The sequence below is a fragment of the Phyllobates terribilis genome, unplaced genomic scaffold, assembly GCF_046119375.1.
Source record: "Phyllobates terribilis strain yellow unplaced genomic scaffold, ASM4611937v1 Scaffold_3__8_contigs__length_932513732, whole genome shotgun sequence".
Classification (NCBI taxonomy): domain Eukaryota; kingdom Metazoa; phylum Chordata; class Amphibia; order Anura; family Dendrobatidae; genus Phyllobates; species Phyllobates terribilis.
Genome location: NW_027362763.1, coordinates 541,486,695 through 541,630,873, shown reverse-complemented (window position 1 = coordinate 541,630,873; position 144,179 = coordinate 541,486,695).

The window sequence follows — 144,179 nt, the reverse complement described above, 5'->3', positions numbered from 1 at the left end:
CTACATAATGAGTTAATTTCCATTAAGTCCAAGTGCATGTTATCAGATAGTTTTCATTGAGTCGTGCACTTCTTTCCTCTGTATTACATTGTTCAATCATAGGTAGGCAGTAATACTCAAAGTAAAGAAGAACACGCCCCCACCATAGCTTAGAATAGGTTTCTCATTATGTGGGATGAAACTATACAGCTCTGATCTCCCGGTCTAGCTTCCTGAATGAGTCAGTATTGGAGAAGGATAAATACAGCTGAATGTAGCTGTGTCACATTACAAACCCTTCTATCAGCTCTCCTTATGTCATAGAATTGTCACCCTTGCTGTATTTTCCCTCCCCCTACATTGTCTGGAACTGAGAGTGGAAAGTAATCACAATTATGTTTCTTGTGCTCAACTTGTAATAGTTCTGCAGTAAAATCAGAGCAGGGTGTCATTATATCTTAGATAGTAGTAGTCTGGAACAGTAAATTGTATCCTGTATGAGACACAATGACAGCCCTTATGTCACTGCAGAGCGATTAAGCAATTACAATTTGAGCACAACAAATATAAATATGATTACTGACACATCTCTAAACAGGCACTGTGGGAGAAGGGCAGTACAGTAGAAGTGACAGTGCTATAAAAGTAGGACAGCTGATAAAAGTTTTGTAATGTGACACAGCTAAACTCAGCTGTGCTCTGCCTCACCCCACACTAACTCATGTACAAGGTAAGATCACAATCTGACATTATACATTTCACACACTAAGAAACCTGCTTTAAGCTATTGTTGGGATGTTCTTCTCTCCTTTGAGTGTTGCAGCCTGTTAATGATTGGTGTCATACACACATACATATACCTCACTCATTTAGAAACACAACACCGACCATTAAGAATGGGGATGGATCAGTCATGCGTTGTTGCAGCCAATGGCATGGGGAACATTTCACAGGTAGAGGGAAGAATGGATTCAATTAAATTTCAACAAATTCTTGATGTAAACATAACATCATCAGTAAAAAAGCTGAAGTTGAAAAGAGGATGGTTTCTACAAATGGATAATGATCCTAAACACACATCAAAATCCACAATAGACTACCTCAAAAGGTGCATGCTGAAGGTTTTACAGTGGCCCTCAAAGTCCCCCGAACTGGACATCATTGAAAATCTGTGGCTAGACCTGAAAATAGCAGTGCATGCAAGATGACCCAAAAGTCTTACAGAACTGGAAGAATTTTCCAAGGAAGAATGGATGAAAATTCCCCAAGCAAGAATTGAAAGACTCTTGTCGGGCTGCAAAGAGCATATACAAGATACTTTCAAAAAGAGTGATACTAGGTATTAACCATGCTGTGTGCCCAAACTTTTGCATCAACCCATTTTCCTTTTTGTAATTTTTAAAAAGCAAAAGATGAAAATACTTATAGATTTTTTTGCCTTTTAGAGATCATTGCATCTTCAACTTGCTTAACTGTTCACAATAACAGTAATTTTGACCAGGGATGCCCAAACTTTTACATGCCACTGTAGATAGATAAATAGATAGATAGAATAATGTCAGTGAGATATATACATAATCAGTGCTTTGCATGTGTACTTTTCTGTACTTGTATTTATCAAATAAATAAATAAATACATTAAAAGAATGACGTGGGGTCCCCCCTAATTTAATAACCAGAAAAGGCTACACAGACAGCTGTGGGGTGATCATAATAGGCCGGTAAGGGGCCATTACTAACCCCATAGTAAAAAGTAGTATACACACACAGAGCAAAGTCCTTTATTTGCAAAAATCACACCCCGAAAATTACCCTCATTTGCCCATTTATTACCATAAAAATAAAAGTAATTCACAGGGGTCCGAGTAGTGTGAGAACTTAGCTGCAGTGAAGAGCGGTGATGTCATTAAGGTTATCGCAGATCATAGCCGGCGGTCTTCACGATATTTTGTGATCTGCTAGCTGTGAACTGCTTTAACCTTGCTGACTTCACCGCTCGCAGCGTTACTTTCACCACTAACCACTCCCTCCGGATGTAGCAGAGTCAGGATCATCGTGGGACCTTCTTATTATGAATTTACGGTGGACCCCTGTGGATCACTTTTATTTTTATGGTAATAAATGGGTAAATGCGGGTAATTGTCAGGGAGTTATTTTTGCAATTAGAGGACTTTTCTGTGTGTGTGTGCGTTTAGTATTTTTAACTAGGGGGTTAGTAATGAGGGTGTCTGACTAACACCTCTCCATTACTAACCTCTGGACCTGATGGCAACTGTGATTTTTGACTAATCACAGCTGTCATCAAACCTATATATTACCCCGATTGCCAACGCACCAGGGCATCCGGATGAGCCGGGTAAAAAGCCAGAATTGGCGCATCTAATGTGATGTGCCAATTCTGGGGTGGCTGCGAGCTTCTATTTTTCGTCTCCGGACTGGCCAATAACCATGGGCCATCCCAGCCTGATATTAGAAGCCCCCAGCTGTCTGCTTTATTTGCGCTAATTTTAAAATACAGAGGGACCCCACGCCATTTTTTATCTAATTATTTATTTAATGCGTTGACTACAACTATGATCCGTGTCAACACACTGACATGTGTGCAGACCCATAGATTTGAATGGGTCTACGTGTGAAAGTGTCTAGTGATGGGCGAATACGAACAGTAAAGTTCAGCGTCTGTACCAAACACCTACTGTTCAGTCATGGACCCCGAACACGGACTTCCTCATGAAGTCCATGTTACTGTTTGGGCTCGGGTTCGATCAGCGGTAATTGCATTACAGGTATCAGCATGATGACACAGCTGTGACAGTGACCCGCAGTAAAAAGCTTACCGCGGGTCATAAGCGCTGGCTGATGGTGCAACTACCACCATCAGCCGTTACCTGCTGCCATAGGAAATAGCGAGCGCAGGCACCACTGGATGGGAGCACTAGTCTCCCATCAGTTAGCGCCGGTGCTCTGCTGGATGTCAAAAAAAAAGTTAAAGTTAATAAAAAAATATTAAAATAAAAATAAAACACATTATACTCACCTACACCTTGTACCCAATGTTCGCCGCCCCTGCCAAAAATAAAAAATAAAAAAACACCACATACTCACCTTACACCTAGTCCACGAAGCCCATGATCACCTGTAATAAAAGTAAAATAATAAAGCAACCTCATCCTTACGTGTCCGGAAAGTAAGGATGAGGTTGCTTTATTGTTTTATTTTTATTACAGGAGATTATTGGCTTCAGCTGGAATGGGTGTGACGGTAAGTATGGTTTAATTTAGAACAATAAAGGGTGCTTGTTTTATTTCAAATAAAATATTTTATTCTGGATGTGAGTGCTTATATTTTACATTTCACCTTCACTCTGGTGTTAGTAATGAGGGTGTCTTATAGACGCCTCTCCATTACTAACCCTGGCTTGATGTCAGCTGGCATTATAAGCTGACATCAACCCCAACCCTATAACCCCACTGCCACCGCTACAGGGCAGTGTGGTAGAGCGAGGCTAAGTGCCAGAATTGGCGCATCCTATGGATGCGCCATTTCTGGGGAGGCTGAGGGCTCCTGTTTCTAGCCATGGAGGGGGACAATATTCATTGCCCCTTCCTAGGCTATTAATATCAGCTCCCAGCTGTCTGCATAGCCTTTTCTAGCTGTTAAAATAGGGGGACCCCACGTCATTTTTTTGGGAGTCACCCGTTTTAATAGCCAGTAAAGGCTATGTATACAGCTAGGGGTTGATATTAGTAGACTGGAAAGCTCCATGGGTATTACCCCCTTTCCAGGCTAAAAACATCCGCCCAAGCTGTCTGCTTTCTCTCTGCTAGTTAATAAAATTATGGGGGACCCCACTTCATTTTTTCCCCAGAAAGTTACTCATTTATTAATAAATGACCTGAACAGTACGGTACACGTGCAAAGCACAGATTATATATATCACATATTTCTGTCTGTATATCTATCTATTATCTATATATTGCAGGCGGCAATACACTGACTCAGTGTATAGCCAGCAAATGAGGTCAGACCATGGGCAGTGAGTATTTTTTCACGCTTGCCAATGAGTTGAACTTTTTTCAATGTGCCCGCTCTGTTCATGGGATCTTCGTAAGACCCTCGCTATTTGGACTGCGGCGGACAGGTGAGGATGAGGTTGCTTTATTATTTTACTTTTATTACAGGTGATCATGGGCTTCGGGGCCTAGATGTAAGGTGTTTTTTTATTTTCTATTTTTTGCAGGGGCGGCGAACATTGGGAACAAGGTGTAGGTGAGTATAATGTGTTTTATTATTAATATTTTTAATTGAACATTTTTTTATTAATTTTAACATTTTTTTTTTACATCACTCAGCATGATGCCACAGTGCTCTGACCGCGTTAATGCTATTTCCACCGATCAAAGTCTGTGTTTCCTGAACTGTCACACAAGTGGCAGAGCGGGAAACCAGGGATATTCGGTTCCCCCATTCACATGAATGGGGTCCGTGTTCAGGTTCAGGTACTGTTCTGGTATCAGAACCCGAACTTTTAAAAAACTATTTGGCGTTCGGCTCAGTTAGCCGAAACCGAACAGTCACAGGTTCACCCATCACTATAAGTGTCTCCAGTATGTTTGAAAACTGTCACCACACATACTGGAGACACTGATGTGTTAGGGGGCTTTACTGTGTAGAGTTTTTCCACACCTGCTTAAAACATGTACACTCCTCAACATGAAGAAAAAGTGGTAGAATTGTGGAAATCATATAATCAATAGATATTTTAATAACATGCAAATGAGAAAAAATGGAAACAAAATGTTAACACCTTGCATGCTGTTAATGAGATTATTAATGATGTGAGGACTTTTATGCCACACTGAATGCATTTGTGCATGCAATTCAAAAAGATCCGCTGCTGACAGGTCCCTTTACAATAACCGGCCAATGACGTGCCAAATGTGCTCATTAGGAGACGAGTCCCATTATGCTGCAGGGCATGGTAGCACATTTTGGTCATGCAGGCTTCTCAGAGTAGCATGATATACATGTAGCCTAGAGTTGTGTTGAAAAACAGCTACTTGGACACTTTTCAGAAATTTCCATACCACTGGACTTAAAAACAGCAATTCTGGCTGTTTTTTTTAGGCAGGTTAAATAGCATGCTCATTTTAGAGTTTGGGTTGTTACAAATATGGTAATGCCAAATATGTTTTGTTTCATTATATTTTATTACTTTGCCTACAATAAAATCTAATAAAAAAACTGTTTGCCATATATTAAAAACATTATATATATTTTTTTTTATCAATGAAGCTGTGTGAGGGGTCAGTTTTTGCTTGACAAATTGTATTATTTTTTTATTTTATTTTGGTGATCATGTGACTTTTTTAGCACTTTTAATTAGATTATTTTTAATTAAATATTTATTTTTTTAATTGTGTTGACAAGGTAGAATTGAATTCGATTTGAATTTTATAAAAATCTGCACTCACTAAAATGCATATTTTTTTGTAATTTGCTTCAATGCAGATTCAGCAAAATGGCAGCCACTGGTTGCTATTTTTCTGAATTGGGGCCAGCAATGGGTTAAAAAATAAAACATCCTTATACTCACCTCACTGCTCACTTCTCTATTCCCTCTGCTCCTCATCATCAAATGTACAGTCCTTGTCACATCTTCTGAACCCAACTGCTCACACTTAAATCCCCACGCCTCTTACATTGAGCCAGAACTTCCAGCTTTGATGAGGCATGGATGTTTTTGCACATGCATGTGCAAGGTCATGACGCACGTGACATCATGACATTGTGACCTTTATCACGCTGAGGATTAGAAGATGCAACAAGGACTGGATGGGTAACAATGAGGAGCAGCAGGGCTATAGAGGTGAACTGTGTGGTGAGTATAAGGATTTTTTTATACATTATGTTTATCATGCTCTGGGGACTATAGAGGCCCCAGAGCATAATAAGGGACATTACATTCATGGACTTCTCTGTGAATCAAATTTCCCTGGACAATCTACCTAAACAGGAAAATACTAATTTTAGCAACTCCAGGTCCTGCTTGGAAGCCCCCCCCCCATAGACCCTGAGTTGGAGATGCAAGGTGACCGAGAATCAGAGGATAGGACAGAGGGCAGAGAGTAGTGGGGGCTTCCGGAGAGGTGAGGGGTGAGCTATATATATTTTTTCTTTTTAACCTTTTGCCAGCCAGCCACCATTTTGGCAAATTTAAAAAAAATTATATTCTTCAGAATTTTTGAAAAATTCAAATAGAACTCAATTCCCCTCTAATAAATGACAGTAGAATTGGTCTAAATAAATATAATGTCCTCGCTTTAATATGCAGTAAGTCTAATCACTCAGACACTAAAGCAACCACATTGTATAACCCAGGCCATCATCGACTCGATTATTACAGTGTGATTTACAATATGATTTTTTAGCTGGTGGCCACTCAATAATGTGTAATTCAGTTCTACAGAGATATTTTTCATGGGTGCATTATAATGCATTTTGTCATAGTCTTAATTTGTTGTCAGTTTCAAAACGCAATATGTAATTTGTAACCATTTATAACTGTGAAACTTGAAATTAAACCCCTTCATCCGCCCCAGTCAGTTTTCATCTTCCTGACCACGCCAAATTTTACAATTCTGATCAGTGTCACTTTATGGAACACTTCAAAGGATCCCAGTGATTTTTTTGTGATAAATTGTACTTCATGTTAGTGGTAAATTTAGTTCGATATTTTTTGCATTTATTTGTAAAATAAAATCGGAATTTTGGCAAAAAAATGTAAAAATTTTAATTTTCAAACTTCTCATTTTTATGCCCCTCATCAGCATAATTTTTGAAAATTTTTTTTTTGTTACGAAGCTAGAAGGGTTACTTAGCAGAATGGAAAGATTCTATAAAATATAACTTTTAATAGATCATACCTATCACTATAGGAACCCACTAAATATGCAGTTTTTGTGCAAAATATATTGCCAGACCTGAACCCAATCGAGATGGTTTGGGGTGAGCTGGACCGCAGAGTGAAGGTAAAAGGGCCAACAAGTGCTAAGCATCTCTGGGAACTCCTTCAAGATTGTTGGAAGACCATTTCCGGTGACTACCTCTTGAAGCTCATCAAGAGAATGCCAAGAGTGTGCAAAGCAGTCATCAAAGCAAAAGGTGGCTACTTTGAAGAACCTAGAATATAAGACATATTTTCAGTTGTTTCACACTTTTTTGTTAAGCATATAATTCCACATGTGTTAATTTATAGTTTTGATGCCTTCAGTGTGAATGCACAATTTGCATAGTCATGAAAATACAGAAAAATCTTTAAATGAGAAGGTGTGTCCAAACTTTTGGTCTGTACTGTATATATTTTTGCCGAGAGGCATTAGATCAATGTATTATTTTTGGAGGTGCTGTCCATTTTCTTTTTTCAGCACATGCACTATTTGTACCTTATGTGTTTTTAGGTAATTGGATTTATTCTGGCACTTCTGTGCTATATTTTATATGTCCCCCACATGTACACTCCCCATATGATGCTTTAAGACTAAGGCAGAAATGAATGGGAAGGGAACAATTTTTTTTGGAGTTTACATTATCAGTATAACACTTGAGTGCTGCCCTTGTAAGTGAAAAGTGTTTTATACCCACACTAAGGTCTCTTTTTCTATTTATCTACAACCCCTGGCAAAAATTATGGAATCACCGGGCTCGGAGGATGTTCATTCAGTTGTATAGTGTTGTTGAAAAAAAGCAGATCATAGACATGGCACAAAACTAACGTCATTTCAAATGGCAAATTTAGGGCTTTAAGAAACACTAAAGAAATCAAGATAAAAAATGTGGTACTCAGTAAGCGTCATTTTTTTCAGACCAAGCAGAGGGAAAAAATTATGGAATCACTCAATTCTGAGGAAAATATTATGGACTCATGAAAAACAAACACACAAAAAGAACACTCCAATACATCACTAGTATTTTGTTGCACCACCTCTGGCTTTAATAACAGCTTGCAGTCTCTGAGGCATGGACTTAATGAGTGACAAACAGTACTCTTCATCAATCTGGCTCCAACTTTCTCTGATTGCTGTTGCCAGATCAGCTTTGAAGGTTGGAGCCTTGTCATGGACCATTTTCTTCAGCTTCGACCAAAGATTTTCAATTAGATTGAGATGGCTATTTGCAGTCCATGATATTGACCTTATGTGTCTTCTTTCAAGGAATGCTTTCACAGTTTTTGCTCTATGGCACGATGCATTATCATCTTGAAAAATGATGTCATCATCCCCAAACCAAACATCCTTTCAATTGATGGGATAAGAAAACTGTCCAAAATATCAATGTAAACTTGGGCATTTATTGAAGATGTAATGACAGCCATCTCCCCAGTGCCTTTACCTGACATGTAGCCCCATATCAGCAATGACTGTGGAAATTTGCATGTTCTCTTCATGCAGTCATCTTTATAAATCTCATTGGAACGGCACCAAACAAAAGTTCCAGCATCATCACCTTGCCCAATGCAGATTCGCGATTCATCACTGAATATGACTTTCATCCAGTCATCCACAGTCCACAATTGCTTTTCCTTAGCCCATTGTAACCTTGTTTTTTTCTGTTTAGATGTTAATGGTGGCTTATGTTTAGCTTTTCTGTATGTAAATCCCATTTCCTTTAGACGGTTTCTTACAGTTCGGTCACAGACATTGACTCAAGTTTCCCCCCATTCGTTCCTCATTTGTTTTGTTGTGCATTTTCTGTTTTGGAGACATATTGCTTTAAGTTTCTGGTCTTGATGCTTTGATGTCTTCCTTGTTCTACCAGTATGTTTGCCTTTAACAACCTTCCCATATTGTTCGTATTTGGTCCAGATTTTAGACACAGCTGACTGTGAGCAACCAACATCTTTTGCAACATTGCGTGATGATTTACCTTCTTTTAAGAGTTTGATAATCCTCTCTTTTGTTTCAATTGACATCTTTTGTGTTGGAGCCATGATTCATGTCAGTCCACTTGGTGCAACAACTCTCCAAGGTGTGATCACTCCTTTTTAGATGCAGACTAACGAGCAGATCTAATTTAATGCAGGTGTTAGTTTTGGAAATGAAAATTTACAGGGTGATTCCATAATTTTTTCCTCTGAATTGAGTGATTCCATATTTTTTTCCATCTTAAAAAAATTACCCTTACTGAGTACCACATTTTTTATCTTGAATTCTTTAAGTGTTTCATAAAGCCCTAAAGTTGCCATTTGAAATGACTATAGTTTTGTGCCATGTCTGTGATCTGCTTTTTTTCAACAACATTAAACAACTGAATGAACATCCTCCGAGCCCGGTGATTCCATAATTTTTGCCAGGGGTTGTATGTATGGAATCTATTTGTGTGTTAACATTGGGATTTTCCCTGTGATTTTAAATGATCTACTAAAAGTTATATCTTATAGATTTTTTCCATGCTGCTAAGTTGCTATATTCTGAGAGATCTGATTCTGACAGCACCAATAAATATTTATTTGCTGTACAGAAGTTAGAAGAGTTAAAAGTTTATCAGCAATTTCTAATTTTTCCAGTAAAATTTATAAAATTTGAAAAATGACTTTGAGGGGCCTATATGACTGAAAATACCCAAAAGTGACACCATTTTAAAAACTACACCATTAAAGTGCTCAAAACCACATTCAAGAAGTTTTTAACCCTTCAAGTGCTTTACAGGAATTAAAGCAATGTGGAAGGAAAAAAAAAAACTTTTACGTTTTCTACCAAAAAGGCATACTCTTTGACTTTTGGAACACAAAAATTGTTTGGAATTGATAATGCACGCCATGTCATGTTTGCAGAGTCCCTGGTGTGCCTAAACATTGGAAACTCTGACAAGTAAACTCATTTTGGAAACTACACCTCTCAAGGAATTTATCTAGATGAGTGGTGAGGACTTTGAATCTCCAGGTGTTTCACAGAATTTTATAACGTTGAGCCGGGAAAATAAAAAATCACATTTTTCCCCCAAAAATTTAGCCCCAATTTTTTTATTTTTAAAAGAATAAGAAGAGAAAATAGATCATAAATCTTGTTGTACAATTTCTCCTGAGTACACTGAAAACCCATATGTTGGGGAAAACTACTGTTACTGCTGTTACTGCATTAATTAAATTCTGGAGTGCCATTTTGGCTTCAATAGATTGTAGAAGACTTGTCACATCTGTAGAGCCCCAGACATGCCAAAACAGCAAAAAATCCCCCAAAGTGACCCCATTTTGAAAACCACACTTCTTGAGGAATTCATCTAGGGGTGTAATGAGCATTGTTAACCATTAGGCGATTCAAGAATTGTATAACATTGGGCTGAGTCATTACCATTTTTTCAGTAAAATGTTGATTTGGCCACCAGTTTTCAATTTTCAAAAGGAAAAATAGGAGAAAATGGACCATACAATTTGTTGTGTAATATTTCTTGAGTACGCCAATGTCCCAAATGTAATCTAAAACCACTTTTGAGGTAAAAGACAAAGCTCAGAAGGGAAAGAGCACTATATTGGTGTTCAGATTTTGCTGGAAAGTTTTGAGGGTGCCATGTCACATTGGCAGAGCCCGTGAAGTAACAAAACAGTAGAACTGCTCTATAACTGACCCCATTTTACAAGCTATACTTCTCAATGAATTAATCTAGGGGTGTAGTGAGCATATTACCCCACATGTTCTTTACAGAATTGTATACTATTGGGCGGTGAATAAAGAATATTTACATTTTTACCACTAAAATGTTGTTTTAGGCCCACGTTTTTAAATTTTATAAAGACTAAAAGAAAAAATGGACCCCATAGTTGGTTGTGCAATTTCTCCTGAGTGTGCCAATACCATATATGTAGTCAAAAACTACTTTTCAGGCACAGTGGAGAGCTCCAAAGGGAAGGAATGCCATATTGTGATGCAGATTTTACTGTTATGGTTTACGAGTGCCATAACCCACTGGAAGAGCCCTTGAGGTGCCAGAATAGCAGAACTCCCTATAAGTGACCCCATTTTAGAAACGACACCTCTAAATGAATTCACCTAAGGATGCAGTGATCATATTGACACCCCGGATGTGTCACAGAATTTTATTCCATTGTGTATTGAAGAAAAAATAATTAAATTCTTGCCACAAAAAATTGGCTTTAACCCCAGATTTTTCATTTTCACACAGGAAAATGGGTAAAATGTTAACAAAGTTGGTCACATAATTTCTGCTGAATATGGCAATACCCCATATGTGGCTGTGCAGTACTGTTAGCCACATGGCAAGACTAGGTAGGGAAGAAGCAATATTTAACCGTTGTAGAACAAATAATTATAGAATAGTTTGTGGATTCCATATACAAAACCCCTAAATGCCAGAAGAGCAGAATACCCCCTCAAGTAACCTTATTTTGGAAATTATACCACTCTGGGAATTTATTTACAGGTGTAGTGACGATTTTAACTCTATGCGTGTTTTCTAGAAAGAAACAGCAGTGGATGTTGCCAAGTGAATATTGGAAATCCAGTGTCATGTCCATATGTTGCAGTGCCCATACATTGTAGTGCCAATACAATGTGCCCAATTCGTGCTTCTGGAGACATGGACCCCGTAAATTAAGTGGGCTTTCATCGCTACAGAAATGCTAAACATGTAGATGCTAAATGTGGTTTAGGCACACTGTGGGGCTCAAAAGGGGGTCAGGCATTTAGAAGAGTAAAATGTGCTTGATTACTTTTTTGGGGTGAGAAGCCATAGTGCTTTTCCACAGCCTTTGTGCTACCAGTAATGTGAAAGCCCCCTATATTTCCATTAACAGATGACGGACTTGAGTGGGGACTTGCTTTATTTGGGGATTTGGTTGAAGCTTTTGTTGGGTACATTTTGGATCACATTTATCCTGCGCTCTATGCTGAGCACTTACATAGTGGTTTCCATCTAAATCTTTGAATGACATGATTTATATGATACCCATGAGGGATCCATTCACTATAATGAGGCAGCAGATGTGAGGCGGCATGGTGTCCTTCTTTTCAGAGGAGCACAAAACTTTGGCTGACCGAGCTTTTATGCATGCTTAAAAATACTGACACCGCCAGATCATCGGCCAGAGTGTCCCCATCTGCTTCATTGCAAGGAATCTTCTGCCAGGGGTACCGTCTGAAACATGTATTTCAGAGATTTATGTGGAAGCGTAGGGCGTAGAGCACAGGATAAAAGTGAGCCGTGCCTTATTATGATTTTTGGAAGGCAGAATGAACAAATCAAGCATTAGTTCCATTTATTTTTTATGCCTTTTCTCGTGTGGTATAATTGATTAGGTGGCTTTATTCTTCGAGATGATGCCATTACAGCGATACCAAATTTTATATGTTTTGCTACTATCAGACACTAAAATCACTTTTTTGCAAAAAAAAAAAACGTTTTTGCATCTCCTTATTATAAGAGCTATAATTTTTCTAGATTTCTGTCAACAAAGTTATGTGATGACTAGTGATGAGCGAGCACTAAAATGCTCGGGTGCTCGAAGCTCGGATCGAGCACATTGGAATACTCGGGTACTCGACCCGAGCCACGAGCCCAATGTAAGTCTATGGGAAAATCGAGCATTTTTCTGGCGGTCCCCCCCGGCGGTCTGAAGAAGGTCAAAAATTGCCCAAATTGAAGGGAACAGTGCTCAATTAAACGTCAGGCAGGCAGAATATATAGGCAGACAGGCAGCGGGGTTTATAGGAGGGTGCATGAAAAACATAGCAGGGCACTTGGAACACACTAGTGCCCTCCGATTTTCATGCACCCATCTCTTTAAAAAAGCCGGCCGGCAATTCATCAGCGGCATACACCGGTACCCGACAATTTAGAACAGAAAAAATAGAGCATCACACGTAGATTAGAAAGATAGAAACATGTCAGTCACATATATAATAAGTACAGTGACAGTGTTGGTTACTGTACTTGTCATTTAGTGTTAAAATAAAGGATTTATTAAAAAAAAAATTGGCGTGGGGTTCCCCGTAATTTTAGTCTCTAGCGGAGGTAAAGCAGACCGCTGGGGCAGATGTTTGAAGCCTGGGAAGGGGGTAATACCCACGGAGCTTCCCAGGCTACTAATATCAGCCCCCAGCTGAATACCTAGCCTTTACTAGCTATTAAAATGGGGGACCCCCCAAAAAAAATGACGTGGGGTCCCCCCTATTTTAATAGCTAGCAAAGGCTAGGCAGACAGCTGGGGGCTGATATTAATAGCCCAGGAAGGGTGCCATGAATATTGGCCCCCTCCCAAGCTAGAAACACCAGCCGTCAGCTACCCCAGAAATGGCGCATCCATAGGATGCGCCCATTCTGGCACTTGGCCTCGCTCTTCCCACTGCCCTGTAGCGGTGGCAGTGGGGTAATAGGGTATGGGGTTGATGTCAGCTTATAATGCCAGCTGACATCAAGCCCAGGTTAGTAATGGAGAGGCATCTATAAGACACCCCCATTACTAACCCCATAGTGAAAGTTAAAAAAAACACAAACACCCAGGATAAAGTCCTTTAATTGAAATAAAGACACAATTCTTTAATGTTCTAAATTAAACTCTACTTACCGTCACGCCCATTCCAGCTGAAGCCAACGATCTCCTGCAATAAAAGTAAAATAATAAACTAACCTCATCCTTACCTTTCCATGGTTCCCAGGACGGCTTCAGCTCTGCTACATTGACATGACAGGCTGGATCGCAGCAGAACGCTGCCATCCAGCTTGCCATGCCGCAGACACTGAGAAGCTCCTCAGTGAAGCTCCTCAGTGTCTGGCTGTGACGGCATCCAGATGTGACGAGTTCATGTCCAATGAACTCAGCTCACCTCATGCAAGTCACTGACAGCGTGGGAGAATTCTCCTGCGCATGTGGTGCCGGCAAATGATGTCACCGCATGAGCAGGAGAATTCTCCCACGATGGGACGGCATTGAGATGTCAGGCTGGATGGTAGCAGAACACTGCCATCCAGCTTGTCATCCTTCAGAGACACTGCGGAGCACAGGCAAAAGGGACAGGACAACTGCACCGTATTGAAGGGAGAATGGATGGGGTCATGTATTGCAAGATTTTGGCCAACAACCTACTTCACTCAGTAAGAGCATTGAAGATGGGTCGTGGCTGGGTCTTCCAGCTTGACAATGATCCGAAACACACAGCCAGGGCAATTAAGGAGTGGCTCCAAAGTAAGCATTTCAAGATCATGGAGTAGCCTAGCCAGTCTCCAGACCTCAACCCAATACAGAATCTTTAGAGGTAGCTGAAACTCAATGCTGCCCATCGACAGCCCCGAAACCTGAAAGATCTGTATGGTGGAGTGGGCCAAAATCCCTACTGCAATATGTGCAATCTTAGTCAAGAACTACAGGAAACATCTGACCTCTGTAATTGCAAACAAAGGTTTCTGTACCAAATATAAAGTTCTGTTTTTCTATTGTATCAAATACTTATTTCATGCAATAAAATGCAAATTAATTATGCAAAAATCATGCAATGTGATTTTCTGGATTTTTTTTAAGATTCTGTCTTTTACAGTTGAAGTGTTCCTAGTACCTACGAAAAAAATTATAGACCTCGTCATTTTTTGTAGGTGGGAAAACTTGCAAAATCGGCAGTGTATCAAATACTTATTTTCCTCATTGTATTTATTGGTATAATATTTTTTTTCCATTTTTTTTATTTCCTTTGTGACTTTTTTTAATAACTTTTCAACTTTTTTACATTTTTTCTTTTTTTTTAGTTTTTACTTAGTCCCTCCATGGGACTTTAATATTTTTTATTTTGATTGCTTATGTAATGCTTTGCAAAGCACCAGAATTGTAAAGCTGTATACCTGTCAGTGCTGCACTGACAGAAGCCTCTTAGACCATATTTCTGGCTTGGTCTAAACAGGCCTCCATAGGTGGCAGACCCCGAGGTTATCATGACAATCTCAGGTTGCCATGGCAACTATTAGGTCATTGTGATGACTAGAGATGAGTGAACCTTTAAAGTTTCGATTCGTTTCTGATCAGCGAATTTCCCGATGTTAGTAAACAATTCGTAAAATAGTTCGTCGAACATATCTGAATCACATTGGATTCAATGGGAGGCAAAACAAAACGCATACACAATATCTTCAGAGGGGTCCAAAAGCTGCCAAAAAAGCTCAAATTAGAGGCAAACACCAGGAAATTTTATAATAGCACAGCAGCAGTCAGCCATGGGCCATGCATGAGGTAGCAGGGTCTGGGCCAGCATTTACAGCTTTTAATTTAACTTCAAATTAAGATGAGGTAGGTTAGGAATCAGTGTAGGCCTGCTTAGCTGGGAGCCCTAATACTACATGGAACAGTTCAAGCTGCGTTTCTGCTCAGCCACACTCAGGTGGCTTAAATATCAGGTTCATAGAGTACTATTGGTACAAAAATATAAGGATAGTAACACAGGTAGTTGACCGAAAGTAAGTGGAGGCCTGCCGGTCTGTGAGGCCTGCTGCTACAGGCAACACACATGAAGGAGACCCAACCACGAGTCTGCACATTTCAAAAAATTAGTGAAAGACACCACCAAAGTGGTATCAATTTCACCAGAGTAGAAATAGTATAATGGGGCACTGACACCCCTTCCACTACAGGAAACACACCAGATGGAGACTCAATCATGAGTCTCCACATTTACAAAAATTAGGGACAGACACCATCAAAGTGGGATCAATTTCACCAGAGTAGAACTAGTATAATGGGGCACTGACACCTCTTCCACTACAGCCAATCCTGCATATGGAGACCTAATCAGAAGTCTCCACATTTCAAAAAAATATTGTTAACATCAGCAGCAGTAGCAGACACAGAAGCCACGACAATGATATCACAGACTGCAATTACACGAGATCAATGCAGCACACTAAATAATACACCATCACCTAGTCTGCACAGTCTGCGATTGGGATGCAAAAGACCTTGGAGATAGTTAGGCAGTCTACACTTTCAGGGGACAGCCAAATGCACTTATCCATCAAACACCACCAGCAGCACTGACGACACATACCGAGAGAATGCTGGCTGCCGGGAATGATAAAACCTACAAGGCTTGACAGGCGAGCTCAGGTCACTCTTCCATTTTTGAAGACCAAAATGTAAAAGGGTCCAAACCCTCACTGGTGGCATTGATATTGAGCTCTAGATACTCCTGCACCATTCTCTCTAGGCGTTCACCACGTGTCAGACTTGTACTCTGTTGTGCTGGTGGAGGTGGTCTAAAAAATGTGTGAAAGGACTCACAGAAATTGCTTGTGCCACTTACACTGCTGCTGCTGCTAATGTTTTTGCACTGATGAATTGACGCTCCTGAGGTTGGAAGACTAGAGCTGCGATGCACAGTGTGTGCCTCACTGCCGTCTTGGGAAAAACCTCTCCTAAGGTTGTCTAAAAGCGTGTTTCGATACTCCAGCATGTGTGGGTCCCTTTCCAGGGCGGGAAGCATCTGGCAAAATTTACTTTTGTAACTTGGATCTAACAGAGTGGCAACCCAGTAGTCAGCTTTATTTTGAATCCTAACTATACGGAGATCATGTTGCAGATAGTGCAGCAAGAAGATGCTCATGTGTTGGGCTCTTCCATGCATTCCAAGCCTATGGTGTGTTGGTGGCTGGGTAGCACTGATGCTTGTTTCCTCCATCCTCTCCCACCAACCACAGATATCAGAGAGGGGATCATTATCCTCTTCATCTCCTGACTGTTGCTCACCCATCACCTCTTACTCCTCCTCCTCCTCCATTTGTTCCTCAGCTCCTACACCTACACAAACAGCTTGTTCGGTAACATGTGCCTTCCTCGATTGCTGTAATACACCCTGCTTTGGCACCCACCTGTGTGATGACAGTTTGGAACTGAGAGACATTGTTATTCCTTCCGCATCCTCCTCTGCTTTCTCCTCTTTCACTGGGACCACTACCTCCTCCCGCAGGCTATTCAAAGTGTACTTCAGCATGTAGATGACCGTAATATTGATGCTGATGATGGAATCGTAAGCGCTAACCATCTTATTAGCCATTTCAAAACTGTTCAGAAGGGTGCAGGGGTCCTCAATCTGTACCCACTCCACAAACGTGATTTGCACCACTTCCATGCTGCGTTGGCCCATGCTATATGACATGAGATCTTGAGTCAAGGCTTGTCGCTACTGCCACAGTCACTGAAACATGATTAGAGTGGAATTCCACCATGTCGGCATATTGCATATCAATGGGTTAACTGGCATGGACAAAGACCTCTGTATCGATGCAAGTCGATGACCTGTGGAGGGCGAGCGGCGGAAGTGAGCACACAGAGACTGTGCTTTCTTCAGCAGCCCATCCAGGCCGGGATAGTGGGGGAAAAATTGCTGCACCACCAGGTTTAAGACGTGAGCCATGCAAGGCACGTGTGTGAGGTTTCCCGGCGTAGAGCCACCACCAGCTTAGCACCATTATTGCATACAGCCTTCCCTGGCTCCAGGTTCAATGGAGACAGCCACTGCTCAAACTCAGCCTGGAAAGCTGTCCACAACTCTTGACCTGTGTGACTGCGAATTCCAAAACATATTAATTTTAAGACTGACTGACTGCGGGGAGCCCTGGCAGCGCAGTACGGAGGAGGTGGATATTATCTCTGCACTGATGGAATGTGTGTCTCATTAAGGCAGAGGTTGAGGGCACAAGTGGAGGCTCCAGAGGAGATGGAGGAGGCAGAAGCAGTGGAGTAAGCATTAAATACAGAGGTTTGTCCCGCAAGCCTTGGGGATTCCAAGACATGTTGAGCAGCCCGTTCCCCCCCTTACAGCCACCAGAGTCACCCAGTGCCCAGTCAGCGAGATGTAACACCCTTGGCCATGCTTACTCATCCAGGTGTCAGCTGATGGGCTCTCACTCAACCTGACTGGAGAACACTTGGCATGGTGACAGAGGAGGAAGAAGCAGCAGATGCAGTTAATGGAGTGGCTGATGGTTGGTGAGGCCCGCTGGTCTGCATTTTATCACAGTGAGATTGCCAGACTAATGCATATTGATCGCACATGTGACGGTTCATGCATGTAGTAGTGAAATTATTGCAATTTTTACCTCTACTGAGTATTATTATGCAAAGTTGGCAGATAATGTGAGTCTCAAAAAAATGTGAGACCACATCCTTTGCGGTCTCGAAAGAGGCCCAGACTAGGCAACCCTTGCCACCCCTGTGAGCTGCAGACCTGCAAATGCTGCTAGCCACAGCCAGAGTTGTGGCTAACTATGCAGTGCTTGTCTTGGTTGCATCACTCCATGTCTGTGCGGTAGGCTGCAACATAACCTCCTCGTCTTCCTCTTCCTACACCTCCTCTGCTGAGCTACTCAGCTGCGTGCGTTTGGGTTCACATCAAGTGGGATCCACAACCTCATCATCTTCCTCTCTGTTCTCCCATTCCTCGCCCTGAGAGTCACCCTCCTCCTCATCCTGCCCTGACAGCACATTTTAGTCTGCGTGCACCTCAGGTATCTGACTCTCATCACGATCAACACCCACAGGGGTTAATGTGTGGTGATGAGGGTCAGGATTCTGCTCAAACGCTACTTCGTCCTACCCCGGATCCAAAATAAAATAAAATTTGGGCATCGGTGCACATGCTTTATAGAGAGTGTGAACAGCTCTGCAGACTCACCCATCTGTGGTTCCCTACAGTCAGTTGGGCGGTTGGAAAGTTGTGACAAGGGGGGAAACAACGGTAATTGGGGTGCCACCTCTGAGGACTGTACTGTGTGTTTGTTGAGGTGGAGGAAGAGGAGGAGAGGCCACTTAATGCAGCATGCAGCGCTTGCCATTCACTGGAGCACATGCTCTTTCTGGCCCTCATCTATAAGGCGTACCACTGTGCGGCTGCCAAAGAAAGTAGAGTAGCCCGTTCAGTAACAGAGCTTTCACTAACATTACCACCTACCCCCTATACACCTTGAACACCAAGCCTATTCCACCTTCCATCGTGACCTCACTTTTTCCCACTCATGTTGCTCAGATAGAGTGGTTAGAGCACACTATTAGCAACAAAAAATTAGATTTTTTTACTGTGGAGCCCTGGATACAGCAGAATCTCAGCGCCAAAAAAAGACACGCTGAGATGTGGCCAGCGGTATGTTTCCCATTAGTAACAGAAGAAACTATTTTTTTTACTGTGGACGAGCTATGAATACTGCTGAATTTCACCACAAAAAAATTACAAGCTGAGCTGTGGCCTGCTGTATGTATCACGGTAGTAACAGAAGAAATTATATTTTTTACTGTGGATGAGGCCTGTATACAGCAGAATATATGTACCAAAAAACTACAAGCTGAGATTTGGTCTGCTGTTTGTATCGTATTAGTAACAGAAGAAATTATATTTTTTACTGTGGATGAGGCTTGTATACAGCAGAATATATGCACCAAAATATTACAAGCTGAGATTTGGCCTGTTGTATGTATCACGTTAGTAACAGAAGAAATTAGATTTTTTACTGTGGACGAGGCCTGCATACAGCAGAATATATGCGCCAAATAATTCCAAGCTGAGATGTGGCCTGCTGTATGTATCACGTTAGTAACAGAATAAATTATACTTTTTACTGTGGACAAGCTCTGGATATAGCTGAATTTCACCGCAAAATAAATTATAAGCTGAGATGTGGCCGGCTGTATGTATCACGTTAGTAACAGAAGAAATTAGATTTTTTAGTGTAGACGAGGCCTGTATACAGCAGAACATATGTGCCAGAAAATAACAAGATAAGATGTCCCCTGCTATATGTATTATGTTAGTAACAGAAGAAATTATATTTTTTACTGTGGACAAGCCCTGTTTACAGCAAAATATATGTGTCAAATAACTACAAGCTGAGATGTGGCCTGCTGCATGTATCACGTTTGCAACAGAAGAAATTATATTTTTTACTGTGGATGAGCTATGGGTACAGCTGAATTTAACCGCAAAGAAATTACTCGCTGAGATGTGGCCTGCTGTATTTATGATGTTAGTAACAGAAAATTTTTTTTTTTTTACTGTGGACAAGCTATGAATACAGCTGAATTTCACCACCAAAAAATTACTCGCCAAGATGTGGCCTGCTCTATGTATCATGGTAGTAACAGAAGAAATTTGATTTTTTACTGTGGACGAGGCCTGTATACAGGAGAATATATGCACCAAAAATTTTCAACCTGATATTTGGCCTGCTGTATGTGTCATGTTAATAACAGGAGAAATTATATTTTTTACTGTGGATGAGGCCTGTATATAGCAGAATATATGGGCCAAAAAATTAAAAGTGGAGATGTGGCCTGCTGTATTTGTCACGTTAGTAACAGAAGAAATTCGATTCTTTTGCTGTGGACGATCTGTAGATACAGCTGAATTTCACAGCAAAAAAATTACAAGCTGAGATGTGAACTGCTGTATGTATCACGTTAGTAACTGTTGGTCATCAATATTTAGTGCATGCAGATATCCAATATGATAAAATAGTAATGTTTGAAGCTAATGGCCACTCATTGATTAAAGCCATAACAATTAGTGTTGAGCCACCCCCATAGTGTTCGAGTTCGGTTCGGTTAGTCGAACACCCGTGTGTTCGCCGAACTGTTCGTCGAACTGTTCGTCGAACACCTTCGAACACCGTTAAAACCAATGGCAGGCAAACAAAAACACATAGAAACACATAGAAAACACCTTCAAAGGTGTACAAAAGCTGACAAACTGCTCAGAAGACACAACTAGTGTTGAGCCACCCCCGTAGTGTTCGGGTTCGGTTCGGTTCGTCGAACACCGGGATGTTCGAGGAACTGTTCGTCGAACTGTTCGTCGAACACCTTAGAACACCGTCGAACACCGTTAAAACCAATGGCAGGCAAACAAAAACACATAGAAACACATAGAAAACACCTTCAAAGGTGTCCAAAAGCTGACAAACTGCTCAGAAGACGCTTTCTTTAAAAAAGACGGCCGGCAATTCAGCAGCGGCATACACCGGTACCCGACAATTTAGACAAAAAGGAATAGAGCCTCACACATAGATTAGATAGATAGAAACATGTCAGTCACATATATATGAAGTACAGTGACAGTGTTGCTTACTGTACTTGTCATTTAGTGTAAAGGATTTATTAAAAAATATAATAGTGTTTTCATGCACTGTCTCTTTAAAAAAGCCGGCCGGCAATTCAGCAGCGGTATCCGACAATTTATAACAGACAGAATAGAGCTTCACACATAGATTAGATAGATAGAAACATGTCAGTCACATATATATGAAGTACAGTGACAATGTTGCTTACTGTACTTGTCATTTAGTGTAAAGGATTTATTAAAAAAAGTAATAGTGTTTTCATGCACCGTCTCTTTAAAAAAGCCGGCCGGCAATTCAGCATCTGTACCCGACAATTTATAACAGACAGAATAGAGCTTCACACATAGATTAGATAGATAGAAACATGTCAGTCACATATATATGAAGTACAGTGATAGTGTTGGTTACTGTACTTGTCATTTAGTATTAAAATAAAGGATTTATTATTAAAAAAAATTGGCGTGGGGTTCCCCTTAATTTTAGTCTCTAGCGGAGGTTAAGCAGACAGCTGGGGCAGATGTTTGAAGCCTGGGAAGGGGGTAATACCCACGGAGCTTCCCAGGCTACTAATATGAGCCCCCAGCTGAATACATAGCCTTTACTAGCTATTAAAATGGGGGACCCCCCCAAAAAAATGACGTGGGGTCCCCCCTAATTTAATAGCTAGCAAAGGCTAGGCAGACAGCTGGGGGCTGATATTAATAGCCCAGGAAGGGTGCCATGAATATTGGCCCCCTCCCAGGCTAGAAACACCAGCCGTCAGCCGCCCCAGAAATGGCGCATTCATAGGATGCGCCAATTCTGGCACTTAGCCTCGCTCTTCCACGCTGCCCTGGTGCGGTGGCAGGGGGTAATAGGGCTGGGGTTGATGTCAGCTTATAATGCCAGCTGACATCAAGCCCAGGTTAGTAATGGAGAGGCGTCTATAAGACACCCCCATTACTAACCCCATAGTCAAAGTTAAAAGAAAACACAAACACCCAGAATAAAGTCCTTTAATTGAAATAAAGACACAATCCTTTATTGTTCTAAATTAAACCATACTTACCATCACGCCCATTCCAGCTGAAGCCAACGATCTCCTGCAATAAAAGAAAAATAATAAAGCAACATCATCCTTACCTTTCCATGGTTCCCACGACAGCTTCAGCTCTGCTACATCGAGATGACAGGCTGGACCGCAGCAGAACGCCGCCATCCAGCCTGTCATCCCGCAGACACTGAGAAGCGCAGGCTTGCTTGCGCTCTGCAGTGTCTGGCTGTGACGGCATAAAGATGAGACGAGTTCATGTCCAATGAACTCGGCGCACCTCATGCACGTCACTGACAGCGTGGGAAAATTCTCACGCTGAAGCGCTGAGTGCAGGAGAATTCTCCCACGCTGTCAGTGACGTGCATAAGGTGAGCTCATGTCCAATGAACTCAGCTCATCTCCTGCACGTCACTGACAGCGTGGGAGAATTCTCCTGCACTCAGCGCTTCAGCGTGAGAATTCTCCCACGCTGAAGCGCTGAGTGCAGGAGAATTTTCCCACGCTGTCAGTGATGTGCATAAGGTGAGCTCATGTCCAATGAACTCAGCTCACCTCCTGCACGTCACTGACAGCGTGGGAGAATTCTCCTGCAATCAGCGCTTCAGCGTGAGAATTCTCCCACGCTGAAGCGCTGAGTGCAGGAGAATTTTCCCACGCTGTCAGTGACGTGCATGAGGTGAGCCGAGTTCATTGGACATTAACTCGGCTCATCTGGATGCCCTCACAGAGAGACACTGTGGAGCGCAAGCAAGCCTGCGCTTCTCAGTGTCTGCGGGATGACAGGCTGGATGGCAGCGTTCTGCTGCGGTCCAGCCTGTCATCTCGATGTAGCAGAGCTGAAGCTGTCATGGGAACCACGGAAAGGTAAGGATGATGTTGCTTTATTATTTTTCTTTTATTTCAGGAGATCGTTGGCTTCAGCTGGAATGGGTGTGATGGTAAGTATGGTTTAATTTAGAACAATAAAGAATTGTGTGTTTATTTCAATTAAAGGACTTTTTTCTGGGTGTTGTGTTTTTTTTAAATACTTTACTAGAAATTCATGGTGGTCATGTCTAATATTGGCGTGACCCCATGAATTTTGGGCTTAGGGCCAGCTGATAATGCCAAGCTGGCCCTAACCCCTTTATTACCCAGTGAGCCACCGCATCAGGGCCCTGGATGAGTTGGGTGCAGCGCCAGAAGATGGCGCTTCTATGAACGCGCCATTTTCCGGGGTGGCTGCGGACTGCAATTTGCAGCGGGGGTGGCCCAGAAAGCTTGGGCCTCCCTGCGCTGCGGATTCCAGCCCCCAGCTGCATAGTTGTACCTGGCTGGACACAAAAACAGGGCGAAGCCCCATGTCAATTTTCTTTAAATTATTTCATGAAATAATTAAGAAAAAAAGGGCTTCCCTATATTGTTGTGTCCGGCCAGGTACAAATAGGCAGCTGGTGGTTGGGGGCAGCCCGTTCCTGCCTGCTGCACCTGACTGGACACAAATATAGTGCGAAGCCCCACGTCAATTTTTTTTTAATTATTTCATGAATTTCCTGAAATAGTTTAAAAAAATTGAAGTGGGGCTTCGCACTATATTTGTGTCCAGCCAGGTACAGCAGGCAGGAATGGGCTGCCCCCAACCACCAGCTGCCTATTTGTACCTGGCCGGACACAACAATATAGGGAAGGCCTTTTTTTCTTAATTATTTCATGAATTTCATGAAATAATTAAAAAAAATTGAAGTGGGGCTTCGCACTATATTTGTGTCCAGCCAGGTACAGCAGGCAGGAACGGGCTGCCCCCAACCACCAGCTGACTATTTGTACCTGGCCGGACACAACAATATAGGGAAGGCCTTTTTTTCTTAATTATTTCATGAATTTCATGAAATAATTAAAAAAAAAATACGTGGGGCTTCGCCCTATTTTTGTGTCCAGCCAGGTACAACTAGGCAGCTGGGGGCTGGAATCTGCAGCGCAGGGAGGCCCAAGCTTTCTGGGCCCCCCCCGCTGCAAATTGCAGTCCGCAGCCACCCCGGAAAATGGCGCGTTCATAGAAGCGCCATCTTCTGGCGCTGTACCCAACTCATCCAGGGCCCTGGTGCGGTGGCTCACTGGGTAATAAAGGGGTTAGGGCCAGCTTGGTATTATCAGCTGGCCCCAAGCCCAAAATTCATGGGGTCACACCAGTATTAGACATGACCGCCATGAATTTCTAGTAAAGTATTTAAAAAAAACACAACACCCAGAATAAAGTCCTTTAATTGAAATAAACACACAATTCTTTATTGTACTAAATTAAACTATACTTACCATCACGCCCATTCCAGCTGAAGCCAACGATCACCTGCAATAAAAGAAAAATAATAAACCAACCTCATCCTTACCTTTCCATGGTTCCCACGACAGCTTCAGCTCTGCTACATCGAGATGACAGGCTGGACCGCAGCAGAACGCTGCCATCCAGCCTGTCATGCCGCAGACACTGAGAAGAGCAGGCATGCTTGCGCTCCTCAGTGTCTCGCTGTGACGGCATCCAGATGAGCCGAGTTCATGTCCAATGAACTCAGCTCACCTCATGCACGTCACTGACAGCGTGGGAAAATTCTCACGCTGAAGTGCTGAGTGCAGGAGAATTGTCCCACGCTGTCAGTGACGTGCATGAGGTGAGCTCATGTCCAATGAACTCAGCTCACCTCATGCACCTCACTGAGAGCGTGGGAAAATTCTCCTGCACTCAGCGCTTCAGCGTGAGAATTCTCCCACGCTGTAAGTGACGTGCATGAGGTGCGCCGAGTTCATTGGACATGAACTCGTCTCATCTTTATGCCGTCACAGCCAGACACTGCAGAGCGCAAGCAAGCCTGCGCTTCTCAGTGTCTGCGGGATGACAGGCTGGATGGCGGCGTTCTGCTGCGGTCCAGCCTGTCATCTCGATGTAGCAGAGCTGAAGCTGTCGTGGGAACCATGGAAAGGTAAGGATGAGGTTACTTTATTATTTTATTTTTATTACAGGAGATCGTTGGCTTCAGCTGGAATGGGCGTGATGGTAAGTATGGTTTAATTTAGAACAATAAAGAATTGTGTCTTTATTTCAATTAAAGGACTTTATTCTGGGTGTTTGTGTTTTTTTTTAGCTTTGACTATGGGGTTAGTAATGGGGGTGTCTTATAGACGCCTCTCCATTACTAACCTGGGCTTGATGTCAGCTGGCATTATAAGCTGACATCAACCCCAGCCCTATTACCCCCTGCCACCGCACCAGGGCAGCGTGGAAGAGCGAGGCTAAGTGCCAGAATTGGCGCATCCTATGAATGCGCCATTTCTGTGGCGGCTTACGGCTGGTGTTTCTAGCCTGGGAGGGGGCCAATATTCATGGCTCCCTTAATGGGCTATTAATATCAGCCCCCAGCTGTCTGCCTAGCCTTTGCTAGCTATTAAATTAGGGGGGACCCCACGTCATTTTTTTGGGGGGGTCCCCCATTTTAATAGCTAGTAAAGGCTATGTATTCAGCTGGGGGCTGATATTAGTAGCCTGGGAAGCTCCGTGGGTATTACCCCCTTCCCAGGCTTCAAACATCTGCCCCAGCTGTCTGCTTAACCTCCGCTAGAGCCTAAAATTAAGGGGAACCCCACGCCAATTTTTTTAATAATAAATCCTTTATTTTAATACTAAATGACAAGTACAGTAACCAACACTGTCACTGTACTTCATATATATGTGACTGACATGTTTCTATCTATCTAATCTATGTGTGAAGCTCTATTCTGTCTGTTATAAATTGTCGGGTACAGATGCTGAATTGCCGGCCGGCTTTCTTAAAGAGACGGTGCATGAAAACACTATTATTTTTTTTAATAAATCCTTTACACTAAATGACAAGTACAGTAAGCAACACTGTCACTGTACTTCATATATATGTGACTGACATGTTTCTATCTATCTAATCTATGTGTGTTTCTCTATTCCTTCTATTCTAAATTGTTGGGTACAGATGCTGAATTGCCGGCCGGCTTTTTTAAAAAGACGGTGCATGAAAACACTATTATTTTTTTTGATAAATCCTTTACACTAAATGACAAGTACAGTAATCAACACTGTCACTGTACTTCATATATATGTGACTGACATGTTTCTATCTATCTAATCTATGTGTGTTTCTCTATTCCTTCTATTCTAAATTGTTGGGTACAGATGCTGAATTGCCGGCCGGCTTTTTTAAAAAGACGGTGCATGAAAACACTATTATTTTTTTTGATAAATCCTTTACACTAAATGACAAGTACAGTAATCAACACTGTCACTGTACTTCATATATATGTGACTGACATGTTTCTATCTATCTAATCTATGTGTGATTCTCTATTCCTTCTATTCTAAATTGTCGGGTACCGCTGCTGAATTGCCGGCCGGCTTTTTTAAAGAGACGGTGCATGAAAACACTATTATTTTTTTTGATAAATCCTTTACGCTAAATGACAAGTACAGTAAGCAGCACTTTCACTGTACTTCGTATATATGTGGCTGACATGTTTATATCTATCTAATCTATGTGTGAAGCTCTATTCTTTCGGTTCTAAATTGTCGGGTACCGGTGTATGCCGCTGCTGAATTGCCGGCTTTTCATGTTTCACTGTTGGCACTGTTCCCATCGATTTGGGCAATCACTGTAATGCCACAACCACCATGGCTGTGGCATTACAGTGAGTGGCAGACAATCCCTGCATGATTGGTGCTCTAAATAGCACCAGACATGCAGGACACGCTTTTGGTGCACGAACAGTTATCGAACATAACCTCGAACAGCCGAATTTTTTGCAAATCGTTCGGGTTCGTCGAACAACTCGAACACCGCCCAAAACAGCTCGAATTTGAGATTGGCGAACAGTTCTAGTCGAACACCGCTCATCTCTAGACACAACTAACACATGGAAAAGTGACAAGTACATATAGTCATGCGAAAAGAAAAGAGGTGGAGGAGTAAAAGGAGGGGGAGACACAGATATAGGCATGTCATGCCCTTCTAAAACCAAAAAATTGTGAAGCCGACATGGCCAGTCCGTTCCTGCCCGTGCGACCTCCGTGTCGCCGGGTTTGTGCCAGAGCTGCGGTGGACCCTGATGGCCAGCCCCCCTCTCCCTATACTGGTGCCTGTCCGCTGGTGGGTCGAGCGAGCCCCCCTGTGGTGGAGGCAGGTCTAAGCTTTTTAATTTAAATTGTCTCTCTAATTTGAATGAGTACACTTTAAATCCTTTTACAAGGATCTATTGGAGGGCAAGTCTGATGCCAGCAGCTGCGGGAATTCCAGCTCCAGTACCGTCCACTAAAGCTGCTGCAGTTAAAAAGCTTTTATAAGGATCGAGCTTGGCGGTCCACCGCAAGGGGTCCTACCGCCAGTCCCAACCCCTGTGCCTTGGGGTGCCTCTCGATGCGCTTCACTGAGTGTCCCGGGGGCCCGAAGCATTTCCTTTGAAAAAATTAAGTGTCCAAACTACAGGTGGTGTAGCTTGCTTAACAGCTGGGATAATCCGCTGACTAGCAGTCACTGCTACTAGGCACAAAGTATTTCCTGGGCTAGATGCAGTTAAAAATTTGTAATTAGATACTCTCGTTGGATGCTGAGAAAGCATTCCATAGAGTCTCCTGGCACGCCATATATTATTCTCTTAAAAAGCTTGGGGTACGTTTCTAGGGGACCCTTTTATAGCCAAAATCATGGCCCTGTATCGCAATACGTCACCTAGGCAGAAGATAAATGGAACATTTTCATCACCTTTCATAATCACCAATGGGACAAGGCAGGGATGTCCTCTGTCCCCTCTCTTATACATCCTAGTGATGGAGCACCTGCTCTCATCAATTCGCCATAACCCCAATATTAGGTGGATTGATGTGGGAGGCACCGAGTACAAGTGCTCTGCATTTGCTGATGATGTCCTAGTATATATCACTCAATCACATATATCTATCCCTGCTGTTTTGGCTGAAATAGATCACTTTGTTACATGGTCAAATTTTAAAATCAATGCAGCGAAGTCTGAGGCCCTCGATGTCTCCCTCCCCAAATCCATACAGGATTCCATCCAGTCCAACTTTCCCTTTGCCTGGCCCTCACAGGGTATCAAATACTTAGGAATTCGTATTCATAGAGAGCTCTCCCGTCTATGTTATCTTAATTTTGGGCCCTTTATTGAACAAGTCCATACAGACCATGGTTGGCAAGTTAGAACTGTAAGATTCACTACGTGAACCACTGGTGTTTTGTGGAAAAGCACATGTACACTGTGTTCCAAATTATTATGCAAAAAGTGTTTAGGAGTGATAAGGTAAGATTTTTTTTGTTTGTCAGTTAAACTCATTGATGGTGATGTGTGTCAGGGGTCTTTATATCACGGTAAGCAATTGCTGACACCTGTGCTAATTAGTTTGGCAGATGTGTCCAATGAAAGGCAAGACTACTTCAGAAGACTGTCCCTCATTATTAAGCAGCCTACATTTTCTGCCAAAATGGGAAAGAAAAAGGATGTGTCGGCTGCTGAGAAGCAACAAATGGTGGAGTGTTTAGGTCAAGGCATGACTACAATCAACATTGCCAAGACACTTCATCCTGATCATCGCACAATCAAGAAGTATGTAGCTGATTCACAGTACACACGTGTGCGTGTTGATAAGGGAAAATTGAGGACTCTTTCCTACAGGCAATTACGTCAGGTTAAAAGAACAGCGGCAAAAAAGCCTTGTCATAGCGGCAGACAAGTTTTTGAAGCTGCTCATGCCTCCAACGTCCCCCAAACAACAAGATGCATAGTCCTTCAGAGGTTTGCAGCTGTGCGTAAGCCATCGACCTCCTCTATCCACTGTACACAAGCAGAAATGGCTCCAGTGGGCCAAACAACACATGAAGACTGACTTCAAAACTGTTTTGTTCACCGATGAGTGCCGTGCAATGCTCGATGGTCCAGATGGATGGAGTGGAGGATGGCTGGTTGATGGACACCCCATGCAAATATGGCTACGGCACCAACAAGGAGGAGGTGGAGTAATGTTTTGGGCTGGAATCATGGGGAGAGAGATTGTCGGCCCCTTTAGGATCCCTGAAGGGGTAAAGATGAACTCCATAATGTATGTGGAGTTTCTCAAACAGCACTTCCTGCCATGGTTCAAGAAGAAGAACCATGTATTCCGCAGCAAGATCATTTTAATGCATGATAATGCACCGTCTCATGCTGCACATAACACATCTGCATCTCTGGCTGACATGGGTATAAAAGGGGACAAACTTATGGTGTGACCCCCATGCTCCCCTGACCTCAACCCCATTGAGAACCTCTGGAGCATCATCAAAAGGAGTGTCTATGATGGCGGGAGGCAGTTCACATCTAAGCAACAGCTCTGGGAGGGTATTCTGTCCTCATGCAAAACAATTGAAGCAGAAACCATCCAAAACCTGACAAATTCAATGGACGCGAGAGTTCAGAAGCTCCTTTCGAACAAGGGGTCCTATGTGCAAATGTAACATCACCTAGAATAAAGTTTTGAGTTGAAAACTGTTTGATTTCAGTTTGTAATAACCTGCTAATGCTTATAATTTCAAAAATGACCATTTTTTTGTTCTTTATTAAAATGAAAAGGTTGATTGAAGAGTGTGGGGGATCTAAGAGGGTGGCAACCCAGTAGTCAGGATTATTTCGAATTCTGACAATCTGAGGGTCATGTTGCAGGTAGTGCAGCAAGAAGGCACTCATGTGTCTTGCGCATCTAGGAGCCCCAAAATTATTTTCCGGGCTAGATGCAACTAAAAACTATTATTAATTTGAAAGCTGGTGGAGCTTAATATAGATGGCCTAATACAATCAGTACTGCAAATTGCTACAAAGCCCAAATTATTTTCCAGCCAAGATACAGATAAACATGATTAGTAATTTTAAATCTGGTGGAGTTTAGTATAGATGGCCTAATAGAATCAGTGCTGCACACTGCTACAAGGCCCAAATTATTTTCCAGCCAAGATACAGATAAACATGATTAGTAATTTTAAATCTGGTGGAGTTTAGTATAGATGGCCTAATAGAAATAGTACTGCACACTGCTACAAGGCCCAAATTATTTTCCAGCCATGATTAGTAATTTGAAAGCTTAAAACGGTTGGTGAGGTGATTTTAACAAATCATCAAGCTTTTACTCTCCCCAGGATGACACAGGGGTAGAAAAGTCTTTTCGGATCCATGATTTGTTCATCTTTATGAACGTGAGTCTGTCTACATTATCAGTGGAGAGCCGCGTGCGCTTATCTGTCAGCACACCACCAGCAGCGCTGAACACACGTTCAGACAGAATGCTGGCTGCGGGGCATGACAAGATCTCCAAGGCATAAGTGGCGAGCTCTCGCCATTTATCCAGATTGGAAGCCCAAAAAGAGCAAGGGTCCAGTGACACAGTCATGGCTTCAATGTTTACTTGGAGATAATCCTGTACCATCGTCTCTAGGCGTTGACTATGTGTCAGACTTCTTGTCTCCTGTGGCCTTGCAAAGGATTGGCTAAAAAAGTGGTGAAATGATTCCGCAAAATTGATGTTACCAGCAGATACTGTGTTTCTGTTACGTTTTGAGTGCTGAACACTCGACGGTCCCACGGTTGGCAAGTTGGAACTGTGAGATTCACTACGTGCTCCACTAGTGTTTTAGGGAAAAGCACATGTAAGATTCTGCAACAATCTCTGCTGATACTCCTGCATGCGTGCATCTCTTTCTATGGGAGGAATAATTTCGGCAAATTTACTTTTGTACCAGGGATCTAACAGTGTGGCAATCCAGTAGTCAGGATTATTTCTAAGTCTCACAATTCGAGGGTCATGTTGCAGGTAGTGCAGCAAGAAGGCACTCATGTGTGTTGCGCATCCAGGAGCACCAAGTCCCTGTTGTGTTGGTGGCGAGGTAACAATCATGCTTCCTTCCTCTGCCCTCTCCCCCCCAACCTCGCACAACAGAAATGTGATCAAGGTCTCCCTCATCTGATGAGTCTTCCATCAGTTCGTCCTCCACTTCTTCCTGGGCTCCTGCACCTTCCTCACTAGTTTGGCTGCTACCAGGTGCCCTGGTAAAACCTTCTCCCTCACCCTCACATGCCTGCCGCCTTGGTGCTGCCGACCGTCTGGACCTTGCAGATGTTAGCCCTTCTGCATACAACTCCTCCTCCTCTACTTCCTCCACCTCCTCTTGTGCCACCACCTGACTCCGAATTCTGTTTAACATGTGCTACAGCATATAAATCACCGGAATAGTCATGCTGATAATGGCATCGTCAGCACTAAACATCTTCGTCGCCATTTCAAAACTGTGCAGAAGGGTGCATAGGTCCCTGATCTGAGACCACTCCTCCAGAATGATTTTCCCCACCTCTGTATCTCGCTGGCCCCGGCTACACGTCACAACGTATTGCACCAGGGCTTGTCGGTGCTGACACAGTCGCTGCAACATGTGCAGAGTTGAATTCCACCGGGTAGGCACATCGCATTTTAGCCGGTGAATTGGCAGGCCCAACGACTTCTGTAGAGATGTAAGGCGCTGAGCTGCAGGATGCGAACGGCGCAAGTGAGCACACAGCGACCGTGCCCTCTGCAGAAGGCCATCTAGTCCGGGATAGTGGACTAAAAATTGCTGGACAACCAGGTTCAACACGTGAGCTATACAAGGCACATGTGTGACATTGCCCCGGCGAAGGGCCGCACTGAGGTTTGCAGCATTGTGGCACACGGCCTTCCCTGGTTTCAGGTCCAGTGGAGACAACCATTCATGAAACTGGTTCTCCAGAGCTGACCACAACTCCTCAGCTGTGTGACTCACATTTCCCAGACATTTCAAAGTAAAAACCACCTGATGACGTTGAGCCCTGCTGCCAGCATAGTAAGGAGGTGTGCAGGATCCCTTCTGCGCAGTTAGAAAGCTTGTGGCATGACCAGACAGGCTTTGGGTGCAGGTGGAGGACCGAGAGGAGGTTGAGGAGGCAGAAGCAGTGGAGGAACTTTGAGATAAAGAGGATTAACCCACAACTCGTGGGGACAGCAAGACTTGGACAGCAGCCCCTTGTCCTGCTATCACCATAGTTACCCAGTGCCCAGTCAGCGACATGTAACGCCCCTGTCCATGCCTACTCGTCCAAGTGTCTGTGGTGAAATGCACCATGTCACACACAGAGTTTCTCAAAGAAGCGGTGATGTTGTGTGCGACATGCTGATGGAGCGCTGGCACTCCTTTCTTTGAGAAGTAGTGCCGACTGGGCATCTGGTACTGGGGCACTGCGATGGACATAAGGTCTCGAAAATCCTCTGTGTCCACCAGGCGGAATGGCAGCATTTCTGTAACCAAGAGCTTGCAGATGGTGAAATTCAACCTCTTAGCTTTTTCATGGCTACGAGGAAATGGTCTTTTAATTTTCCACATCTGAGGGACCGAGGGCTGGCTGTTGTGCTTAGACGGGGTTGAGAAGGGTGTCCCCGGAAAACTGCCGGTCTGTGAGGAAGATGCAGGCGGAAATGTTAGGTTGCCTTGATCCAAAGGTGGTGCTATCGATGTCGGACAGCGCTGGACACCAGCTGGTGTTTCCACCTCCAAAGAAAATGATGACCTGCCAATCACGCTGGCTGCTGCGGGTAAAGAGGTGGCAGGTCTGCATCCCAAAACATGTGTGACTGCTGTCCCCCCAGTCACAGAGGATGAAGAAGCCGCGGATGCACAAGATGTGGCAGACAGTGGTTGGCCCGGCCGGCTAGGCCGCATTGTAGCACAGTGAGCTTCCCACTGCAACTTATGCTTCATATCCATGTGCCTGTTCATACATGAAGTACTCAAAGTATGTATTTTTTGGCCTCTACTTAGCTTTTGCTGACAAATGTTATAGATAACACGAGTTGGGTCATCTTTATCGATCTGAAAAAATGCCCAGCCTATGCAAGGCTTAGCACTAGTGTTGAGCCACCCCCGTAGTGTTCGAGTTCGGTTCGGTTCGTCGAACACCCTTGTGTTCGCCGAACTGTTCGTCGAACTGTTCGTTGAACACCTTCGAACACCGTTAAAACCAATGGCAGGCAAACAAAAACACATAGAAACATATAGAAAACACCTTCAAAGGTGTCCAAAAGCTGACAAACTGCTCAGAAGACATAACTAACACATGGAAAAGTGACAAGTACATATAGTCATGCGAAAAGAAAAGAGGTGGAGGAGTAAAAGGAGGGGGAGACACAGATATAGGCATGTAATGCCCTTCTAAAATCCAAAAAGTGAGAAGCTGACACGGCCAGTCCGTTCCTGCCCGTGCCACCTCCGTGTCGCCGGGTTTGTGCCAGAGCCGCGGAGGACCCTGACGGCCAGCCCCCCTCTCCGAAGACTGGTGCCTGTCCGCTGGTGGGTCGAGCCCCCCCACGGTGGGGGGAGGAGTAACATCTGCAGAAGAAAGACCATCTTCCAGCCAAACTAACATGTCGACTTCTTTTCGTGGACAATGTGATACGATCACTTTGTTACGGACACGCCCATCGCTACAAATTCCAGATGAGGCACAAGAACAGCAGGTGCTTCAGCGGATATCAAGTGCTCCTTCAAGTGGGCTCTCCTCCACCTTAATTTCAGCATCACAAATACTCCAGTCCTCAGAGGTGTCACCCCAATCGCACTTGCTTCCTCACAGCTCCCAAGTCTCCAGCTGTCCGTCTGAGTATGGGGTAACACAGATGGTTGAGTCTGCAGAGCTGTTTACTCATACTATTGCCTGGGAAACGGAGGTCTGCTCCCGAGCTTCTGTTAATCCAGATGTGGAAATGATCTGTACTGATGCCCAGAATCTTTATAAATCGGATCCAGGACCAGATGAAGAAGGTTCTGAGCATAATGTAGACCCTCGTTCCCAAACTGTAACTCCTGTTGATGGAGACAATGATGAAGACGATGATGAGGCTCAAATACCTGATTGGAGCGACAACTAGACTTTTCGGTCAGGGCAGGAAGAGGTTGGCTTTGAGGACGACGGGTGTGGTAACACACAGGGTGATGATGACAAGGTTGGAGATCCCACTTACTGTCAACCCACAGTCAGCCATTCGATGAGGTCACCCGGGCCTTTGCCTGGCCTTGGGGATGTCGCGGTGGTCGGCTCCCTGGCCCGTACCCTGGGGTCACTCTTTAAAAGGGTGGATAATAGTTAATTTTATAAGAGTTCGTGACGCCACCTGTGGTATCTGGTGAGAAGCACCAGCGCTGCAGCAGTCCACTGAGGCCCGTGATAAGGCAGCTCGATGGTATAGCTCCCCACAGGTGGAGCTAGGTCTCAGGGCAGCGTATGCAGGGGGAATGCAGGACAGGCGAGACCCAGCTGGGTCAGAGCAAGAACGGGAACGGACATGGTAGTCACTTCAGTACCTTTTACTGGAGGAAATTCAGGCACATCCCGGAGCACTGTAGGGTGAAGGGTGCATATCAGGATGCTCCCCAATGAGCGGGTGTAGGGCCTCCTGTTTCTTGCCGCTGTGTAGTAAGTTTCTGACCTGCCTGGAGCTAGGCCTAACTTTGTCTCTGTCCTGCGCTGGCTGACCTTATGGTAGGGCCTTCTCTTGGAGTTCACGCTCCCAGTATGTGGGGCCTAAGCGTCTCCTGGCTCTGTTACGTATCAGCACCTTAGCGATCCTGGGACTTGTAGTTCTCCAGGGATTCTGGTTATGCCTTACTGGGTCATAGAGATCCCGGTAAGCTCGGATCCGGTGTCCGGTAAATGCTTCGGGGTGAGCTGGTTAAGCTCCTCTGCCCCTTATGTACTAACTCGCCACTCGCCTTCGGCCTACTCGGGCCCTCACTAGGCTAAACACACTAACGGCAGCTTGCCGCGCTTCACCGATCTTATGGCGCCGGCACACCTTAAGCTCTATCTGGGCTCCCTGAATGTAGCTAGCAGGAGCCTCGTGCTCCACTGCTGAACTATTAACTGAGTTCTCTAGACTAGACTGAGCTCCACTGCAGACTGACCTCTCTTAGGCTTCTCTACTGCAGGAACTCTTCAGAGGGACTGAACTGCTTAGCTCCACCTTCCCTATTTATATCCCTAACAGGTTCCCTCTGCTGGTCTGGTGGGAGGAGGAGATGTGTGAATGTTTATGGGGGCCTCTTGTGGATGATTCCATCAATACACTCTTCTAGGATCTGTGATACCAAGCGCAGCGGGGCGTCACAGATGCTATTGACGACGAGGTTAGGTTGCGCCTTCCTGGACAGAGACGGAGTACTGGAAGCACGTCAACAACTGCATCCTCAACCACAACTCTGCCTCTGACCACAAGTCGTAGTGGCTCTTCAGGTCGCATGGGCTCTAAGCCTTGCATAGCCTGGGCATTTATTCAGATCGATAAGGATGACCCAACTCGTGTTATCTGTAATATTTGTCACCAAAAGCTAAGTAGAGGCCAAAAAATGCATAGTTTGAGTACGTCATGCACGTACCGTCACATGGATATGAAGCTTAAGTTGCAGTGGGAACCTCACTGTGCTGCAATGCGGCCTAGCAGGCTGGGCCAACCACCGTCTGCCCCATCTTGTGCATCCGTGGTCTCTTCATCCTCTCTGACTGGGGGGCCAGCAGTCACATATGTTTTTGGACGCAGACCTGCCACCTCTTTACCTGCAACAGCCAGTGTGATTGGCAGGTCGTCAGTTCATTGGGAAGTGGAAACACCTGCTGGTGTTGAGTGCTCTCTGACATCGAGAGCACCACCTTTGGATCAAGGCAGCCTAACATGTCCGCCTGCATCTTCCTCACAGACCGGCAGTAAGTCGGGGACACCCTACTCAAACCCGTCAAAGCACAACAGCCAGCCCTCGGTCCCTCAGATGTGGAAAAGTAAAAGACCATTTCCTTCTAGCCATGAGAAAGCTAAGAGGTTGAATTTCACCATCTGCAAGCTGTGGGCTACAGAAATGCTGCTTTTCCGCCTGGAGGATACAGTGGATTTTCGAGACCTTATGTCCGTCGCAGTGCCCCAGTACCAGATGCCCAGTCGGCACTACTCAAAGAAAGGTGTGCCTGCGCTCCACCAGCATGTCGCACACAACATCACCACTTCTTTGAGAAACTCTGTGTGTGACAGGGTGCATTTCACCACAGACACTTGGACGAGTAGGCATGGACAGGGGCGTTACATGTCGCTGACTGGGCACTGGGTAACTATGGTGACAGCAGGACAAGGGGCTGCTGTCCAAGTCTTACCGTCCCCATGAGTTTTGCGTCAATCCTCTTTATCTCGAAGTTCCTCCACTGCTTCTGCCTCCTCAACCTCCTCTCGGTCCTCCACCTGCACACAAAGCCTGTCTGGTAATGCCACCTGCTTTCTAACTGCGCAGAAGGAATCCTGCGCACCTCCTTACTATGCTGGCAGCAGGGCTCAATGGCATCAGTGTTTACTTTGAAATGTCTGGGAAATGTGAGTCACACAGCTGAGGACTTGTGGTCAGCTCTGGAGACCCAGTTTCATGAATGGTTGTCTCCTCTGGACCTGCAACCAGGGAAGGCCGTGTGCGACAATGCTGCAAACCTGGGTGCGGCCCTTCGCCGGGGCAATGTCACACACGTGCCTTGTATGGTTCACGTGTTGAACCTGGTTGTCCATAAATTTTTAGCCCACTATCCCGGACTAGATGGCCTTCTGCAGAGGGCACGGTCGCTGTGTGCTCACTTCCGCCATTCGCATCCCGCAGCTCAACGACTTACATCTCTACAGAAGTCGTTGGGCCTGCCAGTTCACCGGCTGAAATGCGATGTGCCGACACGGTGGAATTCAACTCTGCACATGTTGCAGCGACTGTGGCAGCACCGACAAGCCCTGGTGCAATACGTTCTGACGTATAGCCTGGGCCAATGAGATCCAGAGGTGGGGCAAATCACGCTGCAGGAGTGGTCTCAGATCAGGGACCTATGAAGTTGACGCGCCCCCTGGGCCGTGGGGTACCCTGAGCCGGGCCGGTAGACGCTGGGTGTTGTAGTCACTGTGGCGGTGACCCGGTCCGTGACCCAGGGCGGTCAATCCAACGGTAATTTGTATATATGGATTTTATAATGTCCGACTACGCCACCTGTGGAGTGCGGACAAAGGGGCCGCCGCTGCGGAACAGTCCTCTGAAGCTGGTGGTTTTGTAGCAATGGTATTATTACTCACCACAGGAAGAGTGTAGCTTCAGGGCAGTGTGGGTGGATGATGGTGGTTGTAGCGCAGGGAGTCAGTAATGAACACAGAGTCCGTGTGATGAAGTCCTTAGATCTTTACCAGTGTTGAGCCACCCCCGTAGTGTTCGAGGTCGGTTCGGTTCGTCGAACACCCGTGTGTTCGCCGAACTGTTCGTCGAACTGTTCGTCGAACACCTTCGAACACCGTTAAAACCAATGGCAGGCAAACAAAAACACATAGAAACACATAGAAAACACCTTCAAAGGTGTCCAAAAGCTGACAAACTGCTCAGAAGACACAACTAACACATGGAAAAGTGACAAGTACATATAGTCATTAGAGATGAGCGTTGTTCTACTCGAACTGTTCGCCAATCTCAAATTCGAGCTGTTTTGGGCGGTGTTCGAGCCGTTCGGCGAACACGAACAATTTGAGAAAAATTCGGCTCTTCGAGGTTATGTTTGATAACTGTTCGTGCACCAAAATCATAACTGGATTTTTTCTCAGTAATGATGAAAATTAATGTTAATACGCAGTTTGAGTGTACAGCGGGGTGGGGGGAGGGGCAGGGGATGGATCTCTGCAGGAACAATGAAGATCTCCATTTTTTTTTCTCTTTCCCGCATTTGCAGTGGGGAGGTGCAATCTGTCAGCCTATCAGCAGCGCACACACGGAGCGAAGTGCTTTTTTTCACACAAGCAAGGGCATGTGTCATTGGCAGTGTATGTCACATGTCCTTGCCCTATAAGACCAAGCCATTTTCCCCGTCGCCACCATTTTCTCACTGCTGCAGCTGCGTGTTAGACGGCACCGCTGTTGCTGTGTGCGCTATACCTTGTTAATTTCAAGCCAATTTTCGCACAAATCTACAGATAGCTTGGGAGTAGGGAATAGTTGTATTGCAGTCCTTTTAAGGACTAGGTTACAGCATTTCCCACGACTTTTATCAGGGAGGTCTGTGCTCTTAAATAGATAGGTTGTGGGAGTAAAGACTAATTGTAATATGAGTCCTTTTCAGGACTAGGTTACATCAGTTCCTATCAGTTTTTGCCAGGCAGGTCTGTGCCAGTGCTGTGCAAGTTTTTTTCACAGCATTTGGCTGAATCTAGCAAAGCTAATCCTTTTTGGCCTATTGCAGAGTGTGTTAGTCAGTGGAGTAGCCTATCTGTGTTGCAAGATATACCACCTGTGTATAGAATACCAATTTTTTTACTGCACCTAGTGAAGTAAAATCTTTTGGGCATAGCATCATTCTATTAGTCCATCTATACTGACCTCCATCAGGTTGCAAATTAAAACTAATTTTTATCTGCATCTACAGTACCTCTGAAAAAATATTTGGGCTTCTACCTGTGTGTGGGACTTGTTGTATTAGTCCATCTATACTGACCTCCATCAGGTTGCAAACTGAATATATTTTTTTCCTGCATCTACCTCTGAAAAAATATTGGGCTTCTAGCTGTGTGTGGGTCTTGTTCTATTAATCCATCTATACTGACCTCCATCAGGTTGCAAACTGAATATAATTTTTTTCTGCATCTAGCTCTGAAAAAATATTTGGCCTTCTAGTAGTGTGTCGGACTTTCTCTATTAGTCCATCTATACTGACCTCCATCAGGTTGCAAACTGAATATAATTTTTTTCTGCATCTAGCTCTGAAAAAATATTTGGCCTTCTAGTAGTGTGTCGGACTTTCTCTATTAGTCCATCTATACTGACCTCCATCAGGTTGCAAATTAAAACTAATTTTTATCTGCATCTACAGTACCTCTGAAAAAATATTTGGGCTTCTAGCTGTGTGTGGGACTTGTTGTATTAGTCCATCTATACTGACCTCCATCAGGTTGCAAACTGAATATATTTTTTTCTGCATCTACCTCTGAAAAAATATTGGGCTTCCAGCTGTGTGTGGGACTTGTTGTATTAGTCCATCTATACTGACCTCCATCAGGTTGCAAACTGAATATATTTTTTTCTGCATCTACCTCTGAAAAAATATTGGGCTTCTAGCTGTGTGTGGGTCTTGTTCTATTAATCGATCTATACTGACCTCCATCAGGTTGCAAACTGAATATAATTTTTTTCTGCATCTAGCTCTGAAAAAATATTTGGCCTTCTAGTAGTGTGTCGGACTTTCTCTATTAGTCCATCAATACTGACCTCCATCAGGTTGAAAACTGAATATAATTTTTTTCTGCATCTAGCTCTGAAAAAATATTTGGCCTTCTAGTAGTGTGTCGGACTTTCTCTATTAGTCCATCTATACTGACCTCCATCAGGTTGCAAATTAAAACTAATTTTTATCTGCATCTACAGTACCTCTGAAAAAATATTTGGGCTTCTAGCTGTGTGTGGGACTTGTTGTATTAGTCCATCTATACTGACCTCCATCAGGTTGCAAACTGAATATATTTTTTTCTCCATCTACCTCTGAAAAAATATTGGGCTTCTAGCTGTGTGTGGGACTTGTTGTATTAGTCCATCTATACTGACCTCCATCAGGTTGCAAACTGAATATATTTTTTTCTGCATCTACCTCTGAAAAAATATTGGGCTTCTAGCTGTGTGTGGGTCTTGTTCTATTAATCCATCTATACTGACCTCCATCAGGTTGCAAACTGAATATAATTTTTTTCTGCATCTAGCTCTGAAAAAATATTTGGCCTTCTAGTAGTGTGTCGGACTTTCTCTGTTAGTCCATCAATACTGACCTCCATCAGGTTGAAAACTGAATATAATTTTTTTCTGCATCTAGCTCTGAAAAAATATTTGGCCTTCTAGTAGTGTGTCGGACTTTCTCTATTAGTCCATCTATACTGACCTCCATCAGGTTGCAAATTAAAACTAATTTTTATCTGCATCTACAGTACCTCTGAAAAAATATTTGGGCTTCTAGCTGTGTGTGGGACTTGTTGTATTAGTCCATCTATACTGACCTCCATCAGGTTGCAAACTGAATATATTTTTTTCTGCATCTACCTCTGAAAAAATATTGGGCTTCTAGCTGTGTGTGGGACTTGTTGTATTAGTCCATCTATACTGACCTCCATCAGGTTGCAAACTGAATATATTTTTTTCTGCATCTACCTCTGAAAAAATATTGGGCTTCTAGCTGTGTGTGGGTCTTGTTCTATTAATCCATCTATACTGACCTCCATCAGGTTGCAAACTGAATATAATTTTTTTCTGCATCTAGCTCTGAAAAAATATTTGGCCTTCTAGTAGTGTGTCGGACTTTCTCTATTAGTCCATCTATACTGACCTCCATCAGGTTGCAAACTGAATATAATTTTTTCTGCATCTAGCTCTGAAAAAATATTTGGCCTTCTAGTAGTGTGTCGGACTTTCTCTATTAGTCCATCTATACTGACCTCCATCAGGTTGCAAATTAAAACTAATTTTTATCTGCATCTACAGTACCTCTGAAAAAATATTTGGGCTTCTAGCTGTGTGTGGGACTTGTTGTATTAGTCCATCTATACTGACCTCCATCAGGTTGCAAACTGAATATATTTTTTTCTGCATCTACCTCTGAAAAAATATTGGGCTTCTAGCTGTGTGTGGGACTTGTTGTATTAGTCCATCTATACTGACCTCCATCAGGTTGCAAACTGAATATATTTTTTTCTGCATCTACCTCTGAAAAAATATTGGGCTTCTAGCTGTGTGTGGGTCTTGTTCTATTAATCCATCTATACTGACCTCCATCAGGTTGCAAACTGAATATAATATTTTTCTGCATCTAGCTCTGAAAAAATATTTGGCCTACTAGTAGTGTGTCGGACTTTCTCTATTAGTCCATCTATACTGACCTCCATCAGGTTGAAAATTAAAACTAATTTTTATCTGCATCTACAGTACCTCTGAAAAAATATTTGGGCTTCTAGCTGTGTGTGGGACTTGTTGTATTAGTCCATCTATACTGACCTCCATCAGGTTGCAAACTGAATATTTTTTTTTCCTGCATCTACCTCTGAAAAAATATTGGGCTTCTAGCTGTGTGTGGGTCTTGTTCTATTAATCCATCTATACTGACCTCCATCAGGTTGCAAATTCAAAATAATTTTTTTCTGCATCTAACCCAGCCAATAGTTTTGGCCTAATACCACAGTTTGGCCACTCAGCTCTGCTCGGTTACCATCCATTGTTTTTTTGTGCAAACAACTCCAGAGTTGTGAATTAGTTAACCACCAAAATGAGTGGAAAAAGGCCTGCTGCTGGTGGAAAGGGGAATAGGCGTGTTGGGAAGGGGAAAAAAGGTTGTGTCCGTGGGGTAGGTGTTAAAGCAACAGTAACATCTGCAGAAGAAAGACCATCTTCCAGCCAAACTAAAATGTCTACTTCTTTTAGCGGACAATGTGATAAGATCCCTTTCTTACGGCCACGCCAATCGCTACAAATTCCAGATGAGGAACAAAAACAACAGGTGCTTCAACGGATATCAAGTGCTCCTTTAAGTGGGCTCTCCTCCACATCAACTTCAACATCACAAATACTCCAGTCCTCAAAGGTGTCACCCAAATCGCACTTGCTTCCTCACAGCTCCCAAATCTCCAGCTGCCCGTCTGAGTATGAGGTAGAACAGATGGTTGAGTCTGCAGAGCTGTTTACTCATACTATAGCCTGGGAATCAGAGGTCGACTCCAGCGCTTCTGTGAATCCAGACGAGGAAATGATCTACACTGATGCCCAGAATCTTTATGAGTCGGATCCAGGACCAGACGCAGAAGGTTCTGACCATAATGTAGACCCTCATTCCCAAACTGTAACTCCTGTTGGTGGAGACAATGAGGAAGACGATGATAAGACTCAAATACCTGATTGGAGCGACAACTTTAGTTTTTTGTCAGGGCAGGAACAGGTTGGCTCTGAGGACGACGGGTGTGATAACGCACAGGGTGATGATGATGAGGTCGGAGATCGCACTTACTGTCAACCCACAGTCAGCCAAGAGATGAGGTCAGCAGAGGAGGTGGAGGAAGATGCTAGTGACGACGAGGTCAGGTTGCGCCTTCCTGGACAGAGACGTAGTACTGGAAGCACGTCAACAACTGCATCCTCAAACACAACTCTGCCTCTCACCACAAGACGTGGTGTCTCTTCAGGTCGCATGGGTGCTAAGCCTTGCATAGCCTGGGCATTTTTTCAGATCGATAAAGATGACCCAACTCGTGTTATCTGTAACATTTGTCAGCAAAAGCTAAGTAGAGGCCAAAAAATACATAGTTTGAGTACTTCATGCATGAACCGGCACATGGACATGAAGCATAAGTTGCAGTGGGAAGCTCAGTGTGCTACAATGCGGCCTAGCCGGCCGGGCCAACCACCGTCTGCCATATCTTGTGCATCCGCGGCCTCTTCATCCTCTGTGACTGGGGGGACAGCAGTCACACCTGTTTTGGGGCACAGACCTGCCACCTCTTTACCCGCAACAGCCAGCGTGATTGGCAGGTCATCATTTTCTTTGGAGGTGGTAACACCAGCTGGTGCTGAGCGCTGTCCGACATCGATAGCACCACCTTTGGATCAAGGCAACCTAACATGTCCGCCTGCATCTTCCTCACAGACCGGCAGTTTGCCGGGGACACCCTTATCAACCCCGTCTAAGCACAATAGCCAGCCCTCGGTCCCTCAGATGTGGACAAGTAAAAGACCATTTCCTCCTAGCCATGAGAAAGCTAAGAGGTTGAATTTCACCATCTGCAAGCTCTTGGCTACAGAAATGCTGCCTTTCCGCCTGGTGGACACAGAGGATTTTCGAGACCTTATGTCCGTCGCAGTGCCCCAGTACCAGATGCCCAGTCGGCACTACTTCTCAAAGAATGGTGTGCCTGCGCTCCACCAGCATGTCGCACATAACATCACCGCTTCTTTGAGAAACTCTGTGTGTGACAGGGTGCATTTCACCACAGACACTTGGACGAGTAGGTATGGACAGGGGCGTTACATGTCGCTGACATGGCACTGGGTAACTATGGTGACAGCAGGACAAGGGGCTGCTGTCCAAGTCTTGCCGTCCCCACGAGTTGTGCGTCAATCCTCTTTATGTCAAAGTTCCTCCACTGCTTCCGCCTCCTCAACCTCCTCTCGGTCTTCCACCTGCACCCAAAGCCTGTCTGGTCATGCCACAAGCTTTCTAACTGCGCAGAAGGGATCCTGCACACCTCCTTACTATGCTGGCAGTAGGGCTCAACGTCATCAGGCGGTTTTTACATTGAAATGTCTGGGAAATGTGAGTCACACAGCTGAGGAGTTGTGGTCAGCTCTGGAGAACCAATTTCATGAATGGTTGTCTCCACTGGACCTGAAACCAGGGAAGGCCGTGTGCGACAATGCTGCAAACCTGGGTGCGGCCCTTCGCCGGGGCAATGTCACACACGTGCCTTGTATGGCTCACGTGTTGAACCTGGTTGTCCAGCAATTTTTAGCCCACTATCCCAGAGTAGATGGCCTTCTGCAGAGGGCACGGTCGCTGTGTGCTCACTTCCGCCATTCGCATCCCGCAGCTCAGCTACTTACATCTCTACAGAAGTCGTTGGGCCTGCCACTTCACCGGCTAAAATGCGATGTGCCTACCCGGTGGAATTCAACTCTGCACATGTTGCAGCGACTGTGGCAGCACCGACAAGCCCTGGTGCAATACGTTCTGAGCGTATAGCCTGGGCCAACGAGATTCAGAGGTGGGGCAAATCACGCTGGAGGAGTGGTCTCAGATCAGGGACCTATGAACCCTTCTGCACAGTTTTGAAATGGCGACGAAGATGTTTAGTGCTGACGATGCCATTATCAGCATGACTATTCCGGTGATTTACATGCTGGAGCACATGTTAAACAGAATTCGGAGTCAGGTGGTGGCACAAGAGGAGGTGGAGGAAGTAGAGGAGGAGGAGTTGTATGCGGAAGGGCTAACATCTGCAAGGTCCAGACGGTCGGCAGCACCAAGGCGGCAGGCATGTGAGGGTGGGGGAGATGGTTTTACCAGGGCGCATGGTAGCAGCCAAACTAGTGAGGAAGGTGCAGGAGCCCAGGAAGAAGTGAGGGACGAACTGATGGAAGACTCATCAGATGAGGGAGACCTTGATCACATTTCTGTTGTGCGAGGTTGGGGGGAGAGGACAGAGGAAGGAAGCATGATTGTTACCTCGCCACCAACACAACAGGGACTTGGTGCTCCTGGATGCGCAACACACATGAGTGCCTTCTTGCTGCACTACCTGCAACATGACCCTCGAATTGTGAGAATTAGAAATAATCCTGACTACTGGGTTGCCACACTGTTAGATCCCCGGTACAAAAGTAAATTTGCAGAAATTATTCCTGCCATAGAAAGGGATGCACGCATGCAGGAGTATCAGCAGAGACTGTTGCAGAATCTTACATGTGCTTTTCCACAAAATACCAGTGGTGCACGTAGTGAATCTCACAGTTCCAACTTGCCAACCGTGGGACCGTCAAGTGTTCAGCACTCAAACCGTAACAGAACCACAGTATCTGCTGGTAACATCAATTTTGCGGATTCATTTCACCACTTTTTTAGCCCATCCTTTGCAAGGCCACAGGAGACAAGAAGTCTGACACATAGTCAACGCCTAGAGACGATGGTACAGGAGTATCTCCAAGTAAACATTGAAGCCACGACTGTGTCACTGGACCCTTGCTCTTTTTGGGCTTCCAATCTGGATAAATGGCCGGAGCTAGCCACTTACGCCTTGGAGATCTTGTCATGCCCCGCAGCCAGCGTTCTGTCTGAACGTGTGTTCAGCACTGCTGGTGGTGTGCTGACAGATAAGCGCACGCGGCTCTCCACTGATAATGTAGACAGACTCACGTTCATAAAGATGAACAAATCATGGATCCGAAACGACTTTTCTACCCCTGTGTCATCCTGGGGAGAGTAAAAGCTTGATGATTGGTTAAAATCACCCTACCAACCGTTTTAAGCTTTCAAATTACTAATCATGTTTATCTGTATCTTGACTGGAAAATAATTTGGGCTTTGTAGCAGTGTGCAGCACTGATCCTATTAGGCCATCTATACTAAAGCTTCACCAGATTTAAAATTAAAAATAATTTTTAGCTGCATCTAGCCCGGAAAATAATTTTGGGGCTCCGAGATGCGCAAGGCACATAAGTGCCTTCTTGCTGCACTACCTGCAGCATGACCCTCATATTGTCAGAATTCGAAGTAATCATGACTACTGGGTTGCCACACTCTTAGATCCCCCAAACTTTTCGATCAACCTTTTCATTTTAATAAAGACCAAAAAAATGGTCATTTTTGAAATTATAAGCATTAGCAGGTTGTTAGAAACTGAAATCAAACAGTTTTCAACTCAAAACTTTATTCTAGGTGATGTTACATTTTCACATAGGACCCCTTGTTCGAAAGGAGCTTCTGAACTCTCTCGTCCATTGAATTTGTCAGGTTTTGGATGGTTTCTGCTTCAATTGTTTTGCATGAGGACAGAATACCCTCCCAGAGCTGTTGCTTAGATGTGAACTGCCTCCCGCCATCATAGACACTCCTTTTAATGATGCTCCAAAGGTTCTGAATGGGGTAGAGGTCTGGGGAGCATGGGGGTCACACCATAAGTTTGTCCCCTTTTATGCCCATATCAGCCAGAAATGCAGATGTTTTATGTGCAGCATGAGATGGTGCATTATCATGCAGAAAAATGATCTTGCTGTGAAATACACGGTTCTTCTTCTTGAACCATGGCAGGAAGTGCTGTTTGAGAAAATCCACATACATTATGGAGTTCATCTTTAGCGCCTTCAGGGATCCTAAAGGGGCCGACAATCTCTCTACCCATGATTCCAGCCCAAAACATTACTCCACCTCCTCCTTGTTGGCGCTGTAGCCGTGTTTGCGTGGGGTGTCCATCAACCAGCCATCCTCCACTCCATCCATCTGGACCATCGAGCGCTGCACGGCACTCATCCGTGAACAAAACAGTTTTGAAATCAGTCTTCATGTAATGTTTGGCCCACTGGAGCCGTTTCTGCTTGTGTGAAGTGAATAGAGGAGGTCGACAGGATGGCGAATGCACAGCTGCAAACCTCTGAAGGACCCTGCATCTTGTTGTTCGGGGGACGTTGGAGGCACAAGCAGCTTCAAAAACTTGTCTGCTGCTATGACAAGGCTTTTTTCCAGCTGCTCTTTCAACCTGACGTAATTGCCTGTAGGAAAGAGTCCTCAATTTGCCCTTATCAGCACGCACACGTGTGTACTGTGAATCAGCTACATACTTCTTGATTGCCAAGACACTTCATCCTGATCATCGCACAATGTTGATTGTAGTCATGCCTTGACCTAAACACTCCACAATTTGTTGCTTCTCAGCAGCCGACACATCCTTTTTCTTTCCCATTTTGTCAGAAAATGTAGGCTGCTTAATAATGTGAGAGAGCCTTCTTAAGTAGTCTTGCCTTTCATTGGACACACCTGCCAAACTAATTAGCACAGGTGTCTGCAATTGCTTACAGTGATATAAAGAGCCCTGACACACATCACCATCAATGAGTTTAACTGACAAACAAACAAATTCTTCCCTTATCACTCTTAAACACTTTTTGCATAATAATTTGGAACGCATTGTAGATGTGCTTTTCCACAAAACACCAGTGGTTCACGTAGTGAATCTTACAGTTCTAACTTGCCAACCGTGGTCTGTATGGAGTTGTTCAATAAAGGGCCCAAAATTAAGATAACATAGATGGGAGAGGTCTCTATGAATAGGAATTCCTAAGTATTTGATACCCTGTGAGGGCCAGGCAAAGGGAAAGTTGGACTGGATGGAATCCTATATGGATTTGGGGAGGGAGACATCGAGGGCCTCAGACTTCGCTGCATTGATTTTAAAATTTTACCATGTAACAAAGTGATCTATTTCAGCCATAACAGCATGGATGGATATATGTGATTGAGTGATATATACTAGGACATCATCAGCAAATAGAGATCACTTGTACTCGGTGCCTCCCACCTCAATCCACCTAATATTGGGGTTATGGCGAATTGATGAGAGCAGGTGCTCCGTCACTAGGATGTATAAGAGAGGGGACAGAGGACATCACTGCCTTGTCCCATTGGTGATTGTGAAAGGTGATGAAAATGTTCTGACGCACCCCCTGGGCCTTGGGACACCCGGAGCCGGACCCTTTTTGGTGGATGCTGGTGGTTGTAGTCTTCGTGGCGGCGACCCGGTTCCGTGGCTCAGGGCGGTCAAACCAGTGGCGGAACTATTTATGTGGTTTTGATGTTTAAATGTCCGACTACGCCACCCGTGGATTGCGGTCAGAGTGAACCGCCGCTACAGGGCAGACCGCTGAGGCTGGTGTTGTGGGTGCAGCAGAGCGTAGCATAACTCCCCACGGGAGGAGTATAGCCTCAGGGCAGTGTATGCGGAGGATGGGGGTGATGGTGCAGGGCAGCAGCAGTAACGACACGGAGTCAGTGATGCAGTTCAGGGCCTTTACTCACAGTTCTTATTATCCAGACCACGTCTGCAGGTAACGGCTGCCCACGTCGTACTGTGCTCACCAGGTGAGGGGCTCAGACAACTCCCAGATAACTTTGGAGCACTTCACAGGACCCCCTTTGTGTGTCCTTTGTCTGGCCTTTCTTACCAACACTTCTGTCCGGCTGCCTCGGGCCTCCTCTTGGTAAACTTGGCGCCAGTTTCCCTGACCCTATGTGGTGCCTTCCTAGCGGGTGTAGCGAGGGGCTGCGCCACATAAAATGTCAGAGCCTCGGGTTTCTAGCTGAGGGTCGTTTCCTGCCTCCACTAGTTCGGGGACCGGTCTCCCCCTTTGGCCTGACCCCTTCACGCAGGTGGATTCGGGCGTGCGGTGGCGACTCGCCCGTCCGCACCCCTGGGATCCCTTCATTCCTCGTTCCTGGAGCCTTCTCCGCTCCTCTTCCTTCCTTCTCCCTCTTCCAGGCCTGGGCCTCTGTTACTAGGCCCGCCTCCGGAGCAGAGCTCATGCAGAGCCCCTGCTCCCTGCCACTTCTGCTCAGACTTCTCTGCACTGAACTAAGATGGTGCCCACCTTTTATACTCCCTTCTCAATGCACCCAGGAACTGCTTCCTCCCTGCTCCTGCACTACAGGGTTCCCCTTCCTCAGTGTTCCCTCCCCCCACTCCAGCCAGGGGCAGGGACTGTCGTGCCCATCTCAGGGGCATATTGGTCGCCCTGCCCCACGGCAATGTGGTGTAATGCATGCAGGTGTTGGGTCCTGATCCACACTCCATCCTTACCTGAGAGTGAGATATCACACCTCTGGGTGAGGTGCAATACGTCTGTAGCAACCGAGCCCTCAGGGTGCTACAGTTCCATTTATCTTCAGCCTAGGTGACGTATTGCGATACAGGGCCGTGATTTTGGCTATAAAAGGGTCCCCTAGACCCCTACCCCAAGCTTTTTAAGAGAATCATATATGGCGTGCCAGGAGACTCTATGGAATGCTTTCTCAGCATCCAACGAGAGTATCTAATTACAAATTTTTAACTGCATCTAGCCCAGGAAATACTTTGTGCCTAGTAGAAGTGTCTGCTAGTCAGCGGATTATCCCGGCTGTTAAGCAAGCTGCACCACCTGTAGTTTAGACACTTAATTTTTTCAAAGGAAATGCTTCGGGACCATGGGATACTTAGTGAAGAGCATCAGAAGGCACCCCAAGGCATAGGGGCTGGGACTGGCAGTAGGATGCCTTGCGGTGGACAGCCGAGCTCGATCCTTATAAAAGCTTTTTAACTGCAGCAGCTTTAGTGGACGCTACTGGAGCTGGAATTACCGCGGCTGCTGGCATGAGACTTGCCCTCCAATAGATCCTTGTAAATGGATTTAAAGTGTATTCATTCAAATTAGAGAGACAATTTAAATTAAAAAGCTTAGAGCTGCCTCCACCACAGGGGGGCTCGCTCGATCCACCAGCGGACAGGCACCAGTATTGGGAGAGGGGGGCTGGCCGTCAGGGTTCACCGCGGCTCTGGCACAAACCCGGCGACACGGAGGTGGCACGGGCAGGAGCGGACTGGCCGTGTCGGCTTCTCACTTTTTGGATTTTAGAAGGGCATGACATGCCTATATCTGTGTCTCCCCCTCCTTTTACTCCTCCACCTCTTTTATTTTCGCATGACTATATGTACTTGTCACTTTTCCATGTGTTAGTTATGTCTTCTGAGCAGTTTGTCAGCTTTTGGACACCTTTGAAGGTGTTTTCTATGTGTTTCTATGTGTTTTTGTTTGCCTGCCATTGGTTTTAATGGTGTTCGAAGGTGTTCGACGAACAGTTCGACGAACAGTTAGGCGAACACACGGGTGTTCGACGAACTGAACCGAACTCGAACACTACGGGGGTGGCTCAACACTAATAGTCATGCGAAAAGAAAAGAGGTGGAGGAGTAAAAGGAGGGGGAGACACAGATATAGGCATGTCATGCCCTTCTAAAATCCAAAAAGTGAGAAGCCGACACGTTCAGTCCGCTCCTGCCCGTGCCACCTCCGCGTCGCCGGGTTTGTGCCAGAGCCGCGGTGAACCCTGAAGGCCAGCCCCCCTCTCCCAATACTGGTGCCTGTCCGCGGGTAGGTCGAGCGAGCCCCCCTGTGGTGGAGGCAGCTCTAAGCTGTTTAATTTAAATTGGCTCTCTAATTTGAATGAATACACTTTAAATCCATTTACAAGGATCTATTGGAGGGCAAGTCTCATGCCAGCAGCCGCGTAATTCCAGCTCCAGTAGCGTCCACTAAAGCTGCTGCAGTTAAAAAGCTTTTATAAGGATCGAGCTCGGCTGTCCACCGCAAGGCATCCTACTGCCAGTCCCAGCCCCTATGCCTTGGGGTGCCTCCTGATGCTCTTCACTGAGTATCCCGTGGTCCCGAAGCATTTCCTTTGAAAAAATTAAGTGTCCAAACTACAGATGGTGTAGCTTGCTTAACAGCCGGGATAATCCGCTGACTAGCAGACAGTGCTACTAGGCACAAAGTATTTCCTGGGCTAGATGCAGTTAAAAATTTGTAATTAGATACTCTCGTTGGATGCTGAGAAAGCATTCCATAGAGTCTCCTGGCACGCCATATATGATTCTCTTAAAAACCTTGGGGTAGGGGTCTAGGGGACCCTTTTATAGCCAAAATCATGGCCCTGTATCGCAATACGTCACCTAGGCTGCAGATAAATGGAACTGTAGCACCCTGAGGGCTCGGTTGCTACAGACGTATTGCACCTCACCCAGAGGTGTGATATCTCACTCTCAGGTAAGGATGTAGTGTGGATCAGGACCCGACACCTGCATGCATTACACCACATTGCCGTGGGGCAGGGCGACCAATATGCCCCTGAGATGGGAACGACAGTCCCTGTCCCTGGCTGGAGTGGGGGGAGGGAACACTGAGGAAGGGGAACCCTGTAGTGCAGGAGCAGGGAGGAAGCAGTTCCTGGGTGCATTGAGAAGGGAGTATAAAAGGTGGGCACCATCTTAGTTCAGTGCAGAGAAGTCTGAGCAGAAGTGGCAGGGAGCAGGGGCTCTGCATGAGCTCTGCTCCGGAGGCGGGCCTAGTAACAGAGGCCCAGGCCTGGAAGAGGGAGAAGGAAGGAAGAGGAGCGGAGAAGGCTCCAGGAACGAGGAACGAAGGGATCCCAGGGGTGCGGACGGGCGAGTCGCCACCGCACGCCCGAATCCACCTGCGTGGAGGGGTCAGGCCAAAGGGGGAGACCGGTCCCCGAAACTAGTGGAGGCAGGAAACGACCCTCAGCTAGAAACCGGAGGCTGTGACATTTTATGTGGCGCAGCCCCTCGCTACACCCGCTAGGAAGGCACCACATAGGGTCAGGGAAACTGGCGCCAAGTTTACCAAGAGGCGGCCCGAGGCAGCCGGACAGAAGGGTTGGTAAGAAAGGCCAGACAAAGGACACACAAAGGGGGTCCTGTGAAGCGCTCCAAAGTTATCTGGGAGTTGTCTGAGCCCCTCACCTGGTGAGCACAGTACGACGTGGGCAGCCGTTACCTGCAGACGTGGTCTGGATAATAAGAACTGTGAGTAAAGGCCCTGGACTGCATCACTGACTCCGTGTCGTTACTGCTGCTGCCCTGCACCATCACCCCCATCCTCCGCATACACTGCCCTGAGGCTATACTCCTCCCGTGGGGAGTTATGCTACGCTCTGCTGCACCCACAACACCAGCCTCAGCGGTCTGCCCTGGAGCGGCGGTTCACTCTGACCGCAATCCACGGGTGGCGTAGTCGGACATTTAAACATCAAAACCACATAAATAGTTCCGCCACTGGTTTGACCGCCCTGAGCCACGGAACCGGGTCGCCGCCACGGAGACTACAACCACCAGCATCCACCAAAAAGGGTCCGGCTCCGGGTGTCCCAAGGCCCAGGGGGCGCGTCAGAACATTTTCATCACCTTTCACAATCACCAATGGGACAAGGCAGGGATGTTCTCTGTCCCCTCTCTTATACATCCTAGTGACGGAGCACCTGCTCTCATCAATTCGCCATAACCCCAATATTAGGTGGATTGAGGTGGGAGGCACCGAGTACAAGTGCTCTCTATTTGCTGATGATGTCCTAGTATATATCACTCAATCACATATATCCATCCATGCTGTTATGGCTGAAATAGATCACTTTGTTACATGGTAAAATTTTAAAATCAATGCAGCGAAGTCTGAGGCCCTCGATGTCTCCCTCCCCAAATCCATATAGGATTCCATCCAGTCCAACTTTCCCTTTGCCTGGCCCTCACAGGGTATCAAATACTTAGGAATTCCTATTCATAGAGACCTCTCCCATCTATGTTATCTTAATTTTGGGCCCTTTATTGAACAACTCCATACAGACCACGGTTGGCAAGTTAGAACTGTAAGATTCACTACGTGAACCACTGGTGTTTTGTGGAAAAGCACATGTACACTGTGTTCCAAATTATTATGCAAAAAGTGTTTAGGAGTGATAAGGGAAGAATTTGTTTGTTTGTCAGTTAAACTCATTGATGGTGATGTGTGTCAGGGCTCTTTATATCACTGTAAGCAATTGCAGACACCTGTGCTAATTAGTTTGGCAGGTGTGTCCAATGAAAGGCAAGACTACTTAAGAAGGCTGTCTCACATTATTAAGCAGCCTACATTTTCTGCCAAAATGGGAAAGAAAAAGGATGTGTCGGCTGCTGAGAAGCAACAAATTGTGGCGTGTTTAGGTCAAGGCATGACTACAATCAACATTGTGCAATGATCAGGATGAAGTGTCTTGGCAATCAAGAAGTATGTAGCTGATTCACAGTACACACGTGTGCGTGCTGATAAGGGCAAATTGAGGACTCTTTCCTACAGGCAATTACATCAGGTTGAAAGAGCAGCGACAAAAAAGCCTTGTCATAGCAGCAGACAAGTTTTTGAAGCTGCTGGTGCCTCCAACGTCCCCCGAACAACAAGATGCAGGGTCCTTCAGAGGTTTGCAGCTGTGCATACGCCATCCTGTCGACCTCCTCTATCCACTTCACATAAGCAGAAACGGCTCCAGTGGGCCAAACATTACATGAAGACTGATTTCAAAACTGTTTTGTTCACGGATGAGTGCCGTGCAGCGCTCGATGGTCCAGATGGATGGAGTGGAGGATGGCTGGTTGATGGACACCCCACGCAAACACGGCTACAGCGCCAACAAGGAGGAGGTGGAGTAATGTTTTGGGCTGGAATCATGGGGAGAGAGATTGTCGGCCCCTTTAGGATCCCTGAAGGCGCTAAAGATGAACTCCATAATGTATGTGGATTTTCTCAAACAGCACTTCCTGCCATGGTTCAAGAAGAAGAACCGTGTATTTCACAGCAAGATCATTTTTTTGCATGATAATGCACCATCTCATGCTGCACATAAAACATCTGCATCTCGGGCTGATATGGGCATAAAAGGGGACAAACTTATGGTGTGACCCCCATGCTCCCCTGACCTCTACCCCATTCAGAACCTTTGGAGCATCATTAAAAGGAGTGTCTATGATGGCGGGAGGCAGTTCACATCTAAGCAACAGCTCTGGGAGGGTATTCTGTCCTCATGCAAAACAATTGAAGCAGAAACCATCCAAAACCTGACAAATTCAATGGACGAGAGAGTTCAGAAGCTCCTTTCGAACAAGGGGTCCTATGTGAAAATGTAACATCACCTAGAATAAAGTTTTGAGTTGAAAACTGTTTGATTTCAGTTTCTAACAACCTGCTAATGCTTATAATTTCAAAAATGACAATTTTTTTGGTCTTTATTAAAATGAAAAGGTTGATCGAAAAGTTTGGGGGATCTAAGAGTGTGGCAACCCAGTAGTCATGATTACTTCGAATTCTGACAATATGAGGGTCATGCTGCAGGTAGTGCAGCAAGAAGGCACTTATGTGTCTTGCGCATCTCGGAGCCCCAAAATTATTTTCCGGGCTAGATGCAGCTAAAAATTATTATTAATTTTAAATCTGGTGAAGCTTTAGTATAGATGGCCTAATAGGATCAGTGCTGCACACTGCTACAAAGCCCAAATTATTTTCCAGTCAAGATACAGATAAACATGATTAGTAATTTTAAATCTGGTGGAGCTTATTATAGATGGCCTAATAGAATCAGTGCTGCACACTGCTACAAAGCCCAAATTATTTTCCAGCCAAGATACAGATAAACATGATTAGTAATTTGAAAGCTTAAAACGGTTGGTAGGGTGATTTTAACCAATCATCAAGCTTTTACTCTCCCCAGGATGACACAGGGGTAGAAAAGTCGTTTCGGATCCATGATTTGTTCATCTTTATGAACGTGAGTCTGTCTACATTATCAGTGGAGAGCCGCGTGCGCTTATCTGTCAGCACACCACCAGCAGCGCTGAACACACGTTCAGACAGAACGCTGGCTGCGGGGCAAGACAAGATCTCCAAGGCGTAAGTGTCTAGCTCCGGCCATTTATCCAGATTGGAAGCCCAAAAAGAGCAAGGGTCCAGTGACACAGTCATGGCTTCAATATTTACTTGGAGATACTCCTGTACCATCGTCTCTAGGCGTTGACTATGTGTCAGACTTCTTGTCTCCTGTGGCCTTGCAAAGGATGGGCTAAAAAAGTGTTGAAATGATTCCGCAAAATTGATGTTACCAGCAGATAGTGTGGTTCTTTTACGGTTTGAGTGCTGAACACTTGACGGTCCCACGGTTGGCAAGTTGGAACTGTGAGATTCACTACGTGCACCACTGGTATTTTGTGGAAAAGCACATGTAAGATTCTGCAACAGTCTCTGCTGATACTCCTGCATGCGTGCATCCTTTTCTATGGCAGGAATAATTTCTGCAAATTTACTTTTGTACCGGGGATCTAACAGTGTGGCAACCCAGTAGTCAGGATTATTTCTAATTCTCACAATTCGAGGGTCATGTTGCAGGTAGTGCAGCAAGAAGGCACTCATGTGTGTTGCGCATCCAGGAGCACCAAGTCCCTGTTGTGTTGGTGGCGAGGTAACAATCATGCTTCCTTCCTCTGTCCTCTCCCCCCAACCTCGCACAACAGAAATGTGATCAAGGTCTCCCTCATCTGATGAGTCTTCCATCAGTTCGTCCTCCACTTCTTCCTGGGCTCCTGCACCTTCCTCACTAGTTTGGCTGCTACCATGCGCCCTGGTAAAACCATCTCCCCCACCCTCACATGCCTGCCGCCTTGGTGCTGCCGACCGTCTGGACCTTGCAGATGTTAGCCCTTCCGCATACAACTCCTCCTCCTCTACTTCCTCCACCTCCTCTTGTGACACCACCTGACTCCGAATTCTGTTTAACATGTGCTCCAGCATGTAAATCACCGGAATAGTCATGCTGATAATCGCATCGTCAGCACTAAACATCTTCGTCGCCATTTCAAAACTGTGCAGAAGGGTGCATAGGTCCCTGATCTGAGACCACTCCTCCAGCGTGATTTGCCCCACCTCTGGATCTCGTTGGCCCAGGCTATACGCTCAGAACGTATTGCACCAGGGATTGTCGGTGCTGCCACAGTCGCTGCAACATGTGCAGAGTTGAATTCCACCGGGTAGGCATATCGCATTTTAGCCGGTGAAGTGGCAGGCCCAACGACTTCTGTAGAGATGTAAGTCGCTGAGCTGCGGGATGCGAACGGCGGAAGTGAGCACACAGCGACCGTGCCCTCTGCAGAAGGCCATCTAGTCTGGGATAGTGGGCTAAAAATTGCTGGACAACCAGGTTCAACACGTGAGCCATACAAGGCATGTGTGTGACATTGCCCCGGCGAAGGGCCGCACCCAGGTTTGCAGCATTGTCGCAGACGGCCTTCCCTGGTTTCAGGTCCAGTGGAGACAACCATTCATGAAATTGGTTCTCCAGAGCTGACCACAACTCCTCAGCTGTGTGACTCACATTTCCCAGACATTTCAATGTAAAAACCGCCTGATGACGTTGAGCCCTACTGCCAGCATAGTAAGGAGGTGTGCAGGATCCCTTCTGCGCAGTAAGAAAGCTTGTGGCATGACCAGACAGGCTTTGGGTGCAGGTGGAAGACCGAGAGGAGGTTGAGGAGGCAGAAGCAGTGGAGGAACTTTGACATAAAGAGGATTGACGCACAACTCGTGGGGACGGCAAGACTTGGACAGCAGCCCCTTGTCCTGCTGTCACCATAGTTACCCAGTGCCCAGTCAGCGACATGTAACGCCCCTGTCCATGCCTACTCGTCCAAGTGTCTGTGGTGAAATGCACCCTGTCACATACAGAGTTTCTCAAAGAAGCGGTGATGTTGTGTGCAACATGCTGGTGGAGCGCAGGCACACCTTTCTTTGAGAAGTAGTGCCGACTGGGCATCTGGTACTGGGGCACTGCGACGGACATAAGGTCTCGAAAATCCTCTGTGTCCACCAGGCGGAAAGGCAGCATTTCTGTAGCCAAGAGTTTGCAGATGGTGAAATTCAACCTCTTAGCTTTCTCATGGCTAGGAGGAAATGGTCTTTTACTTGTCCACATCTGAGGGACCGAGGGCTGGCTATTGTGCTTAGACGGGGTTGATAAGGGTGTCCCCGGCAAACTGCCGGTCTGTGAGGAAGATGCAGGCGGACATGTTAGGTTGCCTTGATCCAAAGGTGGTGCTATCGATGTCGGACAGCGCTCAACACCAGCTGGTGTTACCACCTCCAAAGAAAATGATGACCTGCCAATCACGCTGGCTGTTGCGGGTAAAGAGGTGGCAGGTCTGCGCCCCAAAACAGGTGTGACTGCTGTCCCCCCAGTCACAGAGGATGAAGAGGCCGCGGATGCACAAGATATGGCAGACGGTGGTTGGCCCGGCCGGCTAGGCCGCATTGTAGCTCACTGAGCTTCCCACTGCAACTTATGCTTCATGTCCATGTGCCGGTTCATGCATGAAGTACTCAAACTATGTATTTTTTGGCCTCTACTTAGCTTTTGCTGACAAATGTTACAGAAAACACGAGTTGGGTCATCTTTATCGATCTGAAAAAATGCCCAGGCTATGCAAGGCTTAGCACCCATGCGACCTGAAGAGCCACCACGACTTGTGGTGAGAGGCAGAGTTGTGTTTGAGGATGCAGTTGTTGACGTGCTTCCAGTACTACGTCTCTGTCCAGGAAGGCGCAACCTGACCTCGTCGTCACTAGCATCTTCCTCCACCTCCTCTGCTGACCTCATTTCTTGGCTGACTGTGGGTTGACAGTAAGTGGGATCTCCGACCTCATCATCATCACCCTGTGCGTTATCACACCCGTCGTCCTCAGAGCCAACTTGTTCCTGCCCTGACAAAAAACTAAAGTTGTCGCTCCAATCAGGTATTTGAGTCTTATCATCTCTTCCTCATTGTCTCCACCAACAGGAGTTACAGTTTGGGAATGAGGGTCTACATTATGGTCAGAACCTTCTGCGTCTGGTCCTGGATCCGACTCATAAAGATTCTGGGCATCAGTGCAGATCATTTCCTCGTCTGGATTCACAGAAGCGCTGGAGTCGACCTCTGATTCCCAGGCTATAGTATGAGTAAACAGCTCTGCAGACTCAACCATCTGTTCTACCTCATACTCAGATGGGCAGCTGGAGATTTGGGAGCTGTGAGGAAGCAAGTGCGATTGGGGTGACACCTTTGAGGACTGGAGTATTTGTAATGTTGAAGTTGAGGTGAAGGAGAGCCCACTTAAAGGAGCACTTGATATCCGTTGAAGCACCTGCTGTTTTTGTGCCTCATCTGGAATTTGTAGCGATTGGCGTGGCCGTAAGAAAGGGATCTTATCACATTGTCCGCTAAAAGAAGTAGACATTTTAGTTTGGCTGGAAGATGGTCTTTCTTCTGCAGATGTTACTGTTGATTTAACACCTACCCCACGGACACAACCTTTTTTCCCCTTCCCAACACGCCTATTCCACTTTCCACCAGCAGCAGGCCTTTTTCCACTCATTTTGGTGGTTAACTAATTCACAACTCTGGAGTTGTTTGCACAAAAAAACAATGGATGGGAACCGAGCAGAGCTGAGTGGCCAAACTGGTATTAGGCCAAAACTATTGGCTGGGTTAGATGCAGAAAAAAATTATATTCAATTTGCAACCTGATGGAGGTCAGTATAGATGGACTAATAGAACAAGTCCCACACACAGCTAGAAGCCCAAATATTTTTTCAGAGGTAGATGCAGAAAAATTTTTTATTCAGTTTGCAACCTGATGGAGGTCAGTATAGATGGACTAATAGAGAAAGTCCCACACACTGCTAGAAGGCCAAATATTTTTTCAGAGCTAGATGCAGACAAAAAATTATTTTGAATTTGCAACCTGATGGAGGTCAGTATAGGTGGACTAATAGAACAAGTCCCACACACTGCTAGAAGGCCAAATATTTTTTCAGAGGTAGATGCAGAAAAAAATTATATTCAGTTTGCAACCTGATGGAGGTCTGTATAGATGGATTAATAGAACAAGTCCCACACACAGCTAGAAGCCCAAATATTTTTTCAGAGGTAGATGCAGATAAAAATTATTTTTAATTTACAACCTGATGGAGATCAGTATAGATGGACTAATAGAGAAAGTCCCACACACTGCTAGAAGGCCAAATATTTTTTCAGAGCTAGATGCAGATAAAAATTATTTTTAATTTGCAACCTGATGGAGGTCAGTATAGATGGACTAATAGAACAAGTCCCACACACAGCTAGAAGCCCAAATATTTTTTCAGAGGTACTGTAGATGCAGATAAAAATTATTTTTAATTTGCAACCTGATGGAGGTCAGTATAGATGGACTAATAGAAAAAGTCCCACACACTGCTAGAAGGCCAAATATTTTTTCAGAGCTAGATGCAGATAAAAATTATATTCAATTTGCAACCTGATGGAGGTCAGTATAGATGGACTAATAGAGAAAGTCCCACACACTGCTAGAAGGCCAAATATTTTTTCAGAGCTAGATGCAGATAAAAATTATATTCAATTTGCAACCTGATGGAGGTCAGTATAGATGGACTAATAGAACAAGTCCCACACACAGCTAGAAGCCCAAATATTTTTTCAGAGGTACTGTAGATGCAGATAAAAATTATTTTTAATTTGCAACCTGATGGAGGTCAGTATATATGGACTAATAGAGAAAGTCCCACACACTGCTAGAAGGCCAAATATTTTTTCAGAGCTAGATGCAGAAAAAAATTATATTCAGTTTGCAACCTGATGGAGGTCAGTATAGATGGACTAATAGAGAAAGTCCCACACACTGCTAGAAGGCCACATATTTTTTCAGAGGTAGATGCAGAAAAAAATATATTCAGTTTGCAACCTGATGGTGGTCTGTATAGATGGATTAATAGAACAAGTCCCACACACAGCTAGAAGCCCAATATTTTTTCAGAGGTAGATCCAGAAAAAAATATATTCAGTTTGCAACCTGATGGAGGTCAGTATAGATGGACTAATAGAACAAGTCCCACACACAGCTAGAAGCCCAAATATTTTTTCAGAGGTAGATGCAGAAAAAATTTTTATTCAGTTTGCAACCTGATGGAGGTCAGTATAGATGGACTAATAGAGAAAGTCCCACACACTGCTAGAAGGCCAAATATTTTTTCAGAGCTAGATGCAGACAAAAAATTATTTTGAATTTGCAACCTGATGGAGGTCAGTATAGGTGGACTAATAGAACAAGTCCCACACACTGCTAGAAGGCCAAATATTTTTTCAGAGCTAGATGCAGAAAAAAATTATATTCAGTTTGCAACCTGATGGAGGTCTGTATAGATGGATTAATAGAACAAGTCCCACACACAGCTAGAAGCCCAAATATTTTTTCAGAGGTAGATGCAGATAAAAATTATTTTTAATTTGCAACCTGATGGAGATCAGTATAGATAGACTAATAGAGAAAGTCCCACACACTGCTAGAAGGCCAAATATTTTTTCAGAGCTAGATGTAGATAAAAATTATTTTTAATTTGCAACCTGATGGAGGTCAGTATAGATGGACTAATAGAACAAGTCCCACACACAGCTAGAAGCCCAAATATTTTTTCAGAGGTACTGTAGATGCAGATAAAAATAATTTTTAATTTGCAACCTGATGGAGGTCAGTATAGATGGACTAATAGAGAAAGTCCCACACACTGCTAGAAGGCCAAATATTTTTCAGAGCTAGATGCAGATAAAAATTATATTCAATTTGCAACCTGATGGAGGTCAGTATAGATGGACTAATAGAACAAGTCCCACACACAGCTAGAAGCCCAAATATTTTTTCAGAGGTACTGTAGATGCAGATAAAAATTATTTTTAATTTGCAACCTGATGGAGGTCAGTATAGATGGACTAATAGAGAAAGTCCCACACACTGCTAGAAGGCCAAATATTTTTTCAGAGCTAGATGCAGAAAAAAATTATATTCAGTTTGCAACCTGATGGAGGTCAGTATAGATGGACTAATAGAGAAAGTCCCACACACTGCTAGAAGGCCACATATTTTTTCAGAGGTAGATGCAGAAAAAAATATATTCAGTTTGCAACCTGATGGTGGTCTGTATAGATGGATTAATAGAACAAGTCCCACACACAGCTAGAAGCCCAATATTTTTTTGAGAGGTATATGCAGAAAAAAAAAATATTCAGTTTGCAACCTGATGGAGGTCAGTATAGATGGACTAATACAACAAGTCCCACACACAGCTAGAAGCCCAATATTTTTTCAGAGCTAGATGCAGAAAAAAATTATATTCAATTTGCAACCTGATGGAGGTCAGTATAGATGGACTAATAGAATGATGCTATGCCCAAAAGATTTTACTTCACTAGGTGCAGTAAAAAAATTGGTATTCTATACACAGGTGGTATATCTTGCAACACAGATAGGCTACTCCACTGACTAACACACTCTGCAATAGGTCAAAAAGGATTAGCTTTGCTAGATTCAGCCAATTGCTGTGAAAAAAACTTGCACAGCACTGGCACAGACCTGCCTGGCAAAAACTGATAGGAACTGATGTAACCTAGTCCTGAAAAGGACTCCAATTACAATTAGTCTTTACTCCCACAATCTATCTATTTAAGAGCACAGACCTGCCTGATAAAAGTCGTAGGAAATGCTGTAACCTAGTCCTTAAAAGGACTGCAATCACAACTATTCCCTGCTCCCAAGCTATCTGTAGATTTGTGCGAAAATTGGCTTGAAATTAACAAGGTATAGCGCACACAGCAACAGCGGTGCCGTCTAACACGCAGCTGCAGCAGTGAGAAAATGGTGGCGACGGGGAAAATGGCTTGGTCTTATAGGGCAAGGACATGTGACATACACTGCCAATGACACATGCCCTTGCTTGTGTGAAAAAAAGCACTTCGCTCCGTGTATGCGCTGCTGATAGGCTGACAGATTGCACCTCCCCAATGTAAATGCGGGAAAGAGAAAAAAAAATGGAGATCTTCATTGTTCCTGCAGAGATCCATCCCCTGCCCCTCCCCCCACCCCGCTGTACACTCAAACTGCGTATTAACATTAATTTTCATCATTACTGAGAAAAATCCAGTTATGATTTTGGTGCACGAACAGTTATCGAACATAACCTCGAACAGCCGAATTTTTCTCAAATTGTTCGTGTTCGCCAAACGGCTCGAACACCGCCCAAAACAGCTCGAATTTGAGATTAGCGAACAGTTCGAGTAGAACAACGCTCATCTCTAATCTTTACTCACAGTTGTTGCAGTCCAGATTACAGGTACCAGAGCAATCTCACCCGTCGTGCTCTGCGTACTCAGTGAGGGGCTCAGTCCACCCCCAGATAGCTCCGGAGTACTTAGCAGGACCCCCTTCTGTGTGTCCTTTCTCTGGCCTTCTCCCTGCACCTCACACCCAGTGACACTTCTATCCGGTATCCTCGGGCCTTGGCGGGCGACTTGTGTTCCGTCCCTTGGGTCCTATGTGGCTACCTTCTTAGTGAGACTGATGTGGACTTTTCCTGCAGTACATGAAATGCTGCAGCCTCCAGTTTCTCGTTGAGCCTTGCTGTTTCTCCTCTAGTTGAGGGACCGGTTCCCCTTATCTGGCCTGACCCCTCTACCTCCTGGTAGCAGCGGGAATACGGGTGGCCTTCTGCATGTCCCGTAGCCCTAGGGTCCATTCGGTTCCTGTAGCCTTCCTGCTCCCACTCCTCTCTTCTCTCCTTCAGTCCTGGGCCTCACAGGCTAGGCCCTCCTCCGGAGCAGAGCTCATGCCGAGCCTCTGCTCCTGTCACTTTTCCTCCTCTGACTGGCTTGCTCTTTCTAAGATGGCTTCCTATTTATACTCTCCCTGTCATGTGCTCCCCTAAGGTGCTCCCCTAAGCACCCACTACATAGGACCCTCCCACTAGCTAGGGATCTGGGACTGTGCTCTCCCTTAGGAGCAATCTCGCCCTACCCCACTGCGGGTATGTGTTGGATACAGGTGTTAGGGTCCTGAGCCATACGCCTTCCTTATCTGAGGGTGAGATACCACACCTCTGGGTGAGATGCAGTAACTCTGTGGCGACTGAACACTCAGGGGTGCCACACACCCTTCTGCACAGTTTTGAAATGGCGACGAAGATGTTTAGTGCTGACGACGATGCCATTATCAGCATGACTATTCCGGTGATTTACATGCTGGAGCACACACTAAACAGAATTCAGAGTCAGGTGGTGGGAAAAGAGGAGGGTGAGGAAGTAGAGGAGGAGTCGTATGCGGAAGGGATAACATCTCCTAGGTCCAGACGGTTGGCAGCACCAAGGCGGCAGGCATGGGAGGGTGGGGGAGAGGGATTAACCAGGGCGCATGGTAGCAGCCAAACTGTTGAGGAAGGTGCAGGACCCGAGGAAGAAGTGGAGGATGAACTGGCGATGGGCATGGAGACTCATCAGATGAGGGAGACCTTGATCACATTTCTGTTGTGCGAGGTTGGGGGGAGAGGGCAGAGGAAGGAAGCATGATTCTTACCTCGCTACCAACACAACAAGGACTTGGTCCTCCTGGATGCGCAAGACACATGAGTGCCTTCTTGCTGCACTACCTGCAACATGACCCTCAGATTGCAGAATTCGAAGTAATCCCGACTACTGGGTTGCCACACTCTTAGATCCCCGGTACAAAAGTAAATTTGCCAAAATAATTCCTGCCATAAAAAGGGATTGACGCATGCAGGAGTATCTGCAGACGCTGTTGCAGAATCTTACATGTGCTTTTCCACAAAACACCAGTGGTGCACGAAGTGAATCTCACAGTTCTAAATTGCCAACCGTGGGACTGTCGAGTCTTCATCACTCAGACCGTAACAGTAACACAGTATCTGCTGGTAACATCAATTTTGTGGAATCATTTCACCCCTTTTTTAGACCATCCTTTGCAAGGCCACAGGAGACAAGAAGTCTGACACATAGTCAATGCCTAGAGAGGATGGTGCAGGAGTATCTCCAAGTGAACATCGAAGACATGACTGTGTCACTGGACCCTTGCTCTTTTTGGGCTTCCAATCTGGAAAAATGGCCGGAGCTAGCCACTCACGCCTTGGAGATCTTGTCATGCCCTGCAGCCAGTGTTCTCTCTGAACGTGTGTTCAGCGCTGCTGATGGTGTGCTGAGATAAGCGCACGCGGCTGTCCACTGAGAATGTAGACAGACTCACGTTGATAAAGATGAACAAATCATGGATTCGCAAGGACTTTTCTAACCCTCTGTTATCCTTGGGAGACTAAAAGCTTGAGGATTTGGTAATATCACCTCACGAACCATTTTAAGCAACTGTGGGGCAATTGATACCAATTAACCCTAGAACGCATGACCATAAAAATCTACACTTTCATATACCTGGGGCCTTTTAGGCCCGTGTGCAAATAACATGGAATAACTCAAACTCAAATGACAAACAACTATATACATGAAGAATACCTAGAGTTTCAAAATTCTAACTAAAGTAATCTTGTAGAAAATAGAAAACAATTAACAGGGCGGGACTGCGAGGCCCCAGGTATGCGTTCTAGGGTTAAGTGGTGTCTGTGCCACAATTTTGGGAAAAAATGGAGACTCTTTTTGGAGTCCCCTTGCTGTGTCTTACGTGACATTGGCATCGTCAATTCCAGGTGGGTTGGGTCGCTCCCCCCCCTTTTAACTGTAAGAAACTACATACACTATGGCTTGGGGTAACACAGATGGTTGAGTCTGAAGAGCTGTTTACTCAGAGGTCTGCTCCAAATCTTCAGTGTCTGCTAGTCAGCGTAGAATGTTTAACTGCATCTAGCCTAGGCAATACTTTGGGCGTAGTAGCCCAGCTGCGAAGCAAGCTGCACCGCCTGTGTATCTAATAAGAATTTTTAAATTCATCTAGCCTAGGCAGACTGTGGGGACCCCCAACCAAACCCAGATGCTCAGCCCCCCTACCGCCCCCCTTTCCTTGACAATACAATAATGTAACTCTTACAACTGGATGGGTGAGGATCGGTCACAGCTTTATTAACTCTTTATACTCATTCCATTAGAAAGGCATTTTATTTCTAAAATAATTCAGCTTGTTGCAGCATGCCCTGGGTCTCCACTCCGGCAACTTGGCCAACAAGTGTAACTCTCCAACATGTCCTTTCTATTTCCAGGCCACGGAGGATCCTGCGTACTCGTATGCAGGACTCTGACCCCCACCCATCACTCTTAACGCTTGTTCCACTCCGTCCTGGAGTCCTGACAGGAATATGTCCAGTCCAATATCCATTAAGTGAACACCGTCGGGCCATATGAGGCCTGCTTTATCTCCTTCCAGTTGTCGGTGTCGTATCACTACACTGCCTCTGTCTCTTCTAAATTTTGCCATCCGAATATTTATTACCCGCCTTGTCCGTTCGATGGCCGTGATGTCTCGCGCACCTTGCCATACCGCTATCGGCACAATTTCTGACCATACTATAGCTAGTTTTGCGAAAAATTCTCTAAAGCGCTCAGTTTCTAGTTTCATTATTGCCATTAGTTATGCGCTCTTGTGATGACCTAGGTTGTTTCCCCCGGCCTGTATAACTAAGATGACCTGACATCTTGCCTCTCTCCCTACCTTGATTACATCCATTAGTACCTGTGGCCATAGCAGGCCTCTAATACCTCTCCAGTTGAAATATGTGTTATGAAACTCTAATTTCTTCCCGCCTGGGCGGACTTTCGCCCTTTTTTCTGCCCAATATATATACGAGTGGCCTATCACCCACACTGTTGGCTTAGCATCACCTGTAAAAGAAACAAACCACGTTAGGATAACAAGTCCGGTCTTATATATCTTGCCGAACACGTGGATCGCCATCTGCCTATCCTCTGAACTTCCGTTTCTGACAGTCCTGCTCTTGCTGATTCCGTGGCCGCGCCTATGCGGAATGAGTGTGTCCCGTAATCTTTGGGGTGGTTCCCTGCCGATGTTATGCATTTATTAAATATAGCTTGGAACTGGTATCTTGATAATGGCGTTGCATCAATGTGTGATAGGAAGAAATTACTTTGTGATCTGATGGTTAGATATGTTTTTACTATTGGTACCCGACTCAGTGTACCGTTTGTGGGTTGTAGAAGTACCCAAGTGCCCCTGCCCGCTGGAACCGTTTTCGATTTGTGTATGCGTAGACGTATTGCATTATTGGCTATGACTACGTCCTGGTGTAATAAGCCTCCACTGGTGGTAATTTTGGATTGAGGGACTAATTCGCTTATGCATACCGCCCCGAAGAAGGCGATCACAAATGCAGTAGACAGTAGTGTTGCTTCAAATTGTGAGAGTCATGTTAATGGTGTTAGGGATATGATGTGAGAAATCAGTTTTAGTGACACGGGACGGGACGTCTACACTCCTGACTTGGCTGACCCCTTTTCCACCCTTTTATGGATTGTCTGATGATGAATCTTTGTCACATCTCCTCAGTTCAGTAGTTGGAAGTGAAGTGCTACTCCGGTCAGACACCGCTGCGCTGGCGCCCCTGATATGCCCCTCATCATTAGCTGGTGGAGAAATTCTATGGTGACTTGTGATCTGGCTTGTTCACATTGGTCAACCCGTCTGCCTGCTACTAGTCGTGTCCACTCTTCCCATGCCTTAGCGTATGCTTGCCACGTCGACGGGGCAACTGACGCTCTGATTAATAGCATCAACTATTCGCCACTAGATCCCATAGGGAAGGTGGGCAACTGTTGCCCGATGGGTGGGCGTTGTGGAAGAGCTCTGTGAAAATCTGCCAATTGAATTGTTATAAAGCGTTAGCAGCAGCTTTAGACCCCTCAGCATAGTGGCTAGCGCGGACCCATACATTGTGTTTTAGGCACAGGAATGCTAGCCTGGGTAGTAGGCCTAGCACTGGGAGAGACGATGATGCCATCTTATTAATGCAGTGCACTAGGCTGGTGTTTTTTGTTATGAAGCGTATATTTTTGTAAGCCAGGAGAGCAACCCATATTTCTATTGCTACCGCTATTGGGAAAAAAAATTATTTTCAGGGCTAGATGCAGCTAAAAATTATTATTAATTTAAGAGCTGGAGGAGCTTGGTATAGATGGCCTAATACAATGAGTCCCACACACTGCTAGAAGGCCAAATATTTTTTCAGAGGTAGATGCAGAAAAAAAATATATTCAGTTCGCAACCTGATGGAGGTCAGTATAGATGGACTAATAGAACAAGTCCCACACACTGCTAGAAGGCCAAATATTTTTTCAGAGCTAGATGCAGAAAAAAATTATATTGAATTTGCAACCTGGTGGAGGTTAATATAGATGGACTAATAGAACAAGTCCCACACACTGCTACAAGCCGAAATATTTTTTCAGAGCTAGATGCAGAAAAAAATTATATTGAATTTGCAACCTGGTGGAGGTTAGTATAGATGGACTAATAGAACAAGTCCCACACACTGATACAAGCCGAAATATTTTTTCAGAGCTAGATGCAGAAAAAAATTATAATGAATTTGCAACCTGGTGGACGTTAGTATTGATGGACTAATAGAACAAGTCCCACACACTGCTACAAGCTGAAATATTTTTTCAGAGCTAGATGCAGAAAAAAATTATATTGAATTTGCAATCTGGTGGAGGTTAGTAAAGATGGACTAAAAGAACAAGTCCCACACACTGCTACAAGCCAAAATATTTTTTCAGAGCTAGATGCAGATAAAAATTATATTGAATTTGCAACCTGGTGGAGGTTAGTATAGATGGACTAATAGAACAAGTCCCACAGACTGCTACTAGCCAAAATATTTTTTCAGAGCTAGATGCAGAAAAAAATTATATTGAATTTGCAACCGGGTGGAAGTTAGTATAGATGGACTAATAGAACAAGTCCCACACACTGCTCCAAGCCGAAATATTTTTTCAGAGCTAGATGCAGAAAAAAATTATATTGAATTTGCAATCTGGTGGAGGTTAGTAAAGATGGACTAATAGAACAAGTCCCACACACTGCTCCAAGCCGAAATATTTTTTCAGAGCTAGATGCAGATAAAAATTATATTGAATTTGCAACCTGGTGGAGGTTAGTATAGATGGACTAATAGAACAAGTCCCACAGACTGCTACAAGCCGAAATATTTTTTCAGAGCTAGATGCAGAAAAAAATTATATTGAATTTGCAACCTGGTGGAGGTTAGTATAGATGGACTAATAGAACAAGTCCCACACACTGCTACATGCCGAAATATTTTTTCAGAGCTAGATGCAGAAAAAAATTATATTGAATTTGCAACCTGGTGGAGGTTAGTATAGATGGACTAATAGAACAAGTCCCACACACTGCTACAAGCAGAAATATTTTTTCAGAGCTAGATGTAGATAAAAATTATATTGAATTTGCAACCTGGTGGAGGTTAGTGTAGATGGACTAATAGAACAAGTCCCACACATTGCTACAAGCCAAAATATTTTTTCAGAGCTAGATGCAGATAAAAATCATATTGATTTTGCAACCTGGTGGAGGTTAGTATAGATGGACTAATAGAACAAGTCCCACACACTGCTACAAGCCAAAATATTTTTTCAGAGCTAGATGCAGAAAAAAATTATATTGAATTTGCAACATGGTGGAGGTTAGTATAGATGGACTAATAGAATGATGCTATGCCCAACAGGTTTTACTTCACTAGGTGCAGTAAAAAAAATTGTATTCTATACACAGGTGATGTAGCTTGCAACACAGATAGGCTTCTCCACTGACTAACACACACTGCAAGAAGACAAAAAGGATTTGCTTTGCTAGATTTAGCCAAAGGCTGTGAAAAAAACTTGCACAGCACTGGCACAGACCTGCTTGGCAAAAAGTGATAGGAACTGATGTAACCTAGCCCTGAAAAGGACTGCAATTACATTTAGTCTTTACTCCCAACCTATCTATTTAAGAGCACAGACCTGCCTGATAAAAGTCGAAGGAAATGATGTTACCTAGTCCTTAAAAGGACTGCAATCACAACTATTCCCTACTCCCAAGCTATCTGTAGATTTGTGCGAAAATTGGCTTGAAATTAACAAAGTATAGCGCACACAGCAACAGCGGTGTCGTCTAACATGCAGCTGCAGCAGTGAGAAAATGATGGCGACGGGGAAAATGGCAGGGTCTTATAGGGCAAGGACATGTGACATACACTGCCAATGACACATGCCCTTGCTTGTGTGAAAAAAAGCAGTTCGCTCCATGTGTGCGCTGCTGATAGGCTGACACATTGCACCACCCCACTGTAAATGCGGGAAAGAGAAAAAAAAATGGAGATCTTCATTATTTCTCCAGAGATCCATCCCCTGCCCCTCTCCCCGCCCCGCTGTACACTCAAACTGCGTATTAACATTAATTTTCAGCATTACTGAGAAAAAATCCAGTTATGATTTTGGTGCACGAACAGTTATTGAACTTAACCTCGAACAGCCGAATTTTTTTCAAATTGCTCGTGTTCGCCGAACTGCTCGAACACAGCCCAAAACAGCTCGAATTTGAGATTGGCAAACAGTTCGATTCGAACACCGCTCATCTCTACTTAGAAGCAACCGCCTAGCTGACTATCTCAAATCTCTCAGTATCCAGGACCAGGGTCAGGAGCAGTCTCTCTGTTCTGTTACACTGACAAAATGGTGCTGAAACAATATGTCCGCCCTTTATATGGAGAGGGACATGTGACATCAGCAGCGAATGCAGAATCCCTTGTGTCTAGACGTTGTGGATGGTTCCTGCGCCCTGATTGGCTTGCCGAAATCTGCACACAGTTAAGAAAAAAAAACATCAACAGCCCGCTGCTACTCTGATCTATCCAGAGTCCCCCCTGCTCATCATACAGCACCATTATACTAGCCAAAGTCCTAAAAAATACAGTAGTGGAAACGCGATCCCTTCCCACACATTTGCCGAATTGGGCCGATCGGATGTCCGATCACGAATCCGAATGTGCAATGTTCATGCGGAGTTTGAAAAAAACAAACGTTTTCTGAACATGTTCGCTCATCTCTAGCGATGACATCGCGAAGGCACTGATCAGAAGGGAGAGGAAGCCCTTTCCCTCTTCTAGCTTCCAACATGCTGCGATCGATATTGATCGTGGCATTTTGAGGGTCAAACAGCCAGGGGTGATGAGGACACCGCACCTGGCTGTGACAGCTGGGGCTTGGCTATCACTTAAGCCAAACTTCCGGTGGTGATCGCGCGGGCACAGCTATGTGTCAATGGTCGGGAACCCCTTCCCGTCCATGACGTATAGGTGTGTCAAACGTTGGGCAGTGGTTTAATGTCTTAATGGGAAATTTCAGCATAATTTGACATGTTCTATATGGAAAGAAAACGTAACTTATTGTGTAACGTCACATACAGTACATAAATGTAAAAATATATACATATGTATATATATCCATATACTTTATATATATATATATATATATATATATATACAGTGTATACTAGCTATTGAACCCGTTCTATGCCCAGGTGGCGAGCATTTTAATTGGTATATGGTCTCCCATGCTGGTATGTGCTACCCCCTCCTGGTATTTGTGCTGCCCCCATCCTGTCCCCACCATCCTATCTTGGTATGCAAGGCACCCCTCATCCCCATCCTGGTATGCATGGCACCCCTCATCCCTATCCTGGTATGCATGGCACCCCTCATGCCTATCTTGATATGCATGGCATCCCTCATCCCTATCCTGTAATGCATGGCACCCCTCATCCCTATCCTGGTATGCATGGCACCCTTCATCCCCAATCGCTGAATGCATGGCACCCTTCATCCCCAATCCTGGAATGCATGGCACCCCTCACCCCCAATCCTGGTATGCATGGCACCCCTCACTCCCAATCCTGGTATGCATGGCACCCCTCACCCCCAATCCTGGTATGCATGACATCTCTCACCTCAATCCTGGTATGCATGGCACCCCTCTTCCCCAATACTGGTATGCATGGCACCCCTCATCCCCAATCCTGGTTTGTATGGCACCCCTCATCCCCAATCCTGGTATGCATGGCACCCCTCATCCCCAATTCTGTTATGCATGGCACCCCTCATCCCCAATCCTGGTATGCATGGCTCCCTCATCCCCATTTCTGGTATGCATGGCTCCCTCATCCCCAGTCGTTGTTTGTATGACACCCCTCATGCCCAATCCTGGTATGCATGGCTCCCTCATCCCCAATTCTGGTATGCATGGCTCCCTCATCCCCAATCCTGGTATGCATGGCACTCCTCATCCCCAATCCTGGAATGCATGGCTCCTTCATCCCCAATCCTGGTATGCATGGCTCCCTCATCCCCAATCCTGGCATGCATATCTCCCTCATCCCCAATCCATGTATGCATGGCACCACTCATCCCCAATCCTGGTATGCATGGCTCCTTCATCCCAAATCCTGGTATGCATGGCTCCCTCATCCCCTATTCTGGCATGCATGGCTCCCTCATCCCCAATCCTGGTATGCATGGCACTCCTCATTCTTAATCCTGGCATGCATGGCTCCCTCATCCCCAATCCTGGTATGCATGGCACTCCTCATCCCCAATCCTGGTATGCATGGCTCCTTCATCCCCAATCCTGGTATGCATGGCTCCCTCATCCCCAATCCTGGCATGCATGGCTCCCTCATCCCCAATCCTGGTATGCATTGCACCCCTCATCCCCAATCCTGGCATGCATGGCTCCTTCAACCCCAATCCTGGCATGCATGGCTCCCTCATCCCCAATCCTGGTATGCATGGCACTCCTCATTCTTAATCCTGGCATGCATGGCTCCCTCATCCCTAATCCTGGTATGCATGGCTCCCTCATCCCCAATCCTGGCTTGCATGGCCCCCTCATCCCCAATCCTGGTATTCATGGCACCCCTCATCCCCAATCCTGGTTTGCATGGCACCCCTCATCCCCAATCCTGGTTTGCATGGTACCCCTCATCCCCAATCCTGTTATGCATGGCACCCCTCATCCCCAATCCTGGTATGCATGGCTCCCTCATCCCCAATTCTTGTATGCATGGCTCCCTCATCCCCATTCCTGGTATGCATGGCTCCTTCATCCCCTATCCTGGCATGAATGGCACCCTCATCCCAAATCCTGGTATGCATGGCTCCCTCATCCCCAATCCTGGCATGAATGGCTCCCTCATCCCCAATCCTGGTATGCATGGCACTCCTCATTCTTATCCTGGCATGCATGGCACTTCTCATCCCCAATCCTGGTATGGATGGCACCCCTCATCCCCAATCCTGGTATGCATGGCTCCCTCATCCCCAATCCTGGTATGCATTGCACCCCTCATCCCCAATCCTGGCATGCATGGCTCCTTCAACCCCAATCCTGGCATGCATGGCTCCCTCATCCCCTATCCTGGCATGCATGGCTCCCTCATCCCCAATCCTGGTATGCATGGCACTCCTCATTCTTAATCCTGGCATGCATGGCTCCCTCATCCCCAATCCTGGTATGCATGGCACTCCTCATCCCCAATCCTGGTATGCATGACTCCTTCATCCCCAATCCTGGTATGCATGGCTCCCTCATCCCCAATCCTGGTATGCATGGCCCCCTCATCCCCAATCCTGGTATGCATGGCACCCCTCATCCCCAATCCTGGTTTGCATGGCACCCCTCATCCCCAATCCTGGTTTGCATGGTACCCCTAATCCCCAATCCTGTTATGCATGGCACCCCTCATCCCCAATCCTGGTATGCATGGCTCCCTCATCCCCAATTCTTGTATGCATGGCTCCCTCATCCCCAATCCTGGTATGCATGGCTCCTTCATCCCCTATCCTGACATGAATGGCTCCCTCATCCCCAATCCTGGTATGCATGGCTCCCTCATCCCCAATCCTGGCATGAATGGCTCCCTCATCCCCAATCCTGGTATGCATGGCACTCCTCATTCTTATCCTGGCATGCATGGCACTTCTCATCCCCAATCCTGGTATGTATGGCACCCCTCATCCCCCATCCTGGTATGCATGGCACCTCTCATCCCCAATCCTGGTGAGCATGGCACCCCTCATCCCCAATCCTGGTATGCATAGCACACATCATCCCCAATCCTGGTATGCATGGCACCCCTCATCCTCAATCCTGGTATGTATGGCACCTCTCATTCCAAATCTGGTATACATTGCACCCCTCATCCCAATCCTGGTTTCATGGCCCCCTCATCCCAAATTTGGCATACATGGCACCCCTCATCCCAATCATGGTATGTATGGCACCCCTCATGCCCCAATCCTGGTATGTATCGTATCCAATCCCTCATCCTGGTATGCATGGCACCACTCATCCCCCAATTATGATATGCATGGCACCCAATCCCTCATCCTGGTATGCATGGTACCCCTCATTCCTATTCTGGTATGTATGGCACCCCTCATCCCCCAATCCTGGTATGTATGGCCTCCTCATCTCCCAATCCTGGTATGCATGGCATCCCATCCCTCATCCTGGTATTCATGGAACCCCTCATCCCTATTCTGGTATGTATGGTACCCCTCATCCTGGTATGCATGGCATCCCTCATCCAAATTCTGGTATGTATGGCATCCTCATACCAGAAACCTGGTATGCATGGCACCCAATCCCACATCCTTGTATGTATGGCACCCCTCATCCCTATACTGGTATGTATGGCACCCCCATCCCTTATCCTGGTATGCATGGTACCCCTCATTCCTATTCTGGTATGTATGGCACCCCTCATCCCCCAATCCTGGTATGTATGGCCTCCTCATCTCCCAATCCTGGTATGCATGGCATCCCATCCCTCATCCTGGTATTCATGGAACCCCTCATCCCTATTCTGGTATGTATGGTACCCCTCATCCTGGTATGCATGGCATCCCTCATCCAAATTCTGGTATGTATGGCATCCTCATACCAGAAACCTGGTATGCATGGCACCCAATCCCACATCCTTGTATGTATGGCACCCCTCATCCCTATACTGGTATGTATGGCACCCCCATCCCTTATCCTGGTATGCATGGCACCCCTCATTCCAATCCTGATATGTATGGCACCCCTCATCCCCCAATCCTGGTATGTATGGTACCCAATCTCTCATCCTGGTATGCATGGCACAACTCACCCCCCAATCCTGGTATGCATGGCACGCCACCCCTCATCCTGATATGTATGATACCCCTCATCCCTATCCTGGTATGCATGGTCCCCTCACCCTCCAATCCTGGTATGTGTGGTACCCCTCATCCTGGTATGCATGGTCCCCTCACCCCCCAATCCTGGTATGTATGGTCCCCTCATCCCACAATCCTGGTATGCATTGTACCCCTCATCCCCCCAATCCTGGTATGTGTGGCCCCCTCACCCCCCAATCCTGGTAAGCATGCTATCCCTCATCCCCCAATCTTAGCATGAATAGCACCCCTCATCCCCTAATCCTGGTATGCTTGGTACCCCTCATCCCCCAATCCTGGTATGTGTGGCCCCCTCATCCCCCAATCCTGGTATGCTTGGTACCCCTCATCCCAAAATCCTGGCATGCATGGTACCCCTCATCCCCCCAATCCTGGTATTTGTGGCCCCCTCACCCCCCAATCCTGGTAAGCATGGTACCCCTCATCCCCCAATCTTAGCATGAATAGCACCCCTCATCCCCCAATCCTGGTATGCTTGGTACCCCTCATCCCCCAATCCTGGTATGTGTGGCCCCCTCATCCCGCAATCCTGGTATGCTTGGTACCCCTCATCCCAAAATCCTGGCATGCATGGTACCCCTCATCCCCCCCAATCCTGGTATTTGTGGCCCCCTCACCCCCCAATCCTGGTATGCATGGCACCCCTCATCCCCCAATCCTGGTATGCTTGGTACCCCTCACCCCCCAATCCTGGTATGTATGGCACCCCTCATCCCTTTCACGTTGCACACATATGCAAAAAAATAAACAGTTATACTCACCTTTCTTCCCTGGGCTCCAGCGCTGCTGTGTCCTGTTCTGCCGGAGGCCGGGGGAGGAGTGTGGCACCGGAGTACGCGCATGCTCATACCACGCTGTCCGGCGCCATTTTGCTGAAGACACACTGCAAATGTGTCTTCAGGAAAATGGCGCTGGATAGCGCTATGCACATGCGCTGATGTTGACGCCTCACTCCTGCCCCAGTCTCCGTGTCGCGCTTGCGCAGTCTATAAAGGCTTCAGACAGAGCAAAGGATCTCCTGTTATATTATAGATACGGTATATATATATTTGGATATATGCTGTATATATATGTATATATATACAGTATATATATAAATTGATTTAATGCAGTGTCATTTTTGTTAAATTAACAATAGCACAATAGCAAAGCTATTTAAATATTTTAACTGTTGAAAATCCAATTTTTTTTGCACAATAAATTCTTCAAGAACTGAACAACATGTGTGCACTGCTTTTTATCTATTTGAAAATTACTTTTCATTTTATTTACTTTTTCTAGGAGTACTGAGATTATTTCTGCCTTTATCTAATAGTCTATTTGTTTTCCTTGCTTTCAATCTTAACAGCTAAAATAAGAATACAGAACTTGTATGACTTATTACATATTAGTAAAGGTTGGATGGATGAAATGGATGCAATTTAGAGGGTTATTGCATTTTCCAGAGTGGTCAGTGAAATGGAAAATGGTATAGTGTTTCTTTCAGTATAAAAAATATATTTAAATATCTATCCTGAAATAAAATGCAATACTAAATTCACATTTACAGTCAGATAAGAGCACGGGAATATACAAATTAGAGATTAATGATTTTCAGCAAAAAAAAAATTATATTAAGATGAATTATTTTGAAGATATATTAATCGGTGAAAGAGCTGGGAATTAATTTTGAGAATAAATATACATTAGTATATAGCAAATGCTGTAAGAGTAGGATTATAAAATACCGTAGTCTTGTTTTGTTGACAATTGTTTGTGATTAGTGATGGCCGAGCACTAAAATGCTCGAGTGCTCCATGCACGGGTCGAGCACATTGGAATACTCGGGTGCTCGAACCAAGCAACGAGCCCAATGTAAGTCTATGGGAAACTCAAGCATTTTTCCAGCGGCTTCCCCCAGCGGTCTGCAGAGGGCCTAAAAATTGCCCAAATCGATGGGAATAGTGCTCAAATGGCAAGGGAACAGCATGGGGAAGACCCCTGGAAGCATTTCTGACTCTCAGGTCACTGATGTCAACGGTAATAGGAAGTTTCGCCCCAGCAATTTTCCCCCAGAAGTTCGCAGCCATCTGTTCGCCCCCAGGTACATTTCGCCCCCGCACATTTCGCACCTATCATTTCACCCCCAGGAAGATTCGCCCCCACACATTTCGCCTCCGCACATCTCACCCCTGCACATAGTTCGAAACGTGCAAGGGCGAATCTTCCTGGGGCGAACTGCTGGAGACGAAATGTGCAGGGGCGAAATGTACCCGGGGGCGAACTGCTCGGGGCGAAACATCCAATTCCACTGTCAACAACGTTGTCAGAGGTATTACGCCACTTTTACCGACTAACAATAAAACATACAAAAACAAAGCCAAAATGGATTTTCCTGGGAAATACAGTACAGACCAAAAGTTTGGACACACCTTCTCATTTAAAGATTTTTCTGTATTTTCATGACTTTGAAAATTGTACATTCACATAAAGGCATCAAAACTATGAATTAACACATGTTGAATTATATACTTAACAAAAAAAGTGTGAAACAGCTGAAAATATGTCTTATATTTGTAGGTTCTTCAAAGTAGTCACCTTTTGCTTTGATGACTGCTTTGCACACTCTTGGCATTCTCTTGATGAGATTCAAGAGGTAGTCACCGGAAATGGTCTTCCAACAATCTTGAAGGAGTTCTCAGAGATGCTTAGCACTTGTTGGCCCTTTTGCCTTCACTCTGCGGTCCATCTCACCCCAAACCATCTTGATTGGGTTCAGGTCTGGTGACTGTGGAGGCCATCTGGCGTAGCACCCCATCACTCTCCTTCTTGGTCAAATAGCCCTTACACAGCCTGGAGGTGTGTTTGGGGTCATTGTCCTGTTGAAAAATAAATGATGGTCGCTGTGGTAGCCATGCTGGTTCAGTTTGCCTTCAATTTTGAATAAATTCCCAACAGTGTCACCAGCAAAGCACTCCCATACCATCACACCTCCTCCTCCATGCTTCACGGTGGGAACCAGGCATGTAGAGTCCATCCGTTCACCTTTTCGGCATCGCACAAAGACACGGTGGTTGGAACCAAAGATCTCAAATTTGGACTCATCAGACCAAAACACTGATTTCCACTGGTCTAATGTCCATTCCTTGTGTTCTTTAGCCCAAACAAGTCTCTTCTGCTTGTTGTCTGTCCTTAGCAGTGGTTTCCTAGCAGCTATTTTACCATGAAGGCCTGCTGCACAAAGTCTCCTCTTAACAGTTGTTGAAGAGCTGTGTCTGCTGCTAGAACTCTGTGTGGCATTGACCTGGTCTCTAATCTGAGCTGCTGTTAACCAGCGATTTCTGAGGCTGGTGACTTGGATAAAATTATCCTCAGAAGCAGAGGTGACTCTTGGTCTTCCTTTCCTGGGGCTGTCCTCATGTGAGCCAATTTCTTTGTAGCGCTTGATGGTTTTTGCAACTGCACTTGGGGACACTTTCAAAGTTTTCCCAATTTTTCGCACTGACTGACCTTGATTTCTTAAAGTAATGAAGGCCACTCGTTTTTCTTTACTTAGCTGCTTTTTTCTTGCCATAATACAAATTCTAACAGTCTATTCAGTAGGACTATCAGCTGTGTATCCAACAGACTTCTGCACAACACAACTGATGGACCAAACCCCATTTATAAGGCAAGAAAGGTCACTTATTAAACCTGACAGGGCACACCTGTGAAGTGAAAACCATTTCTGGTGACTACCTTTTGAAGCTCATCAAGAGAATGCCAAGAGTGTGCAAAGCAGTCATCAAAGCAAAAGGTGGCTAATTTGAAGAACCTAGAATATAAGACATATTTTCAGTTGTTTCATAGTCTTGAAAATACAGAAAAATCTTTAAATGAGAAGGTGTGTCCAAACTTTTGGCCTGTACTGTATGTTAAGGAACATCCTTTCCAGGGTAATGACTTGTATATAAGGCAAAATAAATAACCAAAAGCAAAATACTCCTCCACACCATAGGCTATGTTTTAACATTTTACAAACTTATCTGGCAATTATGGTGTGTGAGACATTATTAGACACATCCTGTTTCATTTATGAAGGAGGGACTCTGAAAGTCACAAAGCCTATTTTTTTATGGCCATCAGGCGACCTTTACTTTTTTTAAAGGGCCAGCAGTCGGCCCTCACTATTCTTAGAGAGCCACCAGCCAGCTATGCTTTGTTGTTCCCATTACTAAAGAGTAGGTCTCCTCTGTTATTGCGTATGCAGTGAGTGGATTGCTGACCAAAATTTGGACGCACCCCAATACCACTTAGGAAATTTGGACCCACCCCAATACCCCTTGGAAGAGACTTAGAGGCGGGCCTCCTGAAATAAAATGTTCCCATTATTAGGAAGTGGGTCTCCCATTGTGTTTGCCTATGCAGTGAATGAAAGGGTTGCCAAAAATTTGGAGGCACTCCAATGACCCTTGGAAGAGATATGAAGGTCAGAGGGCCTCCTGAAAACAATGTTCCCATTATTAGGAAGTGGGTCTCCCATTGTGTTTGCCTATGTAGTGAATTCAAGGGTTGCCAAAAATTGGGAAATTGGGAGGCACTCCAATGCCCCTTGGAAAAGACGTAGAGGGCCTTATGAAAAAATGTTCCCATTATTAGGAAGTGGGTCTCCCATAGTGTTAGCCTATGCAGTGAATGCAAGGGCTGCCAAAAATTGGGAGGCACTCCAATGCCCCTTGGAAGAGACGTAGAGGGCCTCAGGAAAAAATCTTCCCATTATTAGGAAGTGAGTCTCCCATAGTGTTGGCCTGTGCAGTGATTGCAAGGACTGCCAAAAATTGGGAAGCACTCCAATGCCCCTTGGAAGAGACGCAGAGGGCCTCATGAAAAAATCTTCCCATTATTAGGAAGGGGGTCTCCCATAGTGTTGGCCTATGCAGTGAATGCAAGGGCTGCCAAAAATTGGAAGAGACGTGGAGAAGGACCTCATAAAAAAATGTTCCCATTAGAAAGGAGCGGGTCTCCTATACTTGTAATGCCTATGCACTAGGTGTATGGACTGACAAACATTTATCCTTGGGGGGTATACATGAACATACTGTATAAAAAATTTTTTTTACAGGCATCTCAAACACCCTTTAAAAAAATTGTGTGGGAGTTGCATCACTGACCACGGTCATCCTGATGATATGGTGCTGGAGGATGAGGATGAGGAGAAGGAGGGAATCGTATACCCTTGTGTAGGTGTGAAAAGGTGCATGGGAATACATCTCCCAAAAAAAGACACTGGATTTGAGTTTATGTTACGCTTCTATCATTCGGTGGTATTGAGAAGTCTGGCCCAATTCAGCCCTTGTTCCTTTTTATAAGAGTCAGCCTGTCAGCATTTTCAGTTGACAGGCGGATGCGCTTATCAGTTATAATTCCACCAGCGGCACAAAAAACCCGCTCTGATAAAACGCTAGCGGCAGGGCCAGTTCATTCCACGTATCCAGCTTGGATACCCAATAATTATAAGGCACAGCGGAATCAAAGAGAACATTGGTACGGTCGGCAAGGTACTCCCTCAGCATCTTCCCAAACTTTGCACTCCTTGTGAGAGTATCCCGCGCCTCAGGGTTTGTGCGATCGGTGGGGCTGAGAAAATTCTCCCAGAACTTTGACAGTGCTCCCCTGCCTATGCTGTATTTGAGTTGTGTCTCTCTCGCCTGTAGTCCTTTTTTGTCCAACGAACTGTGACCTCTGCCGCCAGGGTTTTCAGATTGGAATTTTTTTAATAGTTCCGCAACAAGGGCCTTCTGGTACTGCCCCATTTTTGTAGACCTGTACGCCTCAGTAATAAGATAAATAATGTTCTTCTTGTAGCGTGGGTCTAGAAGTGTCACCAACCAATAATGACTGTCACCCAAAATTTTAAGAACACGAGGGTCATGGGAAAGTCAGCGTAACATAATCTCAGACATGCGTGCCAGACTGCTAACAGGCAAGACTTCCGTGTCCTTATCAAGAGGAGGACTGACCATGTTCTCCTTCTCCTCCCCTCTGTCCTCAGGCCATCCACACTGAACACATGGTATGACAGTTGTGCAGGTCTATAGCACAGGAAACTAGCTTCTGTTCTTCCTCCTCCTCTTCTTCATTGTCACCCAATCCACATTGTGATGAGATGAGGCTGGGCTGTGTGTAATCACCCTGCATGGCTCGTTGCTCCATCTCATCGTGCTCCACCTGCAATGCATCCTCTTTGATTGTGAGCAGAGAGCATTTCAGAAGACAGAGAAGCGGGATGTTGACGCTAATCATGGCGTCATCACCGCTCACCATCTCTTGGATTTGGAGGATGGTACATATGTCTGACATCCATGTTCACTCCTGAAGTTTTATGTGTGGAGTCTGAATTGAATGCCGATGGCCTTGTTAATGCTAGTACTCAACAACTGCCTTTTTCTGCTCATAAATCTTTCCCAACATCTGCAGTGTAGAGTTCCAATGCGTGAGGACATCACACACTGGTCTGTGAGCCGGAAGCTGCAAACGCTGCTGAAACATGGCAAGGCCGGCGGAAGCTGTAGGTGACTTTCTAAAATTGGCACACAGGCGGCATACTTTAACAAGTAGATCTGGCAACTAAGCAAATGGGCCAGGCATGGTACTTGTGTGAGCTCTCCTCGCCACAGATCTGCCTGTTCTTTCAGAGCTGTTCACCACAACTCTTCAGCATTGTGCAGTTTGTCACCTAAGCATACTAGCTTCAGCACAGCCTGTTGCTGCTTGGCCGAGGCAGTGCTGCAGTACTTCCAGCTTGTGACTGATGTGGTCAATTTGGAGATGGAGGCTGAAGAGGAGGAGGAGGCTGAGGAGGATGAGGTGCAGGAGCTGTAGACTGTAGGGGCAACCCTGATTGACCCAGGGCCCGCGATCCTTGGAGTCGGGAGGACTGGTTCCGTCCTAAGGTCCGACTGGGTCCCGGCTTCCACTATGTTAACCCAGTGTGCCATCAGCGAGATGTACTGTCCCTGCCCAGAAGCACTTGTCTACGTGTCTGTGGTTAGGTGGACTTTCCCAGTAACTGCGTTGTTGAGGGCACGGCTAATCTTTTGGGACACATGCTTGTGTAATGCGGGGATGGCACACCAGGAGAAAAAGTGGCGGCTGGGGACTGAGTACCGAGGGACTTCTGCTTGCGGAAAGCTTCCGTCTCCACAAGCGTAAAAGGCAACATTTCGAGCGCAAGCAGTCACGAAATGCGTGAATTTAGTAGTGTGGCCTGTGGGCCGTTGGCTGCGTATTGGCGCTTGTGTTCCAAGGACTGGGTTAAGGACAACTGAATGCTGCGCTAGGACAAGGACGTGGACATGCTTGCTGATGGTGCTAGTTGAGAGTGTGCAACAACAGGTGCAGGGTAGGAGGCAACTTCTCATGCGCCATGTACTGAGGATTGACTTGCACGCACAACAACGGAAGAAGCAGTGGGTTCATCCCACGAAGTTGGGATTCTTTGCTGCCATGTGCCTGATCATGCTGGAAGAGGTCAAGCTGGTAGTTTTGCCACCCCGGCAGATGGTGAAAATGTCCTCTTTGATGTTATCGGCACAGTCTTTAAAAAATAACCAGACTTGGAAAGACCTGACAGTTGTACTGGCAACTTCCTTCATGTTGGTGTTACTGGGAACGGTTGCCTGCCTTCTGTCTGCAGCCACCACACTACTTCTTCCTGCCTGTTGGGGTGCTCTACCTTCCTCCCCCTATGTGCTGCTGTCCTCACTCTGCATGTCCTCCTGCCAGGTTGGGTCAGTTACTATATCATCCACCACTTCGTCTTCCACTTCCGCACCCTGGTACTTCTCCTGACTTTCTGGCAATTGTGTCTCATCATCATCCACCTCTTGTGACTCTTTTCCACCGTCGCCTTCGTGTGGCCGTAGCTGCTCAAATATTTGGGCATCGCTACATGCAATCTCCTCTTGCCCCCTTCAAGTGGACCGGGCGAGAGGCTCGAATCTATAAATGGAAAAGTGAACAACTCTTTGGAGTGTCCAAGTGTGGGATCAGTTGTTTCCGGGCACTCGGCATGGTGGAAGGAAGGAGGATCAGGGTGAGGAATGTGCAGTCCAGACTCACAGCTACTGAAACTTGACCGTGTGGAAGACAGGGTTGTGGTGATGGTGGCAAAGTGACTGGAAGCATTATCCGCTATCCAATCAACAACCTTTTGCACTGGGTTCAATAGTGATGTGCTGCGGTCCCCTAGGAATTGGGACAGGAAGGTCGGGCGAAAAGATGTGGGTGTTTGTTGTGGCACAATTTCAGCTTGCCCACAGCCTCGGCCTCTGCATGCACCATCACCATCACATCCAGTTCCCTGTTCCTTGCCGTGCGCCTTGCCGATTTTAAATGGAGGACAATATCTTCCACGCTCACTACAAATGGCTGAATTTGGAGCGAAGTTATATCTCATCCGTGTGACGGAGAAACCACAGTTTTAAATACCTGGCCTGTAGGTGACTATTTTGAACAGCAAACCGGTGTCAAAAACTTCGCTGACACACTGAAACTAATTTTTAACGGAGGTCAGAAATGGCAGTATTTTCTGAAAACGTATATTTGATCCATGTGACGGAGAAACCACAGTTTTAAATACCAGGCCTGTAGGTAACTATTTTGAACAGCAAACCGGTGTCAAAACTTTGCTGACACACTGAAACCAATTTTTAATGGAGGCCAGAAATGGCAGTAATTCTGAAAACGTATATGTGATCCGTGTGACTGACAAACCACGGTTTTAAATAGCTGGATTTTTAGCACTATAATATGGAAAGGACCTGGCTGTATTCTGCACTGCCAATGGCATAGAAAAACGGAGTTCTCTGGATTGCTTTTTAAGCAAATAATGAGGATTAAAGTCAGTATGACTGTTTGTTGAGATGGATATGTGTGATATACTTCTGTTCTACCTACACTATCTAATAAACAAGCAAATCTCTCCCTAGCTCAGCAGCACCTCTCCTTACACTGTCTGATTGCAGAGTAGACTGACGAGCACAGCAGCGCCAGGTCTGATATAGAGTTGATGATGCTGTGCGGCCAGCCAATCACTGTAATGCCACAACCAACATGGCTGCGGCATTACAGTTAGTGGCAAGCAATCCCTACATCTTGATTGGCTCTGTAAAGAGCGCCAAACATGCAGGGAGGGGACCCGAGCATCTGCCCGAGCATGTCGCAATTCTCGGCGAGCTCCGAGCATCTCCAGTACTTGCGACTATGCTAGCTCATCACTATTTGTGATATATAGTGATGAGTGAACATGCTCACCACTGCTCGGTACTCGCCGGACCATCACTGTGCTCTACGAGCTCAGCGCGTATTTCCGGGATGCTCGGGTGGGAACTCGGGTCCCTCTCTTCATGTTTGGCGCTCTTTATAGAGCCAATAAACATGCAGAGATTGCCTGCCACGCACTGTAACTCCGTAGTCATGTTGGTTGTTGGCATTACAGTGATTGGCTGGCCGTACAGCGTCATCAGGTCTATATAAGATCAGGTACTGCTATGCTCTTCACAATGTACCCCACAATCAGGCAGAATAGGGAGAGATTTGCTTCTTTACAGTTAGTATAGGTATTCCACAACATATATACAGTATATATCCATCTGAGCTAACAGTCCTTCTGAGGACTAATTCAGCTACATAATTCAGTTGTGATAGCAGGAGTTAGGCAGGCAGGCAGTGTATGTGGCAGACTGCAGTGTATGATACAGCACAAGAGTGTTCATTGAACGTCCTGTCTGCTGTAATAATTACAGATATTTGTAAACATGGCCACAGATTTCAGGGGCCAGGGCAAATTTTTTTTTATCTTAATCCTCGTTATTTGCTTAAAAAGCATGCAGAGTACACCATTTTTCTGCTCCATTTGCTTGTTCTCACTGCAGAATAAAGCCAGATCTGTTCCATATTTCAGCGATAAAAATCCAGAAATTTAAACTGAATGCGGAAAATATTGGCCTCCTTTTCCATTCTGTTGCAGTGTGTCCGTCAAGCAATTCACACTAGGTGTCTGTGAAAAATAGTATTAGTAAATTACAGGCCTGCTATTTAAAACCATGGTTCTCTTTCAGACATAACACCTATAAGAGTGTTCCAAATTTAGACATTTCTTCCATTTCCATTCCGTTGCAGTGAGTCAGTCAAGCTATTCACACTAGGTGTCTGTGAAGGATAGTATTAGCAAACTACAGGCCTGCTATTTAAAACCGTGGTTCTCTTTTAGACATAACACCTATAAGAGTGTTCCAAAATCAGACATTTCTTCCATTTTCATTTCGTTGCAGTGTGTCAGTCAAGCTATTCACACTAGGTGTCTGTGAAGGATAATATTAGCAAATTACAGGCCTGCTATTTAAAACTGTGGTTCTCTGTCAGACATAACACCTTCAGTGGGGGAAATAAGCATTTAATCCCTTGCCCACTGACAAAGACGTGAACAGTCTATAATTTTAAGGGTAGGTAATTTTAACATTGAGAGATAGAATATTCCAAAAAAAAATCAAGAAAATCACATTGTATAAATTCGATTTTTTTTTTGCATTTTGCTGTGAGAAATAAGTATTTGATCCCCTACAAACCATTATGAGTTCTGGCTCCTACAGACCAGTTAGATGCTCCTAATCAACTCGTTACCTGCATTAAAGACTTACATAGTCACCTGCATAAAAGACTTCTGTCCACAGACTTAATTAATCAGTCAGATTAAACCATAGCGTACAGAGGCTTTTATTTGCACCATGGTCTCATGGTTTTAATTTTTTCAAAATAAAGGCTATTTTTTAAGTCACTTTCACAAGTTGCTGGATAACTACCTTTTCATCGCTGCCTAATGTCTCCCAGACGGGGACCTTTACAAACCGAGAACCGTGCCTCATGAGAAAGTGGACCGAGCAGGCTGACCCAGGTGAGCTGAAATATTTTTTTCTACATTACTGTCATGGCCAAAAGTTTTGAGAATGACACCAAAATTATATTTTCACATGATCTGCTGGCCTCTGGTTTTCATTAGTGTTTGTCTGATGTTTATATCACATACAGAAATATAATTGCAATCATATTATGAGTACCAATAGGCTATATTGACAGTTAGGGTATGTGCACACGATGCAGAAATGCTCAGGATTTTTTCCTGAGCGTTTCTGCATCTCTCTGGCAGGAAAAAACGCATGCGGATTGTACATGCGGTTTCCTGCCAGGGACATGCGGAAATGAAGCGGTCTTCACTTTCATTTCCGCATGCGGGTTGACAAGCGCTTCCCAAGCGATTTTAGCATCACTTGGAAAGTGCTTGTCAACTTCACACTATATAAATCCATGCAACCGGCATGGATTTATATAGTGTGTGATGTCAAAAAATAAAAAATAAATCTATACGTTACCATCTGATGGCCCCCGGTGTCCTGCTTCATCGGTACCGGCTGCCGGCAGTGAAGACTGTAGGACCTTCCGACGTCAGCGTCACGTGACCCGTCACATGACTCTGACGTCAGTGAAGGTCCTTCATTCAACCGCGAAGTGCGCGGGAAGCCGGCAGGACGCAGCGCGGGCCGTCAGAAGGTGAGAATATATATATTTTTTATTTTATTCTTTTTTTTTTTAATGGTACCTGGGTCTGGATGAGAGTCCTCTCATCCACACCCGGGTACCATCCGCACATTAGACCGCATGAAAAGCGCATCAACATATACAGTGATGCGGATTCCATGCGGTCTAATGCAAGTCAATGGCGGCAAAAGAGCAGCGTTTCCGCAAAATTAATTGACATGCTGCGGATTTTTGACCGCAGCGTTTACGCTGCGGAAAAATCCGCATCATGGGCACAGCACATGCGGATTTCCATTGGGGAACATTGCTGCCCTTCTACCATGCGTTTTTCATGCGTTTCCGCGGCGTTTACGCAACTGCAAAAACGCCGCGGAAACGCATGAAAAACGCATCGTGTGAACTCAGCCTTAGAATGAGTTAATGCAGCAAGTCAATATTTGCAGTGTTGCCCCTTCTTCTTCAAGACCTCTGTAATTCTCCCTGGCATGCTCTCAATCAACTTTTGGACCAAATCCTGACTGATAGCAGTCCATTCTTGCATAATCAATGCTTGCATTTTGCCAGAATTTGTTGGTTTTTGTTTGTCCACCCGTCTCTTGATGATTGACCACAAGTTCTCAATGGGATTAAGATCTGGGGAGTTTCCAGGCCATGGACCCAAAATCTCTATGTTTTGTTCCATGAGCCATTTAGTTATTACCTTTGCTTTATGGCAAGGTGCTCCATCATGCTGGAAAAGGCATTGTTGGGCGCCAAACTGCTCTTGGACGGTTGGGAGAAGTTGCTCTTGGAGGACATTCTGGTACCATTCTTTATTCATGGCTGTGTTTTTAGGCAAGACTGTGAGTGAGCCGATTCCCTTGGCTGAGAAGCAACCCCACACATGAATGGTTTCAGAATGCTTTACAGTTGGCATGAGACAAGACTGGTGGTAGCGCTCACCTCTTTTTCTCCGAATAAGCTGTTTTCCATATGTCCCAAACAATCGAAAAGGGGATTCATCAGAGAAAATGACTTTGCCCCAGTCCTCAGCAGTCCACTCCCTGTACCTTTTGCAGAATAACAGTCGGTCCCTGATGTTTTTTCTGGAGAGAAGTGGCTTCTTTGCTGCCCTCCTTGAAACCAGCCCTTGCTCAAAGAGTCTCCGCCTCACAGTGCGTGCAGAAGCACTCACACCAGCCTGCTGCCATTCCTGAGCAAGCTCGGCACTGCTGGTAGTCCGATCCCGCAGCTGAAACAGTTTTAAGATACGGTCCTGGCGCTTGCTGGTCTTTCTTGGGCGCCCTGGAGCCTTTTTGACAACAATGGAAGCTCTCTCCTTGAAGTTCTTGATGATGCGATAGATTGTTGACTGAGGTGCAATCTTTGTAGCTGCGATACTCTTCCCTGTTAGGCCATTTTTGTGCAGTGCAATGATGGCTGCACGTGTTTCTTTAGAGATAACCATGGTTAACTGAAGAGAAGCAATGATACCAAGAACCAGCCTCCTTTTAAAGTGTCCAGTGATGTCATTCTTACTTAATCATGACTGATTGATCGCCAGCCCTGTCCTCATCAACACCCACACCTGTGTTAATGGATCAATCACTAAAACGATGTTAGCTGCTCCTTTTAAGGCAGGACTGCAATGATGTTGAAATGTGTTTTGGGGGTTAACACTAGGACTACTGGACTCGTGACCCCGCCTAGAACTACTGAAAGGAGTCATTTTGACTCCTTGCTTGTTTTCGTTTATTTTTAGAGTTTCATTTGTGGTTATTTATTAATAATTATATTTTTTGTAATGTATTATTATTGTGAGATCCAACAGTAATGCTTTTGATTGTTTTTTTTCTGCTTTTCTTATTTTTCTACAGAAAATAACAATAATTATAATAGACGTTTTTCAAACATTTTTTTTTATTCAAGTGCACACATATAAACAACAACTGAAGAACAAAAAGCAGAGAAAATGTAGGTGGAGGAGCATAAAAATGAAAATATGGCGCAGAATTCACCTTCTAAACATTTGGTGTTTCGCATTTTAGGCATTGCCTTTGATTTATGGCAGTACATTGCCCACACAAAGACTTACCACAAGTCTTACAATTTCCGACAGATCTATTTTTCTTGCACTTTTCTTTGATCTGGCAAAATTTTTTTGAACCATCACTTCTGAGCATGTAGAAACTTGGGACGTGGAACCCTTTTCCCTATCTGTGACATAAGGACCACTCAACTCTCTCACAAGCGTTTGCAAAAATGCCTTGCGTGACATTTTTTGGTGGGTAATCTCCTTGAATATTATCCATGCATTTATACCCGCAAAGTCTAAGGCATTTTCAAAGGCATGAACAGGCCATCTCCTTGTGCATGTTCGTGTGGTATATTTTCGTGCCATCTGATCCACTACATCTACTCCATATTTTGTTTCATTGTAAAACTTTACCGTTTCTGGAGTTTTTTTAGCGGAATCAGACGCAACAACAACATCTGGATGGACGGAACTCAAAATGACAACATTTTTGTTGGGCTTTCCTTGATATACTGTAAGTGTAAAATTGTCTTCATTTCTAAACACTTTAGTGTTGTACAATTCCTCTTTCATGGATTTTATTTCTTTAGGCACTTCTCGCCTTATCTTGTTCAGTGTTCCCACGATGGTTGTTCCTTTGCTTTTTAGCTGTTTAGCTAATTTTACTGAAGTAAAATAATTATCGGTTGTAACATTGCGACCTTTTTTCAAAAACGGGTCCAATAACTTCATTACCACATGGTCAGCTAAACGGTCCTCAGCACGGCGTGTGTCATCTTTGCCTAGATAAGGGAAGCCATTTGCCAGATATTTGCTCCTCTTATCAACAGCTAGCCAATATTTGTGGCCATATTTATCTGGTTTGGAAGGCATGTACTGCGTGAATGGACAACTAGTTTTGCTTGGGAAAAGTTGCTCATCCACCATTATGTATGGGCCAGGTTTGTAACACGCAATACAATTTTCAATAAACCTGTCCCACACAGTAGAAAATAGAGCAAACTTGTCCGTTTGCAGTCTCTCCGATCGAGTAGATTTCTCATCAAATCTGAGAAAACTCATAATTTCAACAAAGCGGTCACTAGACATTGTCGCTTTGCAAAACGGTATTCCCCAGTCATTACACCAAATACTGCTAATCGAGTGACGGTTCGTGCCAGATATTCCACGAGCATAGAATATCGCAATGAATGCATCTACAGTACAGACCAAAAGTTTGGACACACCTTCTCATTTAAAGATTTTTCTGTATTTTCATGACTATGAAAATTGTACATTCACACTGAAGGCATCAAAACTATGAACTAACACATGTGGAATTATATACTTAACAAAAAAGTGTGAAACATCTGAAAATATGTCTTATATTCTAGGTTCTTCAAAGTAGCCACCTTTTGCTTTGATGACTGCTTTGCACACTCTTGGCATTCTCTTGATGAGCTTCAAGAGGTAGTCACTGGAAATTGTTTTCTCTTCACAGGTGTGCCCTGTCAGGTTTAATAAGTGGGATTTCTTGCCTTATAAATGGAGTTGGGACCATCAGTTGTGTTGTGCAGAAGTCTGGTGGATACACAGCTGATAGTCCTACTGAATAGACTGTTAGCTGCTTTTTCTTGCCATAATGCAAATTCTAAGTAAAGAAAAATGAGTGGCCATCATTACTTTAAGAAATGAAGGTCAGTCAGTGCGAAAAATTTGGAAAACTTTGAAAGTGTCCCCAAGTGCAGTTGCAAAAACCATCAAGTGCTACAAAGAAACTGGCTCACATGAGGACCACCCCAGAAAAGGAAGACCAAGAGTCACCTCTGCTCCTGAGGATAAGTTTATCCGAGTCACCAGCCTCAGAAATCGCAGGTTAACAGCAGCTCAGATTAGAGACCAGGTCAATGCCACACAGAGTTCTAGCAGCAGACACATCTCTTCTACAACTGTTAAGAGGAGACTTTGTGCAGCAGGCCTTCATGGTAAAATAGCTGCTAGGAAACCACTGCTAAGGACAGGAAACAAGCAGAAGAGACTTGTTTGGGCTAAAGAACACAAGGAATGGACATCAGACCAGTGGAAATCTGTGCTTTGGTCTGATGAGTCCAAATTTGAGATCTTTGGTTCCAACCACCATGTCTTTGTGCGATGCAGAAGAGGTGAACGGATGGACTCTACATGCCTGGCTCCCACCGTGAAGCATGGAGGAGGAGGTGTGATGGTGTGGGGGTGCTTTGCTGGTGACACTGTTGGGGATTTATTCAAAATTGAAGGCATACTGAACCAGCATGGCTACCACAGCATCTTGCAGCGGCATGTTATTCCATCCGGCTTGCGTTTAGTTGGACCATCATTTATTTTTCAACAGGACGATGATCCCAAACACACCTCCAGGCTGTGTAAGGGCTATTTGACCAAGAAGGAGAGTGATAGGGTGCTACGCCTCCACAGTCACCAGACCTGAACCCAATCGAGATGGTTTGGGGTGAGCTGGACCGCAGAGTGAAGGCAAAAGGGCCAACAAGTGCTAAGCATCTCTGGGAACTCCTTCAAGATTGTTGGAAGACCATTTCCGGTGACTACCTCTTGAAGCTCATCAAGAGAATGCCAAGAGTGTGCAAAGCAGTTATCAAAGCAAAAGGTGGCTACTTTGAAGAACCTAGAATATAAGACATATTTTCAGTTGTTTCACACTTTTTTGTTAAGTATATAATTCCACATGTGTTAATTCATAGTTTTGATGCCTTCAGTGTCAATGTACAATTTTCATAGCCATGAAAATACAGAAAAATCTTTAAATGAGAAGGTGTGTCCAAACTTTTGGTCTGTACTGTAGCTCCTCATCAGATAGAGTTTGTTCAGCATTACACAGTAATACAAGCAGGTAAAACACAAGGAAAATGTTAAAAGTTGACATGTAAATTGAACTACATCTATATGAACATCAGGGTAAATAAGACAGAGTGAAAAAATTATGCACAAAACTTTATAGCAACATTTAGTGACAAAAGGACCTCAAAATATAGTAGGGAGTCAAAATGACTCCCTTCAGTAGTTCTTGGTAAATTTTGAAAAAAACGCGCAAATTTTTCACCAAAATTATTTATTCTCACAAAATCTTTTTTCACATCATATTTGAGGAAAAGTCACCGAGTTTCAAGCCGGAATTCTGAAAAATGTAGTCACAGAAGAGAAATAAAAAACGAAAGGAGTCAAAATGACTCCATCAGTAGTTCTAGTGTTAAAGTTCATTTTCTGGGCAAATATTGACTTTGCAAGTATAGTAATTGCTGTTAAGCTGATCACTCTTTGACATTCAGGAGTATATGCAAATTGCCATTACAAAAAATGAAGCAGTAAACTTTGGAAAAATTACTATTTGTCTCATTCTCAATACTTTTGGCCATGACTGTATTCTCCACTGACACCTAGTGTGAATAGCTTGACAAACACACTGCAACAGATTGGAAAAGGAGTCCAATATTTTTCACGTTCAGTTTAAATTTCTGGATTTTTATCGCTGAAATATGGAACAGATCTGGCTTTATTCTGCAGTGAGAACAAGCAAATGGAGCAGAAAAATAGTGTACCCTGGATTGCTATTTAAGAAAATAACCAGGATTAAGAAAAACAAAATTTGCCCTTGTCCCTGATGTCTGGAGCTATGTATACAAATATCTGTAATTATTACAGCATCAGCAGACAGGACGTTCAATGGACCCTCTTGTGCTGTATCACACACTGAAGTCTGCCACATACACTGCCTGCCTGCCTAGCACTGATTATATGCAGGACTGTTAGTTCAGATGGATATACAGTGGGTATGGAAAGTATTCAGACCCCTTAAAATTTTTCACTCTTTGTTTCATTGCAGCCATTTGGTAAATTCTAAAAAGCTCATTTTTTTCTCATTAATGTGCACCCCATCTTGACTGAAAAAAAACAGAAATGTAGAAACTTTTGCAAATTTATTAAAAAAGAAAAACTGAAATATCATATGGTTATAAGTATTCAGACCCTTTGCTCAGTATTGAGTAGAAGCACCCTTTTGAGCTAACAGGACGTTCAATGGACCCTCTTGCACTATATGCACTGCAGTCTGCCACATACACTGCGGCCTGCCTAACTCCTGCTATCCTGGATAGATGGATATGGATGGATAGAAATTGATGGATGGTTATGAATGGATGGATATAGATGAATGGATATGGATGGATGGATGGATGGATATAGATGAATGGATGGATATAGAAAGACAAATGGATGGATATAGAAAGGCAGAGTAGGGAGAGGTGCTGCTGCATCAGGGAGAGATTTGCTTCTTTATAGTTAGTATAGGTATTCCACAACATATATACAGTATATATCCATCTGAACTAACAGTCCTTCTGAGGACTAATCCAGCTGCATATATTCAGCGGTGATAGCAGGAGTTAGGCAGGCAGGGTTTGTGGACACTGGACACTATACACAGCACAATAGGGTCCATGGCATGTTTTGTCTGCTCCTGCTGTACAGATATCATTAGACATAGCCCCAGATATCAGGGGCCAAGGCTAATTTATTTTTATTAATCCTGATTAGTAGCTTAAAAAGCAATACAGTACACCATTTTGCTGCTCCATTTTCTTGTTAGCAGAATACAGGCATTTATTTATTTTATTCACATTGCTGTATTGTAGAAGCAGAGACAATTTTCCATCATCACATATGATTCCATATTACTGCCATAATAGTACAGACATTTTCTGGAATGTGCCAAGTATTCTCGATCTAAAGTCAGCTAGCTGTTATGTTCTGCTACCAGAGCTAAGGAAAGAGAGGAGATCTGTCCCTACGATAGAACTCAGCTGAATCCCTACGATGTAACAGGGAACCTGATCCTGCGATCAGACCTGCTAAAGTCCTAAGCTAGTCTGTACGGAGACCTATAGATGTGGGGAAGGAATCCCTACAAGTACTAAGGACTGGGAGGAAAATGGGACACCTCCTAACAGAAATAGTAGCAGACAGACGAACAAACAAAATATATAGAACATAGAGGTCCGTAGACCAAGCAAACTAACAGAGTTAGATACAGAGCACAGGCTAGCTAGAAAGTAGTTATACAATGAAGTCCAGCAAAGCCAGAAGGGCGGAGCAGGATTAAATAGGCCAACAAGGTCATGTGACCAGCAAAGGAAAAAACCTAAGAGCAAGGTTCTAACAGTACCCCCCCTTCTAAGAGGATCCTCCGGATCCCCTAGGACCAGGCTTATCAGGAAATCTCCTGTGAAACGCTCTGATAAGTCTGGACGCGGAAACATCATCTGACCTCACCCAAGAGTTATCCTCGGGTCCGAAACCTTTCCAGGCCACAAGATACTGCAAACTACCTATATACCGTCTAGAGTTAAGGATGCGAGAAATTTCATATTCCCCGTCCTCCACCACCGGAGGAACAGAGGCAGAGGCGTCACCATCCGACACAACAGCTTTTTTTAACAGAGAGACATGAAATACCGGATTAATTCTCCAGGAGGTAGGAACCTCCAACCTAACAGCAGATTGGTTGACAACCTGAAGCACCTTAAAGGGCCCTACAAACTTGGGACCCAATTTCTTAGAAGGAATCCTCAACCGCAGATTCCTAGAGGACAGCCAGACCATGTCACCAACAGCGAACAAAACCTCCTGTCGTTTCCTATCAAAGTAGTCTTTAGATTTTCTGTTGGCCTCCTGAAGATTACCACGCACATCCGTCCAAACTCTCTCCAAATCACCGGAAAAATTCTCCTCCTCAGGCACGGCAGATCCCAACTTGGAAAACGACCCAAACGACGGATGTCTCCCAGAACACCAAAAAAAAGGTCAACAACCAGCAGAAGAAGATGTATGATTGTTCAGAGCAAATTCAGCAAGTGGCAGAAACTCAGACCACCCCTCTTGATTGTCTGCCACAAAACAACGCAAGAACTGCTCAACATCCTGGTTTTTCCTTTCTGTCTGGCCATTAGATTCAGGATGATATCCGGACGAGAACGACAAATGAACTCCCAACCTGTCACAAAAGGCACGCCAAAAACGAGCCACGAACTGAGGACCCCTATCAGAAACAATGTCAGTAGGAACGCCATGAAGTCTGACAATTTCCTTGACAAAGGCCTTAGCGAGAGTTTTAGCGCAGGGCAGTTTGACGAAGGGAACCAAGTGACACATCTTGCTAAAACGGTCCACGACCACCCAGATGACAGTAAAACCCTCAGAGGGGTGAAGGTCAGTTATAAAGTCCATAGCCAAATGTGTCCAAGGAGCACTGGGAACCTCCAAAGGACAAAGCAACCCCGCAGCAGGAGTATGTGAGGACTTAGATCTAGCACATATAGTACATTGACGCACCCACTTAATGACTTCCTTCTGCCATCCAGGCCACCAAAAACTGCGACCCACCAGTCTCTTGGTCTCAGAGATTCCGGGATGACCTGCCAACCGAGATTCGTGACACTCAACAAACAAATCTCTCCTAAAGGTCCCAGGCACAAACAACCTCCCATGAGGAGTGTTAGATGGGGCATTCTCCTGTGCTTTAAGAATCTCATCTTCCAAAACGGAGTCCAAAGCAGCTATCACAACACCTTCTTGTAAAATGTTCTCCTCTTTCTCAGCACCGACTATGGGAGAAAAACTGCAAGACAAGGCATCCGCCTTAACATTCTTAGTACCAGGGATGTAAGTAACGGAGAAATTAAACCGCGAGAAAAACAGTGCCCACCTAGCCTGACGGGCATTCAGGCGCTTGGCAGCATCAAGATATATCAGATTTTTATGATCCGTAAGAACCTGAACGGGAAATTCCGCACCTTCCAAGAAGTGGCGCCAGTGTTCAAATGCGAGTTTAATAGCCAATAATTCCCGATTACCAATATCGTAATTCAGTTCAGTCTCCGAAAATTTTTTTGAAAAAAAGGCACAGGGATGTAATCCATCCCCGTTATCCTGAGACAATACTGCGCCAACCCCCACAGAGGAAGCATCAACCTCAACCAAAAACGGCTTAGTCACATCAGGCTGCATAAGGATGGGAGCAGAGGTGAACCTCTCCTTGAGATACACAAAAGCTTCAATGGCCTCAGAAGACCACTGAACCGCATCAGCACCTTTCCTGGTGAGATCGGTCAGAGGTTTGACATTACTAGAAAATTTTTTTATGAATTTTCTGTAATAATTGGCGAAACCCAAAAACCTCTGTATCGATTTCAAACCAATAGGCCTAGGCCATTCCTGTACAGCTTGAACTTTAACCGGGTACATCTCAAAACCTTCGCTGGAGATAATGTAACCCAAAAAACTGATTCTCTGTACAGCGAACTCACATTTCTCCAGCTTAGCAAAAAGCGAATTGTCCATTAATAACTGTAATACCTCACGTACGCTCCGCCAATGAGACTCCAGATCCGGCGAATAAATCAAAATGTCATCCAAATACACAACCACATTTTTGCCGATCAAAGGTCTAAGGATGTCATTAATAAGATTCTGAAAAAATGCAGGAGCATTAGTAAGACCAAAAGGCATAACCAGGTTCTCAAAATGACCCACAGGAGTGTTAAAAGCAGTCTTCCATTCATCACCCTCCTTCATGCGCAACAGATTGTATGCCCCCTTAAGGTCAATTTTAGAGAACCACTTGGCCCCCATTGACTGGTTAAACAGATCAGGAATCAATGGCAGTGGGTAAGGATTGCGTACAGTAATTTTGTTAATCTCACGAAAATCCAGACAAGGACGTAAACCGCCGTCCTTTTTTTTTACAAAAAAAAATCCAACCGCCACAGGAGACTTAGAGGGCCTAATGTGACCGGCGGCCAAACTTGTCTGTATGTATTCCTCCAAAGCCTTCCTCTCAGGAATAGTAAGGTTAAATAAACGACTTTTAGGAAGAGTCGCTCCAGGGACAAATTCAATAGAACAATCATAGTCTCTATGGGGAGGCAAAACCTGCGATTCCTTCTCAGAAAAAACTCTCCAAAAATCCTGAATAGGAACAGGCAATTGTCCCCTATCCAAAGCTGCAATACGCCCGTTACAACACTTGTCATAACATTTATGGCTCCAGGATTTAATTTCACTGGTAGACCAATCCAGTACAGGATTGTGAAATTTTAACCAGGGCAATCCCAATATTACTGGAGAAGGCAAGTTATTCAAAACTACCAAATCCAATTTCTCATGTTGAACACCATTAATAGTGAGAGGAAATTCACAGACCTTGAGAGTAATATTCTTCAAAGGGGAACCATCCACAGAAACCACAGCAATGGGGGATGATAAAGGTTCGGGTTTTAAATTGAGTCTTTCCAAGAATCCCCCATCAATTACATTCAGAGTAGACCCACAATCAACAAACACCCGAAATTCCATTAATTTTTCCTGAGCAATCGTGGAAGCAGCTAAAAGTACACCCTTGGAATTTAAACAGGCAACACGGGCATGACTGACCATTTTTTTTTCTTTGTTCATACGAAGCTCACAGCCTTTAATCAAATGACCAGATTTTCCGCAATAGAAACACAAGCATTCAGAAAATCTACGGTCTTTTTCTTGAGAGCGAGGTGCCACCGATCCAATCTCCATCGGTTCACCACTGTTAGTACACACATTCTCATAACCAGAAACTGACATAGCAGAGGATTTGCTCTCATTAACCCTTGCACGCAGTCTCCTATCCACCCGTATAGCTAATTGCATAGCCTGTTGCAAATCTTCAGGTGTAGGATAAGCAATTAGCAGGTCTTTAACCCTTTCATTGAGCCCAGCAAGAAATAGACTTTTCAGAGCAGAATCGTTCCACCCTGTTTGAGTAGACCATCGACGGAAATGAGTACAATATTTTTCCACATTACCTGATCCCTGTTTCAAACGTCTCAACTCAGTCTCAGCTGATGCGACACGGTCAGGATCATCATATAATAGTCCCAAAGCAGAAAAAAAACTATCCACTGATCTGAAGCATGTATCACTAGGTTGCAAAGAAAAGGCCCACTCCTGAGGCTCTTTGCGCAAAAGTGACATTATGAACCCTATGCGCTGGGATTCATCCCCAGAGGACTTGGGTCTCAAACGAAAATACAATAAGCAAGCATTTTTAAATGAAAAAAATTCTCGGTGTTCACCAAAAAATAAATCCGGCAAACATACCTTAGGCTCCAAGAAATGTGCTCCAGGACAGTTACTCACGTGCTGACGGAGCTCGGCCACCTTCAGAGAGAGTCCCTGCAGGTGTTTAGCCAAATCCTGAACCGACACCATGATGGAACAGAAAAATCTTTCCTTAGAGAATTTGCAGGCTGGACTTACTGTTATGTTCTGCTACCAGAGCTAAGGAAAGAGAGGAGATCTGTCCCTACGATAGAACTCAGCTGAATCCCTACGATGTAACAGGGAACCTGATCCTGCGATCAGACCTGCTAAAGTCCTAAGCTAGTCTGTACAGAGACCTATAGATGTGGGGAAGGAATCCCTACAAGTACTAAGGACTGGGAGGAAAATGGGACACCTCCTAACAGAAATAGTAGCAGACAGACGAACAAACAAAATATATAGAACATAGAGGTCCGTAGACCAAGCACACTAACAGAGTTAGATACAGAGCACAGGCTAGCTAGAAAGTAGTTATATAATGAAGTCCAGCAAAGCCAGAAGGGCGGAGCAGGATTAAATAGGCCAACAAGGTCATGTGACCAGCAAAGGAAAAAACCTAAGAGCAAGGTTCTAACACTAGCTGAGTGTTGTTGTACCTATTCACACTTGGTCGCTGAACAATACTATACTAAACGTCACACCTGATCTCATATTACAGCCTGTAGCATCGGCGTCTCTGCCTCCTGCCCGGCAGAGACGCCGTCCCCCTTACCGCCGCGGTCCTGCTCCGGCGTCTTCTGGCCTCCCTGCAGCTGCTGCTGGTGCACGCAGCTACCCTGGCTCTGTGCTTAGGGTGCACGTGCGCACTCTCCCTCCCTCTTAAAGGTGCCGCGCGCGCCGTCCTAAAAAGTCCCCCGACAATGGCCGAAGGACTTCCCCTATAAAAGGCAACTCCTCCAATATGGAGGTGCCCATGCAAGGTTGTAGCTTTGTGTGTTATACTCTGCTTCAGCCCTCAGGTCCCGCTGCTAGCCTGACTACCAGTTCAGCCCGCCAGCCAGACTACAAGTCCAGCCCGCCAGCCAGACTATAAGTCCAGCCCGCCAGCCAGACTACAAGTCCAGCCCGCCAGCCTGACTGCAAGTCCAGCCCCCCAGCCTGACTACAAGTCCAATCCGCCTGCTTGTCTACTCTCCAGCCCGACAGTCTGTCTTCAGTCCAGTCCGCCAGTCTGTCTAAGGGCTCTGTCCGCCTGCTTACATAGAAGCACCTGCCTGTTACCTGCCGTGCCTACCAGCCTGCCTACCTGGAGGCTCCTGCCCATTACCTGCCATGCCTACCAGTCAGCCTACTTGGAGGCTTCTGCCCATTACCTGCCGTGCCTGCCAGTCAGCCTACCTAGAGGTTCCTGCCTGTTACCAGCCGTGCCTGCCAGCTCGCTTACCTAGAAGCACCTGCCTGTTACCTGCCTTGCCTGCCAGCCCATCTGCCCGGATCACCCATCAGCCTGCCTGCTGTGCTCATCTGCTGTACCAGTCAATCCCTGCCTTCTGACCCATGGGAGTCACCTGCTCTTATACAAGGTCGGTTCCCAGAGTAGCACCTGGTCCCTCTGCTCAGTCCTTCCCTGGTCACAGAGTCAATTGAGCCGCCATACGACCTTGGTCTGTCCGAGTTGCTACCTAGTAATGCCTCTCTGGTCCCTCCTTGCACTGCAGCACAGAGGTTTCATCACCCGTATCCGTAACACTGCCATAATAATACAGAAATTTTTGGGAACATGTCAGATATTACACTCCATTTAAAGTATGTGAGTTTAAACCTATTCACAGTTGGTCGCTGACAAATAGGATATCTGTGAACAATGTTGTCAGAGTATTATGCCAGTTTTATGGACTGACAATAAAACATACAAAAAACAAGTTAAAATGGATATTTGTGGGTAAAATGTTAAGGAACATTCTTTCCAGGGTAATGACTTGCATATAAGGCAAAATAAATAACCCTCTCTGTACTCCCTCTGATATCTAATATGCTGGAGAAACTTGCACCTACTGGCACTCAGTATCTTCCGCTCCTTTGTGAGAAACTAATGTATTTGGGCAGCCACTCAGTCCACCAAATAAAATTTTTGAGAAGGAAATTGTGGATGGCTTTGCTTCTGGTACTGTGTGCACTGCTAATTAGTGTTGAGCCACCCCCGTAGTGTTCGAGTTCGGTTCGGTTCGTCGAACACCCGTGTGTTCGTCGAACACCTTCGAACACCGTTAAAACCAATGGCAGGCAAACAAAAACACATAGAAACACATAGAAAACACCTTCAAAGGTGTCCAAAAGCTGACAAACTGCTCTGAAGACACAACTAACACATGGAAAAGTGACAAGTACATATAGTCATGCGAAAAGAAAAGAGGTGGAGGAGTAAAAGGAGGGGGAGACACAGATATAGGCATGTCATGCCCTTCTAAAATCCAAAAAGTGAGAAGCCGACACGTTCAGTCCGCTCCTGCCCGTGCCACCTCCGTGTCGCCGGGTTTCTGCCAGAGCCGCGGTGAACCCTGACGGCCAGCCCCCCTCTCCCAATACTGGTGCCTGTCCGCTGGTGGGTCGAGCGAGCCCCCCTGTGGTGGAGGCAGCTCTAAGCTTTTTAATTTAAATTGTCTCTTTAATTTGAATGAATACACTTTAAATCCATTTACAAGGATCTATTGGAGGGCAAGTCTCATGCCAGCAGCCGCGTAATTCCAGCTCCAGTAGCGTCCACTAAAGCTGCTGCAGTTAAAAAGCTTTTATAAGGATCGAGCTCGGCTGTCCACCGCAAGGCATCCTACTGCCAGTCCCAGCCCCTATGCCTTGGGGTGCCTCCTGATGCTCTTCACTGAATATCCCGTGGTCCCGAAGCATTTCCTTTGAAAAAATTAAGTGTCAAAACTACAGGTGGTGTAGCTTGCTTAACAGCCGGGAAAATCCGCTGACTAGCAGACACTGCTACTAGGCACAAAGTATTTCCTGGGCTAGATGCAGTTAAAAATTTGTAATTAGATACTCTCGTTGGATGCTGAGAAAGCATTCCATAGAGTCTCCTGGCACGCCATATATGATTCTCTTAAAAAGCTTGGGGTAGGGGTCTAGGGGACCCTTTTATAGCCAAAATCACGGCCCTGTATTGCAATACGTCACCTAGGCTGAAGATAAATGGAACTGTATTACCCTGAGGGCTCGGTTGCTACAGAGGTATTGCACCTCACCCAGAGGTGTGATATCTCACTCTCAGGTAAGGATGGAGTGTGGATCAGGACCCGACACCTGCATGCATTACACCACATTGCCGTGGGGCAGGGCGACGAATATGCCCCTGAGATGGGCACGACAGTCCCTGTCCCTGGCTGGAGTGGGGGGAGGGAACACTGAGGAAGGGGAACCCTGTAGTGCAGGAGCAGGGAGGAAGCAGTTCCTGGGTGCATTGAGAAGGGAGTATAAAAAGTAGGCACCATCTTAGTTCAGTGCAGAGAAGTCTGAGCAGAAGTGGCAGGGAGCAGGGGCTCTGCATGAGCTCTGCTCCGGAGGCGGGCCTAGTAACAGAGGCCCAGGCCTGGAAGAGGGAGAAGGAAGGAAGAGGAGCGCAGAAGGCTCTAGGAACGAGGAATGAAGGGATCCCAGGGGTGCGGACGGGCGAGTGGCCACCGCACGCCCGAATCCACCCGCGTGGAGGGGTCAGGCCAAAGGGGGAGACCGGTCCCCGAAACTAGTGAAGGCAGGAAACGACCCTCAGCTAGAAACCGGAGGCTGTGACATTTTATGTGGCGCAGCCCCTCGCTACACCCGCTAGGAAGGCACCACATAGGGTCAGGGAAACTGGCGCCAAGTTTACCAAGAGGAGGCCCGAGGCAGCCGGACAGAAGGGTTGGTAAGAAAGGCCAGACAAAGGACACACAAAGGGGGTCCTGTGAAGCGCTCCAAAGTTATCTGGGAGTTGTCTGAGCCCCTCACCTGGTGAGCACAGTACGACGTGGGCAGCCGTTACCTGCAGACGTGGTCTGGATAATAAGAACTGTGAGTAAAGGCCCTGGACTGCATCACTGACTCCGTGTCGTTACTGCTGCTGCCCTGCACCATCACCCCCATCCTCCGCATACACTGCCGTGAGGCTATACTCCTCCCGTGGGGAGTTATGCTACTCTCTGCTGCACCCACAACACCAGCCTCAGCGGTCTGCCCTGGAGCGGCGGTTCACTCTGACCGCAATCCACGGGTGGCGTAGTCGGACATTTAAACATCAAAACCACATAAATAGTTCCGCCACTGGTTTGACCGCCCTGAGCCACGGAACCGGGTCGCCGCCACGGAGACTACAACCACCAGCATCCACCAAAAAGGGTCCGGCTCCGGGTGTCCCAAGGCCCAGGGGGCGCGTCAGAACATTTTCATCACCTTTGACAATCACCAATGGGACAAGGCAGGGATGTTCTCTGTCCCCTCTCTTATACATCCTAGTGACGGAGCACCTGCTCTCATCAATTCGCCATAACCCCAATATTAGGTGGATTGAGGTGGGAGGCACCGAGTACAAGTGCTCTCTATTTGCTGATGATGTCCTAGTATATATCACTCAATCACATATATCCATCCATGCTGTTATGGCTGAAATAGATCACTTTGTTACATGGTCAAATTTTAAAATCAATGCAGCGAAGTCTGAGGCCCTCGATGTCTCCCTCCCCAAATCCATATAGGATTCCATCCAGTCCAACTTTCCCTTTGCCTGGCCCTCACGGGGTATCAAATACTTAGAAATTCCTATTCATAGAGACCTCTCCCATCTATGTTATCTTAATTTTGGGCCCTTTATTGAACAACTCCATACAGACCACGGTTGGCAAGTTAGAACTGTAAGATTCACTACGTGAACCACTGGTGTTTTGTGGAAAAGCACATGTACACTGTGCTCCAAATTATTATGCAAAAAGTGTTTAGGAGTGATAAGGGAAGAATTTGTTTGTTTGTCAGTTAAACTCATTGATGGTGATGTGTGTCAGGGCTCTTTATATCACTGTAAGCAATTGCAGACACCTGTGCTAATTAGTTTGGCAGGTGTGTCCAATGAAAGGCAAGACTACTTAAGAAGGCTGGCTCACATTATTAAGCAGCCTACATTTTCTGCCAAAATGGGAAAGAAAAAGGATGTGTCGGCTGCTGAGAAGCATCAAATTGTGGAGTGTTTAGGTCAAGGCATGACTACAATCAACATTGTGCGATGATCAGGATGAAGTGTCTTGGCAATCAAGAAGTATGTAGCTGATTCACAGTACACACGTGTGCGTGCTGATAAGGGCAAATTGAGGACTCTTTCCTACAAGCAATTACGTCAGGTTAAAAGAGCAGCGGCAAAAAAGCCTTGTCATAGCAGCAGACAAGTTTTTGAAGCTGCTGGTGCCTCCAACGTCCCCCGAACAACAAGATGCAGGGTCCTTCAGAGGTTTGCAGCTGTGCATACGCCATCCTGTCGACCTCCTCTATCCACTTCACACAAGCAGAAACGGCTCCAGTGGGCCAAACATTACATGAAGACTGATTTCAAAACTGTTTTGTTCACGGATGAGTGCCGTGCAGCGCTCGATGGTCCAGATGGATAGAGTGGAGGATGGCTGGTTGATGGACACCCCACGCAAACACGGCTACAGCGCCAACAAGGAGGAGGTGGAGTAATGTTTTGGGCTGGAATCATGGGGAGAGAGATTGTCGGCCCCTTTAGGATCCCTGAAGGCGCTAAAGATGAACTCCATAATGTATGTGGATTTTCTCAAACAGCACTTCCTGCCATGGTTCAAGAAGAAGAACCGTGTATTTCACAGCAAGATCATTTTTTTGCATGATAATGCACCATCTCATGCTGCACATAAAACATCTGCATCTCCGGCTGATATGGGCATAAAAGGGGACAAACTTATGGTGTGACCCCCATGCTCCCCTGACCTCCACCCCATTCAGAACCTCTGGAGCATCATCAAAAGGAGTGTCTATGATGGCGGGAGGCAGTTCACATCTAAGCAACAGCTCTGGGAGGGTATTCTGTCCTCATGCAAAACAATTGAAGCAGAAACCTTCCAAAACCTGACAAATTCAATGGACGAGAGAGTTCAGAAGCTCCTTTCGAAAAAGGGGTCCTATGTGAAAATGTAACATCACCTAGAATAAAGTTTTGAGTTGAAAACTGTTTGATTTCAGTTTCTAATAACCTGCTAATGCTTATAATTTCAAAAATGACCATTTTTTTGGTCTTTATTAAAATGAAAAGGTTGATCGAAAACTTTGGCGGATCTTAGAGTGTGGCAACCCAGTAGTCATGATTACTTCGAATTCTGACAATATGAGGGTCATGTTGCAGGTAGTGCAGCAAGAAGGCACTTATGTGTCTTGCGCATCTCGGAGCCCCAAAATTATTTTCCGGGCTAGATGCAGCTAAAAATTATTATTAAGTTTAAATCTGGTGGAGCTTAGTATAGATGGCCTAATAGGATCAGTGCTGCACACTGCTACAAAGCCCAAATTATTTTCCAGCCAAGATACAGATAAACATGATTAGTAATTTTAAATCTGGTGGAGCTTATTATAGATGGCGTAATAGAATCAGTGCTGCACACTGCTACAAAGCCCAAATTATTTTCCAGCCAAGATACAGATAAACATGATTAGTAATTTGAAAGCTTAAAACGGTTGGTAGGGTGATTTTAACCAATCATCCATCTTTTACTCTCCCCAGGATGACACAGGGGTAGAAAAGTCGTTTCAGATCCATGATTTGTTCATCTTTATGAACGTGAGTCTGTCTACATTATCAGTGGAGTGTTAGAACCTTGCTCTTAGGTTTTTTCCTTTGCTGGTCACATGACCTTGTTGGCCTATTTAATCCTGCTCCGCCCTTCTGGCTTTGCTGGACTTCATTGTATAACTACTTTCTAGCTAGCCTGTGCTCTGTATCTAACTCTGTTAGTTTGCTTGGTCTACGGACCTCTATGTTCTATATATTTTGTTTGTTCGTCTGTCTGCTACTATTTCTGTTAGGAGGTGTCCCATTTTCCTCGCAGTCCTTAGTACTTGTAGGGATTCCTTCCCCACATCTATAGGTCTCCGTACAGACTAGCTTAGGACTTTAGCAGGTCTGATCGCAGGATCAGGTCCCCTGTTACATCGTAGGGATTAAGCTGAGTTCTATCGTAGGGACAGATCTCCTCTCTTTCCTTAGCTCTGGTAGCAGAACATAACAGTAAGTCCAGCCTGCAAATTCTCTAAGGAAAGATTTTTCTGTTCCATCATGGTGTCGGTTCAGGATTTGGCTAAACACCTGCAGGGACTCGCTCTGGAGGTGGCCGAGCTCCGTCAGCACGTGAGTAACTGTCCTGGAGCACATTTCTTGGAGCCTAAGGTATGTTTGCCGGATTTATTTTTTGGTGAACACCGAGAATTTTTTTCATTTAAAAATGCTTGCTTATTGTATTTTCATTTGAGACCCAAGTCCTCTGGGGATGAATCCCAGCGCATAGGGTTCATAATGTCACTTTTGCACAAAGAGCCTCAGGAGTGGGCCTTTTCTTTGCAACCTAGTGATACATGCTTCAGATCAGTGGATAGTTTTTTTTCTGCTTTGGGACTATTATATGATGATCCTGACCGTGTCTCATCAGTTGAGACTGAGTTAAGACGTTTGAGACAGGGATCAGGTAATGTGGAAAAATATTGTACTCATTTCCGTCGTTGGTCTACTCAAACAGGGTGGAACGATTCTGCTCTGAAAAGTCTATTTCTTGCTGGGCTCAATGAAAGGGTTAAAGACCTGCTAATTGCTTATCCTACACCTGAAGATTTGCAACAGGCTATGCAATTAGCTATACGGGTGGATAGGAGACTGCGTGCAAGGGTTAATGAGAGCAAATCCTCTGCTATGTCAGTTTCTGGTTATGAGAATGTGTGTACTAACAGTGGTGAACCGATGGAGATTGGATCGGTGGCACCTCGCTCTCAAGAAAAAGACCGTAGATTTTCTGAAGGCTTGTGTTTCTATTGCGGAAAATCTGGTCATTTGATTAAAGGCTGTGAGCTTCGTATGAAGAAAGAAAAAAAAATGGTCAGTCATGCCCGTATTGCCTGTTTAAATTCCAAGGGTGTATTTTTAGCTGCTTCCACGATTGCTCAGGAAAAATTAATGGAATTTCGGGTGTTTGTTGATTGTGGGTCTACTCTGAATGTAATTGATGGGGGATTCTTGGAAAGACTCAATTTAAAACCCGAACCTTTATCATCCCCCATTGCTGTGGTTTCTGTGGATGGTTCCCCTTTGAAGAATATTACTCTCAAGGTCTGTGAATTTCCTCTCACTATTAATGGTGTTCACCATGAGTAATTGGATTTGGTAGTTTTGAATAACTTGCCTTCTCCAGTAATATTGGGATTGCCCTGGTTAAAATTTCACAATCCTGTACTGGATTGGTCTACCAGTGAAATTAAATCCTGGAGCCATAAATGTTATGACAAGTGTTGTAACGGGCGTATTGCAGCTTTGGATAGGGGAGAATTGCCTGTTCCTATTCAGGATTTTTGGAGAGTTGTTTCTGAGAAGGAATCGCAGGTTTTGCCTCCCCATAGAGACTATGATTGTTCTATTGAATTTGTCCCTGGAGCGACTCTTCCTAAAAGTCGTTTATTTAACCTTACTATTCCTGAGAGGAAGGCTTTGGAGGAATACATTCAGACAAGTTTGGCCGCCGGTCACATTAGGCCCTCTAAGTCTCCTGTGGCGGTTGGATTTTTTTTTGTAAAAAAAAAGGACGGCGTTTTACGTCCTTGTCTGGATTTTCGTGAGATTAGCAAAATTACTGTACGCAATCCTTACCCACTGCCATTGATTCCTGATCTGTTTAACCAGTTAATGGGGGCCAAGTGGTTCTCTAAAATTGACCTTAAGGGGGCATACAATCTGTTGCGCATGAAGGAGGGTGACGAATGGAAGACTGCTTTTAACACTCCTGTGGGTCATTTTGAGAATCTGGTTATGCCTTTTGGTCTTACTAATGCTCCTGCATTTTTTCAGAATCTTATTAATGACATCCTTAGACCTTTGATCGGCAAAAATGTGGTTGTGTATTTGGATGACATTTTGATTTATTCGCCGGATCTGGAATCTCATTGGCGGAGCGTACGTGAGGTATTACAGTTATTAATGGACAATTCGCTTTTTGCTAAGCTGGAGAAATGTGAGTTCGCTGTACAGAGAATTCGTTTTTTGGGCTACATTATCTCCAGCGAGGGCTTTGAGATGGACCCGGTTAAAGTTCAAGCTGTACAGGAATGGCCTAGGCCTATTGGTTTGAAATCGATACAGAGGTTTTTAGGTTTCGCCAATTATTACAGAAAATTCATAAAAAATGTTTCTAGTATTGTCAAACCTCTGACCGATCTCACCAGGAAAGGTGCTGATGCGGTTCAGTGGTCTTCTGAGGCCATTGAAGCTTTTGTGTATCTCAAGGAGAGGTTCACCTCTGCTCCCATCCTTATGCAGCCTGATGTGACTAAGCCGTTTTTGGTTGAGGTTGATGCTTCCTCTGTGGGGGTTGGCGCAGTATTGTCTCAGGATAACGGGGATGGATTACATCCCTGTGCCTTTTTTTCAAAAAATTTTTCGGAGACTGAACTGAATTACGATATTGGTAATCGGGAATTATTGGCTATTAAACTCGCATTTGAACACTGGCGCCACTTCTTGGAAGGTGCGGAATTTCCCATTCAGGTTCTTACGGATCATAAAAATCTGATATATCTTGATGCTGCCAAGCGCCTGAATGCACGTCAGGCTAGGTGGGCACTGTTTTTCTCGCGGTTTAATTTCTCCGTTACTTACATCCCTGGTACTAAGAAAGTTAAGGCGGATGCCTTGTCTCGCAGTTTTTCTCCCATAGTCGGTGCTGAGAAAGAGGAGAACATTTTACAAGAATGTGTTGTGATAGCTGCTTTGGACTCCGTTTTGGAAGATGAGATTCTTAAAGCACAGGAGAATGCCCCATCTAACACTCCTCATGGGAGGTTGTTTGTGCCTGGGACCTTTAGGAGAGATTTGTTTGCTGAGTGTCACGAATCTCGGTTGGCAGGTCATCCCGGAATCTCTGAGACCAAGAGACTGGTGGGTCGCAGTTTTTGGTGGCCTGGATGGCAGAAGGAAGTCATTAAGTGGGTGCGTCAATGTACTATATGTGCTAGATCTAAGTCCTCACATACTCCTGCTTCGGGGTTGCTTTGTCCTTTGGAGGTTCCCAGTGCTCCTTGGACACATTTGGCTATGGACTTTATAACTGACCTTCCCCCCTCTGAGGGTTTTACTGTCATCTGGGTGGTCGTGGACCGTTTTAGCAAGATGTGTCACTTGGTTCCCTTCGTCAAACTGCCCTGCGCTAAAACTCTCGCTAAGGCCTTTGTCAAGGAAATTGTCAGACTTCATGGCGTTCCTACTGACATTGTTTCTGATAGGGGTCCTCAGTTCGTGGCTCGTTTTTGGCGTGCCTTTTGTGACAGGTTGGGAGTTCATTTGTCGTTCTCGTCCGGATATCATCCTGAATCTAATGGCCAGACAGAAAGGAAAAACCAGGATGTTGAGCAGTTCTTGCGTTGTTTTGTGGCAGACAATCAAGAGGGGTGGTCTGAGTTTCTGCCACTTGCTGAATTTGCTCTTAACAACCATACATCTTCTTCTGCTGGTTGTTCGCCTTTTTTTTGTTGTTCTGGGAGACATCCGTCGTTTGGGTCGTTCTCCAAGTTGGGATCTGCCGTGCCTGAGGAGGAGAATTTTTCCGGTGATTTGGAGAGAGTTTGGATGGATGTGCGTGGTAATCTTCAGGAGGCCAACAGAAAATCTAAAGACTACTTTGATAGGAAACGACAGGAGGTTTTGTTCGCTGTTGGTGACATGGTTTGGTTGTCCTCTAGGAATCTGCGGTTGAGGATTCCTTCTAAGAAATTGGGTCCCAAGTTTAGGGGGCCCTTTAAGGTGCTTCAGGTTGTCAACCAATCTGCTGTTAGGTTGGAGGTTCCTACCTCCTTGAGAATTAATCCGGTATTTCATGTCTCTCTGTTGAAAAAAGCGGTTGTATCGGATTGTGACGCCTCTGCCTCTGTTCCTCCTGTGGTGGAGGACGGGGAATATGAAATTTCTCGCATCCTTAACTCTAGACGGTATAGAGGTAGTTTGCAGTATCTTGTGGCCTGGAAAGGTTTCGGATCCGAGGATAACTCTTGGGTGAGGTCGGATGATGTTTCCGCGTCCAGACTTATCAGAGCGTTTCACAGGAGATTTCCTGATAAGCCTGGTCCTAGGGGATCCGGAGGATCCTCTTAGAAGGGGGGTTACTGTTAGAACCTTGCTCTTAGGTTTTTTCCTTTGCTGGTCACATGACCTTGTTGGCCTATTTAATCCTGCTCCGCCCTTCTGGCTTTGCTGGACTTCATTGTATAACTACTTTCTAGCTAGCCTGTGCTCTGTATCTAACTCTGTTAGTTTGCTTGGTCTACGGACCTCTATGTTCTATATATTTTGTTTGTTCGTCTGTCTGCTACTATTTCTGTTAGAAGGTGTCCCATTTTCCTCCCAGTCCTTATTACTTGTAGGGATTCCTTCCCCACATCTATAGGTCTCCGTACAGACTAGCTTAGGACTTTAGCAGGTCTGATCGCAGGATCAGGTCCCCTGTTACATCGTAGGGATTAAGCTGAGTTCTATCGTAGGGACAGATCTCCTCTCTTTCCTTAGCTCTGGTAGCAGAACATAACATGGACAGCCGCGTGCGCTTATCTGTCAGCACACCACCAGCAGCGCTGAACACACGTTCAAACAGAACGCTGGCTGCGGGGCATGACAAGATCTCCAAGGCGTAAGTGGCTAGCTCCGGCCATTTATCCAGATTGGAAGCCCAAAAAGAGCAAGGGTCCAGTGACACAGTCATGGCTTCAATGTTTACTTGGAGATACTCCTGTACCATCGTCTCTAGGCGTTGACTATGTGTCAGACTTCTTGTCTCCTGTTGCCTTGCAAAGGATGGGCTAAAAAAGTGGTGAAATGATTCCGCAAAATTGATGTTACCAGCAGATACTGTGGTTCTGTTATGGTTTGAGTGCTGAACACTTGACGGTCCCACGGTTGGCAAGTTGGAACTGTGAGATTCACTACGTGCACCACTGGTGTTTTGTGGAAAAGCACATGTAAGATTCTGCAACAGTCTCTGCTGATACTCCTGCATGCGTGCATCCCTTTCTATGGCAGGAATAATTTCTGCAAATTTACTTTTGTACCGGGGATCTAACAGTGTGGCAACCCAGTAGTCAGGATTATTTCTAATTCTCCCAATTCGAGGGTCATGTTGCAGGTAGTGCAGCAAGAAGGCACTCATGTGTGTTGCGCATCCAGGAGCACCAAGTCCCTGTTGTGTTGGTGGCGAGGTAACAATCATGCTTCCTTCCTCTGTACTCTCCCCCTAACCTCGCACAACAGAAATGTGATCAAGGTTTCCCTCATCTGATGAGTCTTCCATCAGTTCGTCCTCCACTTCTTCCTGGGCTCCTGCACCTTCCTCACTAGTTTGGCTGCTACCATGCGCCCTGGTAAAACCATCTCCCCCACCCTCACATGCCTGCCGCCTTGGTGCTGCCGACCGTCTGGACCTTGCAGATGTTAGCCCTTCCGCATACAACTCCTCCTCCTCTACTTCCTCCACCTCCTCTTGTGCCACCACCTGACTCCGAATTCTGTTTAACATGTGCTCCAGCATGTAAATCACCGGAATAGTCATGCTGATAATGGCATCGTCAGCACTAAACATCTTCGTCGCCATTTCAAAACTGTGCAGAAGGGTGCATAGGTCCCTGATCTGAGACCACTCCTCCAGCGTGATTTGCCCCACGTCTGGATCTCGTTGGCCCAGGCTATACGTCAGAATGTATTGCACCAGGGCTTGTCGGTGCTGCCACAGTCGCTGCAACATGTGCAGAGTTGAATTCCACATCGCATTTTAGCCGGTGAAGTGGCAGGCCCAACGACTTCTGTAGAGATGTAAGTCGCTGAGCTGCGGGATGCGAACGGCGGAAGTGAGCACACAGCGACCGTGCCCTCTGCAGAAGGCCATCTAGTCTGTGATAGTGGGCTAAAAATTGCTGGACAACCAGGTTCAACACGTGAGCCATACAAGGCACGTGTGTGACATTGCCCCGGTGAAGGGCCGCACCCAGGTTTGCAGCATTGTCGCACACGGCCTTCCCTGGTTTCAGGTCCAGTGGAGACAACCATTCATGAAATTGGTTCTCCAGAGCTGACCACAACTCCTCAGCTGTGTGACTCACATTTCCCAGACATTTCAAAGTAAAAACCGCCTGATGACGTTGAGCCCTACTGCCAGCATAGTAAGGAGGTGTGCAGGATCCCTTCTGCGCAGTTAGAAAGCTTGTGGCATGACCAGACAGGCTTTGGGTGCAGGTGTAAGACCGAGAGGAGGTTGAGGAGGCAGAAGCAGTGGAGGAACTTTGACATAAAGAGGATTGACGCACAACTCGTGGGGACGGCAAGACTTGGACAGCAGCCCCTTGTCCTGCTGTCACCATAGTTACCCAGTGCCCAGTCAGCGACATGTAACGCCCCTGTCCATGCCTACTCGTCCAAGTGTCTGTGGTGAAATGCACCCTGTCACACACAGAGTTTCTCAAAGAAGCGGTGATGTTGTGTGTGACATGCTGGTGGAGCGCAGGCACACCTTTCTTTGAGAAGTAGTGCCGACTGGGCATCTGGTACTGGGGCACTGCGACGGACATAAGGTCTCGAAAATCCACTGTGTCCACCAGGCGGAAAGGCAGCATTTCTGTAGCCAAGAGCTTGCAGATGGTGAAATTCAACCTCTTAGCTTTCTCATGGCTAGGAGGAAATGGTCTTTTACTTGTCCACATCTGAGGGACCGAGGGCTGCCTATTGTGCTTAGACGGGGTTGATAAGGGTGTCCCCGGCAAACTGCCGGTCTGTGAGGAAGATGCAGGCAGACATGTTAGGTTGCCTTGATCCAAAGGTGGTGCTATCGATGTCGGACAGCGCTCAACACCAGCTGGTGTTACCACCTCCAAAGAAAATGATGACCTGCCAATCACGCTGGCTGTTGCGGGTAAAGAGGTGTCAGGTCTGCGCCCCAAAACAGGTGTGACTGCTGTCCCCCCAGTCACAGAGGATGAAGAGGCCGCGGATGCACAAGATATGGCAGACGGCGGTCGGCCCGGCCGGCTAGGCCGCATTGTAGCACACTGAGCTTCCCACTGCAACTTATGCTTCATGTCCATGTGCTGGTTCATGCATGAAGTACTCAAACTATGTATTTTTTGGCCTCTACTTAGCTTTTGCTGACAAATGTTACAGATAACACGAGTTGGGTCGTCTTTATCGATCTGAAAAAATGCCCAGGCTATGCAAGGCTTAGCACCCATGCGACCTGAAGAGCCACCACGACTTGTGGTGAGAGGCAGAGTTGTGTTTGAGGATGCAGTTGTTGACGTGCTTCCAGTACTACGTCTCTGTCCAGGAAGGCGCAACCTGACCTCGTCGTCACTAGCATCTTCCTCCACCTCCTCTGCTGACCTCATCTCTTGGCTGACTGTGGGTTGACAGTAAGTGGGATCTCCGACCTCATCATCATCACCCTGTGCGTTATCACACCCGTCCTCCTCAGAGCCAACCTGCTCCTGCCCTGACAAAAAACTAAAGTTGTCGCTCCAATCAGGTATTTGAGTCTCATCATCGTCTTCCTCATTGTCTCCACCAACAGGAGTTACAGTTTGGGAATGAGGGTCTACATTATGGTCAGAACCTTCTGCGTCTGGTCCTGGATCCGACTCATAAAGATTCTGGGCATCAGTGCAGATCATTTCCTCGTCTGGATTCACAGAAGTGCTGGAGTCGACCTCTGATTCCCAGGCTATAGTATGAGTAAACAGCTCTGCAGACTCAACCATCTGTTCTACCTCATACTCAGACGGGCAGCTGGAGATTTGGGAGCTGTGAGGAAGCAAGTGCGATTGGGGTGACACCTTTGAGGACTGGAGTATTTGTGATGTTGAAGTTGATGTGGAGGAGAGCCCACTTAAAGGAGCACTTGATATCTGTTGAAGCACCTGCTGTTTTTGTGCCTCATCTGGAATTTGTAGTGATTGGCATGGCCGTAAAAAAGGGATCTTATCACATTGTCCGCTAAAAGAAGTAGACATTTTAGTTTGGCTGGAAGATGGTCTTTCTTCTGCAGATGTTACTGTTGCTTTAACACCTACCCCACGGACACAACCTTTTTTCCCCTTCCCAACACGCCTATTCCCCTTTCCACCAGCAGCAGGCCTTTTTCCACTCATTTTGGTGGTTAACTAATTCACAACTCAGGAGTTGTTTGCACAAAAAAACAATGGATGGGAACCGAGCAGAGCTGAGTGGCCAAACTGTGGTATTAGGCCAAAACTATTGGCTGGGTTAGATGCAGAAAAAAATTATATTCAATTTGCAACCTGATGGAGGTCAGTATAGATGGACTAATAGTGAAAGTCCCACACACTGCTAGAAGGCCAAATATTTTTTCAGAGCTAGATGCAGAAAAAAATATATTCAGTTTGCAACCTGATGGAGGTCAGTATAGATGGACTAATAGAGAAAGTCCCACACACTGCTAGAAGGCCAAATATTTTTTCAGAGCTAGATGCAGAAAAAAATTATATTCAGTTTGCAACCTGATGGAGGTCTGTATAGATGGATTAATAGAACAAGTCCCACACACAGCTAGAAGCCCAATATTTTTTCAGAGGTAGATGCAGAAAAAAATATATTCAGTTTGCAACCTGATGGAGGTCAGTATAGATGGACTAATACAACAAGTCCCACACACAGCTAGAAGCCCAATATTTTTTCAGAGCTAGATGCAGAAAAAAATTATATTCAATTTGCAACCTGATGGAGGTCAGTATAGATGGAGTAATAGAACAAGTCCCACACACAGCTAGAAGCCCAAATATTTTTTCAGAGCTAGATGCAGATAAAAATTATTTTTAATTTGCAACCTGATGGAGGTCAGTATAGATGGACTAATAGAGAAAGTCCCACACACTGCTAGAAGGCCAAATATTTTTTCAGAGCTAGATGCAGAAAAAAATTATATTCAGTTTGCAACCTGATGGAGGTCTGTATAGATGGACTAATAGAACAAGTCCCACACACAGCTAGAAGCCCAATATTTTTTCAGAGGTAGATGCAGAAAAAAATATATTCAGTTTGCAACCTGATGGTTGTCAGTATAGATGGACTAATACAACAAGTCCCACACACAGCTAGAAGCCCAATATTTTTTCAGAGCTAGATGCAGAAAAAAATTATATTCAATTTGCAACCTGATGGAGGTCAGTATAGATGGAGTAATAGAACAAGTCCCACACACAGCTAGAAGCCCAAATATTTTTTCAGAGGTAGATGCAGAAAAAAATTATATTCAGTTTGCAACCTGATGGAGGTCTGTATAGATGGATTAATAGAACAAGTCCCACACACAGCTAGAAGCCCAATATTTTTTCAGAGGTAGATGCAGAAAAAAATATATTCAGTTTGCAACCTGATGGAGGTCAGTATAGATGGACTAATAGAGAAAGTCCCACACACTGCTAGAAGGCCAAATATTTTTTCAGAGCTAGATGCAGAAAAAAATTATATTCAATTTGCAACCTGATGGAGGTCAGTATAGATGGACTAATAGAATGATGCTATGCCCAAAAGATTTTACTTCACTAGGTGCAGTAAAAAAATTGGTATTCTATACACAGGTGGTATATCTTGCAACACAGATAGGCTACTCCACTGACTAACACACTCTGCAATAGGCCAAAAAGGATTAGCTTTGCTAGATTCAGCCAAATGCTGTGAAAAAAACTTGCACAGCACTGGCACAGACCTGCCTGGCAAAAACTGATAGGAACTGATGTAACCTAGTCCTGAAAAGGACTCCAATTACAATTAGTCTTTACTCCCACAACCTATCTATTTAAGAGCACAGACCTGCCTGATAAAAGTCGTAGGAAATGCTGTAACCTAGTCCTTAAAAGGACTGCAATCACAACTATTCCCTACTCCCAAGCTATCTGTAGATTTGTGCGAAAATTGGCTTGAAATTAACAAGGTATAGCGCACACAGCAACAGCGGTGCCGTCTAACACGCAGCTGCAGCAGTGAGAAAATGGTGGCGACGGGGAAAATGGCTTGGTCTTATAGGGCAAGGACATGTGACATACACTGCCAATGACACATGCCCTTGCTTGTGTGAAAAAAAGCACTTCGCTCCGTGTGTGCGCTGCTGATAGGCTGACAGATTGCACCTCCCCACTGTAAATGCGGGAAAGAGAAAAAAAAATGGAGATCTTCATTGTTCCTGCAGAGATCCATCCCCTGCCCCTCCCCCCACCCCGCTGTACACTCAAACTTCATATTAACATTAATTTTCATCATTACTGAGAAAAAATCCAGTTATGATTTTGGTGCATGAACATTTATCGAACATAACCTCGAACAGCCGAATTTTTCTCAAATCGTTCGTGTTCGCCGAACGGCTCGAACACCGCCCAAAACAGCTTGAATTTGAGATTGGCGAACAGTTCGAGTAGAACAACGCTCATCTCTACTGCTAATACCATGGCGTCATGCACTAATTCACTGGAAATATTCCAGGCTGGTTAGAGCCAATCTGATTCCCACAGAAAAGTACCAGCAGCAAGCTATGGAGATGGTGGCCTCTAACATTGTGAATAATTTGCTCGTTGACTATGAGACCAACTACTGCTGCTGTCTACCTTTTGAACATTGTGTTGAAGCTTGATTGACCCAGGGCATGCAATCCTATGCGTCGGGAAGACATGTTCCGTCCCCGGGTCCGACTGGTTCCCGGCTTCCACAATATTAACCCAGTGATGCATCAGTGAGATGTTCCGTCTCTGGTCACAAGGACTTGTCCACTTGTCTGTGCTTAGGCCGTCCTTCCCACTAACTGCGCTGGTGAGGGTACAGGTAATGTTCTGGGACCCATGCTTGTATAAGGTGGAGACAATACCGGGAGAAATAGTGGTAGCTGGTGCTGAGGACCAGCCGCCATGAGGTTGCGGAAAGCTTCCGCCTCCACGAGCCTAAAAGGTTAAAATTTTAGTACAAGCCGTCAAGAAATGTGGCCGTTTAGTATTGTGGCCTGTGGGTAGTTTGCTGTGTATTTGCGCTTGTGTTCAAAGGACTGGGGCAGGGACAACTGAACGCTGCGCTGGGACAAGGATGTGGTTGCTGATGGTGATGGTTGCAAGTGTGCAATGGCAGGTGCAGGGTGGGAGGCATTTTCACCTGCATTATCGGCGGAGGCTTGGCGTGCATATACAACAGGGGAAGAGGCAGTGGTATCACCCACAGACACTGCTTTTGAACCCTGACATTCGGTCCATCGACTTCATTGTCCACCACCTCGTCTTCCACTTCCGCACCCTGGTCCACCTGCTGATTTTCTGTTCATTGTGTTTCACCATCAACTACCTCTTGCGACACTAATTGCACTTTCCCACAGTCACCTACGAGTGACCATGGCTGCTCAAATATTTTGGCATCGCTACTAGTGATGAGCGAGCACTAAAATGCTCAGGTACTCATTGTTCGAGTCGAGCAAATTGGAATGCTGAGTGCTCTAACCGAGTAATGAGCCCAATGTAGGTATATGGGAAATTCGAGCATTTTTCCGGCGACTCCCCCGGCGGTTTGCAGAGGGACTAAAAATTGCCCAAATCGATGGGAAGAGTACTCAATTTACATAAGAACAGCACAGGGAAGACCCCTGGAAGCATTTCTGACTCCCAGGTCACTGCTGTCAACAACTTATCAGAGGAATTACGCCACTTTTACGGACTTACAATAAAACATACAAAAAACTAAACCAAAATGGATTTTCCTGGGAAATATGTTAAGGAACATCCTTTCCAGGGTAATGACTTGCATATAAGGCAAAATAAATATACAAAAACAAAAGTGCTCCTCCACACCTTGGGCTATGTTCAAACGTAGCATTTTTGAGGTGTTTTTGCACATTTTCTTTGCTTTCAACCAAGACAAATGCATTCACTAGGAAATGTAATTTTAACATTTTACAACTTTATCTGGCCATGTGGTGAGTGACACATCATCAGACACATCCTGGTTCATTTATGATGGAGGGACTCTGAAAGTCACAAAGCCTACTTTTATAGGGCCATTATGCGGCAATTACTATTCTTAAAGCGCCAGCAGTCAGCCCTCGCTATTGTTAGAGAGCCATCAGCCGGCTATGGTTTGTTGTTCCCATTATTAACAAGTGGGTCTCCTATACTGTTATTGTAAAAGCAGTGAAGCAACTGCTGCCAAAAATTTGGAGGAACTCCAATGCCCCTTGCAAGAGACGTAGAGGTCGGAGGGCCTCCTGCAAAACAATGTTCCCATTATTAGGAAGTGTGTCTCCCATACTGTTTGCCTATGCAGTGAAGTAACGGCTGCCAAAAAAATCTCCCTTGCAAGAGATGTAGATATGTTTATATGGTACATATGATGCTGATGCATTCCCAACCTGTATGATCTTTTAAATTATTTTGTAATAAATTGAGGAGATGTATTCCCAACTAGAGATGAGCGGTGTTCGAATCGAACTGTTCGCCAATCTCAAATTCTAGCTGCTTTGGGCGGTGTTCGAGCCGTTCGGCGTACCCGAACGATTTGAAAAAAATTTGGCTCTTCGAAGTTATGTTCGATAACTGTTTGTGCACCAAAATCATAACTGGATTTTTTCTCAGTAATGCTGAAAATTAATGTTAATACGCAGTTTGAGTGTACAGCGGGCGGGGGGAGGGGCAGGGGATGGATCTCTGCAGAAATAATGAAGATCTCCATTTTTTTTTCTCTTTCCCGCATTTACAGTGGGGAGGTGCAATCTGTCAGCCTATCAGCAGAGCACACACGGAGCGAACTGCTTTTTTTCACACAAGCAAGTGCATGTGTCATTGGCAGTGTATGTCACATGTCCTTGCCCTATAAGACCCAGCCATTTTCCCCGTCGCCACCATTTTCTCACTGCTGCAGCTGCGTGTTAGACGGCACTGCTGTTGCTGTGTGGGCTATACTTTGTTAATTTGAAGCCAATTTTCACACAAATCTACAGATAGCTTGGGAGTAGGGAATAGTTGTGATTGCAGTCCTTTTAAGGACTAGGTTACATCATTTCCTACGACTTTTATCAGGCATGTCTGAGCTCTTAAATAGATAGTTTGGGAGTAAAGACGAATTGTAATTGCAGTCCTTTTCAGGGCTAGGTTACATCAGTTCCTATCACTTTTATCAGGCAGGTCTGTGCTCTTAAATAGATAGGTTGGGAGTAAAGACTAATTGTAATTGCAGTACTTTTCAGGGCTAGGTTACATCACTTCCTATCACTTTTTGACAGGCAGGTCTGTGCCAGTGCTGTGCAAGTTTTTTTCACAGCATTTGGCTAAATCTAGCAAAGCAAATCCTTTTTGTCCTCTTGCAGTGTGTGTTAGTCAGTGGAGAAGCATATCTGTGTTGCAAGCTACACCACCTGTGTATAGAATACAAATTTTTTTATTGCACGTTGTGAAGTAAAACCTTTTCGGCATAGCATAATTCTATTAGTCCATCTACACTAACCTCCACCAGGTTGCAAATTCAAAATAATTTTTATCTGCATCTAGCTCTGAAAAAATATTTGGGCTTTGGCTTGTAGCAGTGTGTGGGACTTGTTCTGTTAGTCCATCTATACTGACCTCCAGCAAGTTGCAATTTCAAAATAATTTTTAACTGCATCTAGCTCTGAAAAAAAATTTGGGCTTCAGCTTGTAGCAGTGTGTGGGACTTGTTCTATTAGTCCATCTATACTAATCTCCAGCAGGTTGCAAATTCAATATAATTTTTTTCTGCATCTAGCTCTGAAAAAATATTTCGGCTTGTAGCAGTATATGCGACTTGTTCTATTAGTCCATCTATACTAACCTCCAGCAGGTTGCAAATTCAAAATAATTTTTATCGGCATCTAGCTCTGAAAAAATATTTGGGCTTCGCTTTGTAGCAGTGTGTGGGACTTGTTCTGTTAGTCCGTCTATAATAACCTCCAGCAGGTTGCAAATTCAATATAATTTTTTTCTGCATCTAGCTCTGAAAAAATATTTCGGCTTGTAGCAGTGTGTGGGACTTGTTCTATTAGTCCATCTATACTAACCTACACCAGGTTGCAAATTCAAAATATTTTTTATCTGCATCTAGCTCTGAAAAAATATTTGATCTTCGGCTTGTAGCAGTGTGTGGAACTTGTTCTATTAGTCCATCTATACTAACCTCCAGCAGGTTGCATATTCAATATAATTTTTTTCTGCATCTAGCTCTGAAAAAATATTTCGGCTTGTAGCAGTGTGTGGGACTTGTTCTAATAGTCCATCTATACTAACCTCCAGCAGGTTGCAAATTCAAAATAATTTTTATCTGCATCTAGCTCTGAAAAAATATTTTGGCTTCAGCTTCTAGCAGTGTGTGGGACTTGTTCTATTAGTCCTTCTATACTAACCTCCAATAGGTTGCAAATTCAATATAATTTTTTTCTGCATCTAGCTCTGAAAAAATATTTCGGCTTGTAGCAGTGTGTGGGACTTGTTCTATTAGTTCATCTACACTAACCTCCACCAGGTTGCAAATTCACTCTAATTTTTTTCTGCCTCTAGCTCCGAAAAAATATTTCGGCTTGTAACAGTGTTTGGGAATTGTTCTATTAGTCCATCAATAATAACCACCACCAGGTTGCAAATTCAATCTAATATTTTTCTGCATCTAGCTCTGAAAAAATATTTCGGTTAGTAGCAGTGTGTGGGACTTGTTCTATTAGTCCATCTATACTAACCTCCATCAGGTTGCAAATTCAATATCATTTTTTTCTGCATCTAGCTCTGAAAAAATATTTCGGCTTCGACTTGTAGCAGTGTGTGGGACTTGTTTTATTAGTCCATCTATACTAACCTCCAGCAGGTTGCAAAATCAATAAAAGTTTTTTTCTGCATCTAGCTCTGAAAAAATATTTCGGGTTGTAACAGTGTGTGGGACTTGTTCTATTAGTCCATCTATACTAACCTCCAGCAGGTTGCAAATTCAATATAATTTTTATCTGCATCTAGCTCTGAAAAAATATTTTGGCTTGTAGCAGTGTGTGGGACTTGTTCTATTTGTCCTTCTATACTAACCTCCAGCAGGTTGCAAATTCAATATAAATTTTTTCTGCATCTAGCTCTGAAAAAATATTTCGGCTTGTAGCAGTGTGTGGGACTTGTTCTATTAGTCCATTTATACTATCCTCCAGCAGGTTGCAAATTCAATCTAATTTTTTTCTGCATCTACCTCAGAAAAAATATTTCGGCTTTGTAGCAGTGTGTGGGACTTGTTCTATTAGTCCATCTATACTAACCTCCACAAGGATGCAAATTCAATCTAATATTTTTCTGCATCTAGCTCTGAAAAAATATTTCGGCATGTAGCAGTGTGTGGGACTTGTTCTAATAGTCAATCTATACTAACCTCCAGCAGGTTGCAAATTCAAAATAATTTTTATCTGCATCTAGCTCTGAAAAAATATTTTGGCTTCGGCTTCTAGCAGTGTGTGGGACTTGCTCTATTAGTCCATCTATACTAACCTCCAGCAGATTGCAAATTCAATATAATTTTTTTCTGCATCTAGCTCTGAAAAAATATTTCGGCTTGTAGCAGTGTGTGGGACTTATTCTATTAGTCCATCTATACTAACCTCCAACAGGTTACAAATTCAATATAATTTTTTTCTGCATCTAGCTTTGAAAACATATTTCGGCTTGCAGCAGTGTGTGGGACTTGTTCTATAAGTCCATCTATACTAACCTCCACCAGGTTGCAAATTCAATATAATTTTTATCTGCATCTAGCTCTGAAAAAATATTTCGGCTTGTAGCAGTGTGTGGGACTTGTTCTTTTAGTCAATCTATAATAACCTCCACCAGGTTGCAAATTCAATCTAATTTTCTTCTGCATCTAGCTCTGAAAAAATATTTCGGCTTGTAGCAGTGTGTGGGACTTTTTCTATTAGTCCTTCTATACTAACCTCCACCAGGTTGCAAATTCAATCTAATATTTTTCTGCATCTAGCGCTGAAATAATATTTTGGCTAGTAGCAGTGTGTGGGACTTGTTCTGTTAGTCCATCTATACTAACCTCCACCAAGTTGCAAATTCAAAATAATTTTTACCTGCATCTAGCTCTGAAAAAATATTTTAGCTTTGCAGCATTGTGTGGGACTTGTTCTATTAGTCAATCTATACTAACCTCCACCAGGTTGCAAATTCAATCTAATATTTTTCTGCATCTAGCTCAGAAAAAATATTTGGGCTTCGGCTTGTAGCAGTGTGTGGGACTTGTTCTATTAGTCCATCTATACTAACCTCCAGCAGGTTGCAAATTAAATATAATTTTTTTCTGCATCTAGCTCTGAAAAAATATTTTGGCTTGTAGCAGTGTGTGGGACTTGTTCTATTAATCCATCTATACTAACCGCCAGCAAGTTGCAAATTCAATCTAATATTTTTCTGCATCTACCTCTGAAAAAATATTTCGGCTTTGTAGCAGTGTGTGGGACTTGTTCTATTAGTCAATCTATACTAACCTCCACCAGGTTGCAAATTCAATCTAATTTTTTTCAGCATCTAGCTCTGAAAAAATATTTCGGCTTGTAGCAGTGTGTGGGACTTGTTCTATTAGTCCATCTATACTAACCTCCACCAGGTTGCAAATTCAATATAATTTTTATCTGCATCTAACCCAGCCAATACTTTTGGGCTAATACCACAGTTTGGCCACTCAGCTCTGCTCTTGTTTCCATCCATTGTTTTTTGTGCAAACAACTCCAGAGTTGTGAATTAGTTAACCACCAAAATGAGTGGAAAAAGGCCTGCTGCTGGTGGAAAGGGGAATAGGCGTGTTGGGAAGGGGAAAAAAGGTTGTGTCCGTGGGGTAGGTGTTAAAGCAACAGTAACATCTGCAGAAGAAAGACCATCTTGCAGCCAAATTAAGATGTCTACTTCTTTTAGCAGACAATGTGATAAGATCCCTTTCTTACGGCCACGCCAATCGCTACAAATTCCAGATGAGGCACAAAAACAGCAGGTGCTTCAACGGATATCAAGTGCTCCTTTAAGTGGACTCTCCTCCACCTCAAATTCAACATCACAAATACTCCAGTCCTCAGAGGTGTCACCCCAATCGCACTTGCGTCTTCACAGCTCCCAAGTCTCCAGCTGCCCGTCTGAGTATGGGGTAGAACAGATGGTTGAGTCTGCAGAGCTGTTTACTCATACTATAGCCTGGGAATCAGAGTTCGGCTCCAGAGCTTCTGTGAATCCAGACGAGGAAATGATCTGCACTGATGCCCAGAATCTTTATGAGTCGGATCCAGGACCAGACGCAGAACGTTCTGACCATAATGTAGACCCTCGTTCCCAATCTGTAACTCCTGTTGGTGGAGACAATGAGGAAGATGATGATGAGACTCAAATACCTGATTGGAGCGACAACTTTAGTTTTTTGTCAGGGCAGGAAGAGGTTGGCTCTGAGGACGACAGGTGTGATAACACACAGGGTGATGATGACGAGGATGGAGATCCCACTTACTGTCAACCCACAGTCAGCCAAGAGATGAGGTCAGCAGAGGAGGTGGAGGAGGATGCTAGTGACGATGAGGTCAGGTTGCGCGATCTTCGACAGAGACGTAGTACTGGAAGCACGTCAACAACTGCATCCTCAAACACAACTCTGCCTCTGACCACAAGTCGTGGTGGCTCTTCCGGTCGCATGGGTGCTAAGCCTTGCATAGCCTGGGCATTTTTTCAGATCGATAAAGATGACCCAACTCGTGTTATCTGTAACATTTGTCAGCAAAAGCTAAGTAGAGGCCAAAAAATACATAGTTTGAGTACTTTATGCATGAACCGGCACATGGATATGAAGCATAAGTTGCAGTGGGAAGCTCACTGTGCTACAATGCGGCCTAGCCGGCCGGGCCAGCCACCGTCTGCCACATGTTGTGCATCCACGGCCTCTTCATCCTCTGTGACTGGGTGGACAGCAGTCACACCTGTTTTGGGACGCAGACCTGCCACCTCTTTACCCGCAACAGCCAGCGTGATTGGCAGGTCATCATTTTCTTTGTAGGTGGAAACACCAGCTGGTGTTCAGCGCTGTCCGACATCGATAGCACCACCTTTGGATAAAGGCAACCTAACATGTCCGCCTGCATCTTCCTCACAGACCGGCAGTTTGCCGGGGACACCCTTCTCAACCCCGTCTAAGCACAACAGCGAGCCCTCGGTCCTTCAGATGTGGACAAGTAAAACACCATTTCCTCCTAGCCATGAGAAAGCTAAGAGGTTGAATTTCACCATCTGCAAGCTCTTGGCTACAGAAATGCTTCCTTTCCGCCTGGTGGACACAGAGGATTTTCGAGACCTTATGTCCGCCGCAGTGCCCCAGTACCAGATGCCCAGTCGGCACTACTTCTCAAAGAAAGGTGTGCCTGCGCTCCACCAGCATGTCGCCCACAACATCACCGCTTCTTTGAGAAACTCTGTGTGTGACAGTGTGCATTTCACCACAGACACTTGGACGAGTAGGCATGGACAGGGGCGTTACATGTAGCTGACTGGGCACTGGTTAACTATGGTGATAGCAGGACAAGGGGCTGCTGTCCAAGTCTTGCCGTCCCGACGAGTTGTGCGTAAATCCTCTTTATCTCAAAATTCCTCCACTGCTTCTGCCTCCTCAACCTCCTCTCAGTCCTCCACCTGCACCCAAAGCCTGTCTGTTCATGCCACAAGCTTTCTAACTGTGCAGAAGGGATCCTGCACACCTCCTTACTATGCTGGCAGCAGGGCTCAATGTCATCAGGCCGTTTTTACTTTGAAATGTCTGGGAAATGTGAGTCACACAGCTGAGGAGTTGTGGTCAGCTCTGGAGAACCAGTTTCATGAATGGTTATCTCCACTGGACCTGAAACCAGGGAAGGCTGTGTGCGACAATGCTGCAAACCTCGGTGCGGCCCTTCGCCGGGGCAATGTCACACACGTGCCTTGTATGGCTCACGTGTTGAACCTGGTTGTCCAGCAATTTTTAGCCCACTAAAAACTAGATGGCCTTCTGCAGAGGGCACGGTCGCTGTGTGCTCACTTCCGCCATTTGCATCCCGCAGCTCAGCGACTTACATCTCTACAGAAGTCGCTGGGCCTGCCACTTCGTCGGCTAAAATGCGATGTGCCTACCCAGTGGAATTCAACTCTGCACATGTTGCAGCAACTGTGGCAGCACCGACAAGCCCTGGTGCAATACGATCTGACGTATAGCCTGGGCCAACGGGATCCAGAGGTGGGGCAAATCACGCTGGAGGAGTGGTCTCAGATCAGGGACCTATGCACCCTTCTGCACAGTTTTGAAATGGCGACGAAGATGTTTAGTGCTGACGATGCCATTATCAGCATGACTATTCCGGTGATTTACATGCTGGAGCACATGTTAAACAGAATTCGGAGTCAGGTGGTGGCACAAGAGGAGGTGGAGGAAGTAGAGGAGGAGGAGTTGTATGCGGAAGGTCTAACATCTGCAAGGTCCAAACGGTCGGCAGCACCAAGGCGGCAGGCATGTGAGGGTGGGGGAGATGGTTTTACCAGGGCACATGGTAGCAGCCAAACTAGTGAGGAAGGTGCAGAAGCCCAGGAAGAAGTGGAGCACGAACTGATGGAAGACTCATCAGATGAGGGAGACCTTGATCACATTTCTGTTGTGCGAGGTTGGGGGGAGAGGGCAGAGGAAGGAAACATGATTAGAAATAATCCTGACTACTGGGTTGCCACACTCTTAGATCCCCGGTACAAAAGTAAATTTGCAGAAATCATTCCTGCCATAGAAAGAGATGCACGCATGCAGGAGTATCAGCAGAGAATGTTGCAGAATCTTACATGTGCTTTTCCCCAAAACACTAGTGGTGCACGTAGTGAATCTCACAGTTCCAACTTGCCAACCGTGGGACCATCGAGTGTTCAGCACTCAATCCGTAACAGAACCACAGTATCTGCTGGTAACATCAATTTTGCGGAATCATTTCACCACTTTTTTAGCCCATCCTTTGCAAGGCCACAGTAGACAAGAAGTCTGGCACATAGTCAACGCCTAGAGATGATGGTACAGGAGTATCTCCAAGTAAACATTGAAGCCATCACTGTGTCACTGGACCCTTGCTCTTTTTGGGCTTCCAATCTGGATAAATGGCCAGAGCTCGCCACTTACGCCTTGGAGATCTTGTCATGCCCCACAGCCAGCGTTCTGTCTGAACGTGTGTTCAGCGCTGCTGGTGGTGTGCTGACAGATAAGCACATTCGGCTCTTCACTGATAATGTAGATAGACTCACGTTCATAAAGATGAACAAATCATGGATCCGAAAAGACTTTTCTACCCCTGTGTCATCCTGAGGAGAGTAAAAGCCTGATGATTTGTTAAAATCACCTCAACAACCGTTTTAAGCTTTCAAATTACTAATCATGTTTATCTGTATCTTGGCTGGAAAATAATTTGGGCCTTCTGGCAGTGTGCAGTACTGATTCTATTAGGCCATCTATACTAAACTCCTCCAGGTTTAAAATTACTAATCATGTTTATCTGTATCTTGGCTGGAAAATAATTTGGGCTTTGTAGCTGTTTGCAGTACTGATTCTATTAGGCCATCTATACTAAGCTCCACCAGCTTTCAAATTAATAATAATTTTTAGCTGCATCTAGCCCGGAAAATAATTTTGGGGCTCCTAGATGCGCAAGACACATGAGTGCCTTCTTGCTGCACTAACTGAAACATGACCCTCAGATTGTCAGAATTCGAAATAATCCTGACTACTGGGTTGCCACACTCTTAGATCCCCCACACTCTTCGATCAACCTTTTCATTTTAATAAAGACCAAAAAAATGGTCATTTTTGAAATTATAAGCATTAGCAGGTTATTAGAAACTGAAATCAAACAGTTTTCAACTCAAAACTTTACTCTAGGTGATGTTACATTTGCACATAGGACCCCTTGTTCGAAAGGAGCTTCTGAACTCTCTCGTCCATTGAATTTGTCAGGTTTTGGATGGTTTCTGCTTCAATTGTTTTACAAGAGGACAGAATACCCTCTCAGAGCTGTTGATTAGATGTGAACTGCCTCCCGCCATCATAGACACTCCTTTTGATGATGCTCCAGAGGTTCTGAATGGGGTTGAGGTCAGGGAAGCATGGGGGTCTCACCATAAGTTTGTCCCCTTTTATGCCCATATCAGCCAGAGATGCAGATGTGTTATGTGCAGCATGAGATGGTGCATTATCATGCATGAAAATGATCTTGCTGCGGAATACACGGTTCTTCTTCTTGAACCATGGCAGGGAGTGCTGTTTGAGAAACTCCACATACATTATGGAGTTCATCTTTACCCCTTCAGGGATCCTAAAGGGGCCGACAATCTCTCTCCCCATTATTCCAGCCCAAAACATTACTCCACCTCCTCCTTGTTGGCGCCGTAGTCGTGTTTGCATGGGGTGTCCATCAACCAGCCATCCTCCACTCCATCCATCTGGACCATCAAGCGTTGCATGGCACTCATCGGTGAACAAAACAGTTTTGAAGTCAGTCTTCATGTGTTGTTTGGCCCACTGGAGCCGTTTCTGCTTGTGTGCAGTGGATAGAGAAGGTCGACAGGATGGCTTACGCACAGCTGCAAAACTCTGAAGGACTCTGCATCTTATTGTTCGGGGCACATTGGAGGCACCAGCAGCTTCAAAAACTTGTCAGCTGCTATGACCAGGCTTTTTTGCCACTGCTCTTTTAACCTGACGTAATTGCCTGTAGGAAAGAGTCCTCAATTTTCCCTTATCAGCACGCACACGTGTGTACTGTGAATCAGCTACATACTTCTTGATTGTGCGATGATCAGGATGAAGTGTCCTGGCAATGTTGATTGTAGTCATGCCTTGACCTAAACACTCCACAATTTGTTGCTTCTCAGCAGCCGACACATCCTTTTTCTTTCCCATTTTGGCAGAAAATGTAGGCTGCTTAATAATGTGGGACAGCCTTCTTAAGTAGTCTTGCCTTTCATTGGACACACCTGCCAAACTAATTCGCACAGGTGTCTGCAATTGCTTACAGTGATATAAAGAGCCCTGACACACATCACCATCAATAAGTTTAACAGACAAACAAAAAAATTCTTACCTTACCACTCCTAAACACTTTTTGCATAATAATTTGGAGCACAGTGTACATGTGCTATTCCACAAAACACCAGTGGCTCACATAGTGAATCTTACAGTTCTAACTTGCCAACCGTTGTCTGTATGGAGTTGTTCAATAAAGGGCCCAAAATTAAGATAACATAGATGGGAGAGGGCTCTATGAATACAAATTCCTAAGTATTTGATACCCTGTGAGGGCCAGGCAAAGGGAAAGTTGGACTGGATGTAATCCTGTATGGATTTGGGGAGGGAGACATCAAGGGTCTCAGACTTCGCTGCATTGATTTTAAAATTTGACCATATAACAAAGTGATCTATTTCAGCCATAACAGCAGGGATGGATATATGTGATTGAGTGATATATACTAGGACATCATCAGCAAATGCAGAGCACTTGTACTCGGTGCCTCCCACCTCAATCCACCTAATATTGGGGTTATAGCGAATTGATGAGAGCAGGTGCTCCGTCACTAGGATGTATAAGAGAGGGGACAGAGGACATCCCTGCCTTGTCCTATTGGTGATTATGAAAGGTGATGAAAATGTTCCATTTATCTTCAGCCAAGGTGACGTATTGCGATACAGGGCCGTGATTTTGGCTATAAAAGGGTCCCCTAGACCCCTACCCCAAGCTTTTTAAGAGAATAATATATGGCATGCCAGGAGACTCTATGGAATGCTTTCTCAGCATCCAACGAGAGTATCTAATTACAAATTTTTAACTGCATCTAGCCCAGGAAATACTTTGTGCCTAGTAGCAGTGTCTGCTAGTCAGCTGATTATCCCAGCTTTTAAGCAAGCTACACCACCTGTAGTTTGGACACTTAATTTTTTCAAAGGAAATGGGTCGGGCCCCCGGAACACTCAGTGAAGTGCATCGGGGAGGCACCCCAAGGCATAGGGGCTGGGACTGGCGGTAGGACGCATTGCGGTGGACCGCCGAGCTCGATCCTTATAAAAGCTTTTTAACTGCAGCAGCTTTTGTGGACGCTACTGGAGCTGGAATTACGCGGCTGCTGGCATGAGACTTGCCCTCCAATAGATCCTTGTAAAAGGATTTAAAGTGTACTCAGTTAAATTAGAGAGACAATTTAAATTAAAAAGATTAGACCTGCCTCCACCGCAGGGGGGCTCGCTTGACCCATCAGCGGACAGGCACTAGTATTGGGAGAGGGGGGCTGGCCGTCAGGGTCGACCGCGGCTCTAGCACAAACCCGGCGACACGGAGGTCGCAAGGGCAGAAACGGACTGGCCGTGTCGGCTTCGCACTTTTCTGATTTTAGAAGGGCATGACATGCCTATATCTGTGTCTCCCCTCCTTTTACTCCTCCACTACTTTCTTTTCGCATGACTATATGTACTTGTCACTTTTCCATGTGTTAGTTGTGTCTTCTGAGCAGTTTGTCAACTTTTGGACACCTTTCACCTTTGAAGGTGTTTTCTCTGTGTTTCTATGTTTTTGTTTGCCTGCCATTGGTTTTAATGGTATTCGAAGGTGTTCGACGAACAGTTCGAAGAACAGTTCGGCAAACACACGGGTGTTCGACTAACCGAACCGAACTCGAACACTACGGGGGTGGCTCAACATTATTCCCAACCTGTATGATCTTTTAAATTATTTTGTAATAAATTGAAGAGATGTATTCCCAACCTGTATGATCTTTTAAATTATTTTGTAATAAGTGAAGAGATGTATACCCAACCTGTATGATCTTTTAAATTATTTTGTAATAAATTGAGGATTTTAATTATTTTTGGGACTCACCAAAATTATTTTCTTATATGGTGGTGATATGGTGGTGGAGGATGAGCATGCAGAGAAAGAGGAGTACAAGAGCAAATAGACAAAATCAGGAAGCGTATACCCATGTCTGGGTGTGAAGACAGAGGTGCATGGGAATAGAGTTAGACCTCTCAAAAAAAGACACATGTCCAGCTTGGATATCAAATAATTATAAGGCACAGAGGAATCACGGAGAACATTGGTACAGTCGGCAAGGTACTCCCTCACCATCTTTCGTAACTTTTCATTCCTTGAGAATCAGGGCTTTTGCGATGGCAGGGTCTGAGAAAACTGTCCCAGAACTTTGACAGTATTCCCCTTCCTCTGCTGGATTGCATTTGTGGCTCTCTTGCCTGTAGTCCTTGGTTGTCCAACGAACTGTAACCTCTGCCGCCAGCATTTTCAGATGGGAATTTTTTTAATAATTCCGCAATAAGGGTCTTCTCATAGTGCACCATTTTATTAGGCCTGTCCTGCACAGGAATAAGAGACAGAAAGTTCTCATTGTAGCGTGGGTCTAGAAGTGTCACCAACCAATAAAGACTGTCACCCAAAATTTGGACAATGCGAGGGTCATGGGAAAGGCAGCGTAACATAAATTCAGCCATATGTGCCAGACGACTGACCATGCTCTCCTCCTCATCTTCCTCCTCTTCCTCCTCCCTGTCCTCAGGCCATCCAAAGCTGAACAGACGGTATGACAGTTGTGCAGGTAGTACCGTCTATAGTGCAGGAAACTAGCTCCTGTTCTTCCTCCTCTTCTTCCTCGTTGTCACCCAATCCACGTTGGGATGAGATGAGGCTGGGCTGTGTGTAATCAACCTGTATGGTTCCTTGCTCCATCTCATCATGCTCCACAAGTAATGCACCCTCTTTAATTGTGAGCAGAGAGCGTTTCAGAAGACAGAAAAGTGGGATGGTGACGCTAATTATGGCATCATCGCTGCTCACCATCTTGTTGGAATCCTCAAAGTTTTGGAGGATGGTACATATGTCTGACATCCATGTCCACTCCTGAAGATTTATGTGTGGAGTCTGACCTGAATACCAAGGGCCTTGTTGATGCTTGTAGTCAACAACTGCCCTCTTCTTCTCACAAATCCTTCCCAACATCTGCAATGAAGCGTTCCAATGCGTGGGGACCTCACAGCTCATTAGGTGAGCTGGAAACTGCAAACGCTGCTGAAGCACGGCAAGAGCGGCAGAAGTTGTAGCTGACTTTCTAAAATGGGCACACAGGCAGCGTACTTTGACAAGCAGATCCAACAGATCCGGGTAGGTTTTGACAAACCTCTGAACCACGAGGTTAAGCACATAGGCCAGGCATGGTACATGTGTGAGCTCGCCTTGCCTCAGAGACACCACCAGATTCTGGCCATTGTCACACCCTACCATGCCTGGCTGTAGGTTCAGCAATGAGAGTCTAGAGCCACTAATCTGCCTTTTCTGTTACAGCTTTCAACAACTCTGCAACGGAGTGAGGTTTGTTACCTAAGCATACAGTCTTGCTCATTGTTATTGGCACCCATAAAGTTTAATTACATAATCTGGAATATCTCCTGAAAAAAATGAATCAAGTTATGGAGATGGAGGCTGAAGAGGAGGAGGAGGTGCAGGAGCTGTATAATGTGGTGGCAACCCTGATAGAACCAATCCTCTGCATTGGGAGGACGTGTCCCGTCCCAGGGTCTGACTGGGTCCCGTCTTCCACAATATTAATCCAGTGATGCATCAGTGAGATGTACCATCCCTGGCCACAAGCACTTGTCCATGTGTTTATGGTTAGGCGGTCCTTCCCAATAGCTGCATTGGTGAGGGCACGGGAAATGTTCTGGGACACATGCAAAACAGTGGCGGCTGGGGACTGAGGGCCAGCCGCCATGAGATTGCCGAAAGCTTCAGCCTCCACAAGCCTAAAAGGCTAAATTTCTAGTGCAAGCAGTTGAGAAATGTGGCCGTTAAGTAGTGTGGCCTGTGGGTGGGAGGCTGGCTGCATATTTGCTATTCAAGGACTGGGGTAGCGACAACTTAACGCTGCGCTGTGACAAGAATGTGGACGGTGATGGTTACAAGTGTGCAATGACAGGTGCAGGGCAGTAGGCATCTTTGCCTGCGCCAAGTACAGGGGATTGGCGTGCAGGCACAACAGCAAAACGGGCAGTGGTGTCACCCGCAGACACTGTTTCTGGTCCCTGGCATTGAGCCAAACTAGTCGGGTGCTTTGCTGTCATGTGCCTGAGCATGCTGGTGGTGGTTAGGCAGGTAGTTTTGCTGCCCCTGCTGATCCTGGCATGGCAGATGTTGCAAATGGCCTTTTAGGGGTTAACTGGACAGTCTTTAAAAAAAGAGCCAGACTCTGGAAGACCTAACAGTTGGACTGGAAACTTCTCTGGTATTTATATTTTGGGGAATAGTTGCCCGCCTTGTGCCTGTGGCCACCCCACTGCTTGTGGGTGTTAGGAGGGCAGTTGCAGACAACTTTATTATAATGGAACACAACCGACCCCGGGGTCCGCGATGCAGCCTGGTGGACTGCTGCCAAACACTTTCCGGGTGAAAAGGAAAGCAACCAACTTAAATGATAAACCCTTCCGTGTTACTGCACACAGGAACAGGTATAGCGGTTCGCTCTATCTCCGTTAACTGCACGGGAGATGCGTGACCGGGGAAATAGCTGTAGCCCTGTTAACTACACAGAGACTACACTGGTGGCACTAGGATGCGTGTGTGACTAGCCTGCCTATTTCCACTAAACGTGCCTATGGAAACTATGTGGAACACAGTCATCCACACATCAGCATCATTGCTCAATGATCAGAGCTGGCTGCCATGTTTGTGGGCGGATCTTTTAAAGACTAAGCCCTGCCCACATTCACACTATTGGTGGCGTCACCCGCGACCAATCAGGCGGTGCCAGGTCACCGGATCAGGTGGTTGCCAAACCACCAATCACGGTCCGCCAGGTCACGGACATGCTCAGTGCGGAGAATCCTGGACTTAGGCTCCAACAGTCCTGTCTCCCTCCGCAACCTATGCTTAACATTGCTAGGCACAAATACCAGCTAGACAATGTGTACATCTCGTGGACCAGCTAGGCATTGGGGCTGACAATGATGCTGAGCAGCATCAGCCCTGGCTGGACTGGAATGGGAGACCCCAGAAGGTTCTGGATCCATTTTGAATCCAGCAACAGCCCGACGCCTAACAGTTGGTGCCTGTTGGGTTGCTATGCTTCCCTCCCACTCTGCGCTGTTGTCCTCGCTATGCATGTCACATTCCCCCCTTGGGTCTGTGACTTGATCGTCCACCACCTAGTCTTACACTTCTGCACCCTGGTCCTCCTTCTGACTTTCTGTCCATTGTGTCTTATTATCATCCACCATTTGCCACAGTAATTGCACTTTCCCAACTTCATCTGACCAAGGCTGCTGAAATATTTGGGCCTCGCTACATGCAATCTAGAGTTGAGCGTTGTTCTACTCGAACTGTTCGCCAATCTCAAATTCGAGCTGTTTTGGGCGGTGTTCGAGCCGTTCGGCGAACACGAACAATTTGAGAAAAATTCGGCTGTTCGAGGTTATGTTCGATAACTGTTCATGCACCAAAATCATAACTGGATTTTTTCTCAGTAATGATGAAAATTAATGTTAATACGCAGTTTGAGTGTACAGCGGGGTGGGGGGAGGGGCAGGGGATGGATCTCTGCAGGAACAATGAAGATCTCCATTTTTTTTTCTCTTTCCCGCATTTGCAGTGGGGAGGTGCAATCTGTCAGCCTATCAGCAGCGCACACACGGAGCGAAGTGCTTTTTTTCACACAAGCAAGGGCATGTGTCATTGGCAGTGTATGTCACATGTCCTTGCCCTATAAGACCAAGCCATTTTCCCCGTCGCCACATTTTCTCACTGCTGCAGCTGAGTGTTAGACGGCACCGCAGTTGCTGTGTGCGCTATACCTTGTTAATTTCAAGCTAATTTTCGCACAAATCTACAGATAGCTTGGGAGTAGGGAATAGTTGTGATTGCAGTCCTTTTAAGGACTAGGTTACAGCATTTCCTACGACTTTTATCAGGCAGGTCTGTGCTCTTAAATAGATAGATTGTGGGAGTAAAGACTAATTGTAATTGGAGTCCTTTTCAGGACTAGGTTACATCAGTTCCTATCAGTTTTTGCCAGGCAGGTCTGTGCCAGTGCTGTGCAAGTTTTTTTCACAGCATTTGGCTGAATCTAGCAAAGCTAATCCTTTTTGGCCTATTGCAGAGTGTGTTAGTCAGTGGAGTAGCCTATCTGTGTTGCAAGATATACCACCTGTGTATAGAATACCAATTTTTTTACTGCACCTAGTGAAGTAAAATCTTTTGGGCATAGCATCATTCTATTAGTCCATCTATACTGACCTCCATCAGGTTGCAAATTGAATATAATTTTTTTCTGCATCTACCTCTGAAAAAATATTGGGCTTCTAGCTGTGTGTGGGACTTGTTCTATTAATCCATCTATACAGACCTCCATCAGGTTGCAAACTGAATATATTTTTTTCTGCATCTACCTCTGAAAAAATATTGGGCTTCTAGCTGTGTGTGGGACTTGTTCTATTAATCCATCTATACAGACCTCCATCAGGTTGCAAACTGAATATATTTTTTTCTGCATCTACCTCTGAAAAAATATTGGGCTTCTAGCTGTGTGTGGGACTTGTTCTATTAATCCATCTATACAGACCTCCATCAGGTTGCAAACTGAATATATTTTTTTCTGCATCTACCTCTGAAAAAATATTGGGCTTCTAGCTGTGTGTGGGACTTGTTGTATTAGTCCATCTATACTGACCTCCATCAGGTTGCAAACTGAATATATTTTTTTCTGCATCTACCTCTGAAAAAATATTGGGCTTCTAGCTGTGTGTGGGACTTGTTCTATTAATCCATCTATACAGACCTCCATCAGGTTGCAAACTGAATATATTTTTTTCTGCATCTACCTCTGAAAAAATATTGGGCTTCTAGCTGTGTGTGGGACTTGTTCTATTAATCCATCTATACAGACCTCCATCAGGTTGCAAACTGAATATATTTTTTTCTGCATCTACCTCTGAAAAAATATTGGGCTTCTAGCTGTGTGTGGGACTTGTTCTATTAATCCATCTATACAGACCTCCATCAGGTTGCAAACTGAATATATTTTTTTCTGCATCTACCTCTGAAAAAATATTGGGCTTCTAGCTGTGTGTGGGACTTGTTCTATTAATCCATCTATACAGACCTCCATCAGGTTGCAAACTGAATATATTTTTTTCTGCATCTACCTCTGAAAAAATATTGGGCTTCTAGCTGTGTGTGGGACTTGTTGTATTAGTCCATCTATACTGACCTCCATCAGGTTGCAAACTGAATATATTTTTTTCTGCATCTACCTCTGAAAAAATATTGGGCTTCTAGCTGTGTGTGGGACTTGTTCTATTAATCCATCTATACAGACCTCCATCAGGTTGCAAACTGAATATATTTTTTTCTGCATCTACCTCTGAAAAAATATTGGGCTTCTAGCTGTGTGTGGGACTTGTTCTATTAATTAATCTATACAGACCTCCATCAGGTTGCAAACTGAATATATTTTTTTCTGCATCTACCTCTGAAAAAATATTGGGCTTCTAGCTGTGTGTGGGACTTGTTCTATTAATCCATCTATACAGACCTCCATCAGGTTGCAAACTGAATATATTTTTTTCTGCATCTACCTCTGAAAAAATATTGGGCTTCTAGCTGTGTGTGGGACTTGTTCTATTAATCCATCTATACAGACCTCCATCAGGTTGCAAACTGAATATATTTTTTTCTGCATCTACCTCTGAAAAAATATTGGGCTTCTAGCTGTGTGTGGGACTTGTTGTATTTGTCCATCTATATAGACCTCCATCAGGTTGCAAACTGAATATATTTTTTTCTGCATCTACCTCTGAAAAAATATTGGGCTTCTAGCTGTGTGTGGGACTTGTTCTATTAATCCATCTATACAGACCTCCATCAGGTTGCAAACTGAATATATTTTTTTCTGCATCTACCTCTGAAAAAATATTGGGCTTCTAGCTGTGTGTGGGACTTGTTCTATTAATCCATCTATACAGACCTCCATCAGGTTGCAAACTGAATATATTTTTTTCTGCATCTACCTCTGAAAAAATATTGGGCTTCTAGCTGTGTGTGGGACTTGTTGTATTAGTCCATCTATACTGACCTCCATCAGGTTGCAAACTGAATATATTTTTTTCTGCATCTACCTCTGAAAAAATATTGGGCTTCTAGCTGTGTGTGGGACTTGTTCTATTAATCCATCTATACAGACCTCCATCAGGTTGCAAACTGAATATATTTTTTTCTGCATCTACCTCTGAAAAAATATTGGGCTTCTAGCTGTGTGTGGGGCTTGTTCTATTAATCCATCTATACAGACCTCCATCAGGTTGCAAACTGAATATATTTTTTTCTGCATCTACCTCTGAAAAAATATTGGGCTTCTAGCTGTGTGTGGGACTTGTTCTATTAATCCATCTATACAGACCTCCATCAGGTTGCAAACTGAATATAATTTTTTTCTTCATCTACCTCTGAAAAAATATTTGGGCTTCTAGCTGTGTGTGGGACTTGTTCTATTAGTCCATCTATACTGACCTCCATAAGGTTGCAAACTGAATATAATTTTTTTCTGCATCTAGCACTGAAAAAATATTTGGCCTTCTAGCAGTGTGTGGGACTTGTTCTATTAGTCATCTATACTGACCTCCATCAGGTTGCAAATTCAAAATAATTTTTTGTCTGCATCTACCTCTGAAAACATATTTGGCCTTCTAGCAGTGTGTGGGACTTGTTCTATTAGTCCATCTATACTGACCTCCATCAGGTTGCAAACTGAATATATTTTTTTCTGCATCTAACTCTGAAAAAATATTTGGCCTTCTAGCAGTGTGTGGGTCTCATTGTATTAGGCCATCTATACCAAGCTCCACCAGCTTTTCAATTAATAATAATTTTTCGCTGCATCTAGCCCTGAAAATAATTTTTCTTCCCAATAGTGGTAGCAATAGAAATATGGGGCGCGCTCCTGGCTTACAAAAATATATGCTTCATAACAAAAAACACCAGCTTAGCGCACTGCATTAATAAGATGGCATCATCGTCTCTCCCAGTGCTAGGCCTACTACCCAGGCAAGCATTCCTGTGCCTAAAACACAATGTATGGGTCCGCGCTAGCCACTATGCTGAGGGGTCTAAAGCTGCTGCTAACTAGTGTTGAGCCACCCTCGTAGTGTTCGAGTTCGGTTCGTCGAACACCCGTGTGTTCGCCGAACTGTTCGTCGAACTGTTCGTCGAACACCTTCGAACACCGTTAAAACCAATGGCAGGCAAACAAAAACACATAGAAACACATAGAAAACACCTTCAAAGGTGTCCAAAAGCTGACAAACTGCTCAGAAGACACAACTAACACATGGAAAAGTGACAAGTACATATAGTCATGCGAAAAGAAAAGAGGTGGAGGAGTAAAAGGAGGGGGAGACACAGATATAGGCATGTCATGCCCTTCTAAAATCCAAAAAGTGAGAAGCCGAGACGGCCAGTCCGCTCCTGCCCGTGCCACCTCCGTGTCGCCGGGTTTGTGCCAGAGCCGCGGTGAACCCTGACGGCCAGCCCCCCTCTCCCAATACTGGTGCCTGTCCGCTGGTGGGTCGAGAGAGCCCCCCTGTGGTGGAGGCAGCTCTAAGCTTTTTAATTTAAATTGTCCCTCTAATTTGAATGAATACACTTTAAATCCATTTACAAGGATCTATTGGAGGGCAAGTCTCATGCCAGCAGCCGCGTAATTCCAGCTCCAGTAGCGTCCACTAAAGCTGCTGCAGTTAAAAAGCTTTTATAAGGATCGAGCTCGGCTGTCCACCGCAAGGCGTCCTAGTGCCAGTCCCAGCCCCTATGCCTTGGGGTGCCTCCTGATGCTCTTCACTGAGTATCCCGTGGTCCCGAAGCATTTCCTTTGAAAAAATTAAGTGTCCAAACTACAGGTGGTGTAGCTTGCTTAACAGCCGGGATAATCCGCTGACTAGCAGACACTGCTACTAGGCACAAAGTATTTCCTGGGCTAGATGCAGTTAAAAATTTGTAAGTAGATACTCTCGTTGGATGCTGAGAAAGCATTCCATAGAGTCTCCTGGCACGCCATATATGATTCTCTTAAAAAGCTTGGGGTAGGGGTCTAGGGGACCCTTTTATAGCCAAAATCACGGCCCTGTTACACAATACGTCACCTAGGCTGAAGATAAATGGAACTGTAGCACCGAGGGCTCGGTTGCTACAGACGTATTGCACCTCACCCAGAGGTGTGATATCTCACTCTCAGATAAGGATGGAGTGTGGATCAGGACCCGACACCTGCATGCATTACACCACATTGCCGTGGGGCAGGGCGACCAATATGCCCCTGAGATGGGCACGACAGTCCCTGTCCCTGGCTGGAGTGGGGGGAGGGAACACTGAGGAAGGGGAACCCTGCAGTGCAGGAGCAGGGAGGAAGCAGTTCCTGGGTGCATTGAGAAGGGAGTATAAAAGGTGGGCACCATCTTAGTTCAGTGCAGAGAAGTCTGAGCAGAAGTGGCAGGGAGCAGGGGCTCTGCATGAGCTCTGCTCCGGAGGCGGGCCTAGTAACAGAGGCCCAGGCCTGCAAGAGGGAGAAGGAAGGAAGAGGAGCGGAGAAGGCTCCAGGAACGAGGAATGAAGGGATCCCAGGGGTGCGGACGGGCGAGTCGCCACCGCACGCCCGAATCCACCTGCGTGGAGGGGTCAGGCCAAAGGGGGAGACCGGTCCCCGAACTAGTGGAGGCAGGAAACGACCCTCAGCTAGAAACCGGAGGCTCTGACATTTTATGTGGCGCAGCCCCTTGCTCCACCCGCTAGGAAGGCACCACATAGGGTCAGGGAAACTGGCGCCAAGTTTACCAAGAGGAGGCCCGAGGCAGCCGGACAGAAGTGTTGGTAAGAAAGGCCAGACAAAGGACACACAAAGGGGGTCCTGTGAAGCGCTCCAAAGTTATCTGGGAGTTGTCTGAGCCCCTCACCTGGTGAGCACAGTACGACGTGGGCAGCCGTTACCTGCAGACGTGGTCTGGATAATAAGAACTGTGAGTAAAGGACCTGAACTGCATCACTGACTCCGTGTCGTTACTGCTGCTGCCCTGCACCATCACCCCCATCCTCCGCATACACTGCCCTGAGGCTATACTCCTCCCGTGGGGAGTTATGCTACGCTCTGCTGCACCCACAACACCAGCCTTAGCGGTCTGCCCTGTAGCGGCGGTTCACTCTGACCGCAATCCACGGGTGGCGTAGTCGGACATTTAAACATCAAAACCACATAAATAGTTCCGCCACTGGTTTGACCGCCCTGAGCCACGGAACCGGATCGCCGCCACGAAGACTACAACCACCAGCATCCACCAAAAAGGGTCCGGCTCTGGGTGTCCCAAGGCCCAGGGGGTGCGTCAGAACATTTTCATCACCTTTCACAATCACCAATGGGACAAGGCAGGGATGTCCTCTGTCCCCTCTCTTATACATCCTAGTGACGGAGCACCTGCTCTCATCAATTCGCCATAACCCCAATATTAAGTGGATTGAGGTGGGAGGCACCGAGTACAAGTGCTCTCTATTTGCTGATGATGTCCTAGTATATATCACTCAATCACATATATCCATCCCTGCTGTTATGGCTGAAATAGATCACTTTGTTACATGGTAAAATTTTAAAATCAATGCAGCGAAGTCTGAGGCCCTCGATGTCTCCCTCCCTAAATCCATATAGGATTCCATCCAGTCCAACTTTCCCTTTGCCTGGCCCTCACAGGGTATCAAATACTTAGGAATTCCTATTCATAGAGACCTCTCCCATCTATGTTATCTTAATTTTGGGCCCTTTATTGAACAATTCCATACAGACCACGGTTGGCAAGTTAGAACTGTAAGATTCACTACGTGAACCACTGGTGTTTTGTGGAAAAGCACATGTACACCGCGTTCCAAATTATTATGCAAAAAGTGTTTAGGAGTGATAAGGGAAGAATTTGTTTGTTTGTCAGTTAAACTCATTGATGGTGATGTGTGTCAGGGCTCTTTATATCACTGTAAGCAATTGCAGACACCTGTGCTAATTAGTTTGGCAGATGTGTCCAATGAAAGGCAAGACTACTTAAGAAGGCTCTCTCACATTATTAAGCAGCCTACATTTTCTGCCAAAATGGGAAAGAAAAAGGATGTGTCGGCTGCTGAGAAGCAACAAATTGTGGAGTGTTTAGGTCAAGGCATGACTACAATCAACATTGTGCGATGATCAGGATGAAGTGTCTTGGCAATCAAGAAGTATGTAGCTGATTCACAGTACACACGTGTGCGTGCTGATAAGGGCAAATTGAGGACTCTTTCCTACAGGCAATTACGTCAGGTTGAAAGAGCAGCGGCAAAAAAGCCTTGTCATAGCAGCAGACAAGTTTTTGAAGCTGCTTGTGCCTCCAACGTCCCCCGAACAACAAGATGCAGGGTCCTTCAGAGGTTTGCAGCTGTGCATACGCCATCCTGTCGACCTCCTCTATCCACTTCACACAAGCAGAAACGGCTCCAGTGGGCCAAACATTACATGAAGACTGATTTCAAAACTGTTTTGTTCACGGATGAGTGCCGTGCAGCGCTCGATGGTCCAGATGAATGGAGTGGAGGATGGCTGGTTGATGGACACCCCACGCAAACACGGCTACAGCGCCAACAAGGAGGAGGTGGAGTAATGTTTTGGGCTGGAATCATGGGGAGAGAGATTGTCGGCCCCTTTAGGATCCCTGAAGTCGCTAAAGATGAACTCCATAATGTATGTGGATTTTCTCAAACAGCACTTCCTGCCATGGTTCAAGAAGAAGAACCGTGTATTTCACAGCAAGATCATTTTTCTGCATGATAATGCACCATCTCATGCTGCACATAAAACATCTGCATCTCTGGCTGATATGGGCATAAAAGGGGACAAACTTATGGTGTGACCCCCATGCTCCCCTGACTTCTACCCCATTCAGAACCTTTGGAGCATCATTAAAAGGAGTGTCTATGATGGCGGGAGGCAGTTCACATCTAAGCAACAGCTCTGGGAGGGTATTCTGTCCTCATGCAAAACAATTGAAGCAGAAACCATCCAAAACCTGACAAATTCAATGGACGAGAGAGTTCAGAAGCTCCTTTCGAACAAGGGGTCCTATGTGAAAATGTAACATCACCTAGAATAAAGTTTTGAGTTGAAAACTGTTTGATTTCAGTTTCTAACAACCTGCTAATGCTTATAATTTCAAAAATGACCATTTTTTTGGTCTTTATTAAAATGAAAAGGTTGATCGAAAAGTTTGGGGGATCTAAGAGTGTGGCAACCCAGTAGTCATGATTACTTCGAATTCTGACAATATGAGGGTCATGCTGCAGGTAGTGCAGCAAGAAGGCACTTATGTGTCTTGCGCATCTCGGAGCCCCAAAATTATTTTCCGGGCTAGATGCAGCTAAAAATTATTTTTAATTTTAAATCTGGTGAAGCTTATTATAGATGGCCTAATAGGATCAGTGCTGCACACTGCTACAAAGCCCAAATTATTTTCCAGTCAAGATACAGATAAACATGATTAGTAATTTGAAAGCTTAAAACGGTTGGTAGGGTGATTTTAACCAATCATCAAGCTTTTACTCTCCCCAGGATGACACAGGGGTAGAAAAGTCGTTTCGGATCCATGATTTGTTCATCTTTATGAACGTGAGTCTGTCTACATTATCAGTGGAGAGCCGCATGCGCCTATCTGTCAGCACACCACCAGCAGCGCTGAACACACGTTCAGACAGAACGCTGGCTGCGGGGCATGACAAGATCTCCAAGGCGTAAGTGGCTAGCTCCGGCCATTTATCCAGATTGGAAGCCCAAAAAGAGCAAGGGTCCAGTGACACAGTCGTGGCTTCAATGTTTACTTGGAGATACTCCTGTACCATCGTCTCTAGGCGTTGACTATGTGTCAGACTTCTTGTCTCCTGTGGCCTTGCAAAGGATGGGCTAAAAAAGTGGTGAAATGATTCCGCAAAATTGATGTTACCAGCAGATACTGTGGTTCTGTTACGGTTTGAGTGCTGAACACTTGACGGTCCCACGGTGGGCAAGTTGGAACTGTGAGATTCACTACGTGCACCACTGGTATTTTGTGGAAAAGCACATGTAAGATTCTGCAACAGTCTCTGCTGATACTCCTGCATGCGTGCATCCCTTTCTATGGCAGGAATAATTTCTGCAAATTTACTTTTGTACCGGGGATCTGACAGTGTGGCAACCCAGTAGTCAGGATTATTTCTAATTCTCACAATTCGAGGGTCATGTTGCAGGTAGTGCAGCAAGAAGGCACTCATGTGTGTTGCGCATCCAGGAGCACCAAGTCCCTGTTGTGTTGGTGGCGAGGTAACAATCATGCTTCCTTCCCCTGTCCTCTCCCCCCAACCTCGCACAACAGAAATGTGATCAAGGTCTCCCTCATCTGATGAGTCTTCCATCAGTTCGTCCTCCACTTCTTCCTGGGCTCCTGCACCTTCCTCACTAGTTTGGCTGCTACCATGCGCCCTGGTAAAATCATCTCCCCCACCCTCACATGCCTGCCGCCTTGGTGCTGCCGACCGTCTGGACCTTGCAGATGTTAGCCCTTCCGCATACAACTCCTCCTCCTCTACTTCCTCCACCTCCTCTTGTGTCACCACCTGACTCCGAATTCTGTTTAACATGTGCTCCAGCATGTAAATCACCGGAATAGTCATGCTGATAATGGCATCGTCAGCACTAAACATCTTCGTCGCCATTTCAAAACTGTGCAGAAGGGTGCATAGGTCCCTGATCTGAGACCACTCCTCCAGCGTGATTTGCCCCACCTCTGAATCTCGTTGGCCCAGGCTATACGTCAGAACGTATTGCACCAGGGCTTGTCGGTGCTGCCACAGTCGCTGCAACATGTGCAGAGTTGAATTCCACCGGGTAGGCACATCGCATTTTAGCCGGTGAAGTGGCAGGCCCAACGACTTCTGTAGAGATGTAAGTCGCTGAGCTGCGGGACGCGAACGGCGGAAGTGAGCACACAGCAACCGTGCCCAACTGCAGAAGGCCATCTAGTCTGGGATAGTGGGCTAAAAATTGCTGGACAACCAGGTTCAACACGTGAGCCATACAAGGCACGTGTGTGACATTGCCCCGGCGAAAGGCCGCACCCAGGTTTGCAGCATTGTCGCACACGGCCTTCCCTGGTTTCAGGTCCAGTGGAGACAACCATTCATGAAATTGGTTCTCCAGAGCTGACCACAACTCCTCAGCTGTGTGACTCACATTTCCCAGACATTTCAATGTAAAAACCGCCTGATGACGTTGAGCCCTACTGCCAGCATAGTAAGGAGGTGTGCAGGATCCCTTCTGCGCAGTTAGAAAGCTTGTGGCATGACCAGACAGGCTTTGGGTGCAGGTGTAAGACCGAGAGGAGGTTGAGGAGGCAGAAGCAGTGGAGGAACTTTGACATAAAGAGGATTGACGCACAACTCGTGGGGACGGCAAGACTTGGACAGCAGCCCCTTGTCCTGCTGTCACCATAGTTACCCAGTGCCCAGTCAGCGACATGTAACGCCCCTGTCCATGCCTACTCGTCCAAGTGTCTGTGGTGAAATGCACCCTGTCACACACAGACTTTCTCAAAGAAGCGGTGATGTTGTGTGCGACATGCTGGTGGAGCGCAGGCACACCTTTCTTTGAGAAGTAGTGCCGACTGGGCATCTGGTACTGGGGCACTGCGACGGACATAAGGTCTCAAAAATCCTCTGTGTCCACCAGGCGGAAAGGCAGCATTTCTGTAGCCAAGAGCTTGCAGATGGTGAAATTCAACCTCTTAGCTTTCTCATGGCTAGGAGGAAATGGTCTTTTACTTGTCCACCTCTGAGGGACCGAGGGCTGGCTATTGTGCTTAGACGGGGTTGATAAGGGTGTCCCCGGCAAACTGCCGGTCTGTGAGGAAGATGCAGGCGGACATGTTAGGTTGCCTTGATCCAAAGGTGGTGCTATCGATGTCGGACAGCGCTCAAGACCAGCTGGTGTTACCACCTCCAAAGAAAATGATGACCTGCCAATCACGCTGGCTGTTGCGGGTAAAGAGGTGGCAGGTCTGCGCCCCAAAACAGGTTTGACTGCTGTCCCCCCAGTCACAGAGGATGAAGAGGCCGCGGATGCACAAGATATGGCAGACGGTGGTTGGCCCGGCCGGCTAGGCCGCATTGTAGCACACTGAGCTTCCCACTGCAACTTATGCTTCATGTCCATGTGCCGGTTCATGCATGAAGTACTCAAACTATGTATTTTTTGGCCTCTACTTAGCTTTTGCTGACAAATGTTACAGATAACACGAGTTGGGTCATCTTTATCGATCTGAAAAAATGCCCAGGCTATGCAAGGCTTAGCACCCATGCGACCTGAAGAGCCACCACGACTTGTGGTGAGAGGCAGAGTTGTGTTTGAGGATGCAGTTGTTGACGTGCTTCCAGTACTACGTCTCTGTCCAGGAAGGCGCAACCTGACCTCGTCGTCACTAGCATCTTCCTCCACCTCCTCTGCTGACCTCATCTCTTGGCTGACTGTGGGTTGACAGTAAGTGGGATCTCCGACCTCATCATCATCACCCTGTGCGTTATCACACCCGTCGTCCTCAGAGCCAACCTGTTCCTGCCCTGACAAAAAACTAAAGTTGTCGCTCCAATCAGGTATTTGAGTCTTATCATCGTCTTCCTCATTGTCTCCACCAACAGGAGTTACAGTTTGGGAATGAGGGTCTACATTATGGTCAGAACCTTCTGCGTCTGGTCCTGGATCCGACTCATAAAGATTCTGGGCATCAGTGCAGATCATTTCCTCGTCTGGATTCACAGAAGCGCTGGAGTCGACCTCTGATTCCCAGGCTATAGTATGAGTAAACAGCTCTGCAGACTCAACCATCTGTTCTACCTCATACTCAGACGGGCAGCTGGAGATTTGGGAGCTGTGAGGAAGCAAGTGCGATTTGGGTGACACCTTTGAGGACTGGAGTATTTGTGATGTTGAAGTTGATGTGGAGCAGAGCCCAATTAAAGGAGCACTTGATATCCGTTGAAGCACCTGCTGTTTTTGTGCCTCATCTGGAATTTGTAGCGATTGGCGTGGCCGTAAGAAAGGGATCTTATCACATTGTCCGCTAAAAGAAGTAGACATTTTAGTTTGGCTGGAAGATGGTCTTTCTTCTGCACCTACCCCACGGACACAACCTTTTTTCCCCTTCCCAACACGCCTATTCCCCTTTCCACCAGCAGCAGGCCTTTTTCCACTCATTTTGGTGGTTAACTAATTCACAACTCTGGAGTTGTTTGCACAAAAAAACAATGGATGGTAACCGAGCAGAGCTGAGTGGCCAAACTGTGGTATTAGGCCAAAACTATTGGCTGGGTTAGATGCAGAAAAAAATTATTTTTAATTTGCAACCTGATGGAGGTCAGTATAGATGGACTAATAGACCAAGTCCCACACACCGCTAGAAGCCCAAATATTTTTTCAGATCTAGATGCAGAATTTTTTTTTATTCAATTTGCAACCTGATGGAGGTCAGTATAGATGGACTAATAGACCAAGTCCCACACACTGCTAGAAGCCCAAATATTTTTTCAGAGCTAGATGCAGGAAAAAAAATATTTTTAATTTGCAACCTGATGGAGGTCAGTATAGATGGACTAATAGACCAAGTCCCACACACTGCTAGAAGCCCAAATATTTTTTCAGAGCTAGATGCAGAAAAAAATTATTTTTAATTTGCAACCTGATGGAGGTCAGTATAGATGGACTAATAGAACAAGTCCCACACGCTGCTAGAAGCCCAAATATTTTTTCAGAGATAAATGAAGAAAAAAATTATTTTTAATTTGCAACCTGATGGAGGTCAGTATAGATGGACTAATAGACCAAGTCCCACACACTGCTAGAAGCCCAAATATTTTTTCAGAGCTAGATGCAGAAAAAAATTATTTTTAATTTGCAACCTGATGGAGGTCAGTATAGATGGACTAATAGAACAAGTCCCACACGCTGCTAGAAGCCCAAATATTTTTTCAGAGATAAATGAAGAAAAAAATTATTTTTAATTTGCAACCTGATGGAGGTCAGTATAGATGGACTAATAGACCAAGTCCCACACACTGCTAGAAGCCCAAATATTTTTTCAGAGCTAGGTGCAGAAAAAAATTATTTTTAATTTGCAACCTGATGGAGGTCAGTATAGATGGACTAATAGAATGATGCTATGCCCAAAAGATTTTACTTCACTAGGTGCAGTAAAAAAATTGGTATTCTATACACAGGTGGTATATCTTGCAACACAGATAGGCTACTCCACTGACTAACACACTCTGCAATAGGCCAAAAAGGATTAGCTTTGCTAGATTCAGCCAAATGCTGTGAAAAAAACTTGCACAGCACTGGCACAGACCTGCCTGGCAAAAACTGATAGGAACTGATGTAACCTAGTCCTGAAAAGGACTCCAATTACAATTAGTCTTTACTCCCACAATCTATCTATTTAAGAGCACAGACCTGCTTGATAAAAGTCGTAGGAAATGCTGTAACCTAGTCCTTAAAAGGACTGCAATCACAACTATTCCCTACTCCCAAGCTATCTGTATATTTGTGCGAAAATTGGCTTGAAATTAACAAGGTATAGCGCACACAGCAACAGCGGTGCCGTCTAATACGCAGCTGCAGCAGTGAGAAAATGGTGGCGACGGGGAAAAT